General features: G+C 33.6%; 13 protein-coding genes and 1 long non-coding RNA gene across 21 annotated transcripts in view; 7 read left to right on the forward strand and 7 right to left on the reverse strand.

The window, feature by feature from the left end:
* The window catches only part of LOC11435521 (DNA damage-binding protein 1), an 11457-nt gene extending 2207 nt beyond the window's left edge, over positions 1 to 9250 (reverse strand). The window contains exons 1-15 of the mRNA XM_003629971.4: positions 8892 to 9250; positions 8750 to 8798; positions 7920 to 7979; positions 7710 to 7801; positions 7065 to 7116; positions 6860 to 6922; positions 6701 to 6750; positions 5352 to 5427; positions 4351 to 4560; positions 4117 to 4223; positions 3861 to 3969; positions 2791 to 2991; positions 2435 to 2650; positions 1378 to 1488; positions 300 to 575 (exon numbers count right to left, since the gene is read on the reverse strand). Coding sequence (XP_003630019.2) covers positions 300 to 575; positions 1378 to 1488; positions 2435 to 2650; positions 2791 to 2991; positions 3861 to 3969; positions 4117 to 4223; positions 4351 to 4560; positions 5352 to 5427; positions 6701 to 6750; positions 6860 to 6922; positions 7065 to 7116; positions 7710 to 7801; positions 7920 to 7979; positions 8750 to 8798; positions 8892 to 8995 — 1776 coding nt within the window. The 5' untranslated portion in view covers positions 8996 to 9250. The remainder of the gene's footprint in view (positions 1 to 299; positions 576 to 1377; positions 1489 to 2434; positions 2651 to 2790; positions 2992 to 3860; positions 3970 to 4116; positions 4224 to 4350; positions 4561 to 5351; positions 5428 to 6700; positions 6751 to 6859; positions 6923 to 7064; positions 7117 to 7709; positions 7802 to 7919; positions 7980 to 8749; positions 8799 to 8891) is intronic.
* A 3717-nt stretch (positions 9251 to 12967) lies between these two features.
* Positions 12968 to 16097, reverse strand: LOC11442343 (glucan endo-1,3-beta-glucosidase 13). Of its 2 annotated transcripts, none has more exons than XM_039828577.1 (4): positions 15884 to 16097; positions 14393 to 14737; positions 13405 to 13435; positions 12968 to 13288 (listed from the first exon to the last, which is right to left on the reverse strand). In XM_039828577.1, exons 1-4 carry the CDS (start codon positions 15939 to 15941, stop codon positions 13186 to 13188), a joined length of 537 nt encoding a protein of 178 aa, XP_039684511.1. In that variant the 5' UTR covers positions 15942 to 16097; the 3' UTR covers positions 12968 to 13185. The 2 variants fall into 2 exon arrangements, with proteins under 2 accessions (XP_039684511.1, XP_013446700.1); XM_013591246.3 differs by lacking the exon at positions 15884 to 16097 and adding an exon at positions 15234 to 15425.
* Positions 16098 to 25019: 8922 nt separating this feature from the next.
* Positions 25020 to 26871, forward strand: LOC11428898 (protein kinase PINOID). The gene is made up of 2 exons (XM_003629974.4): positions 25020 to 25861; positions 25959 to 26871. The coding sequence occupies exons 1-2, from the start codon at positions 25299 to 25301 to the stop codon at positions 26764 to 26766; spliced, it is 1371 nt and encodes a 456-aa protein (XP_003630022.1). The 5' UTR covers positions 25020 to 25298; the 3' UTR covers positions 26767 to 26871.
* An 11587-nt stretch (positions 26872 to 38458) lies between these two features.
* Positions 38459 to 40896, reverse strand: LOC11436696 (uncharacterized). 2 transcript variants are annotated; one of them, XM_003629975.4, is made up of 3 exons: positions 40512 to 40894; positions 39847 to 40062; positions 38459 to 39658 (listed from the first exon to the last, which is right to left on the reverse strand). In XM_003629975.4, exons 1-3 carry the CDS (start codon positions 40722 to 40724, stop codon positions 38612 to 38614), a joined length of 1476 nt encoding a protein of 491 aa, XP_003630023.2. In that variant the 5' UTR covers positions 40725 to 40894; the 3' UTR covers positions 38459 to 38611. The 2 variants fall into 2 exon arrangements, with proteins under 2 accessions (XP_003630023.2, XP_024627591.1); XM_024771823.2 differs by lacking the exon at positions 39847 to 40062 and having other exon boundaries at positions 40512 to 40896.
* An 8693-nt stretch (positions 40897 to 49589) lies between these two features.
* On the reverse strand, positions 49590 to 52221 carry LOC120575829 (uncharacterized). Of its 2 annotated transcripts, XM_039829335.1 has the most exons (3): positions 51907 to 52221; positions 51045 to 51197; positions 49590 to 50789 (listed from the first exon to the last, which is right to left on the reverse strand). In XM_039829335.1, the coding sequence occupies exons 1-3, from the start codon at positions 52003 to 52005 to the stop codon at positions 49743 to 49745; spliced, it is 1299 nt and encodes a 432-aa protein (XP_039685269.1). In that variant the 5' UTR covers positions 52006 to 52221; the 3' UTR covers positions 49590 to 49742. The 2 variants fall into 2 exon arrangements, with proteins under 2 accessions (XP_039685269.1, XP_039685270.1); XM_039829336.1 differs by lacking the exon at positions 51045 to 51197 and having other exon boundaries at positions 51907 to 52213.
* Positions 52222 to 57468: 5247 nt separating this feature from the next.
* Positions 57469 to 59619, reverse strand: LOC11433713 (uncharacterized). The gene is made up of 3 exons (XM_003629980.4): positions 59473 to 59619; positions 58826 to 59032; positions 57469 to 58664 (listed from the first exon to the last, which is right to left on the reverse strand). The coding sequence occupies exons 1-3, from the start codon at positions 59551 to 59553 to the stop codon at positions 57681 to 57683; spliced, it is 1272 nt and encodes a 423-aa protein (XP_003630028.1). The 5' UTR covers positions 59554 to 59619; the 3' UTR covers positions 57469 to 57680.
* A 250-nt stretch (positions 59620 to 59869) lies between these two features.
* On the forward strand, positions 59870 to 60925 carry LOC112417436 (uncharacterized). Its single transcript, XM_039829184.1, has one exon. It carries the CDS (start codon positions 59870 to 59872, stop codon positions 60923 to 60925), a length of 1056 nt encoding a protein of 351 aa, XP_039685118.1.
* Positions 60926 to 66865: 5940 nt separating this feature from the next.
* Positions 66866 to 70351, reverse strand: LOC11433714 (uncharacterized). Of its 2 annotated transcripts, XM_024772436.2 has the most exons (4): positions 70099 to 70351; positions 68867 to 68932; positions 68067 to 68312; positions 66866 to 67973 (listed from the first exon to the last, which is right to left on the reverse strand). In XM_024772436.2, exons 2-4 carry the CDS (start codon positions 68915 to 68917, stop codon positions 67032 to 67034), a joined length of 1239 nt encoding a protein of 412 aa, XP_024628204.1. In that variant the 5' UTR covers positions 68918 to 68932; positions 70099 to 70351; the 3' UTR covers positions 66866 to 67031. The 2 variants fall into 2 exon arrangements, with proteins under 2 accessions (XP_024628204.1, XP_003630029.1); XM_003629981.4 differs by lacking the exon at positions 70099 to 70351 and having other exon boundaries at positions 68867 to 69554.
* Positions 70352 to 75360: 5009 nt separating this feature from the next.
* On the forward strand, positions 75361 to 79799 carry LOC11428900 (uncharacterized). Of its 4 annotated transcripts, none has more exons than XM_003629983.4 (7): positions 75361 to 75554; positions 75868 to 76094; positions 76346 to 76406; positions 77216 to 77340; positions 78970 to 79032; positions 79125 to 79249; positions 79396 to 79799. In XM_003629983.4, exons 1-7 carry the CDS (start codon positions 75464 to 75466, stop codon positions 79532 to 79534), a joined length of 831 nt encoding a protein of 276 aa, XP_003630031.1. In that variant the 5' UTR covers positions 75361 to 75463; the 3' UTR covers positions 79535 to 79799. The 4 variants fall into 4 exon arrangements, with proteins under 4 accessions (XP_003630031.1, XP_039685155.1, XP_003630032.1 ...); XM_039829221.1 differs by having other exon boundaries at positions 79125 to 79184; XM_003629984.4 differs by having other exon boundaries at positions 78970 to 79027.
* A 193-nt stretch (positions 79800 to 79992) lies between these two features.
* On the forward strand, positions 79993 to 81260 carry LOC11439904 (protein NOI4). Its single transcript, XM_003629985.3, has 3 exons — positions 79993 to 80225; positions 80404 to 80595; positions 80714 to 81260. Exons 1-3 carry the CDS (start codon positions 80217 to 80219, stop codon positions 80738 to 80740), a joined length of 228 nt encoding a protein of 75 aa, XP_003630033.1. The 5' UTR covers positions 79993 to 80216; the 3' UTR covers positions 80741 to 81260.
* Positions 81261 to 101158: 19898 nt separating this feature from the next.
* On the forward strand, positions 101159 to 101669 carry LOC120577738 (uncharacterized). The gene is made up of 2 exons (XR_005643706.1): positions 101159 to 101220; positions 101345 to 101669. It is a non-coding gene; the product is annotated as an uncharacterized lncRNA (long non-coding RNA).
* An 8092-nt stretch (positions 101670 to 109761) lies between these two features.
* LOC25501816 (very-long-chain 3-oxoacyl-CoA reductase-like protein At1g24470) lies at positions 109762 to 113145 on the forward strand. Its single transcript, XM_013591248.3, has 3 exons — positions 109762 to 110456; positions 112354 to 112423; positions 112742 to 113145. The coding sequence occupies exons 1-3, from the start codon at positions 109837 to 109839 to the stop codon at positions 112991 to 112993; spliced, it is 942 nt and encodes a 313-aa protein (XP_013446702.1). The 5' UTR covers positions 109762 to 109836; the 3' UTR covers positions 112994 to 113145.
* A 3230-nt stretch (positions 113146 to 116375) lies between these two features.
* LOC25501817 (uncharacterized) lies at positions 116376 to 117657 on the reverse strand. Its single transcript, XM_013591249.3, has one exon. The coding sequence runs from the start codon at positions 117301 to 117303 to the stop codon at positions 116551 to 116553; it is 753 nt and encodes a 250-aa protein (XP_013446703.1). The 5' UTR covers positions 117304 to 117657; the 3' UTR covers positions 116376 to 116550.
* Positions 117658 to 119394: 1737 nt separating this feature from the next.
* Positions 119395 to 119696, forward strand: LOC120577582 (anther-specific protein BCP1-like). The gene has a single exon (XM_039829185.1). It carries the CDS (start codon positions 119397 to 119399, stop codon positions 119694 to 119696), a length of 300 nt encoding a protein of 99 aa, XP_039685119.1. The 5' UTR covers positions 119395 to 119396.
* The last annotated feature ends 2200 nt before the right edge of the window (positions 119697 to 121896 follow it).

A 121896-nucleotide genomic window follows, 5' to 3' on the forward strand; every position in this document is an offset into this window, starting at 1 on the left:
AGGAAAGCAACCACAATTAAATAGATGGAAAATGAGATTGTATGCTTGGCAAATGTGTAAAGTAAATGTTTGAACATTATAAAAATATTTAGCATAAGCAGATTTGAAAAAAGATATCAATGCAATATATACCCACAACAACCAACATATGTTGAAACCTAAAGTTGCTACTAAAAAAATTTAGCTTACAATGAAAGAGATGAGTAAATTTAAATCATAATCGGCCATTTTAAAAACATAATAACTGAGTAGAAGCGGAATAACAAAACATAAATGAAGATAGCTTAAGGAAAGCATACCCCTTCAAACGCACAAAGAAGAACAGATCGAGGTATTATCTCTCCTCCTAAATGCTCCTTTGTGATGAGATTAAGTTCAGGAAGAGAAAAAAGTCTAACACTTATGTCAGTCCACATTCCAACTGCAGCTAGCTGACTCTGATTGGGATTTTCACCAATGGGATTAATGTCTAGGCATGAGATTTCATACTCCAGTTGGGCATGCTTTACTTCCTGTAATATACCATCTCCAATTTCAAGGTAAACCAAGTGACCACCACCTGTAGCCAACAAAACCTGTCTCCATGTGTAACAACAATTACTAACTTGACTACAAAATGGTTGTTGGAATAGTAAAATCCAACAATGGAAATGTGCATAACTTAAAACTGTAAAAATAATGAGTGAAGCAAATTGACTTAAATGGAATTAGAGGAAAATTTTGAGCATGATAGGATGTTGTGCCAAAACTAACTGTAGAAATTCGGAATAATATAAGAGGAAAATTTTGAAGATTCAACCAAGCACAAAAATTAGTTTCAGGTCTCAAGCAACACTAAAAAAGTTACCTCCAGCCAAATTAATTCCAGTGTTTGGATACCAATATAAACTAATTACCCAAATTCGAAAGCCTCTAGGAATTTTCCCTTTTACCCCTAGAGAAGACATAATCATTGTTCAAATAAATACCCAAAAAACTAGTGACAACGGTTTTACAAACACTAATTCAATTTTTCTCAGGACATCTTTCTCCTTTTAACTTAAGAATTAACCCAAGGTAGCAGCTATTAACATTACATTCTAGTTCAATGACCCTATAAGTTTTTAAAAGGAAACTTTCCTCCATATAGCACTAGCAGCTACTAGCAGAAACAGTACTCTATAAATTAAAGATAGGGAGCTGCTTGTTGATGACCAATTGTCAACATCCTTACAGCTAAGGCATATCATGATATTCCCATGGGAAAGAGATGGAGAAGAAATTTGAAAGATAAAGTGATTCTGACTCTGCTTAGAAATGCCACATTTCAATTAGAAATTCATGCAAACAACATCAGCACTTTTAGAAGATAACATTTATAAAGCATCAAAATCAAACCTGGGTTGCATTGGCAGTAGCTACATTTACTGAATAGTCTGACGGTGCATGCCACTCATTCAGGAGCTCTCTGGTTGAGGAACTGACTAGTCTTACAGAGTTCGAAGTGACCTGTTAGGTCGGTTTATTAGATAAGGATAGGTGTCTAAAATTTACCAGAATAAAATAATATAGAATAGTACAACAGAAGAATTTTAGTTTATGGTATCAACTAACATATATTACTCGGTCATAGATAAACTACAAAGGAGAATGCAAAACTTAAGTATTCACTAGAAACTTCAAGAATAACCACACATTTCTTCAAAACTTTGGTTCTTCTGATTTCAACAAGTGCCAATTCTTTCTGTTTGATTTAAATTACGACCTATCAGTAATCTTTGTATTCATTAAGACTATAACTCTTTTGACATTAATTCTTTAAAATAAAAAAAAAACAATAGAAAACAGCAGCAGAAACTAAACTTTATCCCACTCGGTGGGGTTAACAAATATACACAATATAATATCTTCTTTTAATAAAGATGATGTCATTTGAAATAAAAGTGACAGCAAAATGGAGACTGAGATTGAAAAAACTTGAACACTAGTATATATATTTTGAACAACTGTTGAAATCTAATGAACACCATAGTACTAAGAAATAAATCCTATCTTGGGTAAAGATATGAAAATAACTGTACACACATTATACTAATATTTTGACTCCAGATTATTTTTATATATGCGTCCGGAAGATTGAACATGCCATTAACAGTTGGAAAGGGGTACCTTATTATACAAAAAGTGGGGTACATTCTTTGTTATTCAAATTAGATTACATGAGAAAGTTTTAAAATTAAAGAAAAGTGGTCATGTAGAAAATATAATAAATGAACAACCAGACGGTAAAATTTGATTGAGAAACCACATAACAGCATTTCTGCAGCTATGAACTGCTTTGCTTTGTTGACAATATGAAATACTTTGAAAACATCCATATTTCTAAAATTATACAAAGATGTAGGTGTTAAGTTAACAAAAAACACCATAGTAGGAAAAATAGATAAAAACCTACTTGTACAAGTTGATTGTGAACTGCATCATGGCAAAATAATGTCTGTACTTGAGAACAGAATCCCTCAATCTCAGTTTCTTCCAGCTCATCCTCGAGATTCATTGCTAATATTCTTGTTTCACTTATAAAACTTACAACCAGGAAAGTGTCAAAAGGATCATCTGTTGAGGATCTTAGTGACCACATTCCTTTGATACCTTGAAGTTCTACTGATGCCTACATAAAATGAATGCTTCTGAAAATTAATATTTTACAAAGCATGTGTTATTTATTATTAAAAAAAAAAAAAATCTTTTTCTTTTGGTTGTGTCTTGGGTGAAAGACCCGACAGAGAGACAAGAAAAAAGAGGGCTTACCTGTTCATTGATACCTATTCCATTACGAACAACGCGTAGGGAACCATCCTTGTAAGCTCCAGAGCAAGTCACAACCTGACCTTGGCCTTGCCTTTCAAGGTCTACCACACAGAAGTCAACAATGGGCCCCAAATTGACATACCTTTCCAAGACTTCCACATAAGAACCTTTTGGATCAGGCTGAAGATTTAGTTTAATGAGCTGTATTTTACACATCAGAATTTGTTAATAGGTGTGTATGAATATGGATGTGAAAGTAATCAGCAATGTATATGCCATAAAACACTTTGAAGGTCTTAAAAGCAGGATGAGAGAGCAATCAAAGAAAACTCTGAATATTATCACTGCTAGATAGAGATTAAGGGCAGTGTCCTGCTTATATTGTCTTGTAGATTTATGTTTTGGGTCATGCTAACATGTGCCTTAAGGGCACAAGATAAGATTTCCACAAATAGTAAGTATTTATTGAAAAAAATTAATTATCAAAAGTTTGAGAAATAAATTGCCACAATTTCCAATATGTAATTTCCATCTTTAGTACGTTGACATGTGCCCTTAGGGCACATGTTAGCATTTCCCTATCTTTTTTAAGAAACATTTCAAAAGTCTCTTCCAGTTTACCAAAACTCTGTTTGGCAGCCTTGCTATTTACTATAAAAACAAAAACATACTCTCAAAAAACAACACTTAAATCAGTACTTCTGAGTCTGGATTTTGAATACAGCTCATAAGGAAGCAACCCAAAAAAAGATACAGACTCCATACTATGTTCAAAACTAGTGCTTTGGGGAGTCAGAGTTTCAGATAAAGTCGACTTTCAAGTATGTCTTCAATTAAAAAAAAAAAAGAAATTATACTCTCAAAAAACAACACCTAAATCAGTACTTCTGAGTCTGGATTTTGAATACAGCTCATAAGGAAGCAACCCAACAAAAGATACAGACTCCATACTATGTTCAAAACTAGTGCTTTGGGGAGTCAAAGTTTCAGATAAAATCGACTTTCAAGTATGTCTTCAATTAAAAAAAAAAATGAAATTTATAAAATAATGTTCAACTTCATCACCCCACCTGTGAATCTCCGTAGCTTGAACCAATATACACAAATGCATTATCAAGGTATGAAATCGTAGATGCAATGGAAGTCTCCCCAAGTGGCTCTATTTTGAGACCGGTAACCCTACAAAATAAATGTGCATTATAAATCATAAGATTCAACAGTTAAAATAATAATACTGACTATTCCATCAATCAACGTGTCAATGCACAATACAAAGAACAAATATAGTAAGCCGACATTGAAACAAAACTACGAGCGATTACATACTTTTCTTTCTCGTGGGTTATTACAAGTAGACTAAGCAACCCTGTATGGTCACCAAGTAAATATCTAGAACCATCGGGATCAACTCTTCCATAGGCTTTTGTAATTGCCTGAAAAGTACATCATTAGGTATAATTTAGACAAGCGCAAAAACTTGTGACAAATTGGTACAGTTCATGAAAATTTGAAAATCCACAATGTGATTTAAATGGAATAAGATACAATTATTTAACATACAGCTCTGATTGGAATAGCTTTAAAACCATTAGCACTGCAGTATACTATGGTTTCTTCTCCAATAATAAGCACACCACAAAGTGGTGGGGGAACCGGTATCAATAAATCAGCCCCATTATCAAGACTGTTTTGTGACCATGGGCCCTCAACAAAATCTTTATCCTTCAGAGCAACCTCATATGTTTTAACATGACGGGCATCTTTGTTATCCTGACATTGATGAAAATGTAATATCAAAATGTTAAGCTAAAAGTGGTTACGTTTCGAGCCAAATATATATTACATAATGGAAATAGGAAAAATTGCAGCAAACATTTCCATTAACAAGAAATCATACAAACAGCGAATATATAAAGTTATGCAATTGTATGAGTAGAGTAAGTCCAACCATAAACTGTAGAACTATGACATATGGCTCTGAAACCTAAAACATTTTTAAAATTGTCATAAACATCTATGAACATCAACAATTTTGATACAGATCAATGCAATCCTGATCCTTTTTCGTTACTGCTATGATATAAGAAATTACCTATTCAACTTCCCATAAACAAATCTTTTTCTGTCTCAAATATATTAACTTGAAAAACGAAAGGAATTATTATCCTGGTCGAATGCTTGCTACAAGAACATAATCTTTAGAACAAATGAAGATAAATTTCCATTCCTAAAAATTGTGAAATGAACACATAACACTCTCAATAAATTGGAAGTAGCATCCTTTGAACACATACTGCCACAATATTTTTAAGCCTTCCTATGAAGTGTTAAATTTATAGGTAAATTTGGCAGAGAAGAACTCCAACGCATTTGAAGAACAAAACTGTTGATAAATGCATAAATTCAAACAAGATCAAGAGGGTGTAGTAAATCTCCCCTCCTTCTATCCAGCCCAAAAGTGTAGAGAAAGGTAAAGCAAAGCAGAAAAAGGAAATAACAGCTCAGAGACTATTTGATGAACTAGCCCCAAAATAATAGGTAAGATAGTGTCAAAAAAAAACCTGGTAAAGAACCACGATAGTTGGCTTTGGACAACCATACAGAAATTTTATGTCCAAAACTTGGAGCTCCTCAAGCCTGAAAACAAAGAGATCATAATTTTAATTATCATAAGCAGAGAAGGAAAATAAGAATGAAAAAAAACCTAGTGAAGAAAATCTATTAAATTTCTTCAGATTAAAAAATAATTAACAGCTGTAACTGTTTAACAACATTAAAGAGTGGTTATTTGTTACTGTTATGCGTTATGACCCAGAGAAACTGTAATGAAAAGAATAGAAATGAATTATTGAAAACTCAATAGTCAATAAAAATGAGGAATAAGATTTCCCCCAAGGGTTTCTCCTGATCTATCTTTTCAGTTACGAGCAATCAAATGCATATAGATATATTTCAGCATTCTTTATATATCCTATTTATACATGATGTCTCCTCTAACTAACCAATTATCTCAATTTGCTTAAACCTCCTGCATCACCATCAACACTGGCATTCGGAGAATTTAAAAGATCACTTACACCCATATTTTAATGTCCTCTTGGATAACGTAACTGAAAGCTGAGTGTGAACAAACTTGCAAGCCACTGTGAGATCCGGGGGGGCAAAAATTAACCTAGGGTTGCATTTTTTTAAATAACAGCGGGAACCTAATACAAAAGACTTTAAGAAACTGAACTGTATTTCCAATGGTTTAAAACCATATTCCATAAACAATTCCACCATGAATGATACAGTTTTTTTATTACACATGTCTTGTTGAGGAACTAATAAGCTATAGTCAATTTGTAGTTAATTTTGAATTGAATTTAAAAAGCTATAGTTCCTACTGAGTATTAACTTACGTAGCAAGTTGAGCAACAGGCCAACTTACTATTTATTGATCCATTGATCGAGTTATGCTACACACACGGTGTTTTCTTTTTTCTTCTCCATATAAAGACGGCATTATTATCAACAAAGATTGTCTCTTCTACATTAATAAATGATTAATATTACAGATAACTGAAGGCATGGAAAAACAAAGGTATCTCAACCATCTAACCGGTAGGAAGGTTGGCTTTTAAAACCATAACCTCTACTAAACTTGATAAAAACAAATTATTCCAAATATATGAATAGTTCCTTTTGCTGTTTCAAAGAAAATTATATGTAGACATGAACATGACACAATATCCAACATGACATAAGTTCAAAGGTCGTGCTTACGCAATCAGGACTGTGGTAACTGGTAATCATTAATCAAGGTAATTGACTCATAATTATATGATTTATGCATACTTTGTGAAGAACAAGTTGAAAATAAACACCAGTACATCCACACAATCAAAAAACTATGATGTGATGTGATTACCTGATATTAAAAGCTTCCTTGAGTTGTCCTTTATTGTCAAAGGGAATAACCTGAGAGATCAACGAACGTGTAATTATTCAAGTTATGAACATTAAAACCCAAGTCTATGGTCATTCCAATCCATTTTCACAGGATAAAGAATAAGAAAAAGTTACGCACCTTAAATAAACCATCATACAAGTGGAGTCCAATCAACCTACAATCAGGATCTATAATACCAATCTGCAGAGTGAAAAAAAAAAAAAATGTTGAAATAAACTTAAAAAAAATCATCTGATCCTTGACTATCAAGCATTGATGTTCTTATAGAATTGGGTGAACAAATCACCACTCACGTTGATTAGAAGTGTAATAATTTTAATACCTGACCATTATCCGTTGGTCTTCCTATACGATCAGAAACATCCCCCATCGATCTGGATGGCAGAAATGAAACAGAAAATCCAACAAATAAATGAGCTGAGTAAAATATTACATTTAGGACAGAAGCCTATAGCTATCTATAGATAGATAAAACGATCAGAAACGTCTAACTATGGATTTTGATTTACAAATACACTGTTCTCGCATCATTCAAAAAAAAGACAAAAGTCAATCTATAAGTCTATATTTTGATATATATTTTAAATTTTTTAAACAAAAATTGAAAGAGCAACATGATACATGAGCATATAATATCATTTTTTTTGAAGGGGAGCATATAATATCATGTTGTTCTTTTGATTTTTTTTAAAATATCAAATAAATATCAAAATATAGACTTAGCCCTCCAAAAATCAACTCGCAAACACGCCCTTACAGACTGCATATGAATAATGAACTTCCCCATTCCAAACAAATTAACAAAATGAAATAGTGCATCAATAAATTCATAATGTTATTGCTGGTACAGCCATATGATATTAACCACAGCTGACTGCTGGTACAACCTTGCTACACTCCATCAACAATAACTAAACATCTTCTGAAAAGAAATTATAAATGAAAGAATGTGTTTTCTCACGCATACCGTGTAACAAGCTCGGATTTCTCGGTATCCCATTGAAGAACACAAAACTTGTATCTTTCGGTAGCAATGAACAGAAAATCCTGTGTTTCGCCCTGTTTGAGACACAAGCAAGTGGAAAATAAAAAGAAACCAGAAATACCTTAGTTTGAGAACAAAACAAAAATATATTATATAGCATTCAATAAATAAAGATGTTTTTATGATTCTCACATGAGGGCGAAATAGTTCAAGCGTAGCAATTCTTCCATATAACGGCACATCCAAAATAGACTGCAGAAAGAAAATTCAATTTATCTGATTATTCTATTACAATTTACATAACCATCCAAAATGGAACACGTAAAAAGTAACAACAACAACATATTCGAAACAAAAGCATTAAGCTCAAAACCGTAATGGATGTTCGTTTCCACTTTTGGACGAGCCAAAATAAATTCTATTGATTTCGACATTTTTGGTTTCTTTAGAGTATAATTGATTTTACCGTTAGGAATTTATTCTAACTTGGGCCTGTTTTGATTGACTAATAGAAGCTTATCTATCGGCATAAAGCATAAGCACTTAAAAGATTGATTGAGAGAACCTATCGAGACAGCTCGTGACACGTTTATAACCTATTTTCCACTTATTTTCATATGGCTTGTGAAAACATTAAACAAAAACAATTTAACTTTATTTTATACTTTGTTATAGAAATATATTATACATAAGCGCTTATCCTATAAGTTGCAAATTAAGTTGTTAATCCAAACATGACCTTAAAGCTAGAATTTGAAGCTTTTGATTGTAAAATTGATTTTAAGACTCAAATTCATCATTCTACTCAATTTAGTATCCATACATAAATCACTTATTCACCAAAAACTAACAATTGAAAATCAATTTTCCACAGAACGGAACAGAAATCAGTTTATGGTTGAACTAACTTTTACATATGAATAAATAATTTTAGTTTCAAGTAAGTTTTAGTGGAAATCAATTGATTGAAAATGAATATTTAGAAGCAAATACACAAGAGAATATAGATTTGGAATATATACCTGCAAGCCCTGAGCAGTAAGCAAGTGAATCTCGATACGAGTACATTTCCTGGATGAAAATAAAAAATAAAAAATAAAAATGAATCAAGAAATTGAAAAGAAATATCGAAAGAACCCTAAAAGAGATGGAAAGAGGAAATACGCGAGAATGAGATTGAGGTCCTGAGGACTGGTGAAATTGCCGACGCAGGAGTGAGTAACGTTGGTAGGTTTGTGAGCGGTAACAACGTAGTTCCATATACTCATCTTTATCTTTTTCTTCGAACACTTTCTTTGTAATGTTCGGTGTTGATGGTTTTACAGTAAGAAATGCGATAGGGTTTTGAGTTTCAGTCTTTCACTTCTCACAACTACGGAGCGGTGTTAACAACCACTCGATTGATTGATTAATTGAGAGATGGGTGGTCTGATTGGGCCGTTGCGTTGCGACGCCACTCTCTCACTTTCACTTCTATATAACCCAAACCCCCTCCTCGAATTTGACCCTTTTTGGTTAGGTTCTAGTTCTAGACAAAACTATTTCTTCACAAAAATATATTTTTTGAAATATATTTTTTGTCAAAAAAATAGTTATAAAAGTATTTGTTTTATGCAAATATATACACATATATATAAAAAATTTATTGGTAGTAATCGAACTCGATACTTCAGAATTTAGAACACTCGCACACACATTGTGTATCAATCACTTGCGCTAGATTCAATGATCATTAAAAGAACTATTTTATATTCTCATGTAAAAATTACACCTAACATAAATTCATGCACGAAAAAAATAAATTCATACGACTTTGCGCGCGCGCGCAAAATCCACATATATAGACATAGTTCTCTTTTTGTTTTTTTTCCTTCATAAATATCATTAGAAAATTGTTAAATATGCATTTAGCGGTCATTGACCTCCAAAAATGGAATTTGAATCTTCTAATGTTTGAATCAAACATGAAGGCATCGTGTTTATCATCTTACCACTAAAATCTACTCGACCCCATCTATATATTTTTGAGGTTCCTTTTTTGTAATTATATTTTTTGAAATTATTAAACAAATACATTTTAATGTTAAGATGATTAACAAAACTCTTCATATTTGAATTAAACTAAACATGAGAGGTTAGTATCCACAAACTTTTCTTTTGATAGTAAAGTCTTTTGAGTCCCCGTGAGCATAGCTTAGTTGGCAGAGACAATGCATCGTTATATGCAGGGGTCGGAATTCGAACCCTGGACACCCCATTTATTCACCTTATAAGGTGAATTCTAGGCACTAGACTACCTGACAAAAAAAAAAATCTTTAGACTTTTTACTAGAATTGATGGTTTGGAATTTGTACTTATTGGATTGGATTGCCGAGGCTAAAAGAAAAAGGTTATTTTTTCCTCAAATGAGGGTCTAAGGCACCAACATAATCACTCCCTAACTCTACGAGGTGCATCTACCTCCATTCACTTCCCTATAATAGTGATCAACGTAGACAATCCATCTTATATTGTTGGATATATGTATATTGGCTTCATTTTTACCTAAAACAAATATTAATGCAGATGTTGAACACGATGTGCCAACATCCTGGCATGGTTCAGTTGACCTGCACCCTGCGTTGTTTTACGCACGCGCTATTTTTTTAAGGAATTCACGTCTTTATTCTTGTTGGTCAAGCTGCGTGTTTTTAGTACAGGATTAGATCGGTTTGTGATTTCCTAAGATTGTGTTATCTACTTAGGAAAATTTAGAGGTGATCAGGATGTTCCTAATAACGTGCCTACATATTATGAGTTTCCTTTTCTGATTATGTTGATCGTGAAATGGATCACCGAATTGTTCTGAAGCCCAACAAGTTTTACTGACCCGTATTGCTTCAATATTTAAACAAGACTGGAAGACCTAAAGAAGTATTCAAGCCGTCATTTTGAAGAATAGATCATCTAGGATTTTGAGTCTATTTATGTTAGCCTTTCGTGTATCATCTTGATGCATGTTTAGGATTGTGTTTGAGTTGTAATTTGGGCACTACTCTGAAGCTTTTAAGCAAAGAGTTAGGTAGTTTGTAAACTGCACCTAAGTTGTGAAGTATTGTGTTTAGTTGTTTTGTTTGAAGGTAACTTTATTTTGATTGTATTTGCTATTTGAGTATCACAGGCGTTGTGATCAGTTGTAAGGGAGTGAGATGGGATCTCAGATCTTGGAGTTCCTAGGTTGAAGTCAGTACGGGTAGGTCCTAGGTCATATAGTGCAAACGAGGAGTTTGCTGAGAGCTATTGAATAAGGATTACACTAGTGAATTTCCTTCCTGGCTTGGTAGCCCCCAGAGTAGGTGACGTTATACCGAACTGGGCTAACAAACTCTTTGTGCCATTTACTTTTATTCTTTGTGTTTTACTTGTCTTTTGTTAGCTTAGTGTTTGAAACATTTCATTCAACATTTGTTTCTGTATAACTTATGTTGAAACATCTTATAGAACATCTTAAGTCTAACGTGCCAGAATTTCATATATCATAGATGTGGCAACATAAGAATCACTCTTTATCTTCTACCCCGCAATAGTATTAGTTAGTCTTCATTTAAGTGGACACTATGGGATTGGATTGTACTAAAGATTTAGTAACCTCTCTATACATAACTTTGCAAAATAGTGTATTTGTACTAACCAAAAGCTCCAAAGGTGATGTCAAACACAATTTCCCAGTATGAGGCAACTTCGTGTGAGAAAGAACTACCATATTATCAAACAGTCTATTTGTACTACCATCTAGATTGGGTAACCATTTCAATAACTCGTCACATGGAGATAGAGATGGATATCTCATCCCATCACAAATCATTCAGTAACACAAGACAAAAAAAAATCTTCAGAAATTGAAAATACTTGTAAAACCAAGAGAATCAATTGAAACACTAGTAGAGAAAAGTTTACAAGCTGTTTAAATGGGTCCAGTATGATGGGTCAGGACATAAGCCCAAAAAATTGGGGGGTTTTGGCCCAATCCAATTAGTTCATATAAGAAAAATTATAATTAGTAAAAAATTTAAAATTATCATTTATTTTAAAAATTATTAATAAAAATATATTTAAATATGCAATGGTAATTTGATTCAATTAAAAAATAAAGTTGGGTTTAATTATCCAATCATGTTTATCATCAAGTAAAAACTAATATAAAGTGACATTAGTGATCGGTTAAAAGAAAATATAGACATTAAAAAATGGATGGGACTAGCTTAGTCCACATAACCATAATGGTAAGTCAATCTTAATAATATGCACCTCAACAGCAACTGAACCACTCTAATCTAACTCATTTATGTAATCGAATCCGTGAGACTAAAGCTGACCGAGTCAATTTAATCAGCTCAAATATCAACTATAAAAATCGAGGGACCCTTTAAAAAAAGGGTATTGTTTCATAGACATCCTTTTTTTCCTACCCCCATATACACACTTATGTGGCATTAGGGGCAACTAGTCATTTCACATAAACCACCACTCACTCTTTTAACTTCTTCCATCTTTCTCACCGAGACACTGAATGATTTGTGCGCTCTCTCTCTCTCTCTCTCCACAACCACCGCCACCCCTCCCTCTTCATCACCACCAGCCGCCCCTTCTTCTCATAGTTGCACATCTCTCTCTTCTGTATGATTTTTCTCTCTCTCATCTCACCTCTGTTGGTGTGGCCGACGGAGGCACAAAGACGAGTATGTTATGGGTCACGGCTACCGACCACCGTTGCTCTCTCGTTCATGGCCACCGACATCGGTTTCTAAAAGATCCAATCTTTGCGGATGACACAAATCTTCTCTCTCACTCACCGACGAACTCTTTCGACAGTGTGAGGATTAAACAAAAAAACTCATATCCGGATTGCTCCGTTGATGTGAAAGTGTTGTAAGAGTATTGAGCTAAAGAACAATGTATATTTGATCGGAAATCCATAAGGACGGTGGCGATGGTGAATGGTTGATAGTTGCCGGCGGTGGCAAGGCAAACAGAGATCATAGAAAAAGACAGAGTGGAGGGTCTAGTGAGAGACAAAACATATGGACATTTAATTAATTTATTTTTTGGAGCTGGTAGTCCAAATAGAGTATTTTATTATTATTTTTGACCTGTGGAGGGGTGTATGAGGGTGGTACGCCACATATGTGTGTCCATGTATCGTCATCCTTAAAAAAAAACGAGGGCCATCAAACAAGCAAATAACAGAGAAAAAAGAATATTGAGGCGCCAAAAGAAACGAACAGTTTGTAAATTAAGTACACTGCAAAAAGATATAATTTGCACAATTATAGATTCCTGTCTTAGCCCAACATGAAAGCTAAGAATACCTTAGCATAATCAACATGACCACTATTACAAAATGCTAACAAAGCTACACTCCCTAACATTCCTCTAATTCCTTTTTCCTTTTGTCCACCGACCATAACATAGTATTTGTCACATCCAATAGTATGAAAACAATAGCAGAGAAATGAGCTTCAACCACACTAAACTTTTGTTATGCTTTCCCAATGAAGGTGGAGCAGAAGAACCAACAGAGCTGTAACATAAAACAATAAATTGCTGTTATTATTAAATTAATGCAATGGTAAAATAAAATATTTGTAAGCTTCTTTCTATTTTGGCAAATTAGTAATGTTATGATATGACACATACCCAGGTGAAGAATAGACACAGTTTCCATAACCTGATGAGAAAAAAGAAAAATACAAACGGTTGAGTATTATGTACTCAAATTCCACAAAGCTGGATTAATTAAAGTTGTGAGAAGAAAATATGGTGTCCATTAGTACATTGCACTTAATGTTCAAAAAGCACCCAACAATAATTTGTCAAATGTAATCTTTATGTCATCAAGAATTATGCTTTCTCTTCTACAAAATAATAATCAAATATAATTTCAAAGGATGTACCTATTTATTAATACTTCTAGTATACACAAACAATAGCTCACATTTAAAAGTGATCCTCCAGTATCTTCTAACAAACTAAATTAAATGGAAAACTTCAGTTTCAAATTTAATAAAACTGAAAATGATTTAAACAAATGAAAGTAAAATGACAAACAAAGTGAAAGGTAGAAGTTACTGAAATCTTCTGCACAATGATATTTATTCACCAAGAAGCAAGAAATTCAGTAAGGAACACACAATTGATACTTTTTATAGATTGCATAAGCATCATTTTAACCAAAAAGAGAAAGGATAAAAAATGTGAGGGGTAAATTTCACACCAAGATCCATGTACGTTTAGTTAAACTGTTGCAAATGTTGATTTTGATTCAAAGTGAGTTCAAGGTAAAATGATTTATGTCTTGATTACATTCACGTGAAGGTGAGTTGAACAATAAATTTGAGTGTAAAAATCCTCTTTGTAAGCAAAATATGCAAATTATAGCTTCAAGTGAGAATCAACTCTAGAGACAAATCAATTCAAATCAAGAGCTCACAAACATGTCAAAATCAATATTCAGTCTACAAAATCACTTTTGACTCTCCTAGAATTAAACTCAAAATATGTATAATTACTATTTCTCAACACTAACCTTCACATAATGCATCAGCACATTTAGAATTCCCATATTTCTTTATATAAACTTCCAGCAAAATAAAAGATATCAAAGTGTCATTTAAATTGAACTTACTGGGATTCTGTTTTGTCAAACTAGCAGTTCCTCCAAAATTGCAAGCAATATCAGAATTTCCATTTGTCTGATAATAGCTATTGAAAGCAAAAGAAGCATGAGAAAGCAGTGTGTCTGGATCATAACAGGGTCCACCTTTCTGTATGGCTTTACAATCAGCCATTCCAAGTCCACAAGCCCAATCTAGAGCATTCTGCAAGTCAGCTTGGGAAACACCAGCTTGTGCTACACACCATGTTGTGCCATCAAGGAAAGTTGTGTTGCCTTCTGGTGGTGACAGTGTTCCATCTGGAACTGGAATCACTGTATCTGATTTCTCTTGCACCACAATTCCCCTAGCCATGCCTAAAAACAAAATTACTAATAAGTGTGTGCTTGTTTCTGCCGTGACAAAAATTAATTTTGAACGAATTGATTGTGTAAAATTAATTTTAACTAAAAGGGAGTTGAATGTAAAGTAATATATGTTTGGATACAATTATATAAAAGTATGTGGAACAATAAATTTCAAGCAAAATCAATTTTACACAACTATAACTAATTTTGACTCCTCCAAAATGGGAACCAAACATGCATTAAAAAGGCAAATCATGGTGTGCTATTGAGATATTAGAAAAAGCTGCATTTTTTAGCTTTAACAAAATTACGCATCACCGTGATTTTGCCAAACTTCTATGAATCCAAACATGGACTTTATAAGCCAAAGAGAAAAATAAATGGTCCTTCAATAAAAGAGAAAATCAGTAAAAGAAAGTGATCTCATCATTTTATATATGCCTCAAATATTTATAAAATTTTAGACTATTTAGGGATTCTAGTATGAAGGAAGTAAGTAAAGTACATAACACTATCACTATTTTCCTTCATCTTCCTTTTCAAAGTAAAAGCTGTCCTAGTGCAAAACCAAAATACTAACACAGTATGGTTTTAGGGTTTAAACCAAAATAAGTTTGCAAATAATGGCTTAAATGAGATACATCAAATATTCCAGCACAATACTCAGAAATGTAACTCAACAAAAGGTTAAAAGAGCTTAACAAAAACATAAAAAACCAAACGGTTAAAAAATCATGTTTTCCCTTTATCTGATAACTAGACTACAAGATGAAAAGTGAAAATTGGTTTGTTTAGAGTACTTTATTTTAGTTATCTTTCACTTGCTAAGATTACTGACAAGAGCTTTAAGCACGCTTTCTCTTGCTCAAGAGTCAAATACTATTCCATTTTCTCTGTAAAAGTAACACAAGTCACCATTTTTACCTCCCCAAACAAAAATAGTATTCCAATGATAAATTAGAAAAGTAAAAACAAAAAATAAAAAATGAATATTTATTTAATTTATTAGTTAGCATCAATGTATCAGAAGAACAAGAAGATCTGCTAAAGTAGTCTCTTCAAGAAAAATGCAATAATCAAGTTAGCATTTTTATATCAAGAGAATGATCAAGAACAAAAACAAGAGTGAAAAAAGAAAGATACAAGCAAACATACCAAGATAGCAGCATTCCATGAAAGCTAGGCAAAGAAAAAACCATATTTTCTTTCTCATGGTTTTGAGGTTGAAATGATCTAAAAAAAAAGTAATTTATAACTTAAAAAATATTCCAAACTTCTATTATATGTTTAAGAGAGTAAGAAAAGCACTTATTTTAGTGTCTATGGAATGGAATAAGCAGTTACTTGAAGAAGGTTTTATTTTCTTTTTTCACTTTTTGTGAATTATAATAATTTATTTTATAGAAGAACAATGCAATGCATAAGTAGTACTATCTTTGGCAGAGTGGAGCAGTGAGTGTATTTTTAGTCTTTTCGCGCTCACCAAGCTACACACACAAAAAGGTGGTGGTACTGTCCACCATGTAAATGAAAAACCTTATTGTCATTTTCAACCATCAATTTATTTCTTAAAATATGCATATTAATAAATTAAATTACCTTTAAAGTACTACTATAGTACTATATAATAAAATTCATCAATTGAGTTCAAACTATTCAGATGTTATTTATTAATAAAAGAGATTTTATATACTATTACTTATTAACTTTATATACTTTAATGTTTAAATTGAAGAAATAATGATATTTTAGTTTTCTTTCAAAAAAATAATAATGATATTTTAGCGACTAAATTAATGTTTATTTTACTATTTTTGTACTGGCAAACTTTATTACTGTTTGAACTGAGTTGTTTTAAGAACAACAAATATTAAGGTATTCATGATATCAAAGAACTTAAGAGAACAATTCACAATTTAAACTTTGCATTTCATGTGTTTTTCACAACATTCGTAATTTACTGCTGTTGTTAATCGAGAACAAATATTTTTTTTTGGTTACAAATCGAGAATAAAATTAATATTGTGTTTGTTTCATGAAAGTTTATAAATAATATAATTTTGAAGAGTAGTCTAGTTTTTTATGTAAATTTTTTTATTTAGATGATTTAAGAATGAATATTTTTTTTTTTTTTATGATTTGTTAGTACTATGTCTAAAGAAGTTTAAAAATTGGCAAGTTCTATGCTACACCCAACAATTTGAGTGTATAGGTACATCAAATCCTTAAATTAATAGTTAAATGAGTTATTTTTTATAGGAAAAAATTATTTTCTATCACCTATAATTATAATAACTAAATCTTATTTACCAAAAACGTCAACCCAATAAAATTTGATTTTTTCTGAATTCTTATTACTCATAATAGAGAATTTTGAGTATTTTTTACAATAAAATGTAAAAAAATTAGTATGATTTTTATAAAAAATGAAATGATGTTTTTTTTTTCATATAAAATGATATTTTCTAAAATATATATGTCAACAAACACCTATTTTCTTCATAAAAAATTATAGTTAATTTATAAAAATTATAAGCGAGAGTACTGGTACTGGTACACCGTAATTTACGGATGTACCATAGAAGTTCCCTTAAAAATTATCTAAATTAAGGTTTTTATTTGAAGGGAATGATCTACAATTAAGTTTTTGTCGGATAAAAAAAAACTAATAATTTTTTTAAGGGAAAAAAACTAGTAATGATTAGTCGTAATGAAAACGACATATGACTATTGACTGAAAAAACGACATAAGACTTTGCTAAAAAAAAAAGAGACATGACTCCTAAAATGGATTACATCATTCCCTAAAGAAAATGAATTGTATCAATATGGACCGTTCGATTAAGTCCATCTAATTGATTAATATAACTTATAGGAAAAATCATATCTATACAAGGGTGTTCAAAACCAAACTAATCCAAAAGAAAAACCGTAAATCAAATCAATCAAAACTGAAATTGCAGCATTTTAGTTCGGATGTATTCAGATCATTTCTTTACTTAATCGTATGATTTGGTTCGGTTTCATCTTGTTAAGTTTCTTCTTTACTTTTTCTATCAAAAATGTATTTATGTGTTACTTGAACTCTTAGAGAATGATTAAAATTTTAGTCTTTTGTATTTTTACAAAATAAGATTACTTTTTGTCCACGTTTTAATTTGATATACGTATGAGAACATTGTTGGATGGAAATAAAATTATAATGTTTAGTGAAATTTAAAACATTGCTGAAAATATATTGTGTTTTAACTTTTTAATTTGGTTTTAATGTTGAAAACAAAAAAAATATTGCCTAAAAAAACCACACCAATCGAATCCAACCGCATTGTTTGGTTTGGTTCGGATTTTAATTTAAAAATCAACCGAATCAAACCTAATGCTTATTTATTTTGCAGTTTGAATGATTTTTAATCTCAAAACCAAACCAAACCGCACCACGAACACCCTAAGTTCCTATGATCAAGCAAGAAAATTGTTGGATTAGTTAGAAAGAGGCAATATTGGAGGATTGGATTGACAAGAATCAAGGGAGTTAATGATTTTGTTTTTTGGACGATGCAAGAGTTCCTAACGACCTCTTTCTGTTTTTATGATGGTACACTGATGATATTGTTCAATGATATCACAATGCGGAGGCATTTGCTTATAAACCAATTCAGTCACGTCTCATCATTCAAAACTAACCGATATCACAATGCGGATGGCATTTGCTTAAACTAAAAAATAATTATCATAATGAATGAAATCAGCAAATAGGAAATTAGAGGTTAGATAAGTTTTTTTCTGACCAGATGAAAGGTTAGATGAAGAATAAGACATCCAACTCACGGATAGTCGATTCTTTCTTGAATCTACAAATTAGTACATGCGTCTTGAAAATATCAGATTTAGTCAAAGCTTTGTGAAATTGGATAATGAGACACAAAACTCACGTTCTATGTTTATAGCGTCGCAAACTACAAGGAGCGATGAGTAAGGAGGCTCATTTTAAGGGAAAGTTAGACAATATAAACCTTGTGAACGGATCATGGTTTGATATGTAAAGCTGACATACGAACGTGGGGCACCACAAATCCATCAGCAAGGAAAAAGCAACACAACATCCACGAAAATAGTCGAGCGTGATTAGACATTGTATGCCACATTGTTTCGTCCTATAGGAATGATAATTTTGCCCATAAATACTTACTTTCTACAATGTACTCCCTCCGTCCCAAATTGTAAGACGTTTTGACAATTTCACACGTATTAAGAAATGTAATTAATATTGCATGGGGAAGAGAAATTTTGAGTTGTTTTACAAAATTATCCATAATAAATGGTATGGAAAAGATAAATGAAATAATTGAAAGAAGAGAGAGTAATTAATAGTTAAGGATATAATAGGAAAAGTAACATAAATATTTCATTGGTATTGTAAAGCGACATATAATTTGGAACAATTTTTTTTTCTAAAGCGACATACAATTTGGGACGGAGGGAGTATAAGACACAAGCTAATCTTCAATTTTATCTTTATTTACATGTATTTCTTAGTCGAGTAGCAAAAACTCAAAAACAATCATACTTAACACTTTAATGGAGCAGTTAATGAACTCATAACTAACTAATGGAATTGTGAATTAACTCAAATTAATTATGCATATTTTTTAGGAGCTTTTTCCTTTCGTATAAATTATGCAATATCTCTATCAATATCACTTAAAATAGCCTACTATCTTACAGATTTAACCCATTAGACGAAATAAAACTTACTAACTTGGGGTCACATTATCACCCAAACACCCCATGTAAAGAGAGCTTCCAACCATCCACTGATCCACAAGTTTTAATTCAATAGATAAAATGTTAAAATTGTACGCATGGGTTTTCATGATTTTTGTTGTTTTGCCTATCTAAAAAAAATTCCCATCCCATTTGTTCTTGTACTTATTATTATAAATGAATTATAATAAATGAAAAAATACATAGTTAGCGATGTATTCCCACTGGACCACTGAGATGTGTGAAAAAGTACATAGTTTGATAGTAACCACTGCACATCTATGTGAATCACCTTGACCCCGTGTGGTTTGAATGTCACAAGTTGACCCACACGCCACATTTGAGCTTGATAGGGTGAAGTTTACTTAGTGAATATTTATCCATGAAATTGTGACTATGATCGAATTATATCATTGAGTTCTTAGAATTACCAACAAAAATAGTCCCTACGTTAATGTAGCAGTTAGTCAATAAAATGTGTCACTTTCAATGAATATGTGGTGGTCCATGTAAACTTCATATTACTATCATAGTACCACTTATCAGAAAATTCTAACGTTTCCGTGAACTTATCTCAATTGTTAGGTATAATGCATTGTAATATATAAGGGTCAAAGTTCGATCTCCGGATACTTTGCCTATTCTTCTTTAAGAATATGATGAGACCGAAGTTTGAACTCTGAATACTCCAATTATTCACCTTGAAGAAGTGAATTTCTAACTACTAAACTATTTGACAAAAAAACCTAACAATCGAACAAATGGGTTAAATATCCAAAAAAAAAAAAAACTAAGTAGTCAGAGAATTGCTTTTTTAACTCCCTTCCCCCTCCATTTGATTAATAACTCTAAAATGACTTTTTTTTCCCTTCGGTTTTAACATATTTTGTAGATAACTTCCGAAATATATTTTCAGCCTAAAGAGAAAAATTGAGGGGGCCATAAAAGCAATTCTCCGAAAGAAGTAGAAATAGGTTTGCCCACTTATTAGCCCAACAGGCCCATTTGTTTTTCATAATTATTTTTTGAAAATTGCTGTTTACACTCTTGTGAAGGCTAAGAAACATCATAAAATGACAAATTTAATCCCATTTTTCTTCGGCAGTTAATTACCGCCGGTTAAAACCCATCGTCAGTTAATTGCCGATGAGATTATTTTGATATTTTAACGGTGTTTTCCAACATTCTTTGATGTGGGAACAACATTAATCGTATTTATTTTTAAGAAACCAAACCATCCCATAATTTTGTTGGCTTAAACCTAAAATTAAGTTGGCTTTAAAATCAGGGAAAGGAAATTGATTGTATTTGTATCACTTAGTTAATGGTCAATTTTTTCAAAGCTCCGTCAGGTATAATCTCTTCCATTGAATCTATTTTTAATTATTTTTTTTTGGGAGGGAGTGAGGATAACAGGAAAATCTCCTGGATAGCTTGGAGCTCGGTTTGCTTACGAAAGGAGAATGGGGGTTTGGGGGTGAGGCGGTTGAAGGAATTTAATATTGCTCTATTAGGAAAGTGATGTTGGAGGATGTTAGTGGATAGAGGAGGCTTGTGGTATAGGGTACTGGTGGCGAGATATGGCGAGGAGGATGGGCGGTTGGAGGTTGGGGGCCGGAGTGTTTCTACTTGGTGGAGGGAGATAGCGAAGATTAGGGACGGAGTAGAGATTGAGAGGGGAGGCTGGTTCATTGATAATGTATTTAGAAAGGTGGGGAGCGGTTCAAATACATTGTTTTGGCATGACAGGTGGATAGGCGATGTTCCGTTGTGTAGGCGGTTTAGTCGTTTATTTATTAATTTAGCGTTGAATAAAATGATTACAGTCTTTGAGGTGTTTTTACTAGGATGGGAGGTAGGGGGAGAAGCGTGGAGATGGAGGATAAGGTTGTGGGAGTGGGAGGTGGGAGTTGCTAGAGTAGTGTCGCCTTTTATTTAACAATTTCGTTGTGCAGAATGATGTTACTGACAGGTGGCAGTGGCTCCCTGACATTTCGAGTGGGTACACTATGCGTGGAGCGTACCAAATTCTAACGACTCTGGTAGCTACTTTAGGTGATGAAACGAGAGATCTTGTTTGGCATAAGCAGGTACCTTTGAAGGTCTCTATTTTAGCATGAAGGTTGTTGCGGGACAGATTGCCAACAATACATAATCTTTTGAGGCGAGGTATTATTCAACCCGCGGACATTCAGTGTGTGGCGGGGTGCGGGAACAACGAATCGGTTCTACATATGTTTATTCAATGTGATATTTTTGGTGCTTTATGGCAACATGTTAGGAATTGGCTTGGTATCTCTGGAGCTGATCCCTATAATATACATGCTAATTTTATTCAGTTTACTAACGCTATAGGCACTTCGAGGTCCAGGCGTTCTTTTATGCAGCTTTTGTGGCTATTGTGTGTGTGTGTGGATATTATGGAGCGAAAGAAACAACAGATTATTCAATAATGTTCACACTACACTGACAGATTTGATGGATAAAGTTAAATATACAGCTTTATGGTGGCTAAAAGCTAATAATGCTAGGTTTGTTTATGGTTTACAGACATGGTGGTCGAATCCTTTACGTTGTTTGGGCATCGACTGACTCATGTTACTGTTTTTATAATCAGACATATTGTAATCTTGGGGTGACCTCTTGAATACACCTTATGCTTTTGGGGATTCACCGCCGTTGTTAATATAGTTCCATTTATTTTTCTTCAAAAAAAAAAAAAAATAGTCAATTTAATTTTAATCTCTAGATATGCGACAATAATGTGTTTTGTCCACATAATAGCCATATTTTTATTTAACGCCTCATGTGATGATGTCTAAGGATTAAATCTGACCGATAAATTGTATAAAAAAACTGATTGATGAACCGTTTTGATTGATATATTAAATTCTAAGATCTTGTTAACGAGTGTTTCCGAACACTCTTTAAACATTTCAAAATAAACAATTATTCTTCAAAAAATTAAATAGTTCGATTTCCAATGCATTGAATACACGCATTTTCATGAATAGTTACCATTTATGGTCCTCCTAAATTTTAAGGGAAGAAATTGACGATTCGTAAAAGGTACGAATCATTTTTTTTTTTTGTGGTGGTCGGGGTTCGAACCCGAACTTTGTATTTTTTTTTTTTTTGGCATGTATTAATGAATTTGATTGATCATTTCGAGTTTAGAGACAAAATTTGTTATTCACTCAAAATATATATTTTGTTGACAAAAGGGTTGAAAACATATTCCTGATTCTCTCTTTTCCTTGCAAACAAATATCCAGTAACGATCCTCCACGTTAAATGTGGGATATATATAGCAAGAACAAGACATGGACATATGAAATGGATTTGCTCTACGCCAGAGATCGGGAGTTCAATTCCAGCCTGGACTAAAATACACACATTTTATGAATTGAAGACTTCTAATTTAATTTTATCATTGGCATTCTTCTTGAAAAACTAAGAAAAAATCTTATATCATCTCCAAAATCTATGTTACGAAAAAATTTAAAGCCGTTAAAACCGGTTGACTAAATCTTTCTGCTAGTTTAAAATATCGTGTCAAGGAAAATCCAGACTTAATACTACAATCACCTTACTAATCACATGATAAAATTTGGATTGTTGAGGTATAATATCATATATGGTGAGACAAAATCTGCAGTTAGATGAACAACCACTGATAAACCAATTTTTATATTATAGAACCAAAGAAGATACTGAAACAATGTAGAAGTGTAGAACAATTTGGGAACATACGGCGTGGACATTGTATTATTATGGTACCGAGGAGGAGGAACTGAGATTCCCACATGAATTTTTTTATATATGTGTTGTCTTGATGCAGTTGTTACGTTAATTAATTGTTTTTATTGATGAATTTTCATTATTGTTTCATGTATTAAATTAACTTATAATCTAATCTAAATACGTAAAGAACATGAAAGAAATTAAGATGCTGCTTTTGTTATCTAGTTTATTGTTTTAAGTTGGTAGCATGATGTCACAGTGGTCTTCAGCAGATCGTAGTTTATTGTAAATCAAGGTTGAGTTCCTGTCTAATGTAACATATTTTGTCCTATTGTCGGCCTATCAAAATAGCGGGAATATTGGTCAGTGTTTTCTTTCTCTATTAACAGCCGGTGCTTCTTTGGAATATTGTCCTCTCATTATAGTTCTACTTTGTAAACTAAAGGATTATGAACCAAACAATACGTTGCTTAATGCTTATACTCCTAAAAAAAAATAGCTTATGGATTTCCCCAAAACAAAAACAAAAAAACTAAGGATTGTTCTGGACTAACCAAAAAACTATGCTCAACACTTTGGAGTCCTAAATACTACTACACCATCGAGCAAAAGGCTAATCTTGTGATCATAAGTTCTTCTCATTTAAGAGGCACCCTTCATTGTCACCACAATGTAAACATCATGTATTTCTTATTTATTCACTCTTTGTTCTATTACTAACTTGGTGCGTAGATATGTTTGGTGGATGGTTTGATAGCGAAAAATGATCCAATGAATCTTAGAGAGATTTTAATTGTCTTATATCATTTTAGAGTTTAAGTTAGACATAACACAACCTCACAAAACTGATTTGTGCGGTACAAATTACCCTTATTTATAAACAAATATTTCCATCATCTCTCATCCAATGCACGACTCTATAGCATGTGGAGATATTTCAGACATTTAATTGAAATTGGAATTCGAGGAGATTGAAATCTTAGATCTTATAATTGATAGATTAGAAACTAGAATAACAAAAAATGTGCATATGTGCATATCATTATTAACTGTGTCTCTGCTTCTATAGATATTATATTGTCATTCATCATCAATATTTTCATTCTACGAACACTATGTGAGGGCCATTAATAAACATGTCGTCAAAGTAAACATGTTTTCACACATTATATTATTGATCCTAACTTTATGCTTCTCCTTTTTTTTTTCCAACAATCCTCAAAGTAAACATGTCGTCAAGGATAAAGCAAAGCTAACTTGATCAACCACCTTACACAATCTTCTTTGTTTGGCCATTAATAAACACTAGCAGATGCATAAAAAATTACTAGCAGGATTGACCGTTGAATAGTTGACTTACTAAACCTTTTTACAGAGGCGTTTCAGTCATTATAGACAATCCCTATCTCAGCCTGCAAAAAAAATAAATACAAAAAACATAAAAAGCTTCACACACCACAGTCTGTATCACACGCTCATGAGAGTAACCTACCCAGTAATTTGTCAAAGCTTGAGCTATGCTTCAAAGAAACCTTTGCCACGTGACAAACTTTCCCTTCCTCAATTCGTCACACCCCTCCAGGGTCCCTGCCCTATACTACACTGCTACTTTCCCCTATCCCTCCACACGTGCCAAAACACACACTCCCCCTCTCTCTCTCTCTCTCACGTGCACCCACCCAACCCAACCCTTTTTCTGTGTTAAACTCAGTTTTATTTTAACCTCATTAGCTTAAATACACATCACAACCACCTCCCCCTATAGTCAGTCCTATACCCTATTTCTGGTCTAACCTGTGCCTCTTTTATTACTCTGAATAAAATAAAAATCTTCGTACAAATAAAATTTAATTTTCCTTTCAAAATTTTGTGCTCCCAAAACCCTAACCAAAACTTTCACAAACAGAAACAAAGCCTGCATTTTCTATATAATAAATATAATTAACCTCGTTTCATTCAACCTACACTGATACAAGTTTCAAAGTTCAAACCCTCTGTTGTGTTGTGTGCAATCAACAGTGAAACCCATACTATTCCAATCTTTTTCTTCTTCTGTTGTACCATGTTAGAAACTGGTGCACGTGATTCTGAGTTGAGTTTAGAAACTGTGAATTCAACACAGCGAAGCTCAATGAGCAGTGAAAGCATTTGCAGCACTAGTTTCAGCCGTCTTTCATTCGACCTTCTTCCTCCTTCACCGGAGAGTCTCTCCCTCAAACCTCACCGCTCCTCCGACTTCGCTTACTCCGCCATCCGTCGCAAGTCCGCTCTCACATTTCGTGACTTCCACCTCCTCCGCCGTATCGGCGCCGGAGATATCGGTACTGTTTACCTATGCCGCCTGAGAAACGGAAATGACAAATTCAAAAACGAAGAAGATAACACTTGTTTGTATGCGATGAAGGTTGTGGATAAAGACGTTGTTGCATTAAAGAAGAAATCACATAGAGCTGAAATGGAGAGAAAGATTCTGAAAATGCTTGATCATCCTTTTCTTCCTACACTCTACGCTGAGTTTGAAGCTTCTCATTTCTCTTGCATTGTTATGGAGTTTTGTTCCGGTGGTGACTTGCATTCCATACGCCACAAACACCCTCACAACCGTCTTCCTCTTATTTCCGCTAGGTAAATTTTCCAAAACACGTACGGTCTATTTTATGAATCAAATGTTAGTTAAAATTATGCTGCTGATGTTATTTTTGTTTATTATATTGTTACTCAGATTTTATGCAGCTCAAGTATTGGTGGCGTTGGAGTACCTTCACATGCTGGGAATCATTTACAGAGATCTAAAGCCTGAGAATGTGTTAGTTCGATCAGACGGTCACATTATGCTTTCAGATTTCGATCTTTCACTTTGCTCAAATGCAATCCCAGCTGTTGAATCATCAGATAATTTACAAGATTCTTCCACTTTTTCATCAACATTACCCTACACTCGTTCCCGTTCTTTTCCTACACCATTCACTTGCTTTTCTAACCGGTTGTTTAAATCACGTAAGGTTCAAACTGTTCAACCGAACCGGCTTTTTGTAGCTGAACCGGTGTCTGCTCGGTCTTGTTCATTTGTTGGAACACATGAATATGTCTCGCCGGAAGTTGCCGCCGGAAACTCCCACGGCAACGCCGTGGATTGGTGGTCGTTTGGGATATTCATCTATGAACTCGTTTACGGGCGTACTCCGTTTGCGGCTCCATCGAATAAGGAAACACTGCGTAACATCTTAAAAAAGCCTCTTACTTTTCCAACACCTACGGCCTCAAGCGCGCTTGAACTTCACGCGCGGGATTTGATTTCCGGGTTGCTTAATAAGGATCCGACTCAACGACTCGGGTCGAAACGTGGGTCAGCTGACGTCAAGCAGCATTCGTTTTTTAAAGGGATTAATTTGGCGCTGATTCGTATGTTAACGCCGCCTGAAGTTCCTCCTGGCTCAAGAAAGCCTAAAACGATGTCGTTGTATCGTGGGAAGGGTAGTAATAGTAGTAGTAGAGGGCAACAAACGTCGTCGTTTGATATTTACTTTTGAAAAAAAGATGAAGGATGGATTTTGTACCACGTCTTAAATGACGTATTTTGTATATTGGACTATTGGGTTAGTTAGTTATGTTTTCAAAATGAAAAAATACATAAATATTTAGATGAACATTATTATTTTGTCTTTTTTAAAAGCTTTCTGTATTATTATTGTCTATATGTCTATGAACATAGGCATGGCATATATAGGTGACTTAATTTAATAATATTTAATTAAAAGCTGAACTGGGTTCTCTAGCTCTTTCCTCTTGGAGACCAGCGTTGAAAACTGGCTGGATAATACTAAACGGAGAAGATTCGTTGCTTTGTTTCTTTTCTTCTTCCCTACTCACATTTTTGAACACTGCCAAAATGCATTATGAAGTCAATATTATACTACACAAATAGAAATTCGTCAACGTAGAAAAATGTAAAATGATGGCAGTATGTAGTTCTCGTTAATACTATTTAAAAACTCAATGAAATTAATATATTGTGATAGTTTACTCCCTACCTAAACCGAAAGGGTTTAGTTACCACTCATCATCGATCTGTTTAAAGAGGTATCATTAGGTAGCGTACCAGTTTTTAACTTGTTTCTGCCTCAATGGTGGGAACAAACAAAAAACAGGAGTGAAGTAACGTGCGGACAATGAAATGTGTGTGTGGGGGTGTCGTCCGTTTGATACCAATATAATTTGACCTTAGAAATATTCAGAAATCATATTTGAACAACTATTTTTTAACAACTTTCTCCTCTCATACTTACACTGTCCTTCTATTTTCTCTTTCCATTACTTTGATTTTTGTGTCATTACCTAAATTTCTTTGTATAATTTGGTTGTCCAACAAATTGTTACAAGAAAAAATTGTTCAAATAACATTGCTCAAATATTAATTGAGGAGTTTGTTTCATGTTATAGAATCATATTTTTGGTGCTTATAAAATTATAAAATTTCAAGTTTTTGTCCCTTTAAAAAATTTCATCAATATTTAGTCTCATATATTGTCCATGAAAACAAACAAGCTACTTTATAATTCTTCAATAGAACACACAACATAATCGAAATGGACCTCAAAGTCTTCTAATTATAATCAACCAAGATTTTCTCCATCTTTCTCTCCACGAGCAGCCGTGATTAGAAATGGCAAGATTTTCAAACACAAGTCCACCCAATAGATTAATATTTTTTCTTAGACTTTATCAACACAACAAAGCATAGCAACACAACTACTTCAAAAACCTCAATGCTCGCTAAAGTGTTTTTACTTTATTATGCAGAAATGCAAATTTTTTCAAACACCTTAGAGGAAGAGTTAACACTCCTACAAACATGATGGACATTCTACAAACATGATGGCTTATCAGTTTTAAATGAATAAATCACTATTCAGGTCATCAAATAAGCAAATCTATAAGATGGACATTCAAATAACTTTGCATAAATAGTTTAAGAAAAAAAATACACCTCCAACCAAATTCAATGTGTCATTGTGCAAGTCCTGCATGAGTTGGGAAACAAGTGTCTTAAAATCAAAATAGTCATAAAATCATTAAGCAAATCCTAAAACCACTACCTACCATGAATAAAGCAGAAAATGAAGATGAAGTTGCAACACTAAATCGAAGCATCCCTCACCGAGCAACGAAGAAAGGGTTCGACTTTAGATGTGGCAGATTTGACTGTTTGAGATATTCTAGTAGACTCATCCATTGCTATGGCCAACTTTTCTTCAATGGACCTCATATTATTGTCACTTTTCTCTTATAGCGTGCCAAATTGTGTAAGTGTCTTCTTTGCCTCAAGCGCAGCAGTTATCCTCTTGTAAAGCCAGTCAACTTCCACGTTCTTGTTTCTTATTACATCAACAATACAAAAATTTCTTTTCAAGATACCTTCTTCAGTTTCGATCAAATTTTTCATTTTCAACTCTAATATGATTCCACATATCAACTGCAACAATGCCGAACGGTATTCCACACTTTCTTTGGTGCACTCTTTTGCTATATCTCCATGATCATCAATAATCTTTTTTAACGTTGGCATGAATTCTTTCTTCACTTGATATCCATTGACAGTGTCTTCGGATTCAATTGGTGTTTCAGAATCAATTCTGGCAACCAAGTCAGTCAGTTTGAGCCAGGAAGACAAAGATGGGGATGAACATGTTGGAGAAAGAGGAATAAAAGGAACAGAAAACGTGAAAGTTATAGATTGAAAGTAATGTTTCTTTTCATTGTAGTGCCTTGTCAATACATAGAACCTCTAGTTATATTGATACATAGAAAGTTCTAGTAAATAAGTGAATGCACCTAGGAATATTAAATGACATTCTCTGGAACTTACTGATACATTAAGGAACCTAGGAATATGAAAAATTACAAATTATCATTTAACACCCTCTCTTAATTTGTAATTTTCATATTATCTTTGAACTGTTCAAGCATCTCAATGGGCACTGCTTTGGTGAGAACATCTGCTGGCTGTTCCGTGGTCTTGATGTATTCTAAGTTGATTTCCGTCCTTTGAACCATATCACGAATGTAGTTGTGGCGCAGCTCAATATGCTTTGACCTTCCATGAAAAACTGGATTCTTGGACATTGAAATTGCTGATTGGTTGTCACAGAAAATAGGAGTTGGATCTTCTACCTTTTGCTGCAAGTCAATCAAAATTCTCCTCAACCAAACAGCTTCACGTGTAGCTTCATTCGCTGAGATATATTCAGCCTCTGCCGAAGATAATGCAACCGAGTTTTGCTTTTTAGAACTCCATGAAATAGCTTTGGATCCTAGACAAAAAACATAGGCTGAAGTGCTTTTTCTGTCATCGAAACTACCAGCCCAATCGCTATCGGTATAGCCAACCAACTCATTGTTTTCTTCCTTCACATACTTGATCCCAAGCTTCTTTGTTCCTTGGAGATAGCGCAAAATCCTTTTTGCTGCTGCAAAATGAAGCTTACTTGGCTCATTCATGAATCTAGAAACCAAACTAACTGAATGCACTATATCTGGCCTTGTATTCGTGAGATAAATCAAGGAACCAACGAGGCTTCTGTAGGCTTTTGGATCTGCCTTTTCTGCACCATCATTCAGCTGCAACTTTTCATTTAAGGCCATTGGGGTTGAGACTGGTTTGCAGCTCTCCAATCTGAACTATTTAAGCAAATCATGAATGTATTTTTCCTGTGTGATAAAAATCTCGCCTTTTGTTTGCTTCACTTGAATTCCAAGAAAGTATTTCATTAATCCAAGATCTGTCATCTCATATTCTTTCATCATTGCTTCCTTGAACGACTGCACCATATCATGATTTGTTCCTGCATAAATTAAATCATCAACATAGAGACAAACCATCAAGAAATTAACACCACTTCTTTTCACATACAGAGATGGTTCAGATGGACTTTTAACAAATCCATTTTGCAGAAAGTAAGCATCAATTTTGCTGTTCCACGCTCTCGGCGCTTGTTTTAAACCGTAAAGAGCCTTGTGTAGCTTATAGACTTTTCTTTCCTTTCCTTCAACTTCAAAACCTTGTGGCTGCTTCACATAAACTTCTTCTTCTAGTTCTCCATTCAAAAAGGCTGATTTGACATCAAGTTGAAAAACTTGTAATTCCAATTGAGCTGCCAAAGCAAGAACAGTTCTGATTGTCTCCATGCGCACTACGGGAGCAAAAGTCTCATTAAAATCTACGCCGGGCTGCTGGGAATAGCCTTTTGCCACTAAACGTGCCTTATACTTTTGTACACTTCCGTCCTCGTTATACTTGGTCTTATAGACCCACTTCAAACCAATTGCATCTTTTCCTTTTGGAAGATCTACGAGCTGCCAAGTACGATTCTTTTCAATGCTTTTCATTTCCACATCCATGGCTTCCCTCCATACTTTTTCTTTTATAGCCTCTTCAAAACATTGTGGTTCCTGTGCAAAAAATGTAACATTACATGATTCAAGAATTTCTTCCAAAGAATGGAATTTTCTTGGTGGCGTTTCTGAATCAGAATCGTCTTCATGAGAATTGTTCCTCGATGGTTCAACAACATTAAGAGGTGATTGCTTGAATTCAACAGGCACCATAGGTGTTTGCACAACATCTTCAACTTCCCATTTCCATGCTGCACTTTCATCAAAAATCACATCCCTTGAAATTACGAGCTGACTAGTTGTTGGATTAATAAGCCGGTATCCTTTTGATTCATCACTATATCCAACAAAAATAAGTTTTTCACCTTTTCCATCAAACTTTTCTCTATTTTGTGCAGGAACAAGAGAATATGCAATACAGCCGAATACCTTAAGTTGACTTACAACTGGTTTTCTTCCATGCCATGCCTCAAAGGGAGTTCTATCTCGAACTGCCTTTGTAGGAGACCGATTGAGGATGTAAACAGCACTGTTAACAGCTTCAGCCCAAAAACTATTTGGAAGCTCTTTACCTTTTAACATGCTTCTAGCCATCTCAACAATTGTTCTATTTTTTCTTTCGGCCACACCATTCTGTTGTGGTGTGTGTCTGATTGTGAGCTGTCTGCTAATGCCTTGTTCTTTGCAATAATTGAGAAACGGCTTGTAGATAAATTCTCCTCCTCTATCGGTTCTAAGAGTCTTCAACTTGCAACCACTTTGATTTTCAACAAGTGCTTTAAAATGCAAGAACTTGGTGAAAGCTTCTGATTTCTTATCAAGAAAATAAATCCAAATCATCCTGGTGTAGTCATCAACGAAGAGCAGAAAGTACCTTTTATTTCCAAGAGATGGAGTTCTAGTAGGTCCACAAATGTCTGAATGTACTAGTTCAAGAGGGGCTTGAGATCTCCATGCTGTTTTTGGAAACGGAACACGATGCATTTTTCCATATATACAGCCTTCACAAACTGCATTATCTGTCTTGATTTCTGGAAGCCCAACAACCATGTTCTTCTGTTTTAAGAGCTGCAAACCTTTGTTGTTCAAGTGACCATATCTCAAATGCCAAAGATAAAAATCATCGGTACTTTTACTGCTAAATGCAGCAGGCTGAAATGACTTCATGTTGAGAGGAAATAGGTTATTAGGAGTCTGCAACACAGTGACAATATGCTCTCCTGATTTTTTGTCAAAAATCTCGCATTTATCATCATCAAAAATCAGCTTATAACCCCTTTTCATAATCTGTCCAACACTTAACAGATTTTGTGAAATATTAGGAGAGTAATGGACATCATGAATGAATTGTTTGTTGCCTTGACTAGTATGAACTGCTATAACCCCCTTTCCTTCAATTTTAACATGTTTTCCATCACCAAGTTCAACATGAGAAGAATAATTTTTATTTAGCTCTTCAAATATGGTTTGATTCCCTGTTACATGATTGCTACAACCACTATCTAAAAACCACATCTCACCAGATTTTTTATCATTAATCATAGTAGAGAATAACTTATTTGCATCATCTTTTGCAGAAAAATTAATTCCCTTTATTCTTTCATCATTTTCTTTCTTCTTATGCCAACAATCTCTACTTGAATGGTTGGGAATTTTGCATCTAGTACATCTAAAGCGACAATCTTTTGATTCATGTCCAGATTTTTTGCAAATAAAGCAATAAGAATTAGAATTACCTCGTATCCTTTCTCCTCCTCTTCCTTTGTATCCATAATGCCTTCCATGACCTATGTTGGAAGGATGTCCACGAAATGAGTCCCCACTTCCTTCTTGTCGCGAGTTGGAACTCCGGATATTCATCTTTGCTTGAAAAACATTCTCCAATGGCTGATTGTTGTATCTATTCACTCTTTCCTCATGAGCTTCTAAGGAACCCATCAATTTATATTGTGAGAGTTTTGTGAGGTCCTTTGTTTCTTCAATAACAGCAACAACATGTTCAAATTTTTGTGGAAGGCTTCTCAATATTTTCTCAACCACTTTCTTTTCTGGAACTTGTTCTCCACAACTTTTAATTTGATTTCCAATCTCAGTTACTCTAGAGAAGAAATCTTTGACTTTCTCACCTTCTTTCATTGCTAAGTTTTCAAATTGGCCCCATAAAGACTGCAACTTTATGGAAATCACTTTTGACGAGCCTTGAAACTCCGTCTTCAGAATATCCCACGCATCTTTGGCCTTCTTAACACCAAATATTCTAGGATAAATGGCTTTACTTACACCTTGCAGGATGATTCTCAATGCTGTAGCATTTTTCTTCACATTCTCCTTGTATTCATTCTCTTTCTCTGCAATCGAGGAAGCGTTTCTTTGAATTGGGCGTTCTTCATATCCGTCTTCAACCACATCCCACAGATCTTGAGAGATAAATATAGTTTCCATTTGAGAATTCCAGTAATCATAGTGTTCACAATTGAAAACTGGAATTTGATTTGTTGTGTAAGAGAAGATTGAATTTGAATTTGACGTTGCCATTCCTTTTTTTTTTATTTTTTGAATAAACCAGGCTGCTCTGGTACCAAAACTGTTGGAGAAAGAGGAATAAAAGGAACAGAAAACGTGAAAGTTATAGATTGAAAGTAATGTTTCTTTTCATTGTAGTGCCTTGTCAATACATAGAACCTCTAGTTATATTGATACATAGAAAGTTCTAGTAAATAAGTGAATGCACCTAGGAATATTAAATGACATTCTCTGGAACTTACTGATACATTAAGGAACCTAGGAATATGGAAAATTACAAATTATCATTTAACAGAACATCCAGACCTTGAAACAAAATTGTCATAATTAGGCTCCCTTTCTCCACGGATACTTTCTTTAAATGTATTCTGCCTAACCACTTGATTTGAATAGTTGGAAATTGACATACCAGCCTCCCCTGATTCCCCCATCTTCTCGGGTGCACCTACTAGGTCTCTTGAAGGGGATTCTACTTGATCAGACCCTTCTTCTTCTTCTGAAACTTGATATGTCTACACCAAATTTCATAAGATAGAATCAACAATTAAAAATTCCTTTTACATATAGATGCTTTGTTTAATGGCAGACAACTAAAACTGATCATAGATGCTGATGTATGTTGGCAGAAAATTGAACTGAAAAACTAATCTAAAATAAATGTTATGAAGAATGTACATAGCATAGGAAATGTATTTCATACATGATTGATAGTGTCGGCTGGTACATTACTTAGGATTTCATCAGGAGTAACTGGAGTAAATTTTTTAGCTGATCTCAAGGTATTGCGGCGATCAAAACCTTCATTGAAAATTGCAGGTTCGACATAGACAGGGTATTGCCAAGAGTTCGACTAAACATATACGTCAGGAAACACGTTGAAAGTCAGGATTAAACCAACAAGACAGATAATTTTTTTAATAGAAAAAAAATGTCATTGTACATCCTATTTGTATATATTACTAACATTTACAATGATGAAAATTAATATGTTTATGGATATTGAGGACTAAGCATATACATTGATGCAAATGTTTTGCATTTTTATGAACAATCCAAAATTTTTTTATTGAAAGCTAATGTACGACCCTTTTAAACAATGTTGCAAGGGTCAATCTCATTCCATATCATGGTTACTCCATTTCTTCCTTTTTACATGCCATTTTTTTTGTATAAATTGTGTTCTTTATTTAAACGCCTTTTTGAAAGTTTAATGCAACATTAACTATTTTACAAAAGTGAAATGAATATGAATAGTTAAATGTATAACAAAAGTAAATCCCGATTTATTATGTTGTGAGAGCTTAGCCCATCTACTAGGCAGCACAATCACGCAACCTTGTCGGAACCTTGCTTAGCACTTCTATCAATCCAAAAGAATATTATCAGCTAAAATAAATCCTATAAACTAGTAATGGAATGAGACAACAATAATGTAATTGTGTCTGAAACTCCAAAATTGTTCCAGAAAACACTCTAAATTGAAGTCGGCGGTTGGTAATTCTTGACAAACATATGCTCAGTCGTAAATTGAAAAATGAAAATGTAGTTTTAGAAAGAAATGGCTTGTCTAAAAATATAAAATAAAAATCGGATAATTGGTTGTCTGTGTTGCCTCTGTTCATTCTTAGTTTGCCAAGTGAGCCATAATCTCATAGATATGTAAGTCAGGAGCAAGTCTGATTCTTCAAATTTTATCTGTTTTGATTCTGCATTAATTATGCACTTTACCCTAATAGTGTACAACAATACAAACAAAAGCTAACAAATATTTGCAAAATAAACTTCTATTAAAATACCTCAAGCATAACAAAGATTTGTTGCGCAAAACACACAAAGCTACAGAGGAAAATTAGCACCAAAGCTATTTTCAGGCTCCTAAATGACCACCCTAAAACTTGCACTCTAATACCATCCCTTTTATTTCACCTCACTTTGGACTGCATAATCCTGCAGGTTCACATCATGCTCTCATCATAATCCAAGACAAACAAAGATACCAGGCCTAATCCACCAAACCCCTATAAAAGGAGTAAGAGGCACACTCTACTCCTTTACACTTCAGGGACCATACTGAAGGCTTAGATGCTTCACAATCATAAGACACCAGCCTAAAATGACAGACCAAATAAAAACAAAACTGATACAAAATGTTAAGAAGTGTTTTAAAATCGAATAGGTTCTTGAATAAGCAAGTTAAGAAGTGAACCAGTGCATCCAATTAAGCTTTGAAAATCAAAGTTTAACATCAACGTGTTTTAAAATCAAGAACTAGACCACTTCAAGAACTTAAATGCTCACTGAAGTGTTTCAAAATCAACATAGTCATAAATGCAGTAAACAAATCTTAAAACCACCACCACGAATAAAGCAGAAACAGGAATATGAAATTGCAACACTAAATTAAACCATCCATCACTGAGCGTTTCAGAAAGCGACTGACTTTAGATGTGCAATACCGAACTGTTTGAGATATTGAGGTAGACTCATTCTTTGCTGCGGTCAATCTTTCTTTGCAAGCAGTCTCTTTAACACATATTTCTTCCAAATTCTCTGACAATTCTCTCATGTTCTCTGTCACTACCTTCTTCTGTTCTTCAAAAACTTCCAATTCACTCTCAGCATCTTCAATGAGCTTGCTATTATTGTCTCTTTTCTCTTCTAAAATGTCAAACTTATCCAGAATTTTAATTGTGCCAATTAACTCAGCTAGACTCATGTGAAGCCATTTAAGCTCCAGTTGCATGCCTTGTTCGTATCCATTGACAAGAGCAATCTTGCTTTCCACGAAACTTTTTTCGATTTTTTTATGATCCTTATCTCCAAAGTCGTGTAAAATTCCACAGATGATCTCCAACAATTTCGAACGGTTTTTCACCGACTTTGTCACACATTCTTAGCTATATCTCCATGCTTGCTGATAATTTTTCTTAATGTAGGCATGAATTCTAGCTTCACTTCATATCCATAAACAGTGTCATCAGGTTGGCTTTGAATTTCCGACTGAACCTCATCATCACCATCATCATTTCTCAACATGGCAACCATTTCGACTTTGTCCATTATCCTCATCCAATCATATTATGTCAAGTGTATATCCTCATATGCCATTTTAAATCAGTATAGAATTCTTCGGAGATGAAACTAAAGTTAGGATCCTGTTGATAAGTGTTCTAAGAACATTGTTTAAAGAACCTACAATAAAAAATTTGTCATATCTAAATGTCATAACTACACAAAGTAAAAGACTTACATACCTTCATGCCGATGCGACAACGGTGGCGAAAGACTTATGGGCAACCATCCTAGGATAGTTGGAGGTTCACAGGTAACAAGTCAATTCTTCATGAGCAGGAGTTTGAATAAACTCACAAGGGGGAATAATAGTTCGAACCATATTGCATTAATTCATCGTTCGAACTATAAATTGGATCTCATATTTTCTTAGGGATTAAATTAACTTTCACTTCTTTTTTATAAAACCTATTACATTAATAACATATACTTAATTTATTTGTTCTTTTAAAGATTCTTAATTTATTTTTCAATCTCTCTCTTTAAACCCTTGCATAATATTTTTTTTAATAAAAATACTAAATTTATATTATTCATTATTTTAATTTTATAATTTTTTGACCATAATTTGCTTAAACCAAGTGATTGGGAGTAATTCTCCAACGAATCTTTTGAGAAAATCTAAGTTCGATTCTCGGGTGAAATAATTATTAACTAAACTTTACTTAAATTTGAGACGAATCTTGAATTACTTGCGCGCTCTTCCTCCAAAAACCAAGAGGTTAACACCAAAAAGAATTTGCTAATTTTATAAACTTTAAACTTAAAAAAGTTACTGTCTATCTCAATTCTATAGAAAATCTCATTTGTTTTGAAGGAAAAAGAGATTTAGAAAAAATGACAAAGGGATTCTATTTGTTTAATTAAAAAATATATCGACTTGGCGGGTTCTTAAAAATCTTGAGAGTAAAATCACTACAAACTTTATTTAACAAAAAATAAAGATAAGGTTTAGCAAAAGCTAATAAATTATCCTTTTAATTAATCTATAAAGTTATTATTCTCTTTAAGAAAAAAAAGTTTACAGAAATTGAGTTCCAGATACTTCAAAAGTCATGAAAGTTTCAAGACTCAAGAAATACTCATAGAAGTACTTACATACAACATCTTCACATCAATATCGACAATAAGATTTTGATCTCTCTTTTTTTTTGAGATATGAAGTTTTTTTTTGAAGGATTTTGAGATATGAAGTTATTATCAGTAAGTATATGTATGTACTTATTTGATTTATTTTTATTGATGCAGCACATGAAAAGAGTCCAATTCAAAAGACTTGTCAATTTTTTTTTCTCAAAAGACTTGTCAATCAAGTAGAGCCTGTGTTTGGAAACTCATGAAAACACGGTGAAAAATCAGTGGGCAAAAAGCTACACCAACTAGCTTCTCAAAACCGCGGTGAGATTGGCTTTGAACGTGCAGTAGCGATCACTCACCGCACAAACAAACAAGCAAACGTGGCTTTCATTTGTTGACTGTGCTAAAGGGTTTCTGCCATCTACCGAATGTAGAACCAGCTCTTATAAACATACATCCCATTTAGCCAATCCAAAGGTATGCAGCAAGAGAGAAAATTTATACATGAAAAAGGTATCTTAATTTTCCTGTGAATATTTCCTAAAGCACAATTAATGGATGGACTTGCAAAATGTGACAAACCTATCTGTGAAAACTAAAGAAAACTATCGCACTCAAATTCAAGCTTTAGGGCCAGACATTGTTGATGGATTTATTCTCCTGGTGGTAAACCAATATCATGCTCTTCTCTCACTAAGATTACTGTCTAATGCCATTAGTTCTCTCCAGGGTATCTAGATATAGTGGTATGGTTATGGACCAAAAACATATAGATGACACTAATTAATAAATCATGCTATACTTTGAGTTAAGAAAATTTTCACTTCTTATTCAGAAGTAAGCAACATGTTCTATGGAATAAACAGCAGATTTTTTTTTTATAGCATCTATAGTAGGAAGAGAATAATCAATTTCCTACAAATTTTCTAACAGATGTTCAACCAACCAGATGGTGATTAAAAGCACAACTACTTCAAGAGCAACAAAGCATAAAAACACAACTACTTCAAGAACCTGACTCAATGCTCACCTGGGTGTTTTTACTATGTTCAGCAGAAATTCAATCTTCCCTTATACCTTATAAGAGGAAGCGTGGGACTCCAAAAACATGATTGTTAATTTGTTTTAAATAAATATACCACTTATCTCATGCAAGCATTTTTAAACATCACTCAGCCACATTCATATGGAAATTCAAATCACCGTGCATAATACGTGTAACCAAATTCAATGAGTAATTGGTTAAGTCATGCATGACTTGGGAGACAACATAGTCTTAAATGAAAAAAGTTATAAATGCAACAAGCAATCCTAAAACAAACCATCTACCACTGAGCATTTCAGAAAGCGTTTGACTTTAGATTTAGCATACCCAACTGTTGTAGATATTGTGGCAGACTCTTCCTTCGCTATGGCCAATCTCTGTTTGCAAGCAGTCTCTTTATCACATATTTCTCTCAACCTCTCTGATGCTTCCTTCTTCTCTTCTTCACATTCTTTCAATTCACTTTCAACGTCTTCAATGAGCTTCCTGTTATCGTCTGTTTTCTCTTTTAGCATAACAAACTTCTTCATAATCTCCCTTGCGTCAAGTGCCTCAACTAGCCTTGTGCGAAGCCATTCAACCTCCACTTTCATGCTTTTTATTTCATCAACCTGATCAATCTTGGTTTTCAGGACTTCTTCTCTGGTGTTTTTAACATTCTTTTCGTCCAAATCTGATATAATTCCACAGATCATCTCCAACAACACCGAACGGAATTTTACAGACTTTGCCAAGCAATTCTTAGCAATATCTCCATGCTTACCGATAATTTTTCTTAACATCGGCATAAATTCCGGTTTCACTTGGTATCCATTAATCGTATCCTCAGGCCGGCTTCGTACATTTGAATCAACCTCATCACCATCTTCATTTCTGACCATGTCAACCACTTCAGTTAGTTTGAGGCTAAAAGATGGGGATAGACATCCAGCCCTTGAAATAGACTTCATATTTGTCACTTCCTCAAACCTATTTGAGGCTTGAATTTCCCCTGACAAAGACTGCTTTTCAAGAGGGGCATTTTCCTCAAACCTATTTGAGGCTTGAATTTTCCCTGACAAAGACTCCTTTTCAAGAGGGACCTTTTCTTCTAATGCAATCTGTCCAGCCATTTTATTTGAATTATGGGAGAATGACATTTCAGCCTCACCTAATTCTCCCATATTCTCAGGTATACCTCCTGTTGAATTTTCAACATTTTCAGCCTCTTTATGCTCCAACTCTGGTTCCATTGTGAGAGGATAAACAACTTGTACTAGGTATCTTGACATGGATTCTACTTGATCAGAACCTTCTTCTGGAACTTGATTTGCCTACACCAAATCTCATAACATATACAATTAGCAATTAAAAACTCCAGTTATATATAGATGATTTCTTTGATAGTAGAAATGTAGAAGTAATAGATGCTGATGAATGTTGGCAGAAAATTGAACTAAAAAACTAAGATGAAATAGATGTTATGAATAAGAAAAAGAGAAATGTATATTTTATTTCATACAGAATTGATTGTGTTGGCTGATACATCAAGTTGTTGGATGCTATCAGATGAAGAAGAATGTTCTCTTGAGATGTTAGGCTTTGAACATCTTGGCAGAGATGTTGCTCCAGTTTCTATAAGCCTTTTAGAAAATCTCAAATCACAGCGATCAGAAATCATGTTGGAATTTGGTGTTATTTGCTTTCTACTTCTAGCAGAGACAGCCCAAGACTGTGACTGAACATATGCACAAGGCAACAAGTTGAAACACAAGAAACATGTCATTGTACATTCTCTTTGTAAACAACCAACAGTATTGAATGTTAACATATATGGTTTGTATTACAATATTGAAGAAATTTTCCTTAAAATAATTTCTACCCGTGTGAGTAAAAAGGAGAAGATCATGAGAATGACACACAAAAAAAATCACTTTTCATAATTTTTTTAAAAATTCTCATTTTTAAAAAAAAATCCCTCCTTTAAATAAATTCTAACTTTTTATAAGGCAAAATCATTATAAAAATCTCCATATCCACACAAACTGAAATCATCATCAAGTTCATGTTTTTATTTTTCAATAAAAATGTCAACTTTAAAAAATTTCCACTTCTAAAAAAAAAATGAAGCTAAAATCATCATCCAAGTTCATGTTTCTTTTTCTTTAAAAAAAAAATAAAATTTACCTGGTTGTTATTGTTGGTTGTTGACTCAGAATGGGAAGGGTTGCCATCCTCGTCCATGTTCTCTGTTTTCTGCTTCTTTGGTCTCCCCACCTTCCTCTTCTGCTTTTTTGTTCTACCCATCTTCCGGGGTTGTATGACTATGTTGCTTTCCTCGTCCAAGCGTTCCCTTTTTTGCTTCTTCGGTCTCCCTCTCCCTAGCTTCTTCGGTTGCATGGCTATGGCTATGTTGTTGAATAGATAGAAATGAAAGAGGTTTTGTGTATTCTTAGTACAATAAAAGGAGAGTGAATAACAAAGGAGATTAAAGACTGTTAAAAGGGTGAAAAGATGGAAGAGAAGATGGCACACGTCAAAGATTCTCAATTTGATTTTAATTTTGTTCAACTAATGTGGGTCTTTCTATGTTGAGTCATTGATAAATATGGTCCATAGTGGACCAACTCTATTCATCCAATCTACTTCATCCGTTTTAAAATGAGTGTTGTTGTTTTAGTCAATTGCACATAAATTAAGGTATAGAATGAAATAATCATTAGACATAACACTTTTACTAAAATATCTAAGAAAGACAAACTTAAAGTTGCATTGAAAAATATACGAGAGAAAAGTTGGAGTATTTACTCTTGTCAAAATCCCTCCTTTTGTTCTGATTTTTTTTCCAAAACTTTCTCTTTTAGAAGATTCAGTTTTGTTCTCAGGTTTGGATTTTGCATTATTGTACCAGTTTGTTTTACCTCTTCCATTCTTGACATTCTTAAAATTTCCCTTTTTCTTGGTTGTTTGAACCTGAAGAGTTTGCTGAACTGATCTTTCTGAACTTCTATCAATCACCAGAGTTCATGTGCTTCAAGAGAACTCTGCAATTCTTCAACCTTCATAGTCTTCACATCCTTTGCTTCTTGGATTACTACCACTATGAAGTCAAACTTTTGACTTAGAGATCTCAAGACTTTCTCAACTATCATCTGATCAGAGATGTTTTCACCATAATTCTTCATCAAATTCACAATTTGAATCATCTTTGAAAAGTAATCACTCACCTTCTGATCTTCTTCCATTTGCATCATTTCATACTTCCTTCTATATGATTGCAGCTTGACTTGTTTAACCTTTTCTCCCCCATTATGATAATTCTTCAGAATATCTCATGCTTCTTTGGATCTAGTTGCTTTTGAAATCTTCTCAAAATGTTGATTATCAACATTTTGTTGAATGTAGAACAGAGCTTTACAATCTTTCTTCTTGTTTTCTTTGTAAGCTGCTCTCTGCACATTAGTGGAATTTGCAGGAGGTTCTTCAAAACCATTCTGCACAAGATCACTCACATCTTGCGCGCCAAACAATGATCTCATCAAAGCACTCCATCGTTCCCAGTTCTTGCCATGAAGAACTAAGATGTTTGATCCAAAACCGTTTATGTTCATCTTGCTTAATTATCAAGAAAACAGAGAAATCAATACACACACCTCACTCTGTGATTCCCAATAATGATTCCCTCACTTTTCACTCGTGTTTCCCTAAGATTCAAACCCAGACTCTCGATGCCAATTGTTAGAACAATCGCTATGTTCTATGCGCAGCGGAAGGTGCTTATAAAAATAAGCTGTTTTAAGAGCAATATGAAAATAACAGAGAAATTGTGAAAAACTAAAAAAATGATTATTGATTGTTATTATTTACAACACATGAGTGAGTATATATACAACTAGACGTTGTAACAAACTCCTCTAACAAACTAACTACCCTGGTTAACACTATAGCCAATGTTTATTACTAGACTCTGCTTCTAAAGACATCAGAAGCTGCACTTCAGAAGCTCATGTTCAGAAGCTGCACTTCAGATTCTGAACAACAATTATTGATTAATATTCTATCATCATAAAAATCTCCATATCCACACAAACTAAAATTATCATCCAAGTTCATGTTTTTTTTTTTTTTTTCAATAAAAATGTCAACTTTAAAAAAAATTCACTTCTATAAAAGCTAAAATCATAATGAAAGTTTATGTTTTTTTTTTTTTTTTTTTTTTTTTTTTTTTTTTTTTTTTTACCTCAGAGTGAGAGTCATCTTCTATTTTCTGCTTCTTTGGTGTCCCGACCTTCCTCTTACGCCTTTTTGTTCTTCCCATCTTCCGGGGTTGTATGACTAGGTTGCCTTCCTCGTCCAAGTGCTTCTTCGGTCTCCCTCTCCCTCTTCCTTGCATCGTTATGGCTATGTTGTTGAATAGATAGATAGAAATGAAAGAGGTTTTTGTGTGTTTATCCTTTTAAGACCCAGTATCTAATAGGTATTTTGAAGAAGAAAAAAAATTGGGGATCTCTTAAACCTCCATTTTTAAGTGGACCCTACACCACTTTTAAATAAAATAATTATTTTTTGAGTTGTCATTGGAGTTTTTGGTGGAACCCTTATAATAGTGTCTTAAATAAATAAATATTGGTGGGATCCATTTAAACCTTTTTATTGAAAGATCTCAATTGAAGTGGTTGAGTACCTATTAGATACTATTATTAAAAAATAATTAAAAAGTAATATGTCAATGTGAAACCCCTAGTACAATGAAATGAAAGAAGTTTGAATACCAATCTAAGCAGATTAGAGACTGTCTCTTACACTAAAAGGTGAAAAAGATGGCACACGTCAAAGATTCTCAATTTGATTTTCATTTTATTTTCAACTAACTATGGCATAACCATAAGGATTAGAAGAATCCAAAGGTTGAAAGTGGTGGTCTACTATAGACCACATTTAACATTGGCTCAGCATAGAAACACCCATAACTAATTGTGTGTAGCTAACCCCTTGTAAGTGTAACCGTCTCTTTCATGATTAATACCTATGGGATGGGATGGGATGGGATGGGAATAAGAGAAGGTGAGAAACATGAATAATTTAATTACTCTTTCAGAACCCATGGTACATCGGTTTTAAAGATCACGATTGCTCGTAATTGGTTATTTGTTGCATTCACATAATCTTGTGTCTTTGGCCGTTCGATCATGTATGGACACAGTCTAGATTTAAAATCAGTTATAAATAAAATTAAATCCTTTTTTAAACTATCTTATTAATGTAATAACGAATCTTTCGAGAAAATGTTAGTTCCATTTTAGGGTGAAATAATTATTGATGAAACGTTACTTATCTTTTCGATAAATTTCAAATTACTTGTGCTCTCTTCTTCAAGAACCAGGAGGTTAACACCAATTTTTTTTTTGCCAATTTTATAAACTTTAAACTTTAAAAAAATTATCGTCTATTCTATTGAAAATCTCATTTGTTTTGATGCAATAAGAGATTTAGAAAAAAAATGACAAAGGGATTCTATTTGGTTTGTCACATTGTAAAAGTATATCTTCTCTCGCTATAATCAACTCTGTTAGTGCGTGACTTTTTTAATATAAATATATATACATATCACATGAAAATGAGCATCTTATGTGAGAATGATAGAAATAAATAGGAACCATCAGATTAAAAATAGATGAAAAAGATTAAAATACTCCTATTAAATAACACATGTACCACACACACTATATCCATCAGTCTCTTGTTTCTCAGGTTTCATCTTCTCCAATTTGTTTCACACCCAAAATCTATCAATAATCATATTCAGATTAAAAACATATGCTTGTTATTTTTGAACCTTTAAATCGCGTTTAAAAGAAAAACCTTTAAATCACAATTTTAGTTTTAATTTTAATTTTAATTTTAGTATGAATCTGGGCATAATTCTTTTTAATTCAGATCTGCCTTGACTAACATGAAGATTGGAACGTGTTGGAAGAAGGTTTAACTAACATAAATTTAAAGTCTGTGTATTCTTCAGATCTGTATTTGTTCATGATGAGAGAGACACGGAGAGAGACGTCGTGAGGGTGCCGACGTGACTCAGTTCTATGCGTCGCCGGAATCAATGGTGGAAGGGGGTGGCAGCCATCCTATAATGGTGGAAGGTGAGGAGAAGAAGAACACTTTGCTGAAGGAGAAAGGAAGAAGAATGGTTAACGTGAGAAGAATATATATATATAGGTAGCAATCCATTCTAAAATTTCATTTTTTATCGCGTGATAAAAGAATTCCCCAAACAAAGGAATTGTACAATACAATACGAAATAACGTAAAAATGGACTTATTAATCAAATAATTTTATCCTACGGAAGGCCTCGAAGTAAGTTTTTTTTTTGTTCGTTTCAATTGATTATGTGCGCCTACCCAAATGGAATATCAATGCCTCACTATTCACTCGAGGGACATAATCATTATGTAGGAGAGATGGCCGAGTGGTTGAAGGTGCAGTACTGGAACTGCTATGTAGGCTTTTTGTTTACCGAGGGTTCGAACTCTCTTTCCGCACCCTTATCAAGTTCATCAATGTTACTGACCTCAATGTTTGCAAATAGATATCATTATTCCAACTTTGATGTGAATTCTCTATTCCTAATTTATTTCTGTTTTCTGTAATAAAAAAAATAGTGGAATAAAGTGGGCAAGGAATTGATCCAGGAGAGTTTTCTTAGTAATTTAGTAGTATTTTATTTTAGCCAAATCTTAGTAACTTTTTAGAACTTTATATTATTATTTTGTTTTATTTTATTTTGGCTCCCGAGTTTGTTATTTCTTTCGCTATATAAACAGAACATATGTAGCCCAAGAGGTACACTTTTTTATTCATTAATAATATTCGAGATTTTTCTCAATTTCTGGTGGATTTCGGAACCCTTATTTTGATAGGTTTGTCGCTTGCAACCCTATTTTCACAAGTTTGTCGCTTGCAAACTTATTCTTTTCTATCTAGTTTTAGAGCTTGCTAACCCTAAGCTTCCGTACTGCGTCAATTGGTATCAGAGCAGATTTCTTCTGTTCTTTTCCTAACGTGATCAGCCATGGGAGATCAACCACTTATGAGGGCAAAATTTGGCAGTTTAAATGCGGCCGCCAAAGCTCTCTTAGATCAGATGGTGGCGTTAACGACTAAGATTGACAACATCAACATCAACAACCGCAACAACAACATCCACAACAACAACAGCAACTACAAAAACAGAAACAATCAGAACAGGGGAGGTGAACCAATTAGGGTTCGTGGTGAAAACAATCGAATTATTGAGGATTCGAGTTCTTCAACGGTGGAGAAAACTGATTTTGACGAGATAGTGTCGAATAATTGGAAGAAGCTGCTAAATCTATTGAAAAGGATCAAGCTTTAAAATCTGAGATTTCGAGCGTGGTACAAACTGTCGTGAAACCAGTAGTGAAGGTGGAAATTGCTGCTCCTACTGAAAGTGCTGCTCCAGTAAAAAGGGCTGAAGCAGAAATATCGATTTCAGTGGCAAAGACAGGTGTTGAAAAAACAGTTCCACCATCAAAAGCTTCTGAAGTTCCTCTTGATAATGAATTTGAAAAGCGAATATTGGCTGAAGTTAATAGTTTGAAGAAAGCACCAGACCGAAGCGGCTTTCTGGCTCGACTCAAACTGCAGAACTTGAATACTTATGTTGAGAAGAATGAGCTCCGGCGCCTGTTCAATCTGCCACATCGACCTCCCGCAAAACCGCCGCATCACATCCGTCACATTGAACTCAATAAATTGCATGTGGATTGGGTTCAGTTCAAGTTTTGTCACAAATCTTATGGTAACGGTTCTTATTTTCTTTAGCTATTACATTACAATTGTTATTGTATACAATACCTTCTTAAGAATGCTACTAGTTGTGGATTCCATGTTCTCCAAATCAGAAAAGGCGTGAGTTATTGGTCAGGATATACATGTGGAAAATTGTTTGAAAAGAAAGAAGCGGCAACAGAAAAGTTAGCAATTAGTGATTATGAATTGTGTCTGGCCCATGAAGACATCTCAAAACTCAAGAATGAATTGCAGAAGAAGACAGAAAATAGTAATAAACAAAGTGCTACACAGTTAAGTGGAGATGTTTCAGTGAACAATGGGCAACAAGTTCAACAGCAAAAGAACACTTCCTTCACAAATTTGGGTCCATTAAAGGATAGTGAACGTCAAGATTTGAATTGTGTTGTAAAGGAATATTCACTTATATCTGATTACCGTCTTGCTGCAATAACTTTTTATGAAGAGGTTACAGACCAGAACTTGGACATTTGGCATGACACACACCTGCATTTGTACCTGATGCCTTGCGGCATTATTATTATCAATACCTTTCATCACCTTCGAAAGCGGCTGAGGTAAAATTTCAATCACTCTCACCTAACCACTTCAATGTGTTTGCACAATCAGTTCCGCTAAGCTTCGACTGTCTCAAATGTTTCGATCCCCATGGATTGATTTCCGCTGTCGTTTCTCCCACAATTTTATGTTTCGAATTCGTTGTTCTCATTGCCGTGTACAATGGCTCCGTCGTGGGCAGCTTTTGAATGGTGGAGTTTTTATGATGCTCGGCTATACACTCAAGCACCGAAGCTGACGCCGAAACCTCCGGATCGAAGTCTTTTGACCATGCCTGGGGAATTTATAGCGACAGGGAACTTCAACTCACCTTCTTGTGTGGAAATAGCTGTTTATCTCGCTTTCAAAGAAATGTTTGTAGAAGGTTCCATTAATGCTCCAAGGATTGTTTATGCCGTCAAAACTTTAAGAGTCATTCATTATTTTGGAGGACAACACAATTGTTTATCAAAATGGTATTCTTTATGAACTAATGGAAGTGCATAGTGGACAAGGAGGAGAGTTTGCTAGAATGATAAAATTGCCACAAGTCACAACTAAGAATGATGACTCCAAATATGCCAAACTTCTTATAGAAGGAATGAACTCCTACGTGTTGGGCAAGTCTATAACCTCAGGTGTTAATTTCAGCTCTGGTTCAAGCACTTCAATGTTGTATCTCTTCAGCCGGGTATTTTCTATGGGGACGCCTTCATATTCCTCCATCCCATAGACCCTGATGGTCATATTTTTGAAAGTACAATGAAAATATCAAGTTATTTAATCCCTTCACAGTGGGGATTGTTTGCATTTGAGTGGGGAAACACAATGAATACATTTCTAAGGATCCATCCTATGCCTTCATTTTCTTAAGGTGTGATGTTTTTAATCTCTGCAATCCTATTCTTCAACATTATCACCTTGCTGCTATGGGACACCAATTGACTACAAGACTTAAAGAGAAAACAATATCAAAATTGATGATTTTTGAGATGAAATGGTGTGGTATCAAGGGGAACATAAGTACACCCAATTCAGAAGCCAATTTGGTATGTTTACTTGTTGGAGATAAGATGTTTTTATTGGTAACTCATGGGTCTGTATTTGACTACCCTGAAGGACTTTTGCTTATATTGAGGATTCTTCTTGTGATGGATTTTATATCAGTTATTGGAAGCATGTATTCAACAACAGTATTGTTGAGGAGTATAGTATTCTATGAATCACAAGATAGTTCCTTAATTTTTGGAGGAGGACAACTAGAACCGAATTTGAGTGTTGGAAGTAATGTCTCTGTGCAATCCTATTATGTCAGTTTCTTGAAAAACAAAGCTTCTACTCTTGATCAATATTATGCATATCTTATGAATGCATTTTTAAGCTTTATTAAAGGCTTATATGAAGTGGGACCAAGAAACGTTAGACTAACTAAGGGTACTCTCACCATTTGATGTTCTGCATGTTATTAAACCTTTACTTGGACTTCATGAAAAAGGATATTGGTTATTCTCTCAAATAAAAAGGGATCCACTTACTGTGTTGGTTTCATTCATTCCTATACTTCAAGTACAACATGGTCAGGCATCACTTAACAATGCTCTAGCTTGTATAGAATTATCAAGTGCGTCTGCAATTGTTGGTACATTGCTCAGTGGCTGCTTTGTCCATAAAAAGGGACCCTCACAGTTCACTCAATGGGATCCAGGAGGATGTTCTCTTGTTTTTTTGGAGGAGTCAACATGCATGGAGAGCTCTTCATCAGAGTTCTTCAGAGATGGAGTAAACTGATGCAGGAGGGTTTTCTTTTGAGATACGAAGTTTTTTTTGAAGGATTTTGAGATATGAAGTTATTATCAGTAAGTATATGTATGTACTTATTTGATTTATTTTTATTGATGCAGCACATGAAAAGAGTCCAATTCAAAAGACTTGTCAATTTTTTTCTCTCAAAAGACTTGTCAATCAAGTAGAGCCTGTGTTTGGAAACTCATGAAACCACGGTGAAAAATCACAGTGGGCAAAAAGCTACACCAACTAGCTTCTCAAAACCGCGGTGAGATTGGCTTTGAACGTGCAGTAGCGATCACTCACCGCACAAACAAACAAGCAAACGTGGCTTTCATTTGTTGACTGTGCTAAAGGGTTTCTGCCATCTACCGAATGTAGAACCAGCTCTTATAAACATACATCCCATTTAGCCAATCCAAAGGTATGCAGCAGGAGAGAAAATTTATACATGAAAAAGGTATCTTAATTTTCCTGTGAATATTTCCTAAAGCACAATTAATGGATGGACTTGCAAAATGTGACAAACCTATCTGTGAAAACTAAAGAAAACTATCGCACTCAAATTCAAGCTTTAGGGCCAGACATTGTTGATGGATTTATTCTCCTGGTGGTAAACCAATATCATGCTCTTCTCTCACTAAGATTACTGTCTAATGCCATTAGTTCTCTCCAGGGTATCTAGATATAGTGGTATGGTTATGGACCAAAAACATATAGATGACACTAATTAATAAATCATGCTATACTTTGAGTTAAGAAAATTTTCACTTCTTATTCAGAAGTAAGCAACATGTTCTATGGAATAAACAGCAGATTTTTTTTTTATAGCATCTATAGTAGGAAGAGAATAATCAATTTCCTACAAATTTTCTAACAGATGTTCAACCAACCAGATGGTGATTAAAAGCACAACTACTTCAAGAGCAACAAAGCATAACAACACAACTACTTCAAGAACCTGACTCAATGCTCACCTGGGGTGTTTTTACTATGTTCAGCAGAAATTCAATCTTCCCTTATACCTTATAAGAGGAAGCGTGGGACTCCAAAAACATGATTGTTAATTTGTTTTAAATAAATATACCACTTATCTCATGCAAGCATTTTTAAACATCACTCAGCCACATTCATATGGAAATTCAAATCACCGTGCATAATACGTGTAACCAAATTCAATGAGTAATTGGTTAAGTCATGCATGACTTGGGAGACAACATAGTCTTAAATGAAAAAAGTTATAAATGCAACAAGCAATCCTAAAACAAACCATCTACCACTGAGCATTTCAGAAAGCGTTTGACTTTAGATTTAGCATACCCAACTGTTGTAGATATTGTGGCAGACTCTTCCTTCGCTATGGCCAATCTCTGTTTGCAAGCAGTCTCTTTATCACATATTTCTCTCAACCTCTCTGATGCTTCCTTCTTCTCTTCTTCACATTCTTTCAATTCACTTTCAACGTCTTCAATGAGCTTCCTGTTATCGTCTGTTTTCTCTTTTAGCATAACAAACTTCTTCATAATCTCCCTTGCGTCAAGTGCCTCAACTAGCCTTGTGCGAAGCCATTCAACCTCCACTTTCATGCTTTTTATTTCATCAACCTGATCAATCTTGGTTTTCAGGACTTCTTCTCTGGTGTTTTTAACATTCTTTTCGTCCAAATCTGATATAATTCCACAGATCATCTCCAACAACACCGAACGGAATTTTACAGACTTTGCCAAGCAATTCTTAGCAATATCTCCATGCTTACCGATAATTTTTCTTAACATCGGCATAAATTCCGGTTTCACTTGGTATCCATTAATCGTATCCTCAGGCCGGCTTCGTACATTTGAATCAACCTCATCACCATCTTCATTTCTGACCATGTCAACCACTTCAGTTAGTTTGAGGCTAAAAGATGGGGATAGACATCCAGCCCTTGAAATAGACTTCATATTTGTCACTTCCTCAAACCTATTTGAGGCTTGAATTTCCCCTGACAAAGACTGCTTTTCAAGAGGGGCATTTTCCTCAAACCTATTTGAGGCTTGAATTTTCCCTGACAAAGACTCCTTTTCAAGAGGGACCTTTTCTTCTAATGCAATCTGTCCAGCCATTTTATTTGAATTATGGGAGAATGACATTTCAGCCTCACCTAATTCTCCCATATTCTCAGGTATACCTCCTGTTGAATTTTCAACATTTTCAGCCTCTTTATGCTCCAACTCTGGTTCCATTGTGAGAGGATAAACAACTTGTACTAGGTATCTTGACATGGATTCTACTTGATCAGAACCTTCTTCTGGAACTTGATTTGCCTACACCAAATCTCATAACATATACAATTAGCAATTAAAAACTCCAGTTATATATAGATGATTTCTTTGATAGTAGAAATGTAGAAGTAATAGATGCTGATGAATGTTGGCAGAAAATTGAACTAAAAAATTTAAGATAAAATAGATGTTATTAGGAATATATATATATATATATATATATATATATATATATGCATATATGTGTGCAAATGAAATGTATTTATTTTATGCAGAATTGACAGTGGTGGCTGGTACATCAAGAATTTGGATGTCATCAGAGGTAGAAGAATATCCTGTTGATATTTTAGGTTGTGAGGTTGCTCCCATTTCAAGAAGTCTTCTCGAGTATCTCAAGCTTCGACGGGGATTCGGATTTAATTGCCTTCTCGGGCCTTCCCAAGACTCGGACTGAACATATACACAAAGCAACAAGTTGAAAGTTAGGATCAAACCAACAAGACATAAATAGAGAAAAAAAAAAAAAAATAGAAAACCCCAAGAAACATCTCATTTTACATCCTCTTTGTATATTACATTTTTTTTGGCACCGAGGAGGATTGAACCTGAGACATCGATAGGAGTCCCAAGCCAACATGACGATGCCAACCCAAGTGGGTTCCTCTTTGTATATTATAAACATTCACAATAGTGAAAAAATATATTGGATATTCAGTACAGCATATGCATTGATGAAGAGGTTTTGCTTTGCTATAAACAACCAAAAGTGTTTTATTAAATGTTAATATGGTTTGTTGTATAATATTGAAGAAATTTTCCTTTCACACTTTCTACATGCTGTTAGTAAAAGTAAGAAGATAATGAGAATGAAACACACCGATGAAAAAAAAATTAATTTTCATGTGTAATGAACAAAAATCAACTAGATGAACAAAAAAAGTAATCTTTTTCTAGAGAAATTGATTTTGGTTCCAACTTCCAAGTTCATGTTTTTATTCAATCTCATATCAATAAAAATGCCTCCTTTAAACAATTCCTACTTTTTTTATAACTTAAAATCAACACATGAACACAAACAGTGATGCAAGATTTAATCTAATTTCACATCATGCATAATAGTTTAGAAGCTAAAAGAAGAGAAAGTTAATGAAAGCATCACCATGTTGTTATTGTTGTTTGTGGTTGAATCTGAGTTAGAAATGTTGACATCTTCATCCTTTTTGTTCTTCCTTTGTCTCTTTATCCTCCTTGGTTGCATGATTGTATTCTTCCAGTTGCAGTGCTCAGAAAATGAGAGGTTTTTTGTGTGTTTGTGTTTCTCACTACAACGTTGTTACTAATGTTTTCAATGTTAAGAAAATGGTTGTTGAGGGTTAATTGTAATGGGACAAAATAGTGTTGGTAATATGATAAAGGAGTGTAGGAGACCTTTGATGTAACAATATACCCAAAATAAGCGATTCTTACACTGCTAGGGTTGTATAGCTTAATACCAAATGAAGAAAAAAGCAGGGGAGAGTCACATGCAAACTCTACTACATATCCAAAGTAAGTGATTCATTTGCTACTTTTTTATTTATACATCATTAATTGTGTATGATCTTTTATTTAAGTGTATTTCTTTACTTCCTTTATGCTTTTAATTGTGTGTGTGTACCAAAATCATGCGTTCAAATACTTGTGAACATACCAAAGTTATGGAAATACATTGGGTCACCTACTCATTAGAGCTCATAACATTAATTCTTGTGTTTTTTGGAGCAGTCAACCGTTCTTGTTATTTTTCTTCTTTTACAATAGACGAATTTCTTTTGGTTCATCGTAAAGGAATTGACATACTAATTTTCTAAGAATGATTGATGAAGAAATTTTTTAAGAATTTTTCTGTTGTAAGAACTAACTAATTTGTCTTTTTTAATTAATGTCAGACTTAATAGTCAACTCGATTTTTGACCCATGCTCCGATCGGGTTTATTGTAAAGGGATTGATATACGAATAATAAAATGCAATATATAATAGGTAACGGTGAAAAAATAACACATGATAATCCATAGTAGACAAAATAAAACACTTCATAAAATGTACAAAATCAGAAAATATTATAAAAGAAAATTCGGTAATCCTATCAATAATTCAGGTATATATAACCAAGTTTACATGGAAATTAGGGTAGCAAACAAAAAGTATAACATAGAAGGCATCAAACGTGATCATTGATATGCTCATAGTTTCTAGAACAAATGTGCAACATCAAATAAGTGTAGAAAATATTTTCTTCAAAAAAAAAAAAGGCAAGAGGATAGGAAATAAATTGGTGCCATGCATTTTTTTAGATGAAATTTGTTAGGTTAAATAATTTTATATTTAATAAAGCAAATGAGCAGGAAAATTAGGTTAAATTGCTGCAGAGGTAACAAAATTAATAAATAACGGAAAAAAATTAGGTTAAATTGCTGCAGACGTAACAAAATTAATAAATAAGGATAAGTGTAGAAAATATTTTCTTCAAAAAAAAAAGGCAAGAGAATAGGAATGAAATTGGTGCGATGCATTTTTTTAGATGGAATTTGTTAGGTTAAATAATTGCAAACCTAATAAATTAATAAAGAAAATGAGCGGAAAAATTAGGTTAAATTGCTGCAGACGTAACAAAATTAATAAATAAGGATAAGTGTAGAAAATAATTTCTTCAAGAAAAAAAAATATTTTCTTCAAAAAAAAAGGCAAGAGGATAGGAATGAAATTGGTGCAAAGGATTTTTTTTTAGATAGAATTTATTAGGTTAAATAATTGCAAACCTAATAAAGCAAATGAGCGGAAAAAAAATTAGGTTAAATTGCTGCAGACGTAACAAAATTAAAAAATAACGATAAGGATAAGTGTAGAAAATATTTTCTTAAAAAAAAAAAGGCAAGAGGATAGGAATGAAATTGGTGCAATGCATTTTTTTAGATGGAATTTGTTAGGTTAAACAATTGAAAACCGAATAAAGCAAATGAGCGGAAAAAAATTAGGTTAAATTGTTGCAGACGTAACAAAATTAATAAATAAGGATAAAGATAAGTGTAGAAAATATTTTCTTAAAAAAAAAGGCAAGAGGATAGGAATGAAATTGGTGCAATGCATTTTTTGGTCTCTTGACAACAATTAATTAGACATAAATAAGTTAAGAGACCAAAAATTAATTAGGGGATTAAAAATGAAAATCATTAATAAGTTAAGAGACCAAATATCTAATTTAGACATAAAACAAGTTTTTTATTTTATTTTATGGTAATACTAAAAGTCACTTTACGACAATCACAAGTAGGGGTGAACCAAACCGCTTCAATGGTTCAAAAAACCAAACTGAATTGCACCGTTTGAGGTTTGCGAGGAACCAAATCGAACAAAGTTATAGTTCGATTGACGGTTGTTTTAGTTTACGAACTGTACCGAATCAAGTTTAAATCAATATTTTGAATCAAAATGTATTTTTTTTTTTATCCTTTTGCAAACCAAATTGTTTCTTTCTTCGTTTTTCATAAATTAAAATTATGCTACATGTATTAAGAATTTTTATCCTCTCAAAAAGGTATCTAGTCTTTTTATTAATTATATTTCAACTATGACCAAATGTATTAAGCTTTTTTAAGAATTAAATCACACTCGTCATTAATTTTTTGTGGTTTTAAGTGTCGCATTTTAGGAATATCAACAACAACACCAACGATTTCTGATGATAATGCATGATGAAAGGGAAAATAAAACTTCATTATGAAGTTTGTGTTTTGCTAATGTTTTGGTTCAGTTCAAAAGAGTTTTGTTTGGTTTAAAGTGGTTAAGTATGGTTCAATAACCATTATTAAATTATTGGTCTGGTTCACGAACCACTAAAATGGTTCGTTAATTTTAATTCAGGTTGGTTCAACGGTTCGGTTTGATTTTTGGTTCCTTTTGTCCACCCTATAAAAAAAATGCTATTTTTAATAAAGAAAAGAAATCTCAATTTATATATAGAAGATCAGAATGGATTACTCTTTTTCTTTTTTTTGGTTTGTTTAGAATGTATTATTTTTTTTATATCGAGTGGTCTAATGACTAAAAATTCGTTAATAAAGGAGACATCGAGTTAAACTCAACTACTCTATATATTATACAATGTCTTCTATTAAACTCACACAAGAATTAATGTATCACTCTACCATCTATTGTAAAACTCTGTTTCTTGTTGTTTATCTGGACAAGTGGGATTTAACCTCCGTTTCTTGCTTATGTAAACCTATTTCTCTCAAAACCAAGTTGAATGTTATAATTTAAAAAGTTATATGTGGTTACGTTATAATTTTAACATTTCACACTAGTGATTAAGGGAAATCGGTGTCAAATGTCAAGTTTTCTTTTTATAAGAAAATAGTGTTTCTATGTAGCAACCATCATCCTATGGAAAACAACTATATTGTAGAAGCTGAAGCTCCACATTGGACAAGTTTTATTCCATAAACTCATAATTAAATTCATTGTTTACTTTGTTAAAGTTTCTTCAACAGATAGATATCTTAGTCTTCTCATTTTGGGCATTGTAGGTGAAGAGTTTTTATCTTATGCTTGCTAGTTATCTACTTGGCTGTTGTAACAAAACACAGACGATATGGTGAGCATTGGTTATTGTAATCTTGTTATATCCTGTCGAAAACACAACTTGCATATTTTGGTCTTGTAAAACTTACCTTGTTACCTGCATTCACATATCCTTCAATACTGAAAAGACATGATACATGTCTAATGTAAATCAAGGTTGATACATATGTGCACATTTATGCATACATATGTTTTTATATTTAGTTTTTAAACAACACCTTCATATCACCCCAAAACCTCAAAGGCAACCCTTCAACTAATTGATGTTATAAACAAAACAATAGAGCAGCCCCAATACACAAAACTAAGAAACTGAAAATTCTTCCAAATCAGTACACCGCAGATTAACAGATAACTTGAACACAGGTAGAAACAACCCTGCAAATGCAATCATACTACAACTATTATCATGTTGTGTAAACACAGCTACTATGGATCTTTTGAATTTTCTGAGTATCACCAAAGCCTCAAAACGCAGCCGATACACCGAGGAGAAAAATGAATGCTGCACAATAACAGAACCAGACTCCGATGTCTTATCAAACAAAAACGGATCCTGATCCACAGACGGACATAATTGGAAGCACCGGCCTCTGCACAAGATCAGGATACTGCACTGACAGATGAAAAACTGAAGCCAAATAATGATATGACAAAAGTAACAGCCCAGTACCTAAACACTATTAACCGCTCCCCAACAAACTAAAAGATTCAACGGCCACTCCCTTAAAGAGTAACTAAATACTTTAGTCCTTGATCTAAGAATACTCCACGATAAAATCTTTGTCTCCTCCTCTACCTTTTCCCAATTAAAACCGACTTGATTGAAAATCATATCGTTTTAACCTTCCAAATTGTAGAGATGTTTGAGAACCAAATTACACCGAGGCTCTCCCTAATCTTCCTATTACCAGACACAAGCCCTTTAAAAAAAAGCTTAAGACGAGCATACCCACCTTCCACAAAAGCAACCGGGATACCAAGCCATTTCACGGTCTCCCTCTAAATTACAGATAAAATAGGACAGCTGAAAAATATATGGTTTACGGTTTCAATCTTACTGTACCCACCCACACAGAGAACAGATGTTCTCAAATAAACCTCTCTTTTGCTAAGATTTTCCTTAGAAGGAAGCCTATTATGGAAAAGCTGCCAAACTAACACAAACAATTTAGAGGGAATTATCAGATTCCACCACATCTTTGGCGCACTCTACTTCTTCCAAGTCTACCGCACTTACAACTAAACTAGTTGTAAAATCGAGAGTTAATTAATTTTATCGGGTTTTACTTGATCTCATAAGAGTTTATAACAAGAGAGTTTACAAGCAGGTTAATTTGTTTTCACGACCTAGAATTGCAAACTCGTCAGAGTTTAAAAGTTAACTGAACAGCTTAACAACCTTGGTCTGAAAGATAGAAATCTCAACTAACTGACTATGTAGCTTCTTATATGCTTAATTAATGTGTGGCTTTTACTTTATCTTAACTGTGCTAAAGGGTTTCTGTATATAGAACCAGCTCTTGTAGACATGCAAAAGTTATGTTACTTTTCCTGTGAACAGTTCCTAAAGCATAATCAATGGAGGACTTGCAAATGTGCAGTCCAAGATTATGCTCTTCTATCACAAAGAAAACTGTGTAATGCCATTAGTTCTCTCCAGGGTATGTAGATATATGCATATAGCATCATGGTTATGAACCAAAAAGATATAGATGACACCTAATAAATCATGATTTATTTTGAGTTAGGATTATTTCCACTTCTTATTGAGAACTAAGCAATATACTCTATTAAATAAACGACAGATTTTTTTATAGCATCTCTACTAGCAAGAGAATAATCAATTTCCAATACATTTTCAAACAGATGTCCAACCAGATGGTGAGTAGAATCTGTTTTTGTTATACTTTATCAGCCCAACAAAGCATAACAACACAGCTACTTCTAGAACCTCACTAGTGTTCTGAAGAAACTTTAATTTTCCCTCACACCATAGAGAAAGAATGGGTTTCCTATAACATGATGGTTAATTTATTTTAAAATAAATATAGCACTCATCTCATGCAAACATTTTTAATGATCAACCAGGTCATCAAATAAACAAATCTATAAGGCCATTCATATGGAAATTCAAATCACTATGCATAAATACTTGGCTATAATCTTACACTTCCAACCAAATTCAATGCGTAATTTTTCAAGTGCTGCATGAGTTAGGAAACAGTGACTTCAAATCAAAATAGTTACAATGCATTAAGCGAGTCCTAAAACCACTACCATGAAGAAAACATGAAGATGAAATTGCATCGCTAAATCAAACCATCAACCACTGAGCATTTCAGAAAGCACTTAACTTTAGATTTGGCATACCCAACTGTTATAGATATCGCGGTAGACTCATCCTTCGCTCTAGCCAATCTCTCTTTGCAAGCAGTTTCTTCAGCACATATTGCTTCCAACATTTCGGACACTTTTTTCTTTTGTGCTTCACATTTTTCCAATGCATTCTCAGACTCTTCAATGAGCTTCCTATTACTCTCTGTTTTCTCTTTCAGCACTGCAGATTTCTTAAGAATATCCCTTGCCTCACGTACCTCAATTAGCCTCATGTGAAGCCAATCCACCTCCACTTTCATATCTTTTATTCCACCAACAAAACGAATCCTGTCTTCCAAGACACATCCATTGATATTGCTAAGATTGTTGTCTTCGAACTCGGATATGATTCCACAAATTATCTCCAACAACGCTGAACGGCCTTTCACTGACTTTGTCAAACAATTATTAGCAATATCTCCGTGCTTGCTGATTATTTTTGCTAATATGGGCATGAATTCCTGCTTCACTTGATATCCATTAATCGTTTCCTCAGGCCGGCTTCTCATTTCGGAATCGATTCCATCATCAGCTTGCTGTCCCCACATTTCCACCATTTCAGTTAGTTTTAGACTAAAAGATGGGGACGAACATCCTTCCCTTGAAATACACTTCCGATTTGTTGCTTCCTCAAACCTATGTGAGGCTTGAATTTCCCCTGCCAATGGCTCCTGCTCAAGAGGTACACTTTCTGCTTCAAATGTATTTTGTTCAGCTATTTGATTTGAATGACTGGACAATGAAATTTCAGCCTCACCTAATACCCCCACCTTTGGTGTACCTACTATTGAATTTTCAACATCTTCAGCATCTTCATTTTCCAACTCTGGTTCCACTATGACAGGATGAAGAACTGATACTAGGTATCTTGATGGGGATTCTACTTGATCAAACCCTTCTTCTGGAACTTGATATGCCTGCACCAAATCACAAAACAGATAGAAATTAACAATTAAAAATTCTATTTACATGTATAGTTACTCTCTTCAATTCAATGGTAGAAAACTAGAACTCAGATGTTGATGAATGTTGGCAGAAAATTGCATTAAAAAACTTTAAAATAGATGTTATTTCATACAGAATTGATTGTGTCGGCTTGATGATTAGGCTGTTGGTTGTCATCAGGGGCAGAAGAACCTTCTCTTGAAGATCTTGGCAGGGATGCTGTTCCAGTTTCTTCTATAAGCCTTCTGCAGGATCTCAAGGAGTGGCGGCGATCGGAAATCATCCTAGTATTCGGATTTACTTTCGTATTTGCAGAGACAGGGCAATCCCAAGACTCAGACTGAACATATACACAAGGCAAGAAGTTAAAAATTACTATTAAACCAACAAGACAAAGACATTATTTATATTATACATCCTCTTTGTGTATTACTGACATTAACAATAGTGAAAAATACATATTTGGATATTGAGTACTAAGCATATACATTGATAAAGAGGTTTTGCTTTGTTATAAACAACCAAAAGTGTTGTATATGAAATAGAATTTATCACCTTTATCTTTATCTTGCATAATAAAAATAAGAAATTTTCGTTTCACACTTTCCACTTGCTACAAATAAATAATTTCTACTTTTCTATAAGTTAAAATCATCATATCCACAGAAATTAAATAATGGAACAAGATTAATCTCATTTGATACCAAACATACATACTAATAATGTAGAAGCTAAAAACTGATACACAATACAAAAGAAGCATTTGGATGAAAGGTTAACCTGGTTGTTAAGGTTGGTTGACTCAGACTGTGAAATACTCCTATTCTTCCTTTTCGGATTCCTTACTGTCCTCCTTGGCATGGTTGTGTTGTTGAATGCAGAAAAAGTTGAAGAGAGGTTTGTGTTTGTTGTTAGCAGAGAGAGAAATAATGAAAAGTGTTATAAATATTAATATTGGATGTCCAAATAGCAAATGTGTTAGTGGGCCATACTACTAGGTTTTGGGCTTAGTTCATTAGCTACTCTATTTCCCTATAAATAGAGCTCATTTGTAACATTGATACACACATCAGTGAATAAGAATATTTCTCTCTTCTTCTCATTCTCTCTATTACTGTCTCTATTTACTTATATTCATAACACGTTATCAGCACGCTCTAATCACTGAAAAGTAAGAATGTCAAATCTGTCAAAACTTCATTTTGAGGCCCTAAAAATTTCTGGACACAACTATTTGACTTGGGCCGTAGATGCTGAAATGTACTTAGCTGCTGAAGGAAATGCAGATGCCATAAAAGAAGGAAATAAGGCATCCGAACAACAAAAAGCAAAAGCATTGATATTCCTTCGTCACCATATTAATGAAGCACTTAAGAATGAATACCTCACTCTGAAAGATCCACTTGTGCTCTGGAATAAACTAAAAGATAGATACGAGCACTTGAAAGTCATTATCCTCCCAAAAGCTAGGTATGATTGGATGCATTTGCGCTTACAGGACTATAAATCTGTAACTGCCTATAATTCTGAAGTATACAAAATTACTTCTCAATTAGAATTGTGTGGTGAAAAGGTAACAGATGCAGATCTGTTAGAAAAAACATTTTCAACCTTTCATGCATCCAACATGCTCCTGCAGCAGCAATACCGTGAAAAGGGGTTTCAAAAATACTCTGATTTAATTTCTTGTCTTTTGGTTGCTGAACAAAACAATGAGCTTCTAATGAAAAATCATGAAGCTCGCCCTGCTGGTGTAGCTCCATTCCCTGAAGCGAATGCATCACAACACAACCATTTTGGAGAAGCTCGTGGTCGCGGTCGCGGTCGTGGTCGTGGTCGTGGTCATGGTCGTGGTCGTGGTCATGCCCACAATCCTAATGGAAAATTCAAAACCCCATTTTTCCACCAGAAGTGGAAAAATAATGAAAAGATTGAAAAGGAAAAAGGTGGACAAAATAGCAAAACAAATGAAAATATATGCTATCGATGTGGTGGCAAAGGTCATTGGTCTCGTACATGTCGTACTCCAAAGCATTTGGTTGACCTTTATCAGCAATCACTGAAAAACAAAGGAAAAAAGGTTGAAACTCATTATGCTTATAATGATGGTGATGATGCTGATTATGATATTTATGGTGACCTGGATACTACTCCTTTGGATATTGGTGATTTCTTTGAAGATCCAAATGGAAAAATTGATCACCTTATTGGAGATGGAACCGTGAAGAAGTAGTTTTTTTTAGGCTTAATTGCATTTTTGAACCCCTATCTTTTCAAAAGTTGCGGTTATGGACCCCTAACTAATTTAAATACAAAACAGCCCCCTATGTTTTGATTCTTTGGCAGTTTTGGACCCCCAAGGCAAAAAAATAAAATAAAAATTGACACGTGGCACCTCACTTAGGGTGTCACGTCAGCGTTGACCGAGTCAACAATGGACTGGGGGTCCAAAACTGCCAAAGAATCAAAACATAGGGGGCTGTTTTGTATTTAAATTAGTTAGGGGTCCATAACCGCAACTTTTGGAAAGATAGGGGTCCAAAAGTGCAATTAAGCCTTTTTTTTATGATAGTAATAAAGTCTTATGTTTTAGAAAGTTTTGAATTTCTCCATGTTAAGTGTGTCTTTGAATTTCTCAATATTATTGACAATAAAAGTTATTTCCTCGTCGTTTAAACAATTTCTTATCATTCTTATTCTTTTTTTTTATAGAATGAGTAGCTATGGAGAAATGTGTCTCGCTGATAGTGCAACTACCCACACAATTCTCAAAGATAAAAAATATTTTTCTTACCTATTAAAAGGAGAATCAACCGTTAATACCATATCTGGTACTATAAAGATAATTGAAGGCTCCGGAAGAGCTAATATATCATTATGTGGAGGGACAAAATTATATATTAAGAATGCGTTGTACTCACCTAAGTCTCATAGAAATTTATTAAGTTTCAAAGATATTCGCCTAAACGGATACCATCTCGAAACAAGAAACGAAGTAAGTGTTGAATATCTTTGCATCACAAAACATGACTTAGATAGAAAATGTGTATTGGAAAAACTACCTACTTTTTCCTCTGGATTGTACTACACCTACATTAGTACAATTGAAGCAAATGTAATTGTAAACCAGAAGTTTACAAATCATGATAATTTTGTGGTTTGGCATGAACGGTTGGGCCATCCCGGATCTATAATGATGCGAAAAATAATTGAACATTCATGTGGTCATCAATTGAAGAGCCGGGAGATTCTTCAATCTAATAAATTTTCATGCACTTCTTGTTCACAAGGGAAGTTAATAACTCGACCATCACCAACAAAAATTGGAAGTGAATCTCTAAATTTTTTAGAACGCATACATGGTGATATTTGTGGGCCAATACACCCACCGTGCGGACCATTTAGATATTTTATGGTTTTAATCGACGCATCAACAAGATGGTCACACGTTTGTTTATTGTCAACTCGCAACCAGGCGTTTGCGAGATTGCTAGCTCAATTAATTAGAATAAGAGCTCACTTCCCTGATTATCCTGTAAAGAAAATACGTCTTGATAATGCTGCTGAGTTTTCATCTCAAACATTCAATGATTATTGCATGTCCATTGGAATTGACATTGAACATCCTGTAGCACATGTTCATACACAAAATGGACTTGCAGAATCATTTATTAAGCGTATACAGTTAATTGCAAGACCACTTCTCATGAGATGTAAACTCCCAATTTCCACTTGGGGACATGCAATTCTGCATGCTGCAACATTGATTCGCATCCGGCCAACCAGTTATCATGACTCTTCCCCTTTGAAATTGGTTTTTGGTCAAGAACCTAATATTTCCCATCTGCGAATATTTGGATGTGCGGTGTATGTTCCAATTTCTCCACCACAACGCACTAAGATGGGTCCTCAAAGAAGGTTGGGAATATATGTTGGATATGAATCTCCATCTATTATAAAGTATCTCGAACCCACGACAGGAGATTTATTTACAGCTCGATTTGCTGATTGTCACTTTGATGAATCAAATTTCCCAACATTAGGGGGAGAGAAAATGCAGCTGAAAAAGGAGATCAGTTGGAATGAACCTTCATTGTCTCATCTTGATCCTCGAACTAAACAATGTGAACTGGAAGTTCAAAAGATAATTCATTTGCAAAGTTTAGCAAACCAACTGCCAAATGCATTCACTGATCCAAAAAGTGTGACTAAATCATACATACCAGCTGCTAATGCTCCAATAAAATTGAATGTTCCTGTCGGACTATCTCATATTGCAAACGAGTCTCAACCACGCATGAAGCGTGGCAGACCAATCGGTTCCAAAGATAAAAATCCTCGTGCAAGAAAAGGAGCTAAAAGAAAAGACGGCCCAAATGAGGATATAGAAACTTCAACAGACCCTTCTGACATAATCAATATTTCAGTTCCAGAAGAAGCTGATCAGGTACCTGACATACATGAAAATCAAGAGATCTCAATAAATTATGTCACTAATGGAATACAATGGAACCGACATGAAGTCAACGTTGACGATATTTTTGCATATAATATAGCGCTAAATGTAATGAATGATAACGAGGATCATGAACCAAGGTCTATTAAAGATTGTAAACAAAGCGAGAATTGGCCAAAATGGAAAGATGCAATTAAAGCAGAATTATACTCGCTCAACAAGAGAAAAGTCTTTGGACCTGTCGTCCGAACACCTAAAGGAGTGAAACCAGTTGGGTATAAATGGGTGTTTGTGCGTAAACGTAATGAAAATGGTGAAATTGCAAGATATAAAGCAAGACTCGTTGCTCAAGGATTTTCGCAAAGACCTGGGATTGACTTTAATGAGACATATTCACCTGTAGTTGACGCAACTACTTTTAGATACTTAATTAGTCTTATAGCTTATGAAGGGCTAAATTTGCATATGATGGATGTGGTTACTGCCTACTTGTATGGCTCACTTGATAGTGACATCTACATGAAGATCCCTGAAGGATTTAACTTACCTGATACAAATAGTTCAGGATCTAGGGAAGACTACTCCATAAAATTAAATAAGTCTCTCTATGGGCTAAAACAATCTGGACGCATGTGGTATAATCGCCTTAGTGAATATTTGCTAAAGGAGGGATACAAAAATGACTCTGTTTGTCCATGTATTTTTATGAAAAGATCTGAAAATGAATTTGCTATAATTGCTGTCTATGTTGATGACATAAACATTATTGGGACTCCCGAAGAGCTTCCAAAAGCCATAGATTGCCTAAAGAAAGAATTCGAAATGAAAGATTTGGGAAAGACAAAGTTTTGTCTCGGATTACAAATCGAACATTTAAATAATGGAATTTTTTTGCATCAAGAAACCTACATAGCAAAAGTGTTAAAACGTTTCTACATGGACAAATCTCATCCATTACCTACTCCAATGGTTGTTAGATCACTAGATGTGGAGAAAGATCCTTTCAGACCTCGAGAAGAAGGTGAAGAACTACTTGGTCCTGAAGTACCATATCTTAGTGCAATAGGAGCATTAATGTACCTTGCTAATTATACGCGTCCAGATATATCATTTTCTGTTAACCTATTATCAAGATACAGTTCTTCACCTACACAAAGACATTGGAATGGGGTCAAGCATGTACTTCGTTATCTTTGAGGTACAATGGATATGGGTTTGTTTTATCCTAAAGTACCCAAACTAGAATTAATTGGTTATGCAGATGCAGGTTATTTATCAGATCCTCATCATGGTAGATCACAAACAGGTTATTTGTTTACAAGTGGAAATACAGCAATTTCATGGAGATCTGTGAAACAGACAATAACAGCAACATCATCAAATCACGCGGAACTTTTAGCATTACATGAGGCAAGTAGAGAATGTGTTTGGTTAAGATCCATGATTCAGCACATCCAAAAGAATTGTGGTTTATCCTCCGAAAGAATGGATGCAACAATAATTTACGAAGATAATACAGCATGCATCGCTCAGTTGAAAGAAGGATACATTAAAGGAGACCGAACAAAACACATTTCTCCAAAATTCTTTTTCACTCATGATCTTCAGAAGGATGGTGATATCAGCATTCAACAAATTCGGTCGTGTGATAATCTTGCAGATGTTTTTACAAAGTCGCTCCCAAGTAAAGTTTTTGAGAAACTTGTACTAAGAATTGGTCTTCGCCGTCTAAGAGATATTTGTCTTCATGAGGGGGAGAAATAAATGTGTTCTGCACTCTTTTTTTCCTTCACCAAGGTTTTATCCCATTGGGTTTTTCTGGTAAGGTTTTTAACGAGGCAATTCAAACTCAAAAGGATATTGTACTCTTTTTCCTTCACTAGAATTTTTTTTCCCACGGGGTTTTATTTTAGTAAGGTTTTAATGAGGCATATCCTCGATGGACATCCAAGGGGGAGTGTTATAAATATTAATATTGGATGTCCAAATAGCAAATGTGTTAGTGGGCCATACTACTAGGTTTTGGGCTTAGTTCATTAGCTACTCTATTTCCCTATAAATAGAGCTCATTTGTAACATTGATACACACATCAGTGAATAAGAATATTTCTCTCTTCTTCTCATTCTCTCTATTACTGTCTCTATTTACTTATATTCATAACAAAAAGGTTTTTGTTTCTCTTTCTCACACGCTACAATGTTTTATTTTTGAGTCATTTAATACAATTTTTGTGACAACTTCTTTTTTTATTGGTCAAAAACAATTGAGAGAGAAAAAAGAAGAGAGAGAATAAGATAATAATGTGAGTATGAGAGAGAAAGTTGTCAAAAAGTTGTGTTGTACGAATATCATTTCTCTTATCTTTTGTATGTTGGGATAAAAAGAGTTGTTGAGGGAATGGGACAAATTAGATTGTACTATGAAGGAGTATGCGTGTTGGGTGGGTGAGACCGTTGCAAAGGTTGTATTTGTAACCAAATACAGAAAAAAAAGGAGGGAATGGACCACATGCTAAACATACCCAAAAATGGAAAAGAATTTATTATCTTTATCTTTGATTTCATTTCATTTTGTTTCAATGTTTGGTTTGGGTCATAAAGTCACTATTTATTTTAATAACCAGAAATGCAAAAGGAAAATACTTGAAATAAAAGAATGAGTTCAAGTGCTACCAAGTAAAATTTTAAGGTTGGAACACATAAATAAAAAATAAAATAGTAGAAGGACTATTTTTTCATTTCAGTGAGTTTGAGTGCTACCAAGTAATTTCTTAACTTCATTTTCATCTTCTCCTTTTTGCTTATTGTTTTTAAAACTTTTAGTAATATTTTAATTAAAAAAATTGATTACTTGGATAAAGTTGAGAGTTTAAAAATGACTGGGTTGGGTTGTTTAGGAGTTAGAGTTGGTTGAGTGTTTGAACTCGTTTGTTATAGGTTCATAAACAAATAATTTGCGGGATTATTTTTAGAGACTTTTAAGAACACCATAAACAATGACTGAAAAAGCAAGTTAAAAATTATGCATGTTAAAATAGTTTTTCGTCAGTGTGGTTGAAAAAGCATAGATTTTATGTCTCTTTTATATCATTTTCAGCATGAAAATCATTTTGTAAAAAAACCATTTTTGCAAAAAGCTATTGACTATGCTTTGTCTTTAGTTTTTTATGGACTTTGGTAGATCTCTTGGCTTGAGTTATGTACCATGGAACATGTTTTGTGTTATGACTTCCTTATTATATTGATTCTGGCTTCATAAAAATATAAACTTGCAAAATGAAACAGATTTTCCCATCTGTAATTGTAAGTTCATACATGCAAAAGGTATGTTACTTTTCTTGTGAGCATTTCCCTAAAGCACAATCAATGGAGGACTTGCAAATGTGACAAAGTTATCGTTGAAAACTAGAAAGACAAAACATCCCACCAAATGCGGTGATTATAACATCTCAACTAGTAAGAAAACAATCAATCAACTTCCAATACATTTTCAAACAGATGTCCAACCATATGGTTATCAAAAGCTATTTTTCTTAGACTTTATTAGCCCAACAAAGCATAACAACACAACTACTTCAAGAACCTCAATGCTCACTAGTCTTTTTACTTTATTCTGCAGAAATTTAAGCAAATCTGTAAGGCACATTCATGATGGTTAATTTGTTTTAAATGATCAATCAGGTTAACAAATAAGCAAATCTATAAGGCACATTCATATGGAAATTCAAATCACCATGCATAAATACTTCGCCATAATCTTACACTTTGCCACCAAATTCCACGAGTAATTGTTCAAGTCACGCATGCATGAGTTGGGAAATAACAGTCTTAAACCAGTACCATGAAAGGAAAAACAGAAAAGAGGAGAAGAAATTACAACATACTAAAGCAAACCATCAATTAGTGAGCAATCAACAAATCGTCTGACTTTAGATTTGACATCTTTTACTCTTTGAGATGTTTTGGTAGACTCATCCTGCATTCTAGTCAATCTCTCTTTCCAATCAGCCTCTTTATCACATATTGCTTTCAACTTCTCTGACAATTCCTTCAACTTCTCAGACACTTTCTTCTTCTCTACTTCACACTCTTTCAATTCACCCTCAGCTATTTCAATGAACTTCCTAATGCTGTCTTTTTTTTCCTTCAATGTGCCACTCTTCTTAAGAATCTGCCTTGCCTCAAGTATCTCAGTTAGCCTGGTGTGAAGCCACTCAACTTCCACTTTCAGATTTTTTATGTCATTAACGTCACCGATCTTAATTTTCAGGTCATTTCCTTTGATGTTAGCAATATCCTTTTTGTCCAAATCTGATATTATTTCACAGATCGTATCCAAGAAAGCTGAACGAAATTTCACCGACTTTGTCACACAATTCTTGGTAATATCTCCATGTTTGCCGATAATTTTTCTTAATATCGACATAAATTCTGGCTTCACTTGATATATATTAACCATGTCCTCAGGCTGGCTTTGCATTTCAGAATCAACCTCATCATCTTCCGCTCCCGCCATGGAAACCAGTTGAGTTAGTTTGAGGCTAAAGGATGGGGATGAACATCCAGTCCTTGAAATACACTTCATATGATTCTCATTTGTTACATCCTCAACCATAGGGATCCTTTCTTCTTCAAATGTATTTTTTCTAACCATTAGGCTTGAATGGTTGGACGGTGAATTTTCAGCCTTATCTTCTTCATCCATCATTTCTCGTCCACCTACTGTCGAGTATTCAACATTTTCAGCCTCTTTATGTCCCAGCTCTGGTTCCAATGTGGGAGGATCAGCTATTTGATGAGAACTTTCTTCTGGAACTTGATATGCCTGCACCAAATCTCGTAATAGATTAAATTAACAATTAACGATTCCATAAATATATGAATATGTGTGTGCGTACAAAATATATTTATTTCATACAGTTTTGATAGTTTGAGCTGGAATATCAAGCTGTTGAATGTCATCAGGGGCAGCAGAATGTCCTCTTGATATATGAGGGCGTGAACATCTTGACAAAGATGTTGTTCCGGTTTCAACAGGCATTTTAGAGGATCTCAAAGAGCATCGGCGACCAGAAGATCTCAAAGTGCAACGGAGATCAGAAATCATTGTGGAATCCAAATTTAATCGCCTTCTAGTAGAGACAGGGCAATCCCTAGACTCTGACTGAACATATCCACAAGGCAACAAGTTGAAGTTAGTGTTAAATTTAAAATAACAAGACAGATAATATTTTTTAGAGAAACCGAGGAAACATGTCATTGTACATTAAGTCCTAAGCATATACATTGATGAAGAGGTTTTCCATTGTTATAAACAACCAAAAATGTTCTATTCAAGGCTAAACTAAATATTATAGAAAATTTCCTTTAACACTTACTTCCTACTGTGAGTAAAAATGAGAAGATCACTTTTCATGTGTGGTGAACAAAAAGATGTTACTTTTTTAGTTATTAATATTGGTCAATTAAAATTCTATGGTCCATCAGGAAATGAAAAATGACTTCCACTTGAAGTAATATTTTTAATAAAAATGTCAACTTTTAAATAATTTATACTTTTCTATAAGGCAAAATCATCACCAAATTCACAGAAATAACACATAACACTTCAAGGTTTAACAAATTTCATACTCCTATGCATACTACTAGTCTAGAAGTTAAATCAAACTTTGGTTGTTAACATTAGGAAAGAAGAGAGGAGAGTGAATCAAACTTTACCTGGTTGTTAACTTTGGTTGTTGACTCACCCAAGTTCTTCCTTTTCTTCATCCTTGCTTTCCCTTTCTTTGGTGGCATGGTTGTGTAAATAGAAATTAATTTTTTACTAATGAAGAGAGGTTTGTGTGTTGTGTGTCTCACGTTGCAATGTTTACTAATGAAAATTTTGAATTTAAAACTAAAAATGTATATAAATTCTCTCTCTACCACATACACACACTATTATTGTTTTGAATTTTGAAACAAAAGTAGTTGTTGGGGAAATGAGACAAATTAATTAGCACTATGAATTATGATGGAGTGTAGGAGACCGTTGGAGGGGTTATATATGTAAAATTGTGAATACTAAATGAAGAAAAAAAAAGGTGGGAAGAGTTAATTCTGAAAACATACACCAAAATGGAAGATTCTCACCCTTGTGGGGTCCTTTAGGGTGAGTCATGCTATATTGTACAACCTTCACATTGGAGAAGTTTTATCTACTCTTCCTACTATTAGTGGGTTTTATTCCATAAACTCATAATTAAATTCATTGTTTCCTTTGTAAATTTTTCTTAAACAGATAAATATGTCGGTCTTCTCATCTTGCACTTATTTGTTAAGTAATGTATAAACTTGGTCATTGCACTGGAATAGTTGTTGTGAATTTGATGAGAAAACACACCAATAACAAACTTGATGTATGGAGTAAGAGATAAGCAAGCAACCAAAACAAAGTGTATAGAACAATTATAAACACAAGCCAAAAGTAGAAAACAACGAGAGAGAAAGGAAGAGAAAACACAAAAGAATTTGTTGACCCAGTTCGGTCCAAATTGACCTAGTCTGGGGTAGAGAGCAGCCATCCGCCTAATTCTACCCAAAGTTCCAATCGCTTCCCGTAACCAAGAGACTCAATGTTTCCCAAGGTGAATCAACCCTCAAACCCTAGTGTTTGTTCCAAAGAGACAAACTCTATACAAACCCTCAATCTCTTCCCGTAACCAAGTTTTGTTGTTGCCTTTCTAAACCCTTGTTTCAGCCCCCTCTATCTCAAGGTTTACACTATTCCAAGTTCATTTTTTTTTTTCTGAATAAAAATACCTCCTTTATGTAATTTTTACATTTTATAAGGGAAAATCATCATGAAATCCACAGAAGCTAACTAAAACAAGCATACTAGTGTTTAATCTAATTTCATATCATGCATACTATACATTACAGCAACATTAAGAAAGTGGGTCAAAATTTACCTGGCTGTGTTAGCTTTGGTTTTGGACTCCGCCAAGTTCTTCCTTTTTTTAATCCTTGGAGACATGGTTGTGTTCTTCAGTGTGTTGTTGTGTAGAGAGAGAGAGAAACGAAGAGAGGTTTCTCTGTTGTGTTGTGTTGTGTTGTGTGTCTCACGAATACGATGCAATGTTTACAAATGAATTTTTTAATACAAGACTCAAAATGTATAGAGTTTCTCTCTATCACACACTAGTTTGTTTTCAATGTTGGAATAAAAGTGAATATGACAAATTACTTAGTACTTTGAAAGATTGTGTTTACCAAATGAAGAAAAAAGGAGGGAAGAGTTAATTCTCAAAACATACCCCAAAATGGAAGATTCTCATCCATTTTATTTGGTTCAATTATCTGTGCGGTCCTTCTAGAGCATAAAAAGCATTTTATTTCTTTTTGGTTTAATTAAGTTTTTAATTCTCGTAAATATTCACAGTTTTGTTTTTAGTCTTTACAAAATAAAATCATATTTTTTAGTTCGTGTGACATTTTTCTTAACCATTTTAGGGACAAAAAAATGTTGATGGAAATTTTTGACAAGGACTAAAAATGCTGATGGAAATTTTTTACAGGGACTAATATGGTTGTGCATTTCGATAGTCAAACTCTTTAACATTAAAATAGTCCTCAATGCTAATATTAACTTTTTTCATATAGGGACTGATATGATAAGCAGTAAGTACTTATAAAAGCTGATATCAAAATAAATAAGTATATTAAGGACCACTATAACTATATTAACGAAATATTTTAACGTAATAGATTACTTTAATTAACATAGTGCATAATCAAATACTATAGTGGCTACTCGTTATATATTCAAAGACCAAAATATCTAACTTATTGTCACATTGTCTTTAAACATAAATTTTACAAAAACGCAAGTCTAATGTCTAACTTTATTCAAGCTTTTTGCATATGGTTATAGAGACCGGGTTTCCTTCTAACCGGTGTTAAACGTACTTATGATCCATTTTTTCTTACAACCTATATTAGATGTTAAAAAAAATTCAAATGAACAAGAGCCGTGCTATTTCCAGCGAAAGAACATATAGCGAATTTTCCACGAAGGTTATTTATAAACTTGCGAACGTCATTAAATTATTATTTTGAGTTTCCTGCTCTCACTCATCTCATAGAACCCTCAATCTTAAAATTCTTTCTCAGGATCCCTCAACACAATCAAGTCTCCGCTGCGGTATGCAGGAGCATCGTTACACCACCTAATTGAACTCATGCACCACAAGAAGTAGCGAGAGCTCCATGCCATCATCGGAAACACTATAACCGGCCTTCCAATGTCATCCAATACATAGTGAACGAAAACAACTATAGTTTACAAGCTGAAGCTCCACATTGGACAAGTTTTATCTACTGCTCCTACAATTGGTGGATTTTATTCCATAAACTCGTAATTAAATTCATTGTTTCCATTGTTGAAATTTCTCAAACAGATAGATGTTTTGGTCCTCGCATCCTGCACCTGTTTGTTAAGTAATGATAATAAAAAAAAATTGGCCATTGTAGTCAAAGAGTTTTTAGCTTATGCTTGCTAGTTATCTACTTGGTTTTTGTTTCTTTGTGTGTTTACAAATGTTTGTTAGTGGAGTTTTTCTATTACCCTCTCAACTTTGTCTGAGTAGAAGTTAAATTAACTAAAAGAAATTAATTATATTTGAAAAGATAGCTCTCTTAATTAACTAATCATGTAGCTTCTTATATGCTTAATTTGTGGCTCTTATTTTATCTTAACTGTGCTAAAGGGTTTCTGTCATCTACAAACTTATATAGAAGCAGCTCTTATTGGCATACATGCCATTTAGCCAACCCAAAGGTATACAATGGAGGACTTGCAAATGTATAGTTCAAGATTATGCTCGTCTTTCACAGGAATCACTGTCTCGTGCCATTAGTTTCTCCAGGATATCTAGATTTAGTGTTGGCTGTTGTGGTTATGAACCAAAATGATATCAATGACACCCTCTAACTAATAAATCATGATCTATTTTGAATTAAGATTTTTTCCACTTCTTATGCAGAATTATGCAACATGTTATTCATTATTCAATAGCAACAGATTATTTTATAGCATCTCTAGTAGCAAGAGAATAATCAACATATGTTCAACCAGATGGTGATTAGTATCTGTTTTTCCTAGACTTTATCAGCCAAACAAAGCATAAAAACACAACTACTTCAAGAACCTCAATGCTCACTAGTGTTTTTACTTTATTCTGCAGAAATTTAATTTTCCCTCACACCTTTAGTGGAAGAGTGGGAGTACTCCAATAACATGATGGTAAATTTGTTTTTAAAAAATATACCACTCATCTCATGCAGACATTTTTAGTGATCAATCAGGTCACCAAATAAAACAAATTTATGACAATAAGGCTCATTGATATGGAAATTCAAATCGCCATACTTGGCTAAAATCTTACACACTTGCAACCAAATTGTTCAAGTCATGAATGTGTTTGGAAACAACAGTCTTAAATACAAAACAGTTATAAATCAAGTACGCAATCATAAAACCACTACCATGAAGAAAACAGAAAAAGGGAGATGAAATTGCAACATACTAAATCAAATCATCAACCAGTGAGCCATTAAGAAATTGTCTGACTTTAGATTTGCCATCTTTGATTCTTTTGAATGTCTTGGTAGACTCATCATGCATTCTAACCAATCTCTTTTTCCAATCAGCCTCTTTATCACATACAACTTTCAACTTCTCTGAAAGTTCCTTCTTCTCTGCTTCACATTCTTTCAATTCACTCTCAGCAATTTCAATGAACTTGATGATGCTGTCTTTTTTCTCTTTCAGCGTGCGACTCTGCTTAAGAATCTGCCTTGCCTCAAGTATTCCAGTTAGCCTGGTTTGAAGCCACACAACTTCCACTTTTAGGTTATTTATTTCATTAACGTCATCAATCATCCTTTTCAGGTCATTTCCTTTGATGCTAGTAACATCATTTTTGACCAGCTCTGATATTATTCCACAGATCGTCTCCAACAATGTTGAACGCCATTTCACTGACTTTGCCAATACTGTTGAATTTTCAACATTTTCAGCTTCTTTATGTCCCAACTCTGGTTCCAATATGGGAGGATGTGCGACCGCGTCTGCTACTTCACTTGGCCTCTTGAAGGGGATTCTATTTGATGAGAACCTTGTTCTGGAACTTGATATGCCTGCGTCAAAAATCATAATAGATCAAATATACAATTAACAATTCCATTTATATATAGATGCTTTCTTTAATGGTGGATTATTTCATACAGTGTTCCTAATCTGGGCTGCAACATTAAGCTTCTGGCTGTGGTAAGGGGCAGCAGAATGTCTTCTTGATATATGAGGGCGTGAACATCTTGACAAAGATGTTGTTCCGGTTTCAACAGGCATTTTAGAGGATCTCAAAGAGCATCGGCGACCAGAAGATCTCAAAGTGCGACGGAGATCAGAAATCATTGTGGACTTTGGATTTAATTTCTTTCTAGGAGTGACACGGCAATCCCTATACTCTAACTGAACATATACACACAAGGCAACAAATTGAAGAAGTTAGGATTATATTTAAACCAACAACAAAACAAAGAGAATTATATTTAGAGAAAGCCAAGAAACATGTCATTGCAAAATAGTGAAAAATATCAACAACAAAAAATATAAACATGGCGTGATATTGAGTACTAAGCACATAGACAGAATATGATTAACCAAAAATGTTGTATTGAAAGCTAAGGTAAAGATTGAAGAAATTTCCCTACAGGTACTGTGAGTAATAATGAGAATAACACCTAAATTTCTTTTTTTAATTATCCTTTCACTTTAAATTTCTTTCGTGGTTTTTGTAACACGTTAAGAACGTTATAAAAAAATATCCACAGAAAATAGGTAAATTATATGGTAAACTCAATATTTTGAGTGTATTGGTACACCAAAGCATTAAAAATAATTATTTTATATCATTTGCAATTATAATAATTAAATCTTATTTACCAAAAGCGTCGATGAAATAAAATTTACTTTTTTTGAATTTTTATTGCTCATAATGAAGAATATTGATTATTTTTTATGAGAAAATGTTAAAAATTTAATATAATTCTTATAAATAATGAAACGATGTTTTTTCTCATGAGATGATGTTTTCTAAAATATAAATATTGACAAATAACAACTTAATTCATAAAATAATCATTAATTTATAAATTTATGAAGCAGGAGTATCAGTACACCTCAATTTAATTATGAGGTGTACCGTAGAAGTTCCCTAGAAAATAAGCTTAAAATATAAAGTATAGGTCTAAATTTTTATTATTTTGTCTTTAATTTTGAAAGTTTAAACAATTTTTATTTAATTAATTTCATTTCAATAATTCTATTTTTCGTGAAGAAAAAAACAATATCTAAGATTCTAAACATTTTTATAAAAAGTCTTTTCAAATTTAAAAGTTTAAAAATAATTAAATAAATTTGGTTTTGACATGGACTAAACATGCCACTTTTTTAGGAGAGTTAAAATCAAATTTAGATATACTTTCGAACATATTTATAAGCAAAAATCAAAATTTTAAATTTATTGAATAAAAAATGTATCTAATCTTTATATATACCATATACATTTATTATTTAATGAATTTAAAAAATTATCTTTTTTGCTTATAAATGTGATCAAAAGGGACATGTGTTAACAATTATTTTTTTTATTCAATGTGTTAACTATTATATAAAAGAGGTTTAGTAAAAAATAATTATATAAGTCAGTGAGCATAACTCAGTTGGTAGGACAATATATTATTATATGCAGGTGTTGGGGTTCAAACCCCGGACACCCCATTTATTCACCTTATAAGATGAATTCTAGCCAGAAGGCTACCTAAAAAAATATATATTATATAAAGATTTTGAATAAATTATAGAAATATTAATAAGTTTTTAATCCATCCGTCCCAAATTAGCTGAGTCATTTTTTCATTTCACACATATTAAGACAAATGTATAAATGAAGGAGAGAGAAATATGATTTTAAGTGTTGTTGTTGTTAAGTATGGGTGCATTCTCCCTTATCATAAATATAAAGTGAAATATATTAAATTGAAAGTTGTGAAAGTATTATTAACTAGAGTTATAAAGTAAAAAATAATTAATATTGTATTGACAATTATTTTAGGATTTTATTTTTATTTTTTTTATAAATTAATCAATTATTGTGGAAGGGAGGAAGTATCAGTGTCGAATTATTTAATTTTGAGAAAAGCGAGAGCAAAGAACAACCCAAAACTTGCAGATTTCATTATATTTACTTATGAAATATCATTCATTCATACATGGCCATGCTTTATCTCTCGCACACTCTTAATTCCTGGAGTTGCTGTAGTACCTTCGCTCACACCACATACTTCACCACTCTCCCTCACAGTTAGTTAATTACACTCTAAACCTTCTTTAATTTCTATTTTTATTAACCCCGTCTCATGTCATTCAACTTAATTAATTGCTTATAGCATAATTACTTATGTATAAGCTATTTCTATAACAAAAAATGAAATTAACTCAAGTTGTGTTCATATAAACTTGTTTTTATAAGTTATTATCAAAAGTTTATTGGAATAAGCTAAAATCATTGGCCTTTTACTATACTATAAGCTCTCTCAAGTTGTTCTTCAGAGTAGATAAGTTCAAATAAGTCAATTTTAACAAGCCTAATGAAATTGATTTTTTTTCTTTGTAGGGAGTAGATATAACACATGTTCTTTTGCCAAGAAATCCAAAAGGGAAGGACCAGAGGCATTTGTAGATCTCTCAGATGACAAATTTGTTCAAAATGACAACTTATTGGACACTTCTCTTAATCCACCTGTTGAGAATGCTAACCCTATTCCTTCCAGGAGTGCTGTGCTTCAGGCTTGCATACTCACTTCTGCTCTCATAGCTGCTTTCGGGACAGTGATTCGCCAGGTTCTCGTTCATTCATCTTCCAACTTTGTTGCATTTTTCCAATTCTATCGTATATTATCAAGGAGAAATTATTTCAGTATATTATCAAGGAGAATTAGTTGAATTCAGGCTGAAAGTCCTATTATTAACAACCAATTTCTTAATACCAGCCAAAGCTGTGTTTTACACAAGATTCTTAGCCGTGGAAATTTGCATACACAAGATTGTTTTTTGTTTTTTTTTTTAATTAATCTTGTTTTTACAACTTGCAGGTGTCTCATGTTGCGTCAATAGAAGGATTGCCGGTCTTGGACTGCTCTACAGAAGTATCATGTATTACACTTTTATTTACTTCTTCCTGCTTTTCTGTTTTTCAAGTTTCTGCTAATTCTTTTCAATCCAAATTGATAAAAAGATAACGTGAATCGATAAAATAAATATTGTCCTCAAACATGAGGTATTACCATAAAGCAATACTATTGTGGGTGAAATACTGAAATGCACATGACAATTTTGGATTTTCAAGTGGTATCACAGGTGAAAATTATTGAACATGAAGGTTGATAATTTTGCAAATTTCGAACCATAAACTTAAAAGTACAGCATTTCCTCTGGAATGCTCTTAATAATCGGTGTGAGGCTACACATGCTATGATCTATTTATTTTGAGTTGTGACTTTCTCATGAACATTGACATGTAATCCAAAATATCTCGTATTCTGGTGGTGGGACTTTTAAGCTAACCTGAATTGACTTCTAATGTATTTGAGTAACCATAAAGTCACTATTGTTACCACAGTTAGTTAGGCTTAGTTCAGTTAGGAGTTAACCAATTTTGTTATAGCTTCTGTAGTTACATATGTATAAATACTTACTTGTACACATCTCAATTTACAATGACAAATACAAAACTGATTCAGTTACACTTTCTTCTCTGAATCTAGAAGCTTCTCTGAAGCTAGCCAATCGTTATTACAGAATTATAACAATATAATGGATCTAAGAGTGATTTCTATCGAGTGCCATGGCAAATATAACTGAGCTGATTTCTTGTGGTAAATGCTTGGGAAATGTGTTTAAAGTATTTGTTATAATGAGTGAACTGTGAAGTATCTTAAGATTTCTTTTCCTCTTATATGCAGTTGGTTTTGAAATGTGGCATCTTGAGTTGATTACAGGAATTGTAGTATTAATATCATCAAGTCGCTATTTGCTATTGAAGACTTGGCCAGATTTTGCTGAGTCTAGTAAAGCAGCCAATAGACAGGTAACTTGATGGAAGTTGGAAACCATAAAATCAACGGTGAAATATGTGCATTATTGAATGAAAAAGATGAGCTCAGAGCTCTACAATGGTGGTATAGTAGAAAATGAAAGAGATAAACCAGAGTGTGAACACTCCTGCCAGAGCATAATGCTCCTAACCAGAGAGAAACTATCTTAACTATCTCTAACAATAATTCTCCACGAGTTACACACTACCCTTCCCTCTCTTTTATAACAGAAAAGTTCCCTAAAATCATGAAATATTCTAACTGACTCTTATTCCCTCTATTAAGGTTAGTTATTGGGCTTAGGCCCATAACCAGTGTTCTATCGTAAGTGAAGGAAATGGATTCTCTAGTCTACAATCAAAATGTCACACTGTCACTGCAGTTGGACAATAAGCACTGTTGAATGAAGATTGGAAGACTCACATTTTGAGTTAGCATTTTAAATCTGAAACTCGCATGGTGGAATAAACTTCCTGCTAAGTAGTAGAATCTGAAAAGGAAGCATTGAAGGTGAAGTGGCGTCCACAGATCCTCTTAAACCTAAGGTAATTGTTATGAGTAGCAAACTGTCAGATAAACTTCACCATGATTATCATTTATCATGCAATACCTCACTTCCTTTTATTTCTTATTCATTGGTCTCGCTCACACGAACAGATGCATCCTGCTCCCAGTTTTCTCTGTTAACTGTAACAAAAGCTTCCGAGCCATCAGTTAGTTTTGATTCTTTTCTTGGGAAGCATTTTAGCTATGAATTAGTAAAACTGATGTGTTTGCTATGGTGTCCGAGGAAGTGTTTTATCCTTGAATTTACTTAGTATTCGCAAGCTTCGGTTCACGAGAATTCATAGAAAATTGAATCACGAAGAAGACTCTGAAATCAGTCATGTTGTGTAACAAGAAACCAACACTGTAGTCAGTTATCAATTCAAAACAGAAGGTGTGACTCTTAATGAACACATTGCACGAGACATTAAAATGATGGTTTCACTCAGTCTGCTGCTCCCGAGATCCTGTCTCGGAGACCCCAAGAAGAGAACCAAAACCACCCAATGGCTCGAAAGCTTTCGTTACCATTAACGGAGAAAACTGGGAGCATGATTCATGTGTTTGCAAGAGTGAGACAAGTGCATAAGAAAGAAAAGGAAGCAGGTTTCTGATGCTGTGTGAGAATCAATAATCGTGGTGATGTTTATTTGGCAGAGTTTGCAACTCCTAACAATTACCTTTGGAGGCTTAAGAGGATGCATGCATGTCATAAGTCGTGGCTACCATAAAGTAGCACTTATTGAATTTAAAATATGAACAAATAGTTTGGATTACACCCAACAGTTGTGAGTTGCTAAATGCATGGTATTCTTACTGCAAACAATGATAGACCATAACTGAATCAGTTCTTAGCTCTAGAAAAATCCTTTAAGATATTGTACGCTTGACATTGTTATTAGCGGATTGCCATTTAAAATTTGAATATTATATATTATATGGTATTTAGTTAGTTAAGTAACTGTTAGTGCAACAAAACTACTAATAATTCCTGCCAGCAATAACTTTTCTCACAACTCAGTTGCTTTAGTCCATTTTTGTTTACTAAACTCTGAATATTTTGTTTTCCAAATCAGGTCCTTAGCTCTCTCCAACCTTTGGATTATATTGCTGTTGCAGTTTTGCCTGGAATAAGTGAGGTTAAAACAGAGTTACTCTTCTTGGCTTATTTTACCATTCTTATTTATTTTTCATCATGACTTAAATCACATCTTACCATCTTGAATTCCAGGAACTACTTTTCCGCGGTGCAGTTCTGCCACTTTTGGGAATGAACTGGACGAGTATTGCGGTAGCTGCTTTAATCTTTGGTGTTTTGCACATAGGCAATGGTCGAAACTATTCCTTTGCCATCTGGTGCATGTCCCTAATTTCTGAAAATTGGATTGTTGATTTGAATTCATTTTATTGTATCCTCTCCATGGCATGTAGATCACGTCCATTTTTCATTGTTGTGTTGTTAACCTGATCTAATTAGAATCAGATTATTGTTTATGTTTCAGGGCAACCTTTGTTGGTCTTGCATACGGATATGCTACAGTTTTATCCTCTAGCCTTGCAGTTCCCATGGCATCTCATGCAGTGAACAACCTGATAGGAGGGCTTTTATGGCGGTACACATCAAAAGCAGAAATGAAATGAGTCATTATCATCTTCCATCTCAATAGATAACTCACCATATCTACATTATTCAACCTCCCCTTCGAGGGGTTTGGTGTTATATAGTATGATTCAGACTTGAAAACAATCCAAGAGATCAAATGCTTTCTCCATTTTTTAAGAAAAAATGTAGGAGAATTCAAGTTTGTATATTACTTGTAGATTTTTGTTGTAATTATGACCAAAACTATGTCATGCAAATTATTTACCCGAAATAGATAACTAAAATTTGTAACAAAAAAAAAAACTAGATATCACTTGGTTTGGTGAATGTTGTTATTACCTGTTAGGATTAGTTAACTTTACCATTTTCCAAAAATGGCCTCATTCCTTTTGGGACAAAACTTTGGTTTTCTGCTACCCTTAAAGGAATATTCCCCTAAAAATAAAAGGAAAAAAAGAAAACAGAAAAACCAAATCACCCGCGTGTTGGACGAGTGGGACCACGCAGGAATGTAAGACCCAACCAACATCTAGCTTGCATTACGCTTCCTTTCTTATTCCTCACCCCTCTTATAAAATCTTACATTTCCAATCTGTTTTTTAATTCCATTCAATCTCTTCTTCCTTCTGTTTTTCTCTTCTTTCTCATCTTTGTTGTCTATTCCTTATCCCCCCTTCACAAATTTGGGTAACCATCAATCATCACAAAGGCTTAATCTCCATGGCTTCGGTAAGATTTTCCCATCCAAACCAATGATTTTAATCAATTTTTTTATTTGGTTTTTCAATTTTTACTATTATCATAAATGAATCATCTTTTGTTTATCATGTACAAAAGGGTATCTTGATCATCATTTATATTGTTTAGGTGTGAAAAATTAATCTATGTTTTGATTCATATGATGCAGTATGAAAACAACGGAAGGCCTTTACCCAAGTTTGGGGAATGGGATGTGAATGATCCTGCATCAGCTGAAGGATTCACTGTTATATTCAACAAGGCCAGAGATGAGAAAAAAACTGGTGGAGGAGGATCGGGCCGAGTTAATTCACAGCGACTTAGATCTAATTCGCGCAAGGATGACGATAAATCCTCCAAGGTAACATATCAATTCAATTGGTTACATTAATGTATTTTCTCTTAACAATACCAACAACAGTGTTTGTTATGATTTTGAATGAGGCATCTAATAGTTACACACATTATTTTTGGTGCAGAAAAAGTGGTTTTGCTTTAAACCGTAGACAAACAAGGATGTGTGCTATGCTGCACAGAACATATGATTCCATTCAGTTTTCTTGTGAGTTGTTCTGAGGCCACATCTGTCGCCAAAACATGGATTGGATACAAAAAAACAAAACAAATAATCGTTATAGTTTCTAGTTGTTTTGTTTTGTTTTGTCTTTCTTTGCCACCTAATACATGTCATGGATCTATCTAGCTACTTGTATTATCCTCCGGCCAAAAAAATGTAATAATATATGTAAATAGGTGTGAATGAAAATAACTACGTTCTGCATTTACAGAAAGCAGATATTGTTGGTTTTTAATACTTTCTACATGTTTATGTGAAGCACATGTACTCTTCGAATTAGACGTGTCGTAGTGTCACATATGTGTCGTATCTGATATCAACACGATATGATAAGATACATATGATTACATTGAATTATGTTATTTTCTCAAATTATTATTGGTGTAGACATGTCTATGTCGTGTATGATGTCTGTGTATAGTATGTGAAAAATCTTTGTATTATTTGTATTTTTAGCTTTTGCCGTCTTTACAGAGGAATCTTTTAATAAATTGTGAGGATTGGTGAGTGGGATTAGTGTCGTTGAATGAAGACAAAATGTTACCAGCAGCAGCATGTTGCTGACCATGACTGATAATAGTGATGATATGCATTTTATTACATAATTTATATGGTACTAGATAATATATATAATAATGTAATGTTTTACTATTATATTGTCGATTGATTGACTTGAAATAGAGGCGTATTATTAAATGATTGATTGTTTAGGAAGGTGAAACACGATGCTTATTTGCATTTCTTATTGTTTTCATATTGGCCTACTGGCAATGAAAATCAATCTTTAAGCTTACTAATAAGATTGGTGGTTAGTGATCTACAAATAGGTGTCGTTAATGGGAAGAAAAAGGAAGGAGAAGTTGATACAAGACAAAACCTTTTGACATAACTTTGAATTCTGATTAGGGATGGCAATGAACCCAGGTCCGATGGGCACCCGCAATGGATAGGGTAAAACCCCGCTTTCATGGGTATGAGTTTGGGTCTGGGTAATTACCGCAAATTTAGATGGATATAAGTGCAGGTAAAGGCACTATACTACACAGCCCTGCAACCCGCATATACATATTTATATAATATAGTAAATATTTTATTTATTTTTGGTGTACAATTATTTAATTTATTTAGCTATTTAAGCATAAACCTAAAAACTAATACGCTAATCGTTTCGTCATTACCTTCATAAGCTCACATGCTACATCAATTTGATGTTTATTTTAGCTAGCACTTTTTTATATATGTATTTTGAATGTTTTTATTTTAATTTTCGAGGAATATTTTGGATTTTTTTTTTTGGCTAAATACTATGATTTCTACTATTTTATGAGTTATTTTAAAAAAAATTGGATAATAGTTTTATTTCAATCGTGATGTTTTTTATTGTCTTTTTGTAATTAAAGTGCGGATAATAGATACGAGTATGGGCACTTAGGTGCCCATAGGGTATGGGGAATGACACTAAAGTTGTTACCCAGGAGGGTACAGGCTCGGGTACGGGCATTTTTTACAAATGCGGGTATGGGGAAGGGTACTGTAGTACCCTACCCATTGGGTATCCATTGCCATCCCTAATTCTGCTCTTCACCCAGCACATTTTGCTCGCGCCCTGCAGCCATTCCAAATTTACCTTTGTGCTAGTTAACTAACGTTGCGCAACTTAAAGAGCGCAAGTCTAAAACACTGCGTGAGTTAGTCTGTGCATACAACCAGAAGAGGCAGAAACCTCTATTTTCTCTATTTTTTGCAATCCTTCTTTCATACATTCATTCAAGCAAACATTTTTCATCATTCATTCAATCAAGCATTAAGTCATAAGTATATTACGAAAAATTACGGAATAAAACAAGAGAATAAAATAACGAATAATGTCATAAAAACGCTAAAAAGCGCAAGTGTTATAGGATTACAACCAAATCCAACAAAATGTCAAACAAAAAAAACTACACAAGTCATACTGGTCCATCCCGTGGACTCATACTCCTCCTCCGCGGAGCCGGCACCTGCTCCAGCATGCTCCACTCAGACTGTATGCCTTGCATCAAGCGCATAACCTCCTATGGATTATGAAACACAACGGGATGTCCCATTGGACCGTCCACTCTGGCTCTGATGATCTGGTATGGGACTGGAGGATGTCTGGCCCACTGCTGCTCAACAACAACCTCCTCATAAGGAGGGACAGGACGAGGAGGGGCAGCAGCTGCATAGTCAGGAATGGCCGCAGGGGGGTTCACAATAGGATGTGATACTCTAATGAACCATCTCATGCACCCCTTAGTATGAGCCCACGACTGGTTATCCCGAACTGGATGACCCCTATCTTGATGGCTGAGGACATGTAGAGCAAACTCCGTGAAGGCCTGGGCCACGTCATCCGCCGCAATAAGCTCAATGTCTGTAGGAGCCCTGGGAATAGTCTGGACATACCCGTACTGCCTAAGAACCCGCTCTGGCAAGTGAGGGACCATCCTGTCGATGTCGGCCATGATCCATCCGGAGTACTAGCATATGTCCTAAAAGGGCGTGATGTGTCGTCGTCTCTCGTACGGCCTCCAGGTGACATATGGTCCAACGAATCGATGGCAGCTCTGTAGTGTCCAGGATTAGAAAAGTCCCTTGGAGTTTTTCATTGACTCACAAGCGGGGAAACAGCAGGGTCGTAGGCATCATCATCAATCCTCTGAATGATGTTCGAGAAGTGCGCCAAAGTCCATCCCTGCAAACACAAAGAAACAAATATTTATATCACCACAAGAATTATACAAACAACTAAACATTTACGATCCAATAAGTAAAAATGAAGGAAAAACAAATATTACCACAAGCAATGTCATGTAACCACTACAGGAGGCCACAGATGAGTCGGAGGTAAGAGATAGCTGCTCATATAGGAAAGCAAGTCCCATCCCACCCCATGACCAGCTGTCCAACTCGTCCATATCTTGCAGAGCAAGCAACCAAAGAAGATTAATGTTTTTGTTCTTCCCGGAAAAAATGGTCCAGCCAAGCAAGAGCAACAGAAATGCCTTAATGCAGGCCAGCCTAACTTCAGCTCGCTCGTCTTGCTCCTCCTGTGTGTCAGTCACAAGCAGCTGGTTACACCTATTCAAGAGCTCCTCGTAGCACTTCTTCAGTACACCAAAACTGACGTGAGCAACACCCTATCTTGTCATCTCCTTAGCAGCAGCCTCCTCTGTATACAGTAGGTCCGCTTGCATCATCTTTAGCCCCTCTTCACGGGTTAACTCTCTATCGGGAAGGAGCCTCCCAGTGATGGGAATGCCCAGGAGACACACCACATCATCTAGTGTGATGTTCATCTCCCCAACCAGTAGATGGAAGTTGCTGGTCTCCTCATGCCATCTCTCTGTCATCGCACAAACAAACCCGTGAGAGATGTTCTCGTACCCACTAGTCAGGAGGGGAGTAAGACCGGACATATTCACTTCTGACCAAAACCACTCGTTTTGTTTCCCCAGCATAGGCAATGTCAAGTTTTTAAGCCTCAGCTTCTTCTCGTGCGAGATACCTTTCACCCCTATGTTTTCTTCGAAACTGAAATACAAAAACAACAAACAACACCGTTAAATAAATAATAAGTAAATCAAACATTAAATATATGCTAACATAAATTTTAATTCTAACATCGGCATCGACCCAGACCTTGCATGCCACATGTCCACCAAAGTGAGCTAAAAGCGTCAGCTCAAAAGGCCCCCCTACATATCCGTCCGGTCCGGCCTCGTACACCACCCTCAGCACCCCCTGAAAACGAGCCCCACCATCATGCTGCTGAGGCTGCTCGATATCATCTTGATGCTGAGGCTCCTCAATATCAGGCTGCTCCTGCTCAATATCAGGCTGCTTCTGCTCAATACCAGGCTGCTCATGATGATCCTCATATTGATGCTGCTGATACGCATCAAACTGATACAACTGAGGCTGAGGCTCCTGAAAATGATTGGTTTGATCATGCGCCTGCTCATACACCTGATAATCTTGTTGGTATTGTGTCGAGTTCACCGTCTGGGATGGACCCGTCTGTGACGTTGACTCCCCTGCAACATCAACTCTAGCAAGTCTCGTTCCCCCACCGCTCCCTCGACCAACCATAGGATGGTGTAATGCTTGTTTCTCCCTCCGTGCACTACCGGTAGGGGCAGGCCTCCCTGCCCTAAGTTTGTCACTCCTATCCTGAGGCGGCTCAGGCGGTCTCTGAGACGTATTCCTCCGAGGCATATCTGCACAACATTTAACATAACACAGATTCAATGATACATTTTCAAACGCACATTGTGTCATTTTCAACAATTCAACAACAACGCTAAAATTTCAATAATGTCATTTCAATCCATAAACTACGACATTGCAATCAAACATATTATAATCAAAATTAACAAACCATATTCTAACTAATTTGATAATTCACAATCCAAAAAAAACAAAATAATTACCATAGAGACTTTTTACCAAACACATAGTGTGCAATTTTCAAACAACTAGGTAATTTAACAATTTGTAAACCCTAAACTACCACATTGTACTCTAAACAACTTCTAAACCCTAAACTACCACATTGTACTCTAAACAACTTCTAAACAACAATTCCTAAGTTAATTCATCACTAACAATCATCAAAACTAACATGCAAGCAAAATTTATAAAAACCTAAAAGTGTTATATTTCTTCAAAAAAATTAAAATTTCTACAAGTTAAATGCAATGAAGTAGGGTAATCATCACTTACTTGATATTGTGGGAGAAATTGGCTTTGAATGACGCAAGAATGGTGAAAATCGAACTTGGAGGGGAAAATTTCGTGTTTGGAGAAGTTGGAAAAATGAGGAACTTTGTCTCTGTTTTGCTGATAAACGACTTAAGTAACTGCTGCGTGAGTTAACTCACGCTGCGCTACTTAAGTGGCGCACAAAATACAACGTGCGCAAGTTAAGACACACTGCGTAACTTAACTTGTGCAGGAGTAATTTAGGCAACGCTGCAAGGCGCGAGCGAAAAGTGCTGGGTGAAGAATTCCATAACTTTTTAATTAAATATTAAGAGAATGAAAAGGGATTTTGGCTTTGACAAAAGTCTCATAGAGTACTTCATATTTAGTCTCAACGTTGCATTTCAACGTTCCAAAACCATGACTAAGGAGTGTTCATATTTAGGAGGTGTAGTTAGTAACTTAGTATTCATTAACACACCAGGCAATTGTGGAGTATTTGTCTCAACGTTATGTTTAAAGGAAGCGCTGAAAAATTCTAAAAACACATCCAATTTATTGAGTTGCAATTTTAGTTCATGTTAATATTTCTGATTCCTTCTCATCTTCCTTGATTTTGCCTAACTTAACCTCATCTCCGGTATAATTGATCACTATATAGGCATGAAAGCAACAAATAGGTATGAAAGACATTATTTGATTGAGCAATGAATAAACAAATAGTTTGACACTTTTAAAATACAGAATGCATTTCAGTTGATGTAAAATTTTAAGTGTGCATTATAAAATCAAGAACTGAAGTAGTAGTAGTAGTACTACTACTACTACTACTAATAATAATAATAATAATAATAATAATAATAATAATAATTTGAAAGTCTGATTACTTCTTCCCCTTGACTTTATATTTTAAGTTTGAATTGGTCCCTTAATATTAGAAGTTGTCTTTTCCCTAGAATAAAATAAAAATTAAAACTTGTCTTTTTGATCCTTTATTTACTATGTTAACAAAAATTGATCATTTTTGTCAAATACATGTAAACAATGTTAGTGAAGGATGATTTTGTCAACAAAACAAAAAATGTTGTGAAGGATGATGTGAAATCTAGTATGATTTTCATCATAAAAGCAGTATTCGTCTTCAAATCTTAAGGTTTATCTTTATAAAACTAGGGAAATGTTAACATTTTATGAAAATAGTAAGATCTTATGAAAATGTGTGCATTCAATGCATTGAAAATTGAATTGTTTAGGTTTTTAAATAAATGAATGGGAATAATTTCTTTATTTGAAATCTTTAAAGAGTGCCCTAAGGGCACTCGTTAACAAGACCCATAAAATTATTCATCTTCCCAAATTATGTAGTTTATAAAAGATTTCATTTCTTCGTCTCAAAATTGGGGACATATGAAGCCCAAATACTCCAAAATAGAGAGGCGTATTGGAGACTTATTGGGGGACATACGGATATGTATCAGATACTGATACTCCGCGGATACTCGCACCTACTCACGGAGTATCAGAATTAATTATTTTAATTTAAAATATATATATATATATATTATCATATACCTATAAGATATTCGGCATATACACAAAGATACTTCATAGAGACGTATCCTGAAGAAGAAGAAGAAAAAAATGAAGGGTAAAAAAGTGAGATTGTGTTGTGAAAATTCAATGGAGATGTATACGATTCAATTTAAGATATGAATCACAGTAAATATTTTTCGATTAACCAATTAAAAATTATGTTTTTGGTTGATGAAAGTAACGAGAGAAAGGAAATTAAATTAATCAACATTAAACAAACTTTGTTTTGAGTTCTTTTATTGATGCATTTGTTGATATCCTAACATATAAATGAAAATAGAATATGATTTATACGAAAAATTTACATTTTTTACTTTGATCACATATATTATTTTTTGTAAATTGTGACTTTTATGCTTATATAGTATTGAAGAGTAATCAATGCTTATTTTTTGTTAAGTATTTTACATGCATATAAATTTTAATATAAATATTTTGTTAACGTATCTTAGCCATATCGTATCTTGAATTTTAAAAATTTCGCGTATCCATGTACCCGTACCATATCGTGCATGCAACCGTACTACATATCTGAGCTTCATTATACATAAACAACTGTTGTGAATTCAGACAAAATACATTAATACTTTGATGTGTGAAGCAAAACTAATAGCAGCTAAAACTAAAATGATCAAAACAAGCACAAAAAATAAAACAAGACAAAGGAGAAAAAGTAAAACACGACGACATTTGTTTCTTTAATACAACCCAAATAACCTACGACTAGAGAGATATCTCAAATTCACTATCAATAAGTTATTTACAAGGAATCCAAAAGGGTACAAAAAATTAGCTTTGAGTTATAAACCCTAATTTCCACCATTTATTTAGGTCTCATCTCCTGATTAAGAGACTCAATGATTTCACTAATTTTGATTGTTTTTCAACTCTAAAATGTCCTTTTGATTAACCCTAGTTTTGCTTTAACAAAAATGATAACAAAAAAATAAATATCTTTTTTCTTTTTATCATTTTTCATTTGTGTGTACCTAAATTAAATGTATTTGTAGTTTTGATTACACAAGCATTGCTCGCTTGAAAGATGCCATGGACGTTGACGAGCCTATGGGTTTGCTAACCATTGATTATGTTCATGGATGGATGTTACGCATTATTGTTGTTGTCCTCAGTTAATAAAAGGTGCAATAATTCTCAGTCTACACTGTGTTTATTTAACCTTGTCAGCTCTATATCAGAGCTACATGTGAAACTATATATGATGAATTGATTTAGCGTTTGGAGTAAATTGACTTTTTATTTTAGATTAAGGGACCAACTTAAACCTCAACAATAAGTTAAGGGTAAAAAAATTAATTAAGTCATAAAAATAGGGCCTAAGAGGAGTGCATGCTCATAGCTATTATAGTGGGTACCTTATTTTCCCATCCTACGCTGATCATAAAATTCTAACGGCGGAATTTACTGCAAAGAACCATAAACACGTATCCATTAGATCTTAACACCAAGTTAGTCGTAATTTACTGTAACACTGGAAAACTCAATGAGTTCAGGATTCGGGTCGATGTCACGTTGTTAGATCTGAAAGATCAACTGGATTAAATCAACTGGCGACTTGACCACATAGACACAAGGAGGGTGGACAATGTTGAGTATCGTCGTCCATCGATCGACTTAGATGAAAGTGTCCAACTCACCCAAATTAATGAAGTTCAAGAATGACGAGTGATCTATTATGTTGTGTTTTATTATGTCGTAATATTATGTTTTCTTCGAGAATGTTGTATCATCAGGGCCGGTCCATAGCCCGTCGAGGCTGGGCGACGACACTGGGCCTCCAATTTTTTGGGGCCCAAATATTTTTTTTTATTTTTATATGTAAGCCACGAAAATAATGGTTATATATCTATTAAAAGCAAATTAATTTGATTTGTAAAGCTTGCTTTAGTGGTGTGGCCACTTTTTGATGAGTGTGAGGTCATGTGTTCAAGACCCACAAAAGTGTGATTTTTAATATTTTTTTTTAAATAACTTATTTATTTTTTTGGGGCCCAGATTTTTCTTTTTTTGCATCCCTTATAAAATTAAAACCGGGCCTATGAATTTGTTAAGACGGCCCTGTGTATCATTATGTTGTTGGATTTAAGTTTAATTCATTGAAGTTTATGAAAATATTGGCATTGAAGTGTCTTACTTGGTGAAAGGATTTATTAGTCTATTTGAGTAAACTCAAAAGAATGGAGAAAACATATTTTACATTCTACCCAATGAGTTGTGCATGTCCTTTTTTTTTGGTGCAGATCCTTTACACTAAGTAAATCCTTTGAGTTTTATAATCCTTACACTTAGTAAGACATTTCAATGTCAACATTTTCATAAACTTCTATGAATTAAACTTAAATCCAACAATATAATGATACAACATCCTTAAAAAGAATGACATGTTAGGCTTTCTTAATTGTTTTTATGTACTCTAATTGCTCGATTTGAATGGAGATGAAATAAAACTATGAATTATCATCTATCGTTTTCTATTGTTTTACATGCATCTACCATTTTCTATTGTCCTAAGCAAATGAATGTTAAGCAAATAGAAGCAGGTTGATTTGTGTTTTGGAGAAGTGTGGGAGGTGATGTTTTTATTTTGATGCAAATCAGAACCCAACGATAGTTAACCGTTGTTGGTTCATTTAGCGAACGACAATTAACTGCCGTTAGAGACGAATGACAGTTAACTGTCGTTGAGGACATTCGATATTCATGAGAGTAAATTTCTCATTCTTAATTGCAGAGAACAGCTCTTTCACTTGTAAGTTGCGACCAAACTATAGTGTTAAATTTATTAGGTACTAAAGTCAACTACTGAGATAGCTACGTTTAAAGCTAGTAGTTCAGTTTAGTTGGTCTAATGATTAAAAACTTGAAATATGCTCCTCTCAAATTCGATATATTTTTTTATACGAGTAGCTGGTCTCCATAATTTTGACTCCCCCTCTTTTATAGTGATGCACATGTTATTAGAGAAGTGTGTATGGATATTGGATATGCAATGAGTCACGTTACATACCTCAGAATCGTAAGGTTATTAAAGAAGACAACAAGAGACTTTAGAATCATGACTGATCATCATGCCTGAATTGTGAACAATAGAAAGAGCAAATTAAATGGGATTGGTGGGAGGTGGGACCGAAACTAGGTTTTTTTTTCATTTCGAAAAGGGGACCGAAACTAGTTTTTTTTTTTTTTTTGAAGGGACCGAAACTAGTTATCCATCACTAAATTATGTATAACTATATGTACCTAAAAAGAGGGAAACATTAAGGAAAAGTACATTAAAGCACTAGATCTAATATGTAACACCCTGTTACCCAAAAGCAATTAAATAGCAAATATACATCAGAGTAGTTCCACAACGGGCATGCTACACGTTATTTCAAAATTTCTTAAATAGAAAATAAAACTATTTAATCAAGCAACTTATTATTTATGAAAACATAGCAGCGGAATAGTTTTCAAAATTCATAACCTCATGAACATCCAACAATAGTCTAAGGCATTAAAGGCCTTAACATAATTCAACATCATAGTTCAAAGACAACAAAAGGCTCCACACCGTAAGTTCCAAAATTTGATACATGGAAAGAAAAAGCAACAATAATAAAAATGATAAATCTCATCCCACGTATCAGAGCCCTAAACACGACTTTGAGCCACCACCTACTACTCATGATCACCTGCAAGTTACCCATAGGAAGGGCAACATTTTCAAGCAGAAGGGGTGAGATTCACAACAATAAATATAGATATTAAAATCATCAATTGAATCTAACACCCTAATCAACAACACTTTATCTTGTAAACAAATATATGTATAAGTCACAAGCAACAACAATACACCATGATCACAATGAATATATATATAAATGCATATTCAACACCAACATCATCCATCAGAAAATAACTGAAATCAACAACCAAGACTCATGCAAATGACATGACCACTGCTAAGACACCATCTTAGACTTCTTAATGAAATGCAATATGCATGTGGTACCAAACAGGACCGAAGCCCTCACTGCTTTTGAATGATTAAAGCATTCATCAGGACCGAAGCCCTCACCGCTGTTGAGCAACTAGTACTCCAGGACCGAAGCCCTCACCGCTGTTTTATGCATATGCAATGGACCTACTTGTGTATATCTACATACAACTGACCATGCAATGCAACTCCATGTGACTCCACTATAATAATATGTATGATTCAATAATTAACATACATTTAAAATCATCATCAGTATTCATCAATCCAGCAATCCAATCAACCAAAATAATGTGTAATTATATACAACCATGCTCAAATACAACAACACCAACCACTACTAATCATGCAAGCAAGTCAACACTCAGAAACTGTGCAACTCGCCTCGCGAGCACATCTGCTCGCCATGGCGAGTTCACAAAAACAGTAGCTCGCCGTGGCGAGTTCAAGGCGAACTCAAGGCGAGTGAAAATCAGGTACTCTCGGGAAAAATGCCATTTTCTCACTCAAAATCAAATTCTAAGTTCCCTACTCATCTTTTTAACCTAAAACTTTCACCATTCATCATTAAAATCATCTAGGTACCTTAAACCATCCCCAAAACATCTTATAACAACTTTTCAAAAATCAAGTTTTATTATGGGCTACTCGCCATGGCGAGTTGGACTGCTCGCGAGGCGAGCTATGAAGTTGCTCACTCGCCATGGCGAGCACAGTTACTCGCGAGGCGAGCGATGAACTTCTGTACGGGCAGAAAACTGGTTTTACCCAAAAATCCCATTTTCCTTCCAATCACTCCCCAAATCAGTTTACAGATACATAATTAAGTGTTCTATGCAACCAGAACCCAATTCTAACATCAAAAACATGCTTACAACTTCAAAATCATCATTCTATCATAAAACCCCAAATTCCCAATTCCTCATCAAAACCTGTTAAATACAAAATCAGAATTTAATAACTACATTCTTGAAGTAAACCTCACCCTTATCTTAGAATTGCATAAAGAAATGCACAACAATAATCAACTCTAGGTTCTTCCTTGGTTCTCTCTTGCTTCCTCCCAAAACTGGTTCTACGTGAAACTATTTTTCTAACTTCTCTGTATTAACTTCCCACTTAATGTAACTCCCTTCTATTTACACTTAACTCCTCATAATTTCTACTAACTCCAATTAATTCCCCCAACACCAAAATAATTATTATTTCATACTTATTCTAATTATTATTAAATAAATCATATGATAAAATAATACACCACATAAATCACCCAAAAACACACATATATATAAATATATGCATATACTCCACATAAATCACCAAACCTCATATATAATTATATATATATATATATATATATATATATATATATATATATATATATATATATATATACTCCACATAATAAAATAATTAAATAAACAACTAGGGCGTTACAACTCTCCCCAAATCACATAATTTCGTCCTCGAAATCTTACCTCAAGCAAACAACTCCGGATACGACTCCCGCATCTTACTCTCCAGCTCCCAAGTCAAACTTTCACCAGTCGCTCCACCCCAAACGACTCTCACAAGAGGTATCTCTTTACCTCTCAAGGACTTCACCTTTCTATTATCAATTCTCAATGGCATAGTCTCAACTGTCAGGTTGTCCCTAACCTGTACATCATCCCTTGGAATCACATGAGAAGGATCCGCAACATACTTCCGAAGCTGAGAAACATGAAACACATCGTGCAAGTTCGAAAGATGTGGTGGCAAACCAACTCTATATGCCACTGTACCAACTCTCTCTGAAATCTGATACGGACCAATGAACTTAGGAGTCAACTTTCTCGACTTCAGAGCACGACCAACACCCGTCAAAGGAGTGACCCTCAGAAAAACATGATCACCCTCCTGAAACTCAAGGTCCTTCCTTCGCTTGTCATGGTAACTCTTCTGTCGACTCTGCGAAGCTTTCATCTTTTCTCTTATCAACCTGACTTTCTCAGTAGTCTCATGAACCAAGTCCGGTCCCAACACAACACTCTCACCCGACTCAAACCAGCATAAAGGAGTCCTACACCTCCGACCATACAAGACTTCGAACGGTGCCATACCAATACTCGAGTGATAGCTGTTGTTATAAGTAAACTCAATCAAAGGCAAGTGACTATCCCAAGCTCCACCTTGTTCAAGCACGCACACTCTCAACAAATCTTTCAATGATTGAATCGTCCTCTCCGACTGACCATCTGTTTGAGGATGATAAGCCGAACTCAACCTCAACTTCGAACCCAAAGCGTCCTGTAAACTCTTCCAGAACCTAGAAGTGAACCTTGGATCCCTATCCGACACAATGCTCGACGGTACACCGTGCAGCTTCACAATACTATGAACATAAATCTCTGCCAACTGTGCTACCGGATAACTGATATTGATAGGAATGAAGTGTGCCGACTTTGTCAACCGGTCGACAACGACCCAAATAGCGTCATGCTCTCTCGGAGTGTTCGGTAAACTCGTCACAAAATCCATAGAGATACTGTCCCACTTCCACTCCGGTACATCTAACGGTGTCAACAACCCTGCAGGCTTCTGATGCTCAACCTTGGACTTCTGACAAATCAAACAGGCATAAACAAACTGAGCAACATCTCTTTTCAAACCGGACCACCAAAACAGTTTCTTCAAATCATGGTACATCTTTGTAGCCCCCAGGTGAATACTCAACCTACTTTTGTGACTCTCCTCAAGAATCAACTTCTTCAACTCTTCATTATCAAGAATACAAACTCTACCTCTGAACCTCAGCACACCCTGATCATCAACTTTAAAATCACTACCCTCAGTGTCATTACCTGAAGTCATCAAATCAACAAACTTCAAATCCACTTTCTGAGCTTCTCGGATACTGTTCAAGAAGTCACTATCAATCTTCAACATACCCAACTGTATACTCTGAGATGACAATTCACAGACAAGGCTCATGTCTCTGAACTGTTCTAGCAATTCAAATTCCTTCACCATCAAAGCAGACATGTGCAAAGTTTTCCTGCTCAAAGCATCAGCAACAACATTGGCCTTACCAGGATGGTAATTCAAGCCAAAATCATAATCCTTCAGTAACTCTAACCACCTCCTCTGCCTCATGTTCAGTTCCTTCTGGTCAAATAAATACTTCAAACTTTTATGATCGCTGAACACCTCAAATCTGGAACCGTACAAATAATGCCTCCAAATTTTTAAAACAAAAACCACCGCAGCTAACTCCAGGTCATGTGTAGGATAATTCTTCTCATGAACACGCAACTGCCTAGAAGCATACGCTACCACCTTACCATCTTGCATCAGAACACCACCTAAGCCCAGCTTAGATGCATCACAGTACACAACAAACGGTTCTTCTGTTTTAGGCAAAACCAAAACAGGAGCAGTTGTCAATCTTCGCTTCAACTCATTGAAACTACTCTCACACTGAGCATCCCACACAAAAGACTTACCCTTACAGGTCAACTGTGTCAACGGAAGAGCCAATTTCGAAAACCCTTCTATGAACCTGCGGTAATAACCAGCCAAACCCATAAAACTTCTGATCTCAGTTACCGACTTCGGAGTTTCCCACTGTGATACCGCATCAACCTTTGAAGGATCCACTGCAATACCACTACCAGAAATAATGTGACCCAGAAAGCTCACTTCACTTAACCAGAACTCACATTTCGACAACTTTGCATACAACCTCTTTTCCTTCAACACTTGTAATACAATTCTCAGATGATCTGCATGCTCCTCCTCATTCTTGGAATAAATTAAAATATCATCAATAAACACCACAACAAACTTATCCAGAAAAGCATGGAAGATTCGATTCATGTACTCCATAGAAACACCAGGCGCGTTAGTAACACCGAAAGGCATCACTTTGTACTCGTAATGACCATAACGTGTCATAAAGGCCGTCTTCTGCATATCCTCATCCTTCACCTTTATCTGATGATAACCAGACCTCAAATCAATCTTACTGAAAATCTTAGCACCGACCAACTGATCCATCAAGTCGTCAATTCTAGGAAGCGGATACCTATTCTTGATCGTAACTTTGTTCAACTGACGGTAATCTATACACAGTCTCATACTACCATCCTTCTTCTTGACCAACAACACCGGTGCTCCCCAAGGTGAAACACTGGGTCTTACAAACTTCTTATCTAACAGGTCCTCCAACTGTTTCTTCAACTCAGCTAACTCAGAAGCTGACATACGGTACGGTGCCATCAACACCGGCTTAGTTCCTGGAACAAGGCCAATTGAAAATTCAACCTCCCTCTCTGGTGGCACATCAGGAATCTCATCAAGAAACACTTCCGGAAATTCATTCACTACAGGTAACCCATCAATCACAGCTTGGTTTTCTAACGACAATTGTGCCATTAGAGAATACATCAGAATTCCATCACGTTCAAACTGTTTCATCTGTTTCATAGACAGAAGCTCAACTTCACCTTCTTCTTCAGCAGAAGAGAAATGCACCGTCTTATTATAGCAGTTGATATGGACTCGATTAAACTCTAACCAATTCATACCAAAGATAACATCCATACCCGTCAACGGCAGACAAACTAAATCAATCACAAAATCTCTACCAAACATAGATATAGGACACCGCAGACAAACAAGAGAAGCGGTTACTGAACCCTTAGCTGGAGTTTCAACAACCATTTCCCCTTTCATATCAGATACATCCAAACCCAACTTATATGCACATTCAATAGCAATAAAACAATGAGTAGCACCAGTATCTATAATAGCAATTAAAGGAGTACTATTAAAGAAACAAGTACCTCTGATAAGTCGGTCCTCATTAGGAGTCTGCGTACCAGTCAAAGCAAACACCTTTCCACCAGTTCTAGTCTTCTTCGGTTCAGGACACTATGAACTAATATGACCTTCTCCATTGCAATTGTAACAGACAATGTCCCCACGCTTGCATTCAGCTAAACTGTGACCCTTCTGACCACACCTGAAGCACTTCCTATCATCTCTTCCACAGACATTACTCTTGTGGCCTTTCTCACCACACTTGTAGCAAACAATCTCAACAGGAGCATCTCTCCTCTTGGGCCTCCTATCATCACCCATCTTCTGCTTTCCTTTGTCAGCAGGAGCACTGTAAGGCTTAGGACGATTCTACTGTCCCTTACCCCTCCTCTCACTCATTATCTTGTAATGAGCTTTGGTGTCTTCTTCATAAATTCTGCACCTATTAACCAACTCAGAGAAGACTCTGATCTGCTGATACCCAATGGCTCTCTTGATGTCAGCCCTCAACCCATTCTCAAACTTGATACACATGGAGAACTCAGCTGTCTCCGCACTGTAGTGAGGGTAGAATGTGGCAAGTTCCACAAACTTTGCAGCATACTCTGTGACAGACATGTCACCCTGTTTCAACTCCAGAAATTCAATCTCTTTCTTACCCCTGACATCCTCTGGAAAATACCTGCCCAGAAACTCCTTCCTGAACATGGCCCAGGTTACCACAGCATCATCCTGCTCCAGAACAGGCAACAAACTAATCCACCAATCATCGGTCTCTTCAGCTAACATGTGCGTCCCAAACCGCACCTTCTGTGTCTCAGAACACTGCATGACTTGGAATATTCTTTCAATCTCCTTCAGCCACTTCTGAGCGCCATCAGGAGCATACCTACCCTTGAATGTTGGTGGATGATTCCTCAAGAAAGTCTCTAGCATCCTGATTCCATCACTACCAGTCTCAACCTTAGGTTGTTGTTGAACAGCTTGAGCTACAGCCTCAAGCGCAGCAACAAGGGCAGCATCACTACTTCCAGTCATCTCGAGATTCTACACGACAAACAACAACTCAGAACAACAACAAAAAGCAACATTAAAGTTGACACTCTATCCTAGGTGGCTCAACACGACTCTACTACTTGGCCGGACGGACCAACCTGCTCTGATACCAAATTGTAACACCCCGTTACTCAAAAGCAATTAAATAGCAAATATACATCAGAGTAGTTCCACAACGGGCATGCTACACGTCATTTCAAAATTTCTTAAATAGAAAATAAAACTATTTAATCAAGCAACTTATTATTTATGAAAACATAGCAGCGGAATAGTTTTCAAAATCCATAACCTCATGAACATCCAACAATAGTCTAAGGCATTAAAGGCCTTAACATAATTCAACCTCATAGTTCAAAGACAACAAAAGGCTCCACACCATAAGTTCCAAAATTTGATACATGGAAAGGAAAAGCAACAATAATAAAAATGATAAATCCCATCCCACGTATCAGAGCCCTAAACACGACTTTGAGCCACCACCTACTACTCAGGATCACCTGCAAGTTACACATAGGAAGGGCAACATTTTCAAGCAGAAGGGGTGAGATTCACAACAATAAATATAGATATTAAAATCATCAATTGAATCTAACACCCTAATCAACAACACTTTATCTTGTAAACAAATATATGTATAAGTCACAAGCAACAACAACATCAACAATATACCATGATCACAATGAATATTTATATAAATGCATATTCAACACCAACATCATCCATCAGAAAATAACTGAAATCAACAACCAAGACTCATGCAAATGACATGACCACTGCTAAGACACCATCTTAGACTTCTTAATGAAATGCAATATGCATGTGGTACCAAACAGGACCGAAGCCCTCACCGCTTTTGAATGATTAAAGCATTCATCAGGACCGAAGCCCTCACCGTTGTTGAGCAACTAGTACTCCAGGACCGAAGCCCTCACCGCTGTTTTATGCATATGCAATGGACCTACTTGTGTATATCTACATACAACTGACCATGCAATGCAACTCCATGTGACTCCACTATAATAATATGTATGATTCAATAATTAACATACATTTAAAATCATCATCAGTATTCATCAATCCAGCAATCCAATCAACCAAAATAATGTGTAATTATATACAACCATGCTCAAATACAACAACACCAACCACTACTAATCATGCAAGCAAGTCAACACTCAGAAACTGTGCAACTCGCCTCGCGAGCACATCTGCTCGCCATGGCGAGTTCACAAAAACAGTAGCTCGCCGTGGCGAGTTCAAGACGAACTCAAGGCGAGTGAAAATCAGGTACTCTCGGGAAAAATGCCATTTTCTCACTCAAAACCAAATTCTAAGTTCCCTACTCATCTTTTTAACCTAAAACTTTCACCATTCATCATTAAAATCATCTAGGTACCTTAAACCATCCCCAAAACATCTTATAACAAATTTTCAAAAATCAAGTTTTATTATGGGCTACTCGCCATGGCGAGTTGGACTGCTCGCGAGGCGAGCTATGAAGTTGCTCACTCGCCATGGCGAGCACAGTTACTCGCGAGGCGAGCGATGAACTTTTGTACGGGCAGAAAACTGGTTTTACCCAAAAATCCCATTTTCCTTCCAATCACTCCCCAAATCAGTTTACAGATACATAATTAAGTGTTCTATGCAACCAGAACCCAATTCTAACATCAAAAACATGCTTACAACTTCAAAATCATCATTCTATCATAAAACCGCAAATTCCCAATTCCTCATCTAAACCTGTTAAATACAAAATCAGAATTTAATAACTACATTCTTGAAGTAAACCTCACCCTTACCTTAGAATTGCAGAAAGAAATGCACAGCAATAATCAACTCTAGGTTCTTCCTTGGTTCTCTCTTGCTTCCTCCCAAAACTGGTTCTACGTGAAACTGTTTTTCTAACTTCTCTGTATTAACTTCCCACTTAATGTAACTCCCTTCTATTTACACTTAACTCCTCATAATTTCTACTAACTCCAATTAATTTCCCCAACACAAAAATAATTATTATTTCATACTTATTCTAATTATTATTAAATAAACCATATGATAAAATAATACACCACATAAATCACCCAAAAACACACATATATTTAAATATATGCATATACTCCACATAAATCACCAAACCTCATATATAATTATATATATATATATATATATATATATATATATATATATACTCCACATAATAAAATAATTAAATAAACAACTAGGGCGTTACATAATAGATCCTCGGTAATTATATAAATTAGGAGTAAATCCTCGTTTGGGTTCCTGAAAGTGTATCTCGCTATCAGTCACGTTCTTGGATCAATGAAACGCACCAAAAACTCCCCCATTAGTTATATCTTTTACACCTACCTACCTATCCTCTAAACTTTTCGTTGATTTGCATCATCGTAAAATATATTTTTTTCTAGAAAATCCCAATCCCCTGTCCAACTCACTAAATTTGCTTATGCAGCGCTGACTTGGTTTTTTATTTTATTTTTAATTGGCAACATCAAATTTTATTAATAAAATTTTTAAAAATGAAAAAAATAATATAAATTCATTTATATTAATTAAAAAATAATTTAAAAAATTTGAAAATTAATTTTTGAAATTAAAAAAATTGTAAAAAATGAAATAATTTTTTTTACGAAATTTTTCTATAAAAAAAAAGTCTGGATTTTTTTTTATCACCAAAAAAATAAGAAAAAAAACTATAAGATTTTTTTTTCAAAATTAGAAAATATAATCAGATTTATTTCGAAATAAAAAAGATTTTAAAAAATTCTGGAATTTAATTTTTAAAATACAAAAAAGGAAATTTTCGAAACAAGTTTTTTATAATATTTTCTACAAAAAAAAATTTAAGGAAAAATTTTAATTTTTAAAAATCTAGATACAAATTTAGATAAAATTCAGATTTTTTTTTTCAAAAATTTTATTCCATAATTTTTATAAAATCTTTTTCGAAATTAAAATATTGAATTTAGAAATCAACAATTAAATTTTAATAAAAACATTAAAATTAGAAAAGAATGTTTAAACATCTGGATACAAATTTAGAAAAAATTCAGAATTTTAATAAAATTCTTGAATTTTTTTCTTATTTTTACAATTTTTTACTATAGCCCCAAAATGGATTTTTGTTAGAATCATTAGCCAAAATCGTAAAATCTTCATAATTTTGTAAAAAGAAAAGATTTTTTTCAATATTTTAATTTTGAAAAAGATTTTATAAAAATACTGGATTACACTTTTCGGAAAAAAAAAATCTGAATTTTATCTAAATTTGTATTCAGATTTTTAAAAACAATTTTTTTTTTGAAAATATGCTTTTTTGTATTTTCAAAATTAAATTCCAGAATTTTTTAAAATCTTTTTGATTTTGAAATAAATCTGATTATATTTTCTAGTTTTTGAAAAAAAATTATTTAATTTTTTTCAATTTTTTTTATTTTCAAAAATTAATTTTCAATTTTTTTAAATTAATATAAATGAATTTATATTATTTTTTCTAATTTTTATAATAAAATATGTTGTGGCCAATTAAAAATAAAAGGTCAAGTCAGGCCACATAAGCAAATTTGGTTAGTTGGACAATGGAGGGGGGTTTTCCAGATTTTTTTTTTTTTTTATAAAGATGCAAATCAAACCGCAAATTTTATAGGGGCGAAAATCAAAAATGATATATATTACAGGTGAAAATCACTATTAACTCAGAAAAATAAGAACGTTAGATAAAATATCATCTTTATTATATATATTTGCCTTAATTTTTTTGAAGAGTACACTTGGCACTCTTCTATGTAAAACTTCATTTAATGTATTACACACCCAGGCATCACCAATACACATGTGCACCTTATCATCTAATCTAATTGTGTAATCATTGTCTCACATATTTGACCTTGCAATTTATTACAATTGATACTGATATGAATGCCAATACAAAAGTGGCATCCTATAAGAATATGCTCTCTATTAAACCTAAGACTTATTTAATTTTGTATGTGTATTTCCACCGATTAAACAATCACCCTTTAATGTCCATAAATGTCTTATAATTACGTGTGAAAAAAGTTCTAAATTAAGATCAGCATCAACAATTGTATTGCTCAATTTTTCTTTATAAATATTGTTTCAACTTTCACCATTTCATATTCATTCAAAGAATTCAGAATTTTTTTCCACATGCCGTAACGTAAGTTGTATATGATCGTGGTTATGGTAAAAAGGTGTTTTCATTTATACTATTTTGTGTTCGTTTTTTCTCATTGCATTGTTCTTATTTGATAGTATTATCTATCATGTTTTTTTTTAATTCACTTATAAATACAAAATTTCTTTATCAAAATCCAGGGGTTGTGGATCTAATCTATAACGTGAAGGCTAGACCTAGCAATTAAACATCTAAATTTTGAACTCGCACCTTTCAAGCGATCATTTGATATGAGGATCAACACGTAGCAGAAGTTCAATTTCGTCCAAGATTTGTTTGAAGAATATTAAGACTGAGAAGGATTGATAAGGATCTATGAAACATGGAGATTTTTGTTTTTGTTTTTTTCCTATGAAATTTGGATATAAACACGCACTAATGTTCTTTTTAGTGTTTACTAGCATTATCATCATATGTTGTCGATAATTTATTTTTTTGGCTGAAATATATAATTTGGTTTTTTCTCCTTCAAAAAAATAATTTGGTTGTTTCTAATTATAATTTTGCAAATGAGACACTATTTAACATAACAAAACCTAACAGTCAAATTGACAGTGGTAGAATTGCTACGTTATGATGTTGATTTTTATTGTCTTTGTTTATTTTTTCATATTTTTTAATTATATATTAAAACAAAGTAATTTGATTAGATGCACCAATACAATACAACAATATTCGAAGATTGAATTATGGAAATAAAAAAAGTATAGTTGAGATCCAAAAGAAAAGACAACGTGCTTCTTTATTCTTTTAATCGGAACTTTTTTCTTTTGGCATGATAGAGATAATTATGATAGCAACTATACTACCATTCCAGTTGTATTATAGATGTCAATTATAATTATAATAGGTGATAGCCTTAATTATAAATTAAATTAATATTCTATATTTCTATATCCTATATAAAATCGTGAATAGAGAGAAAAAATTTACACATGATATCTTACATTTATTTTAACAATTAAATTCTATCATTTTAATTTTTGAGCAGAAAATGCTATTAGTTGTTCATACACCGATAGAAGCAATCATAATTATATATCACTATTTGATAAATTAAGATCGGACTTCACCACAACAAAAAAAATAAAAGAATCGCCTCATAATAGTATACAACACTAAGAATAATGGTAATAATTAATATTTTTTTTTTTTTTAAGATAGCAAATGTGAATTGGTTTTATTAATATTATTAATAATATAATTGTGGACACAATCAATTCACTTGAATGGAATCCATTAATTTTTCTTGAAGGGTAAATGGAATCCATTGGTAACATGATTTTTTTTTTTTACAGAAAAAAAAGTAACATGAAATTTTGTTAATACACATAAATAATTGTAGTAACTTTTTTTAGAATAAATAATCGTAATTATTGCTTATTAGGGTATTAAATTATTTTGATCTTGATTGATTTACATTTATTAATATATATCTTTTTATTAATGTGTACTATTTTTCTTTTTAGAGAAGAAAATTTGTATTAATGATGTAATTGTATTATTAACATTTTTTAAGCAAAGAAAAATATATTAAATAAAGACAAATATAAAGTTGGGATGACATAAACCTGACCCATCAATCACGAAATCAACCTTAAAAGGGTATTAAAATAGATGATAAACATCAAATTGTATTACTATCAATATTGATTAAACTCATGAAAATAAGTAGTGCAGCATAATTTGATTTTGATATATCAGCAACTAAATTAAAAACGAAATATCGACTGTTCCTTTGGTTTTAAAAAAAAAACTAATTATCAGCATGATCATAAAATAAATCAAAATTATGCAATTTAAGGGTAGCACTCATCGTTTTAAAAAAATGCAGCACTTTTGCCAAAATAAATGTAGTACTCATTTGCCATTATGCAGTGTTCTCCTCAAGTGGAATCTCCACAATTAAACATGAGAGAGAAAGTGAGAATTAAATTATAAAAAAATGGTTGTTGTATTTTAATGGTGAAGATTGAAAATGAAGAAAAGTTCAGAAAATTTTCAATGGAGATGATATAATTCCCTTTTAGTAGCATAGTGCACATAAATGTCTTTTAATACAAAAAAATAAAAACATTTATGGTTAATTTTATAAAGAAAAATATAGACGGAATATCACCTTGATGATCATTGCGCGCCATAATGCTTCTTGAGGTTTAACGTTATTTGAAAAAAATAAAACTACAGTGAATTTCTTTCTACTAAAAATATTTATGGTGAGGAAATGTTGATTTTGTACAAAGTAGGAAGGGCATTAGAGATAAAAGAATATTCATGGATATTTACATTTATCAAACTAGCATGCTCGAAAACCAAAATTACTAAATTTAAAGTCTATCTTTTTACTACTACACTAAGCTCTTAGAGTTGAGAAATTGCTTCAAAGTCTATCTTTTTACTACTAGACTAAACCCTTATAGTTGAGAAATTGAAATTAACTAGACAATCTATTTTTATATTAAATCAATCATGAGAACTGAATATTACTTATACCTGAACCATCTTTCATTTTGATTTTTAAGTCAAAGAAGATTTTGGTTTAATTGTTCTTGCTAATTATGATTTGCTCAGTCAAATATGTTTTATAGTTTATGACAATTTTATGGGTTTATTGAAGGAGTTAATTTTATTTTTTTTGATAATTAATTGATCAAAAAATTAGACTCAATTTAAAAAATAAAATGTCATCTAATAATGTCTAATAAACATGAATTTGCAAACTCAACGTAACACTTATCGTTTTCCCATGGTTAAATTTCATCTAAGACCGAAAATGAGGGAATTTCAATTAGTATAGGTTGAATAAAAAAATGGTACGAAAGTGATCAACATGAAAAAGTCATAATTTCAATATGCTAAAAAGTGATCAACATGAAAAAAAATGGAATTTCAATTTATGCGCATTCAACTACTATTGATTTAATCATTAAAAATTTCAATTAATAAATGCTAAAAAGTTATAATTATTTAATGGAGTAGTTTAATTTATTTATTTTATCAATCAAAGAAATGCATTAAACATGTAGGAAGGGGCCTCATATGATATGAAATAAATTAAACTATCTTATCTTATCATGCGCAGGGTAGGATATGATAGGATAAACCCATAATTATTTAATGGAGTGGTTTAATTTAACTAGAGTCCGTTTGATGGTAAAGATAGGGAGACATGATATGATACATTAATCATATCCTGCTTAAATATCATGTTTGATGCACTAAAAAGATAGGATAAAATAACCCATTTCCCTACATATTCTGACTTTCCTTTGTAATTTATATCTTGAGTATAGGCTAGGTTAGAAATTATCCTGAGGGGATTAGAAGATCATTCCTTATTTATTATCTTGATATTCTGCCATTTTTAAATATTGTTATTTTTAAAATAGTTATAACATGTATTTTCTATTATAATTAATAACATACTTTTACAATATTTAATTAATTATGAGAGCAATTTATTCATTTAATTATAATGATATCCTGTTTGTTTTCATGTGCAAATCAAACACATGATAAGATTAATATTTATCATGTCCTTATCATATCCTATCTCTATCCAGCTTTATATCATATCATGCCTCTATCATATCCTAACCATCAAACGAACCCTTAACAGCATGGGGATATTACATCAAAATTCTAAATAAAGGCAAACTAGAGCTATATACATAGTGAGCTTATTTATCAGACAAGATATATCAATACATTGTTAGAAAAGCATACACTCAGAGAGAAAATTATCTTCTGTTAAAAAAAAAAAAAGCAAACTATCTTTTAAGGGAGAGAAAGCGAAATTTATATTCTTAATTGTTCTGAATCTTTGCACAATCGTTCCAATATTGAATGGTACAGAGTCAAAATCATATTCAAAATAAAATCAGTTTTTTTTAGGGAAGATCAATTTTATTATGTAAATTATTATGCATTGAACATAAAATTAATGAGTATGTATGTTTTTCAATAAATTCAGTCGAAAAAATCGTTTAATAAAAAAAATTATATTTCATCTAGCTAGATATGATTTTTTTTTCCGTTATTTTTATTATATAGAAAATATTAATAATAATTTATTTTATGTTTATTAGCAATAAAACTTCTTCACGAAGTTTCTGTGAGTATAAATCAGTTATTGGCAATTTGATCCCCTTAAAACAAAAATCATTATTTTTTCGATTTTTTATTTACAAAAATAAATATATAATTCAATTATTTATATTTTAAGATAACAAATTGGTACTTTTACTTCTTTTTTGTCATCTTCACTGATCGAAACACATGTCGACATTGCTGATACTAACCGAAAACGAAAGAGTGGTGAAAAACACAAAAGCTTGAAACGAGATGCAGGAAACCAAAATAGAAGGTTGTATTTTTATGGTTTTCAATTTCTTAACTCATTCTCTGTTTTTACAATAAACGGTTCATTCATTCTCTTTATGTCTTCAATGTGTCATTTTTCTTACTGCTAAACCGTTTGATTTTTTACTTATTTAACTTCTTTTTTTTAATGAGGGATTAATTTTTTCCCATAAATTTTTTTTTAATGTATGTTAGCACTTAACTAACACTTTTAACGCCACTTGGTTAAATTAACAATATACGTGAAAGATTCAACTATGGAAATTGATTCAATGACTATATTATCTCTATTTGATTTTGTAAGACACATTAAATCAGTCTTTTTATTTGCGTATGACTAATTTGATCCATACACATTTTTGTCTGGGACCAAAATAGATCTTTATTTTTACCATTTAATCTAATACAATTACACTATTAAATTAAGGGGGTAATTGATTTTACTACTTGCTTCTTTTTGTTATAAATATTGTTTTTAGTCTCAATATTTTCATGCCATTTTGAAATTTATATGAAAACTTCGAAATTCTTCTTAAAATCTATCTTCTATTTTATTGAAACAATTTTATTATTCACTTTTTTCCCATTTTCTAATTCACTCTTTTTTTTATCACCATTGTATTTTGCCCAAATTCACAAATTTACTTTATGATACTCTTAAGATCTAATGGCTTAACATATAAATGATGCAGATATAATCAAGGAGCTTAATTTGATATTCTCAAAACTTCCACACCACTTTCAATTTAACGTTTTTATTTTCAAAAGTTTCGTTAAACCTATATTTTCTCTATTTGTTACATTTTTCATGCTTGCTATTGCAACAACTAATTTGATATCTTTAAATCCCTAAAAATATTTTTATCTATTTAATTAATCATGTAAGATAATCATGGAGTTTGGTAGTTCATATTGTTATACTCTGATATGTTCGTAATCTCAAAGGTGACGTCCTCCCATTTTCACTTGACGTGGTCTTGGTTGATTGATGAAATCCAATAACTAAAATTTACGATGAAAAATTTAAACAAATGATATCCACAAACTAACAAAATAGTTTAGACTATTACTTTTCCCACCCTAGGGGTTTCCTCGCGCGCCCTATTTTTTTCTTCAAAAATGCCCTTGAGTTTCCGGATTTCAAAATCCAGAATGGTGTTTTCCTTTGTTATAGGGTGAAAAATGGAGTTACGGGTTTTTCTGGATTTTGTAATCCGAAAACTTAAAAAAATAGGGCGCGTTAGATGATGTTTCCGGATTACATAATCCAGAAACCCCCTAAACACCATTTTTCAAGGTAAAACAGTTTGAATTATATAATCCGAATTGTATCAGCACAAATTCTAAACATGTTTGTTACATGGATAGTCATTTTAGGGACAATATTAATCTTCCTAACTCTCATGCTTCCGTTTTAGGGTCAATGTAGAGTGGTAACTCACACTTGACAACTCTTAATCAAGTGTGCGACTATTTGTGTCTGTAATTATGTGATATAGTCAAATCAGGTTAAATAGAGTCACAACATGTTAAATAAGTTAGTTTAAGTGGTTTCATGAATGGAGATTTAAGTTCATTTCTTTCACAGGAAGAGAGAAATGAAGAAAAAAAATGGATATGAAAAAGGAATTTGAACATGAGAGAAACGATAAGGGAAAATATATGTAGTGTGTTTTGACCATGAGAGTAAATGGAATAGGCTGAGTTGTCGGTAATTATATGAGTTTGTTGAAAGATTTGAAGATTTTTGGGTAACTACATTACCAAAAATTTAGACTTAATTATAAAAATACCTCATCATTTTAAATGTATAATAAACATGTATTTTGTCAACTTAGCATAACACATTTTCAAATAATAAAGATTGAATAAAAAAACAGCATGAAAGAGAATGAGATCCAAAAAATAAATTTCAATATAAAAAAACAAATGACATTCAAACATTAATAATGTCTAAACTAAGTTGAATTATCATATTAGGTTAAGAGCAATCACACAAGTGAGATCGACACTACATATTAACTTAAAATGTGTAATGGACATGTATTTTGTCAATTCAGCATAACAAATCTACAATTTTCTATTGTCAGATCCCACCAAAGATCAAAAGTTAAGTAATTTAAAATAATAGATGTTGAATAAAAAAAATAGCATCAAAACAAATGAAATCCAAAAAACTAAAATTTAAAAAATAAATAAATAAAAGATATCCAAAACTAACAAAACCACCCATCATAATGTTTAGACTTCCGGGGGAGTCTAAACTGGGTTGTATAATCACAGTAGGGTAAAATCAACCATAAAAGTGAGATTCACACCATATTTTTATTCAAAATCTAAAGGCATTAGGTATATGGGTCATTTCACTTATATTTTTCTCATCATCTATTTTTTTATCCCATGTTAAGCTTTAATTACATATGAGACATTAATATCTCTCTCTGAAGTGTGCGACGACTCTCCATCCGTATGATGGTGACATGGTCATATAAGGTCATATTGATGCATAACAAGATAAAAAAAAAAAAAAAAAAAAGGCGGGTGTATTTTAAAAAGAAATTTTGACATGAAAGAAATGGTAAGGAAAAAAAAAGGAGTGTGTATTTTAACCATGACAGTATAGGAAATAGAGTGAGTTACTGATAATTTATATGTTTGTTGAAGAATTTGAAGATTTTGGCGTTTATTTACCAAAAAAATAGACTCAATTAAAAAATACACTTCATTTTCAAATTTCTACTAAGCATATATTTTGTCAACTCAACATAATACATCTTTTTTTCCATTTCAGATTCCACCAAAGACAAAAGTCAAGGAATTTGAAATAATGAAAGTTGAACAAAAAAAAAACTGTAAGAGAGTGACATCCAACAACTAAAATTTATGATAAAGAACAATTAAACAAATAACATCCAAAAGCTGACATAACACTTCATGCTAGGCGTGAGGGAATGCTAGACGTTTGGTAAATTCTCCTCCGACCAAAAGAAGAGATCCCATTGAAAATTTTGGAACCTTCGAGGGATCATAGTCTAAGTTTGATCACCATATTAGACTAAGAAAACCCACACATGTCTGACTGATATCATCCTTCGAGGAATATATATGTTGTTTAAAATTTACCATATATCTCATCTTAACATAGAACTTTGACTCACACTAGACACACTAATATTTCTTAATCAAGTGAGGAACACCATGTTCCAGAAGGTTGGTTGGTGATTGTTTCATGAAGAGAGTTTTATATTCCTTTCTTTTATGTGAAGACAAAAAGGAAATTAGAAGGAAAAGTAACAGATTTGAAAAAGGAATTTGAACATGAGAGAAGATAAGGAAAAAAATAATTATTGTGCGTTATGTTCGTGAGAGTATAGAGTGTAGTGTGAGTTATTGGTGATTTTATGAGTTTGTTAAAGGAGTTGGAGATTTTTGGGTAATTATTTTACTAAAAAAATTGATTCAATTAAGAAATGCTACATAATTTTAAATATCTAATAAACATGTATTTTGTGAACTCAACATAACACATCTGCAATTTTCCATTGCCACTTCCCGCCAAAGTCCAAAAGTTGATTTAAATTAATAGAGGTTGAATGAAAAAAAATTCAGATGAAAAACAATGACATTTAAAAACTAAATTTTAAGATAAAAAATGCAAACAAACGACATCAAAAAATTAAAAGACAATTTATTTGTGACTTTCGGTAGATTCTGCATCGAGTTTGATAATCACATTAAACAAAGAGAACAATACACGTGAGTTTGACAACACATCTTCACCCCAAACCTTATGAAATTAGGTGTATGGATCATAACACTTATATGTTACTCAATATCTACTCTTACATCCAATGTGACTTTAACTCGCACTTGACACATTAACATTTCTCCCTCAAGTACGAGACTCTCTGCATATGAGATCTACCACCATAAACCAATTATGCTTCTCCAGATAGTCGATATGAGCTATGATACCATTGTTGGGCCTTACGAGGGAGCCAACACTGGCATGGATTGACCCATTGCACAGAGAACAACCAGACAAATGAGAATGATATCAAATCTTTACTTAATATTTTAAATATCACGAAATTCTAGCCCGTGCTTGGCACGGGTTTCCAAGCTAGTGAAATATATTTAAGGCTAACCATCTCCTCTCACTATCACCGTAATAAAAAGGAGTAAAGGTCATAAAGGTCAGATACCCATCATAAGAGTTTATAAAAGATTGCAAACATAACACTTTAATTCACATCTCACATTTAGCACCATGCATCAACTTGAAGTACTCATCATCTTCCTCCCATTCCTCCTCGGTTTAACCCTAACATTCAACTGCTTCGTCACACTCATTACATGGATCTTCAACTCATGTCTCCGATCCGACACACACCTCATCAAAACCTATGGTTCATGGGCTTTAATCACCGGAGCAACTGACGGCATCGGAAAAGCCCTAGCCTACCAACTAGCACAGAAAAGTCTCAACCTCATTCTTGTAAGTAGAAACTCTAAAAAACTCGAAACAGTTAAAAACGAAATCAAAACAAAGTACCCTCGCATTGACATTAAAACCATCACCATTGATTTTTCCGAAGACTTTACAGAAAGTCTCTGGGAAATAGAAGTTTTGGCTAGTGATTTGAATCTTGGAATATTGATCAACAATGTTGGCATAACATATCCTAAGGCTATGTTTTTTCATGAGGTGAAGGAGGAAATGTGGATGAAGATTGTGAGTGTGAATATTGAAAGTACAACGAGAATAACAAAAGCTGTTTTGGGAGGAATGATGGAAAGGAAAAAGGGTGCAATAGTAAATATTGGGTCTGGTGCTGCGGTGGTTGTGCCTTCACATCCTCTCTTCACAATATATGCTGCAACTAAAGCGTAAGCTATTTTTTTTTTTTCCTACTATCTGTCACTGACTTTCATCAACCCTAGTATAATTCAACTCTTTTTTTTTTTTTTTTTTTACAAATATAATTCAACTCTTTTTGGCACTATATTATTATTACTATTATTTATTTTTTAGGGGTATTATTATTACTATCTACTAGCGTTTAGACTTGGGATGGTAAAATGGATTGGACCCGTTGGGTTGGCACGTTTAACCTGCCATTATTGACGGGGTGGGGCGGGTTGACCCTTTTTGCCATCCCTAGTTTAGACGCACTATCTGTGCCCGTCTATCTGCTCTTCTTATCATGTTAATGTGTATAAATTACGAATAATAATTTTTACGAAATTTTGATTAAATAAATTTGATTTTGATTAAAATTATGGGTCTTGATAATATATATTTTATACTTTTATATTATAATAAATTATACTTATTTTTCAATGATACCAATAATATAATATAAATTCATATCTTTATTTTTTTAAACCAGGCCGACAGAATAATATTCTTTCAGTCAAATTTGCTTCATGGTATAATTAGAAAGAGAAAAAATTAACCTTGTTGAGTTTTTTCTTTATCCTATTTTATAATCTCTTTTAGAAACTACTAGGTATGAATGAAGGTAGTCTCGTACATACAGACTTCAATGAGTAATTTATGATGTACCGACTCCTACTGAGTTTACCAACCAGAACTCAGCTGATTGATTGAAAGGACAGTGAAGTAGGTGAAGTTCCATTTATGATGTACCGAGTTAATACGATTATATGATAGTGACAATTTTTAATATATTATTAAAGAAAACTTCTTCTTTAAAGAATTATTAAAGAAAACTGAATCCTCATTTAAAAAGGAAAATAGAAGTTAGAAAAAATAGGAAGAGTAAGAGAAATTGTAACTTGCAAGGCGTTGTTTTCTCTCATATATTCTTAATCCGTTTTTTTACGCAATTATTATTTCCCTTCAAAAACTGTTTTTTACTAGCACCGAACCGATTATTAAATAAGGTGGGAAGGTGACATTAAAAATGGGAAAAAGTACAATGAAATTGGCAGGGAGAGCAGCTGTACATACTTGATGTGATAGTAGCAATGTGTATGCTTACGTTTAGCACCGGTACGGTACATATCTGAAAGAGTAAAGAAGAGGTTATTTTTTGAGGTGGAGGTTCAGGTTATTACTCACTCCACAAATCTTAATTCAACAACTAACTAATATTTCTCAAATTTATAGGAAGAATACTCTAACAGGAATTCCGATCTCGATTTCTCAATTTATTTATTTCTGTAAATTTTTAATAATTCTTGTTATTGTCTGTCAAATAAAAATTCATTAAGTCGAAACTTATGTTTTCAGCTATTTTATATTGTTCTATCTTTTTTCTTCATTTTGTACTAATTAATTTTTTTAGAGGATACTAATTAATTTTATTATTATTATTTCTTTTTTTCCTTCCACTAATCTATTTTATTTTCATTCGCTTACCAAAAACTATAAGTTATATAAGGAAAAGGAAAAAGACTTATTTGAGCACACTATTTAAAACATCCACATATAAATACATTTTATTTAATTATTTAAAAATAAATATTATTTTATTATGTTTTCTCTCCATCTTTTTTCAATAATATATGTGTGACTAAATTTAGTGTCCAAACATAGGTGCTCAAATAAGTATTTTCAAAGAAAAAGCTAGTCAGATGACTTTTTTTTAATACATTTCAGTCAAATGTTAATTTATTTAAATAAATATGATATGAAATATTATCATATTTTTAAAATAGACCATTTCCGCTATCTTTGGCTAGTATTTTACTATTCATTTTTGTATTTTAATTTTTAACATTGCAAAAAATGTTACTTAACGAACCAAATGTCATGCAGATATGTAGATCAGTTTTCAAGATCTTTATATATGGAGTACAAACAGTATGGAATCCACGTGCAATGTCAGGTATATATATATATATTGTTTTTAAGTTTAATATGATGTATTGATAATATAAAATAAAATAAAACTAGTAATAAATCAGAGACCAAATGCAATATATTTATGCATCGAGCATCACTAGTATTGTTATTTTCATGCATTTAAATTCAACCAAACATGCATGTGTTACTCATGGAAATGACTAACGAGAAATCAAATGTATTATGTTCTTGTGTGTTGCACTTGCGGGCTCTTATTTTTTGATTGAACTAGCATGGTCAATTTCTCATTCGTATTCTTGGTAAATATATTATTGTTGATAATATTGGCATGAAATGAAAGGTACCACTATATGTTGCAACAAACATGGTATCAAGGGTAGCATCTATTGAAAGAGATTCTTTATTCATACCAACACCTGAAGGTTATGCAAGAGCCTCTATTCGTAAAATTGGGTATGAAACAAGGTGCACACCTTATTGGGCTCACTCAATTCAGTGGGCATTTGCACGCTTAATCCCTGACCCACTTCTTGATTATTGGCGCATGTCCATTGGTTTGCGACGTAGGAGTAGTCACAAGAACAAGGACTAGAGTCTAGAAGAATTAATTAGGACGTTTATATACTCTATGAATGAGTTTGAATTTAACTTGTATGGATTGGTTCCTATCATCGATAAAAGAAAAGATAATGTTGTAAATGGTAAAGATGGTGAATGTGATAATGAAGCAGGAAATTGTGGACATTTGTTGGTCGATAATGAGTTTGGAATTTTTATATGATGAAACGGGAAAAGGTTTGTTTTGTGAATTTTTATATGATGAAACGGGAAAAGGTTTGTTTTGTGTTGGTGGGTTGGTGGAATTAGAGTTGTCAAAACGGGCGGTCCGGCTCTAGCGGGCTTCGGGCTTTAGCGGACCGGGCCAAAAAGTCCGGTTGACAAAACGGGTTTGAAATATACTACTTGAGTCCGGCCCTACACGAGCCGCGGGCTAAACGGACCGGTCCGTATTAAAAATTATATTATTTTTTTATTTTAAAAAAAATATTATAAAACACTACTATAATTTTTTTATAAATAATATTTTTAATATGTTTGAATAATGTCTAGCACAAAAGTAAATTGTAAACATTTTCGTACAAACGTCGTAAACTAAAACGACGAGAAAAATGATTTTAAATAAATTAGATATGTTATGGTTATAGATATTTATATATTCGATCTTTAAAACTATAAATAACGAAACGAATAAATATAATTTTATATTACATTTATATTTGTGTTAATTCATTGAATTTTCACTTTTGTTTTTTACTTTGATAATCAACTAAGTAAATAATTATTTGAAAAATATATATAATTTATAGATTTTTTTTTTTGTTATGCGGGCTACCCGCGGCCCATTCGGGCTAGCCCTAACGGGTACCGGGCTTTTAAGAGCCAGGCTAAAAAGCTCTATTAAAATTCGGGCTCAATATTTTAGGCTCAAGCCCTATATTTATTCGGGCTAAACGGACCGGTCCGTTTTGACAGCTCTAGGTGGAATGAAGGGGAAAAGATTTTTTGATAATCAAGCGTTGTCAATAATAACATAACAACCAAGTTGCGCTACATGCATCAAATCATGTTTGAATCAATCTCGTTACTCTTTAAATTTATTCTAATGATTTCTTTTATAGTTTTCTTAAATTTTTTCTTATTTATTTTGATTTGACTCTCCTTTATTTGATCTAATTTTCGTATTATGCATCTAAATATCTTTTCTCTACATGCTTAAACCACCTAAGTCTATTTTTTACCATCTTTTTCACCCCACCTCTCTCTATTTAATGGTGTCATTTCTAATTCTATCTCATTTAGTTTAACCACTCATTCAACGCAACATCATCATCTCCGTCGCTTACTTGATTTTCTTGTTCGTTTTTAACTACTCAACACTCTGTACCATACAACATCGTCAATCTATCTGATAGGTGGTCAATAATAATCTATAATCTATAACTATTATAAAGGCAAAACAATTGTTTGGTGTAGCCCTTTTTCTATTCCAAAATTACCCTTCACATTCTTCATTCACAAGTTTATTAGGTAACCGCATGCAAGTTAGTAATTTAAATCTGCAATAACGACTTATAGAAGTTACAAGAAAGGGGTAACAATAAATAAAAAATTGTTAACCGTAGTATATACAAAGAAGAAAACTAAAATTGAAACGTGCAGATTGAGGGAATTGAGCAACGAAGAGAGGAACCGTGGTGGTAACTAACCACTTTCATGATGGTTGGATTCCATTACCACTGCAACACTCTTGGTAAAATTATGTGGTGTTTCTTCTTTCTCAACATCTATCCATATCCCTTCTCCTCTAATATTTTTTTTTCTCCTTTTCGCTTACTAACTTTTTTTTTATAGACTCCATGTTTATAATTCAGGTTTATTTAGTTTTGATTATTTTCCTCACTTCTTTTTTGTTATGTCAATTTCATCTTCAATATTTATTTTCTTTCAGTGAGAGCAACATCCAGTGAGTTAAGGTATTGTTCAATCCATCGATTTCACCAATATAAATTATATATTCTTTAATTTTCTACTTCAATTTTTCATGTATCATTGTTTTGAATTTTTTTTATTTTACTATCATAAATTATATTCTTAATCATCAACCATGAATTGTAAGAGATGCATCAAACTGTGAGTTAAGGTAAATGGATAAAGATAGGTTGTGTATGATGTCAGGAATATTGATTTTATATGATGGATAGTCTCATATTTTACATAACTATTGCGCTTAACCACTTGCTATGCTCTCTTCCAATTTCTCCAATAAATTATCCAAAATTAACTTCCCATTTGTTTAAATATTTTTTTTATCTTCTTTGTGGGATTTTAGAACATCCTTTGGTTGTCTTTGTTACCCGTGAAGAACATTAGTGGTTTTCTTATTAACAACCTCCAACCCTAAAATTTTATAGAGATGAAATGATACACACATTTAGAGCATGTCAACGTACACACAAAGCTATTTTTCTTCTTATCCTTCCCTATTTTGTCCATTCACATGTTTGCTATCTTACACTTTTGCAATGGTTCACCAATTTTTGAGACATATTTTAAAAGAGTTTACACCGGACATTATCGGTGCCTTTGAGTATTAGTCCAAAGCCAACATCATCCGACTAACATAAATGGGTTGATAAAATAATTTATAATTTGCTTTTTTGTGTTTTCTAATGAAGCTAATTCTTATACATGATTTAGGCTTTAAATGTATATATGTTTATCTTGTTTAGTAACTATTGTTTTGGTGCTAATGATGATTTTTTTGGCCTTTACTGATTTCTTCTTTAAATATTTTTTGTCTCTATTGCATTCTTTGTGCTAAATGTGTTTATGAGTTGTATGATTAGTCAAAATTCAATAATAAATTATTATAATGTATGGAAAGTGGTCATATATCATTTTACTTTTTGATCAAGTTCAATTTTTTTATATCAAGTATATTTATGTCTTCCTCTTAATTCTAATAATTTTGTCCAAGACATCAAGAAAAAGTAAACCAACATTAAACAAAAAATACGTTAGCGCAGTAGAAAAAGCAGACAGACGGACACGGAAATGCCCGTCTGAACGCTAGTAATATGTAATGATGATTGGATGGTGTAAAATTGGTTGTCATTTGTCAACTCTAAAAAAGTTTAATTTGTCATCTCCTACAAAAATTTAATTTGGTGTGGTAGCAGATCATTAAATATATAAGTAATAATTGTATCCTCACTGAGTATACCAACTAATTAAACTTAATATAAAATTAATGGATGTGCGTTGTCTATGCAAAACATTTTACATTGACATCTAACAAGAACTCACTAATTTACCACAACAAAATTGTTGTTCCCAAACTATCATTCAATCATTAGATGCATGCCTAAAACTATCCTTAAAGTCAATCAATTGAACTTGACAATTTAGATGAGTACAAAGTGGCAAATATGCACAATCATCATTATCCACTATCCAACGTCAACTTCATCAAATCCAGAAAAATGTAAAAAGAAATTTAATAAGAAAACAAAAACAAAAGTAATTAAGAATTCTCCAGCACCAACATTTCTCATGAATCGGTGTCTTGTCTGTATCATTGCTGATATGTTAGAACCGACGATGAGTGGGTGGTGGTTTCTTGCGAAACGCAACTTCCGTATCCAATCCAAAACCATCAACTTTACGAACATGAACCAAAACCGAATTCTTGAAAAGCTCAACAAGAGGCTCAACACTGTAAAGATCATTAGCGGAATATTTATCAGCACGACGAGATAACGCCACGTGTAACACACAAACACCATTAGGTTTCAACGTGCGTTCAATCTCACCAACAAATTTGTGAGGATAAAGGGCATGATCAAAGACATTGGAGAATTCAAAATCGAACGTGTCGTTACCAAACGGTTGGTTATGGAAATCACCTTCCACGACCAACGGTGGATGTGGAACGAGGTCCATTCCGATGGAATCAACGACGTTGATTCGTCGTAGAGCTTCGACTTCTTGTCCAACACGTGCACCAATACATAATGCTTTGGATGTTTCTTGGAGGAGATTCTTGGTCTTGAGTTCGGAGAAGAATTTGGCGAAAACTGGGATCTTGCGGTTCCAGTCGCGTGTTGTCCATATTTTTCGTAGTTTTGTGTTGAGAGTTTTGTTGAGTTGACGTTGGATGTAGGCTTCATAGGACTTGTAACCGGGTCGTATTGTTAGGTCTTTTTTTGATGTTTTTGATGTTGTTGTGGTATTGATGGGTTGTGTGGGAGAGAATAGATGGAGGAAGAGAAATGGGAGGGAGAGGAAGATAGAGATTAAGAAACAACGAAGAATGAATGGTTTTGTTAGTGTGATTTTCATGTCCTATATCTTTTGTGTTATGGCATCAAAAAATGAACATTGTGTTATATTTGTGCAATGGTTTGGTTTTTGTGTGAGATTGAGATGGTTTTTTGGAAGGCCATGAAAATTCTGGAGTGAGATATGATTAAAGAAAAAAATGAAAGAAAAAAGATGGAAAAGGATAATGGATACGTAGTTTATAATGTGAAAATATGGCATAAGATGGAGGAACGCGTGGTGTGTAGTGCGCATGCAGTGTAAATGTGAATCAAAGGTGGCATTGTTTCATTCTGTTTTTGTTACTTGTTAGTAACTTTAAGCATCCCTTTAATGGCATATAATATATGTTATATGGATTGGCGTTGATTACAAAGTGGGTAGGAGGCAAAAGAAAATTAAAGAATATGATAAAGTACTAAATGGGTCCGATCTTTAGACAAATATGCTTGACAATATATATAGCCATCCATGATTGTAGGAATTAGTAATAAGGAGAAGTAGAGAACAAGTAAAATTGGATTAATTAGTGGAATCAATTACTATTATGGATTATACCTCTTTTGGTGCATTCAAATTAAAGAAAGAAATCATATCGTAAAAATAATAATAATAAGATATGAGCCGTCCCACGTAAATAAAATATGAAAGGCCTTGTGTGTGTTGTGTTAATAAAGGGTTTGACGACAATATAAAATTTCAATTGCATTCCAGAATAGTGTACCAAAAAACATAAATCATCTTTAACTTTGGATTACGTTCGGATTCTGAATAGATATATATTTTTGTATTTTATATGGAACGTTATTCCGTTGTCGTGTAGAAAGGATAAATTGATCACGTGAGTGAGGTTAAGCTTGAATGAACGTAAATTGCGTTGGTGATGTGAAGTTACAGAACAAAAGAACCAATAAAATGTAAACTGCAATTTATGCATATAGGTTCACCAATCACCATATTAATAATGTATTGCATCGCATCGTTACAGATGCAGTCATATTGGTCCCCGGGTACCCTGCACCCTTGTCCCATTGCAATGGCATTTCAATGCACCCAATCTTCAATCGGCACTCCTTCCAACTTATCTCAAAATGTGAACAATATTAGCTAGAAATTATTCTGTTAATTTTTTTTTGTCCATCTTGGTGTTAACCTTTTATGTTCGTTCCATTATCATATTATTATTGGCATGTTATTGAGATCACAAGGATCTAAAATGTCGTGAATTTAAATGTTGTAAGTTTAATCATATAAAATTCGAAAGTATTTCTTCATAAAGCTAGGTTAAAAGTGTATATAAATATTTTATACTTTCAAGTATACTCTCATTTCTACACACTTATGTATAAAAAAATTAGGACCGCTAAAATTGAGATTCTACGTGGTTGTCCATTTCAACGGTAGTAATGCCACCACTGTATTTGTATATGCGAAGGAGAGTCTTCAAATACAAGATAAGTAGGATTCTTCATCAATTTATCCCCATCGACCAAAAGTTAAAATATATATATATATATATATATATATATATATATATATATATATATATATATATATATATATATATAATCTTATTAGCATCCACAATGGTAGTAAATTATCTTTAAATGAGTCCTACATATACATGTTATTTATTTATAATTTTTAAATAAAAGTACATATTAATGATTCAATGACTCGAAACACCTGCACACTATTGATTAGTGGCTTAATATTAAGGGTTTTTTTTAACATGTGCAACATTGCACATGTTAAAACAACTAAAAGTAACAAATTTTTATTGAAAGTCAGTAATTATTTGTTAAAAAGTTATGTATATCTATTAAAGAAATTACACTTTGCTTTTAACCTTCCATGTGTATGTTCCATTATCATATTATCTTCATGTTATTGAGATCACAAGGTTATAAAATATTTTTGAAATTTCAAATGACCAATGGCTTTCCTCACACTTCGGATTATTACTATAAAATGTATGCACATCATCAACCCTTTTCCCACGGCTACTCCAACCCACAAACAAAATCCACCAACATTCCTTTATAAGATCAACAACAATGTAAACAAAAAAACACAAGCACAAGCACAAACACAAACACAAACATAAATAAATCATGGCACATTCAAGGTATGTCGTTATTCTCGCCCTTGTAATGTTGGCCATGATTGGTCTTGCCTATGCTGCAGATGCACCAGCACCTATTGAAGATGACGGCGATGAATATCTTGTTGGAACTAGAAGCGGGGATCCTCCTTCAGCAGGCGGTATTGTGGCGGGACCCATTGGTGGACCCGTGCCTCCTGGTGCCTTCGATAGTACTGCGCCCGCACCTAATGCCGCCTCTACCGTCTACTTCTCCACCGTCGCAGGAACGGCTGCAACTGCTGCAATCGCTGGCTTCTTCTACTTTTGATTTTATATATCCTCATCATGTATATGTCTGATCACTACTTAGTTATGTATTGTTTAACTTCGTCCTGATCATTCATGCATGCAATTTTTTATTGGATATGTAATGTACTCGTTACATATATCAAAATCTGGTCTTGATCTGTAACAAAATAAAAAAGTTTGGTTTTGATGTGTTTGTAATAATGGTTTGTGGTTCAATTCTTTATTAACCTTGGGACTAGATTTAATCACTATATATAGTACGTAAATAAATTGTTGAGAATGTTGAATTGTGGAGGAACGATTATTCTTTTAAACTACTTTAACAAGAGAGATAATTAAAACATCTTAATAGTCAATTTCCCTCCTGAAATTGTAGGTTTCATCAATTATCCTCTTGAAAATAACAAAACTTCAATTATCCCCCTGAAATTGCATAACGTTAATCAATTTACCCCCTCCGTCAAATTTTTCTGTTAACTGTTTACGGTTATGATCAAATACCCCCCCTGAAATTTTGCACTTACGTGCAAAATGCCCCCTAAACTTGAATTTTTTTTTTTTTTTATCCTTGACTCAAAAGATATTAAAGGCAAACAAATTAACAATTATTGATCATATAAATCTGTATGGAATGTATGTTTATGCAGCTATTTGTCATATAAATCTTTATGGAATGTATGTTACTCTCATATGTTTTAAATATATACATATATAGAAGACTTTTTTTACTCAAGTTGGTAATTATGTTGGAGTATGCAGTCATAAAGTACACAAGTCTTTGATAATTGTGTGTCCATAAAGAAAATTCATAGGTTAATATAAGAAGAAACAAGGCTTGTTGATAAATATGAAATATGAATGAAAATGTTGCCCATGACAAAACCATGATTTCTTTGGCATATATTCATTCATTTTCTTGTGAATAGAATTTTTATGACAATAGGTACAATATACTACTTGAAGAACTAAATGTATGATTTTTTGTAAGAAAAAAAATCTAAATTTTTAAGTTTAGGGGACATTTTGCACATAAGTGCAAAATTTCAGGGGGGGTATTTGATCATAACCGTAAACAGTTAACAGAAAAATTTGACGGAGGGGTAAATTGATTAACGTTATGCAATTTCAGGGGGATAATTGAAGTTTTGTTAATTTCGGAAGATAATTGACGAAACTTACAATTTGAGGGAGGAAATTGACTATTTACTCTAACATTATTCTTAAAAAACGCAGAGGCAATAACAATGAGACTGAAGCCTGAATATCTAGTTTCTTGAAAATGCAGAGGAAACAAATGGGACGCATAACCAAACAGGAACGAAATCATGATATGAAAATTTGATTATGTTGTTTGTACCCAAAAAGAAAAAATGATTAAGTTGCACGTAAATGAGATTTAGGACCATACCAACACAAATGTAATTAAAAACATCCACTATAATTGTCCAGTGTTGAATCTACCTTCCCAGATTCATCAAAAGAACTCTATATTCATCAAAAGAAGTTACACAAGTTAGATTCATGTGTTAGATTTCTAATAAAATGATTTTCGTCCTCCGATATTTTTTTGTTATTAAACACTAGATGAATAATTCTTTAAAAAAAAATACTAGATGAATAATTGAACATAACTTGAGAACACATTAATATCGGATTGAAATAGAAATGATGAAACAAACCTAAAACGTTCAGAGATTGCATAAGTTCGATCCTATCTCTATGACCAAGCCGAATGTAGCATCAACAAGACGTCTACAAGACTTTCTAGGTATAGTAAGGAAAACCACGACTCCCTCACTTGATCAATTATTCTTTCATTTTACAAGTGTATATAAGTGTATATAAATGTTATATGCTTTTTTTTTTATAAGAAAATATTTTGGTGTTAACTATACTAGGACCCCTAAAAATGAGACTAGGTGGGCTGTCCATTTCAACAGTAGTAATAATAAGGTTTAATAGCAGTTTTCGCCCCTTAACTTTTACGAAGTTGCGATTTTGACTCCCTAAGAAGAAAAAAAACTACAAAATCTCTCCCTAAATTTTACAACTGTAGCAGTTTTGGCCCCCAAGGCAAAAAAAAAATAATAACACGTGGCACCTCACTTAGGGTGCCACGTCAGCATAGAAGACTGAGTCAAAACTATCACAAGTGCAAAACTTAGGGGCGGTTTTGTAGTTTTTTCTTAGTGGATCAAAATCGCAACTTTTGGAAAGTT

This window comes from Medicago truncatula, chromosome 8 (assembly GCF_003473485.1).
Source record: "Medicago truncatula cultivar Jemalong A17 chromosome 8, MtrunA17r5.0-ANR, whole genome shotgun sequence".
Lineage (NCBI taxonomy): Eukaryota > Viridiplantae > Streptophyta > Magnoliopsida > Fabales > Fabaceae > Medicago > Medicago truncatula.

Coding starts and splice junctions, on each gene's coding strand:
- LOC11442343 (XM_039828577.1), bottom strand. CDS start 15,941: ATGAGAAAGAAAATATGGTTTTTTCTTTGCCTAGCTTTCATGGAATGC. Junction 14,738..15,883: donor CATGGAATGCTGCTATCTTG/GTATGTTTGCTT, acceptor TTTTGTTTTTAG/GCATGGCTAGGGGAATTGTG. Junction 13,289..13,404: donor TGTGTCTATTCTTCACCTGG/GTATGTGTCATA, acceptor TTTATGTTACAG/CTCTGTTGGTTCTTCTGCTC.
- LOC11428898 (XM_003629974.4), top strand. CDS start 25,299: ATGTTAGAAACTGGTGCACGTGATTCTGAGTTGAGTTTAGAAACTGTG. Junction 25,862..25,958: donor CTTCCTCTTATTTCCGCTAG/GTAAATTTTCCA, acceptor ATTGTTACTCAG/ATTTTATGCAGCTCAAGTAT.
- LOC11436696 (XM_003629975.4), bottom strand. CDS start 40,724: ATGCAACCGAAGAAGCTAGGGAGAGGGAGACCGAAGAAGCAAAAAAGG. Junction 40,063..40,511: donor CAACCAACAATAACAACCAG/GTAAATTTTATT, acceptor GCATATGTTCAG/TCACAGTCTTGGGCTGTCTC. Junction 39,659..39,846: donor CAGCCAACACAATCAATTCT/GTATGAAATAAA, acceptor GATTTGGTGTAG/GCAAATCAAGTTCCAGAAGA.
- LOC120575829 (XM_039829335.1), bottom strand. CDS start 52,005: ATGCAACCAAGGAGGATAAAGAGACAAAGGAAGAACAAAAAGGATGAA. Junction 51,198..51,906: donor CAAACAACAATAACAACATG/GTGATGCTTTCA, acceptor GTATATGTTCAG/TCCGAGTCTTGGGAAGGCCC. Junction 50,790..51,044: donor ATGACATCCAAATTCTTGAT/GTACCAGCCACC, acceptor GATTTGGTGTAG/GCAAATCAAGTTCCAGAAGA.
- LOC11433713 (XM_003629980.4), bottom strand. CDS start 59,553: ATGCCAAGGAGGACAGTAAGGAATCCGAAAAGGAAGAATAGGAGTATT. Junction 59,033..59,472: donor CAACCAACCTTAACAACCAG/GTTAACCTTTCA, acceptor GTATATGTTCAG/TCTGAGTCTTGGGATTGCCC. Junction 58,665..58,825: donor AAGCCGACACAATCAATTCT/GTATGAAATAAC, acceptor GATTTGGTGCAG/GCATATCAAGTTCCAGAAGA.
- LOC112417436 (XM_039829184.1), top strand. CDS start 59,870: ATGTCAAATCTGTCAAAACTTCATTTTGAGGCCCTAAAAATTTCTGGA.
- LOC11433714 (XM_003629981.4), bottom strand. CDS start 68,944: ATGCCACCAAAGAAAGGGAAAGCAAGGATGAAGAAAAGGAAGAACTTG. Junction 68,313..68,866: donor CAACCAAAGTTAACAACCAG/GTAAAGTTTGAT, acceptor GGATATGTTCAG/TCAGAGTCTAGGGATTGCCC. Junction 67,974..68,066: donor CAGCTCAAACTATCAAAACT/GTATGAAATAAA, acceptor GATTTGGTGCAG/GCATATCAAGTTCCAGAAGA.
- LOC11428900 (XM_003629983.4), top strand. CDS start 75,464: ATGGCCATGCTTTATCTCTCGCACACTCTTAATTCCTGGAGTTGCTGT. Junction 75,555..75,867: donor CTTCACCACTCTCCCTCACA/GTTAGTTAATTA, acceptor TTTTCTTTGTAG/GGAGTAGATATAACACATGT. Junction 77,341..78,969: donor GTAAAGCAGCCAATAGACAG/GTAACTTGATGG, acceptor TTTCCAAATCAG/GTCCTTAGCTCTCTCCAACC.
- LOC11439904 (XM_003629985.3), top strand. Junction 80,596..80,713: donor ATGACGATAAATCCTCCAAG/GTAACATATCAA, acceptor TTTTTGGTGCAG/AAAAAGTGGTTTTGCTTTAA.
- LOC25501816 (XM_013591248.3), top strand. CDS start 109,837: ATGCATCAACTTGAAGTACTCATCATCTTCCTCCCATTCCTCCTCGGT. Junction 110,457..112,353: donor ATATATGCTGCAACTAAAGC/GTAAGCTATTTT, acceptor AATGTCATGCAG/ATATGTAGATCAGTTTTCAA. Junction 112,424..112,741: donor GAATCCACGTGCAATGTCAG/GTATATATATAT, acceptor ATGAAATGAAAG/GTACCACTATATGTTGCAAC.
- LOC25501817 (XM_013591249.3), bottom strand. CDS start 117,303: ATGAAAATCACACTAACAAAACCATTCATTCTTCGTTGTTTCTTAATC.
- LOC120577582 (XM_039829185.1), top strand. CDS start 119,397: ATGGCACATTCAAGGTATGTCGTTATTCTCGCCCTTGTAATGTTGGCC.